Below are 135191 nucleotides of genomic sequence, written 5' to 3' on the forward strand. Positions count from 1 at the left end.
GCTCTTGTGGCACGATGGAGGTGCCCCCGCGTTTGGGTCAGGAGGCCTGTCTGCTCCAGAGGAATTTGGTAGACAAGCTGGGTGCTGGGAGAACACAGCAAGGCAGGCAGCATCAGGAGATGGAGAAGTTAATATTTCGAGTGTAATCTGTATGGTAGCATCTCTGAACAGATTTGATTAGAAAATATACCAGATGCCGTCTTAAAATATCTAAAATTTAAGAACAGGTTCTTCCCGCCAATTTCTGACTTATGAGCAGACCTCTCATATTAGAGTTGACCTTTCTCTGCACCTTCTCTGTAGCATGTTCTGCATTCTATTATGCTGATGTACTTATGTAAGTTTTGATTTATCTACTTAACATGCAAAGCAATACTTTTCACTTTATTTTGGTACAAGTGACAATAATAAATCATCAATAAAGCTGGTCCAGGTCTTGAAAAACAGAGAGGATGCAGAGGACACCTACCAAGATATTGTCTAGGCTGAAGAGATTCAGCTGTGAAGAAGGAATAGATAAGTTTGGGTTGTTTTACTTTGAGCTGAAAAATGTGTTGCTGGAAAAGCACAGCAGGTCAGGCAGCATCAAAGGAGCAGGAGAATCGATGTTTCGGGCATAAGCCCTTCTTCAGGAATGGAATTGACGGGAAGCATGGACCCCCAAATACTTTGGCTTCATGATGGGCGCACGAGGCAAGTGGCTGGATATGAATAACCGCCTCATGAAATTCCTTGGAAGCGAGAGATACGATACATTCGCCCAAAAGACATCAAGACTCACTCTGTCACTGACACTTAAACTCTTACAACTCTTCAGTGCCTCTTCCTGAAGAAGGCATTATGCCAAAAACGTTGATTCTCCTGCTCCTTTGATGCTGCCTGACCTGCTGCGCTTTTCCAGCAACACATTTTCAGCTGTGATCTCCAGCATCTGCGGTCCTCACTTTCTCCTAGTTGTTTTACTTTGAGCGGAGTTGATTAGAACATAGAAAAATACAGTCAAGTACAGGCCCTTTGGCCCACAACGTTGTGCCAAGCATTTAATTTAATCTAAGATCAACCTAACCTATACCCCCACCCCCCCCAATTTACTGCTGTCCATGTGCTTGTCCAGCAGTTCCTTAAATGTCCCTAATGTCTCTGACTCTACTACCACTGCTGACAGTGCATTCTATTCACCTATCCAGGCGAAAGTGAGGACTGCAGATGCTCGAGATTAGAGCTGAGAGTGTGGTGCTGGAAAAGCGCAGCAGAAAAATCGATATTTCGGGCAAAAGCCCTTCATCAGGAATGAGGCTGAGAGCCTCTGGGATGGAGAAATAATTGGACCTATCTCTGACATCTATACTTTCCTCCAATCACCTTAAAATTATGACTCCTCGTGACAGCCATTTCTGCCCTGGGGAAAAGTCTCTGGCTATTTACTCTATCCATGCCTCTCATCACTTCGTACACCTCCATCAAGTAACCCCTCTTCCTTCTTCTCTCATAGCTTACTCAACCTCTCTTTATAAGACAAGCCCTCCAATCTCGGCAGCATCCTGGTAAATCTTCTCTGAATCATCTACAAGGGGTTCGGGGGGGGAAGTGGGAAACCTGAGGTGTACTAACTTCTGAGGGATGTACACAAGGTAGCTACGGAAAAGCATTTAAACTTAGTAAAGAGATCAGTAATGAGAGACACAGGAGGTTTAGAGGGAATTTGAGGAATGCTTTTCATCCAGAGGTTGTGGGCGTCTGGGTGAGAGTGGGAATCCTTAAGACATTTCAGAACTATTTAGATGAACACTTGAGACACCAGAGCACACATGTCTATGGGCCATTTGCTGTAAAAAGGGGTTGGGATAAATGGATCTTTGATGACTGACATGAACATGATGGGCTGAAGGGCCTTTTTCCTCATGTAAAAACTTTAAAAATAGTATAAGGTTAGGCAACCATTGAACTCAATTTTAAGCCATGTTTTTCTCTTCACAGATGATGACAGAGATTTGTGTTTCTCCAGCACTTTGTTTTTAGGGTGGCGCAGTGGTTAGCACTGCTGCTTCACAGCACCAGGGTCCCAGGTTCAATTCCACCCTCGGGCAACTGTCTGTGTGGAGTTTGCACATTCTCCCGCTGTCTGCGTGGATTTCCTCCCACAGTCACAAAGATGTGCAGGCTCGGTGAATTGGCTGTGTTAAATACCCATAGCGTTAGGTGCATTAGTCAGAGGGAGGTAGGTCTGGGTGGGTTGCTCTTTGGAAGGTCGGTGTGAACTTGTTGGGCCGAAGAGCCTGTTTCCACACTGTAGGTAATCTAATCTAAGATTTTATTTAATTTCTCCAGCAGTCACAGTATTTTGCTTTTGATACGGTACTAGGCTTACTTCTGTCATCCAAAGGAATGGACTTATTTTTTGAAGAAATTGTAAATTTAGTCCGAGAGGCATAAGCTTTCTAGATCATTACTGACATGGTCAGATGTTAGGATGAATGGAGAGTCATATTATAACATAACCCTTTTTTGCTTTGATGAATTGTCAATAATCTAAACGAAACATATATAGATGCCAGCAATTCTGAAATTAGAACATTAAAAAATGGAAATTCTTAGGTAATATGAACAAGGAACAAGACTAGGAGAAAGTGAAGACTGCAGATGCTGGAGATCAGAGTCAAGAGTGTGGTGCTGGAAAAGCACAGCTGGTTAGAGAGAGCAACGGAGGAGCAGGAGAATCAACGCTTCTGGCATAAGGCCCTTCATCAGGAATTCTCCTGCTCCTAGGATGCTGCCTGACCGGTTGTGCTTTTCCAGCGAGGAATAAGAGTATGCCACTTGGTCCTGTCAGTTTCCTTAGCCATTCAATAAGATCATGGCTGATATGTTTAACCTAAACTGTACATTCCTGCATGTTCTCGATAATCTTTTATCTCCTTGGTAATCAAGCATATTAGATTAGATTAGATTACTTACAGTGTGGAAACAGGCCCTTCGGCCCAACAAGTCCACACCGCCCCGCCGAAGCGTAACCCACCCATACCCCTACATCTACATTTACCCCTTACCTAACACTATGGGCAATTTAGCATGGCCAATTCACCTGGCCTGCACATCTTTGGACTGTGGGAGGAAACCGGAGCACCCGGAGGAAACCCACGCAGACACGGGGAGAACGTGCAAACTCCACACAGTCAGTTGCCTGAGGCGGGAATTGAACCCGGGTCTCAGGCGCTGTGAGGCAGCAGTGCTAACCACTGTGCCACCGTGCCGCCCACTCTGTTTATCTCTGTTTTAAAGAAATTCAAGGATTCTGCATCTATTGCATTTTGAGAAAGAAAATGACAAAGGTTCTCAACCCTCAGAGAAAAGAATGTTTCCTCGTCTCATAACAGGATGCCTGCTTATTTTTAACCTATGACTCTTAGTTCCAGAATCTCCCACAAGAGAAAACACTTTTTCAACAGCCACCCAGTCAAGTTCCCTCAGGATCTTATATGTTTTGATTAAGTTAGCCCTGACTCTTCTAAATTCAGAGAATACAGGCCTAGCCTGTCTAGCCTTTCCTCAAGACAATCTGCTCATAATGTGTTTTGATTGTGATCTGGCCTGAAATTAGATAGTTAAAGCAATAAACTAGTTCCTTTTGTTAAGTCGGACATTATCTCCTTGCAAATGTACATTTGAGAAGAACTATTTAAAGGGATGGGAAATTGTATTTTGGGTCTCAAGGGTTTCAATTGGAAGCGATGACAGAACAAATCTGGAAACTTTTTTTTAAAATGGAAAATAAATATGACAGGCAACATTTATGGAGAGAAACAACTAATGTTTCTGTTTGATCATTTATCAAGTCCAAGCCTGTTCCTGCCTCCACAGATGTTGCCTGATGTGATGAGTAAGACCTTTAGACCTGGGAGTAGAAGTCAGCTATTCACGTCATCAGCATCAGATTATTGCATATAATAATCCACAACTCCACTTTCCTGCCTTTTCCTTATAATCCTTGATTCCCTTACTGGTTAAAAATCTGTCTCTCTCAATCTCAGCTGGGGGAGTATTTGAGGCAGGAATGCTCATCCATGTACTTGGGTGAGGACTTGAAATGTCAATACAAGCCGATTGCACATTGACATCTGATTCCGATGTTGTTGCTGCACGCAACCATAAGGAAGTCAGAGAAATGCTACTCAGAGAAAAAAACCTTAATGCCTCGGCGACTTTGAGTAAGGAGATCAGAACTACTCTGTGACTTAAACCCAGGACTGCTTGCTTACAAATTCAGTACAAAATCTCTAAATGAAATTCACATCCAGTTCCTTTGTAAACTGTAAATACAATAGTCCCCCTGAACCCGTGGGGGATATGTTCCATGACCTACCACAGATAGGAGCAAGCCCATTCATTTCAATGGGAAACTTACCTTCCCGGCAGCCTTCTGGTCCCTGGTTCTGGAAGGTTCCTATAATATGTTTGGGCTGCAGATAACTGAAACTGCAGAACACGATTCGGTGGATATGGGGGTCGCCCTGTATTCATTTAAAATGAAATGTAGAGAATCAGCCTTCCTATACGTATCTCTGCTTTTCAAACGTTCACTTTACGCCACATCTCTTTTATGAAAGACCCACATTAGTGCCTGTTTTCACAAATACAAAGAGGATTTTCGCTTTTACAAGAAATGGTGAAATTTTTCCCATAGAGATCGTGCACCTTCGCTTTATGTCATTTTCAGCTTACGAAAGGTTTCCTGGGAACGCTTTACTTTTGGATAACGGGAGATATCTGTATCATAGAAAATAAATTATGTTGAGCACACTGAGAATAGATTGAGATATCAAGATAAAAGGATAAGTACAGTAAAAAGCTTTGTTTGTAAGCAGTACAGGCATATCATAGTAATCCAGGTGAAAAAAAAATCTTTGACCAAGTAAGGCTGCAGGATGTACAGGAAGCAACATTAACAAGAACAGAATTATTTGAAATTAGTCCATTCATCAGTCTAATAATGACAGGGAAGAAGCTGTTCTTGAACCTGCTGGTGCGTGTGTTCAAGTTTCTGTATCTTCTGACTGATGAAAGAGATGATAGGAGAGCATTACTGGGGTGGGAAGTTGGCAGCCTTTCTGTGGCAATGAGAAGTGAAAATGGACTCGTTGCGTGGGAGGTTGGCTTTCGTGATAGTCTGGGCTGTGCACAGTACCTTCTGTAGTTTCTTACTGTCCTGGGCATAGCAGTTGCCATACCAGGCTGTTATTTACCCAGACAGTATACTTTTTATGGTGCATCTGTAAAAATTGGTAAAGGTCTTTATGAATATGCTGAATTTCCTGAGACACTTGAGGAAGACGCATTGCTGCCCTTCTTGACTATCACATTTATGTGGGAAGTCCAGGACAGATTCTCAGTTATCGTCACTCCTAAACTCTTAACCTCCAAAATTAGAGAGTGCGGTGTTAAAGTATTTACAAAAGAAAGGTGATTCAAGGACAAAATGCTTTCATAGTATGAATGGAATGCACTGTCTGGAAGTATGGAGTCAGGTTCAAGTTGAGACTTTCAAGATGGTGTGAGATGACACTTCACCAGCTCTGATCAAGAGTCATCTACACTTGAAACATTAACTAGCTGTCACTCCATGGATGATGTGTGACCTGCTGTGATCTCCAGTATTTGTTGTTTTCAGTATGAGATAGCAATTTGAATAGCAATAAAAAGTGGATGGAAAATGCAAAATGATTCATTCTGAGAGCCAGCGTGCTGATGAAGGGCTAAATGGGCTCTTCCTGCAGAGTAATCAATTCTAAGAGCAATTGCATTTGTTGGCAGTGGCACTCAACTGATCAAACTGAAAATAGTCTCTATCCAGAGAACAGTTAAAAATCACACAACACCAGGTTATAGTCCAACAGGTTTATCTGGAAGCATTAGGTTTCAGAGCACTGCTCCTTCATCAGTTAGCTGTAGAGCAGAACCACAAGACGTTAAGGACAAAAGGGTAACTAGGGAGAAAATAGGACCCCTCAAAGATCAGCAAGGTGGCCTTTGTATGGAGCCGCAGAAAATGGGGGAGGTACTATATGAGTATTTTGCATCAGTATTTACTGTGGAAAAGGATATGGAAGATATAGACTGTAGGGAAATAGATGGTGACACCTTGCAAAATATACATATTACAGAGGAGGAAGCGCTGGATGTCTTGAAACGCATAAAGGTGGATAAGTGCCCAGGACCTGATCAGGTGTACCCTAGAACTCTGTGGGAAGCTAGAGAAGTGATTGCTGTGCCTCTTGCTGAGGTATTTGTATCATCGATAGTCACAGGTGAGGTGCCGGAAGACTGGAGGATGGCTAACGTGATGCCACTGTTTCAGAAGGGTGGTAAAGACAAGCTAGGGAACTATAGACCAATATGCCTGACATCAGTGGTGGGCAAGTTGTTGGAGGGAATCCTGAGGGACAGGATGTACATGTATTTAGAAAGGTAAGGACTGATTATGGATAGTCAAGATGGCTTTGTGTGTGGGAAATCATGTCTCACAAACTTGATTGAGTTTTTTGAAGAAGTAGCAAAGAGGATTGATGAGGGCAGAGCGGCAGATGTGATCCATACGGATTTCAGTAAGGCGTTCTCCCCATGGGAGATTAATTAGCAAGGTTAGATCTCATGGAATACATGGAGAACTAGCCATTTGGATACAGAACTGGCTCAAAGGTAGAAGACAGAGGGTGGTGGTGGAGGGTCGTTTTTCAGACTGGAGGCCTGTGACCCAGTGGAGTGCCACAAGGATCGGTGCTGGGTCTTCTACTTTTTGTCATTTACATAAATGATTTGGATGTGAGCATAAGAGGTACAGTTAGTAAGTTTGCAGATGATACCGAAATTGGAGGTGTAGTAGACAATGAAGAGGGTTACTCAGATTACAACAGGATCTTGACCAGATGGGCTAATGGGCAGAGATATGGCAGATGGAGTTTAATTCAGATAAATGGAGGTGCTGCATTTTAGGAAAGCAAATCTTAGCAGGACTTGTACACTTAATGGTAAGGTCCAAGGGAGTGTTGCTCAACAAAGAGACCTTCGAGTGCAGGTTCGTAGCTCCTTGAAAGTGGAGCCGCAGGTAGATAGGATAATGAAGAAGGCATTTGGTATGCTTTCCTTTATTGGTCAGAGTACTGAGTACAGGAGTTGGGAGGTCATGTTGTGGCTGTACAGGACATTGGTTAGGCCACTGTTGGAATATTGCGTGCAATTCTGGACTCCTTCCTTTCGGAAAGATGTTGTGAAACTTGAAAGGGTTCGGAAAAGATTTACACGGACGTTGCCAGGGTTGAAGAATTTAGCTATAGGGATAGGCTGAACAGGCTGGGGCTGTTTTCCCTGCAGCGTTGGAGGCTTAGGGGTGTCCTTATAGAAGTTTACAAAATTATGAGGGGCATGGATAGGATAAAAAACAAAGTATTTTTCCCTGGGGTTGGGGATCAGAACTATGAGCATAGGTTTAGGGTGAGAGGGGAAAGATATAAAAGAGACATAAGGAGCAACTTTTTCACACAGAGGGTGGTATGGGTATGGCATGAGCTGCCAGAGGAAGTGGTGGAGGCTGGTACAATTGCAACATTTAAGAGGATGGGTATATGAATAGGAAGGGTGTGGAGGGATATAGGCTGGGTGCTGGCAGGTGGGACTAGATTGGGTTGAGATATCTGTTTGGCATGGACGAGTTGGACCGAAGGGTCTGTTTCCATGGCGAACATCTTTTGACTCTATGATCTTGTAATGAAAGTACGGAGGCAGTATCTTCCTCTGGGGGTGAAGGGCAAAGCTGGTAGGTACAGGGAATGCTGGATGGGGAAGGTTCTGTTTCCATGCTGTACATCTCTATGACTCTAAGACACAGAATTTATAGCAAATTAAATTCTGTATCTTATGGTCCTGTTCCAAAATCTGGTGCTTCCAAATAAACTTGTTGAACGATAACCTGGTGTTGTGTGATTTTTAACTTTGTCCATCCCAGTCTAAAACTAGCGCATCCACATCAGGGTATCCAAATGTATAAATTTCCACAAGCCGCCTACCTGTGCATCCCGGATCTCATTGGTTGCTGCAGCCGTCACTAGATTCAATCGGCGGGTAAGCATTGGTCGGAAAGGTTACCAGGAAGCGGTTGAATCCCTCCAATGGGGAAGGCGGCTGGCGTTGGTCTGTCCCGCCTGCCTCAGCGACTCGTAAAGCACGTGACATAACCGTTGATCTGCCACCACGCGCGCCTGGCTCTGACTGGTCAATATCAAGATGTCAAACTGTCGCTGAGGAGGAAGCAGGTAGCTGCGTTCCGCATACCAATCGCGTGGCGCTGATTGGCCCATAACGGAGGCGAAGTGGGTTGTGCCGGCCCGGCCCTCCACCCTTTCGAGCGCTTATTGGTATCCCCTACTGTCTGTCAAACCGTCGCCCGGGGGAGTGGGCGGAGAGGCGCGTGCAGTCCCCACTCCGGATTCTTATTGGTCCGTTCCGCTGCCTGGCAAGCCATCGCCCTGGGGAAGTGGGCGGGACGGCTCGTGAGCTCGAGCGAATGGAGCCGTGGGTCCATGGTCGCCATTAAACGTGGGGCTGAGGAGATTTTAACGCCCAGGTGGGATCGAGAGGAAGAAATCGGGCGATCTTTTTACGAAAGCTTCCTATATCTTCAAATGGTAGCCCCCCCAAGAAGGTAGAGTTGATTTTCAATCATCCGACCAGGAGTTGTCGGTGTTTCACCTATCCCCGCCCCCCTCCCTTCTCTCTCTCTTCATCCGGTCTCTGGGCCCCGAGTGTTTCTTTCGCCCCCCCTGTTTTCGAGGGGAGAAGGAGGGGGGCGGGATGTCGGAAGGCGAAAAGACGGCCGTGGTGGCCGCAGCGGCGGACAAGGCGGCCGAGGCCATGAATGCCGCCGCCGAGGTGGACGACGAAGAGGAGGATGAGAGCGAGGACGAGAGCGAGATCCTGGAGGAAAGTCCGTGTGGCCGCTGGCAGAAGCGCCGGGAGGAGGTGAGCTCCTTTGATGACGGGGATGGATGGGGGGGAAGGAGGTGGGTTGATTAGGGGGACGAAACTCCTTCTGTCCCTCCCGCTAACTCGCCTTTAACTGAAGCATTTCAAACCCAAGTTTCTCCTTTTTTTTAAAAAAAAACACGAATGCGATAAAGCTTGTCAGGAGCTGGTGTCTTTTGTATCAGATTTTTACCTTGGAATTTGAAGACACAGGGAGGATGTGGTTGCCCCAGTGTGCTTGCAGAGGAGGTTCACCTAACGTGATGTCTGGGCTCTGCTGGAATTATTCATAGGAAAAGGAGTAGGCCATTCAGCCCCTCCAGCTTGTTCTGCTATTCGTGACAGTGCAAAAACAATGACTGCAGATGCTGAAAATCAAACACTGGATTAGTGGTGCTGGAAGAGCACAGCAGTTCAGGCGTTGGATGCTGCCTGAACTGCTGTGCTCTTCCAGCACCACTATTCGTGACAGTGCCCCATGCACCTGCTTTTGGCCTTTATACCTTTTGCTGAACAAGGGAAAAAAAACTACCTGAGATTTATTACTAACGACTGATCCAGCATCAATTGTTATTTGTAGTGACATGTACCGAACCTCTGCCACCCTTCCTGGGTAGGACTGCTTCCTGAATGGGTAAAAACAATGACTGCAGATGCTGGAAACCAGATTCTGGATTAGAGGTACTGGAAAAGCACAGCAGTTCAGGCAGTGTCCGAGGAGCAGTAAAATCAGATAAATCTCTCCACCCTTCAGGCACTCTGCCTGCTTTCCTGATGAAAGGCTTTTGCCCGAAACATTGATTTTATTGCTCCTTGGACACTGCCTGAACAGCTGTGCTTTTCCAGCACCTCTAATCCAGAATCACTCCTGAATGGTCTGACTCTGATATTTATACCTTGCTCCTTAGTTCAAGAATCACCAACCAGTATTTCTTTGACCACCTAGTCTGGTTGTGTTATTATCTTTGTTGAGATCACCCCCAACCATCTAAATTCTAGAAAAACATGGCTAAACATGGCTATTCTCTCCTCATAACTTAACCCTGAGTACAAGTATCATTCTTCTAAATCTACATCGTACTACTCCCAAGGACAATAAACTGTTTCTAAGTGTTGGTATCCAGATCTGCTGAGGGTAGTGGGGTCTAACCAGGGGTTTGTATAGCTGCAAAATAACTTGTGCATCCTTGTGCTCCAGTCTTCTCAATATAAAGGCTGCCATGCCAATAGCTGCTTTGATAATTTTGACCTGTTCATGGCATTTTCAAAACTTAAACACCTGAACTGCAAGCATCTTTGGCTGTTTAATTTCATGCCACATAGCAAGTACCCTTGCCTTTTTGCTTGACAAAAATGGATAAACTTGCACTTATTTACATTGCAATCTGCCTGCCGCTGTTCACCTAGTGTCTCAATATTTAGCTGTGGAGATAGACGAGATAGGTTGGGATTGTATTCCTTACAGCAGATAATCTTTTAAAATTAATTCACAATGAGGATGTCACTGGCATTTATTGCTCATCCCTAATTCCCCAGAGGGCAGTTAAGAGTCAACCACATTGCTGTGAGTCTGGAGTCACATATCGGCTAGACCAGGTAAGGATGGCAGATTTCCTTCCCTAAAGGACATTAGTGAATGACATGGGTTTTCTGACAATTGATAATGGATTCATAGGTTAACAGTCCAGCAATAAAATCACTAGGCTGTTGCTTTCCCCTTTTGAGGAAACCTCATTGAGGTTTATGAGGTTCTGAGGAGAATGAATAGGATATGTAGAAAGAATCTTTTTACCCTTAGAGGGCTTAGGAACCAGCGAGCTAAAATTATTGGGGACAAAGAAATACAAGTGCTTGAGAGAATGTGAAAACAATGTACTGAGTGGAATGATCAACTATAACCATACTGAATGGTGGAACAAGCTCACAGAGCCAAATGGCCTATTCCAGCTGTTATTCTGTGTTTTAGGGGATTTGAGAGATTTCTTTTTGTGCAGATAATGGTGGGTGTCTCAATTTACTGCTTAAGAGGGTGGTAGAAACAGGAAACAACCAAACATTAAGGGGTATTAAAGTGGATGACAAGTGGATGACTAGTGGATGATGCAGAATGATGCCAACTGCACATCTTCAATTTTTACGCCAACTGAGGCCCCCGTGAAGGTGCCGGCTTTACAACCTTATCTATCACTTGAGGCTTGGTGACCCTCATGGTAAACTCACCACGAGTTCTGTGTAATGGAATAGCAGCCCTATGGTCCTCTGGGAATATAATGACTTTACCTCTTTAGATGAGCACTTGAAACACCACAGCATACAAGGCTATGGGCCAAGTGCTAGAAAATCAGGTTAGCATAGATAAATTCTTGAATACCAGCATGGACTCAATGGACAGAAAGGTCTTTTTCCATACTCTGACTCTACAACTTGAAGTAGAACAAACTGATGATTTAAAATAGGCAACTCAGTATCTCTGGTTTATATCTGGGCTGTGAAAGCTCTTAATTAGATAACTTGCAAAATAGCAGAAATTAGTTGTGAATGTTTCTGCTAATGTGTTTTTTTTAATCAATTTTAATTATATTACTGGCGAAACAGCATTTTTCTAATATATCTTTTCCACTGCTAGCGATTGGATTCTAGTGTCATTTTTTTCACAGAAGGTGCAGCTGTTTTCAAGACATGCTTTCTTAACATCTGCCATTTCCATATATAGTCTTCAAAAGCTTGGAATATAGGCGACAGATATTCTATTTATTCCATCAAGTATGTAATGTCAGTTTGGAATGGTGGGGAGTTTATTGGGCTTGAAATTTGTTGATAGCAGAAACCCGAGGTAGACACGGATATTTTACAATGGTGATTTAAAACCTGTTTTTTGAGTGTAGTTGTGGAAAATTTAGCTCCCTGAATGCTAAAGGAAATCAGTTGGTCGATTTTGTTTAAAAGGTGATTTATCATTCCATTTCAAAGACGTCAACATTTTACAGAAATAATCTTGTGTGTAGTTCCAGTTTTGGAAATCCCATGCAACAAAAAGGAATTGACCCATTTATGATCACGGTTTCCTTCCTCTGTAAAGGGTTCCTGACTTCTTTGATGCATATGACTTTAAATTCAACTACAGCCTGTTAGCAACCACTTCCTTGCTGAGTCAGGGTTATGTAAGTAATGTTTGAGTTTCTGAACCTGGAGGATCATCTTTAGAAAAGGCAACAACACTTTGCTGTAACTATTATTCATGCCTTCTCACCACCAGACTTGACTATTTCAGTGTTTTCCTGCTGGTTTCTCTCATGATTCGCACTAACTTCTATTTTTTCAGTTTTGAATTCCTGCCCATTGCTATTTGTTTGCGGCGTCATCCCTTTCTAACTATTGCTGCTTCCAGTTCCCCTACTCTCAGTTTTTTTTAAAGTTATTCTGGAGTTAAGGACCCTAGATAAGTGATGACATTGTTGATAATGATAGGGTGAAGGAAGAGGGATGGGGAGAGCAGGCCTGTGTACTGGAGGCCAGAGTTCAAGTAACATCAAGTTGTTGTATTAGGTGAGATTACATGAAGGAGTACACCATGAAGGGATATGTATAGCAGCAAAAGTAGAAGAAATTGGTACTGCAAGAATGTGGGTCACTCAATCAAACATCAATCACGCTCCATCATAAGGTCAGAGTGGTGATGTGCAGTCATTCACAAACTATGTTCAGCACCATTTGTCTTCTCAGACACTGAAGCAGTCCATGTTCAGATGCAACAAGATCTGGACACTATCTAGCCTTGGGCTGAGAAGTGGCAACTAACATTCACTCCACATGAATGCTGAGCGATGATCATCACCAATAAGAGACCATCTTATCTAGACTCCTTGATATTCACTGAATTCCCCACCATCAACATTCTTGGAGTTACCATTGACCAAAAACTCAACTGAATTTGTCACCTAAACATAGTGGTTACAAGAATAGGTCAGAGGCTAGGAATACTCTGGAGAGTAACTCTCCTCCTAACACCCCAAAGTCTGTCTACCATCTACAGGGTACCAGTCAGAAGTATGATGGAATATTCCCCACTGGCCTGGATGAATACAGCTCCAATAACACTCAGGAAGCTTGACACCACTCTGGCTAAAGCAGCCAGCTTGACTGATACCACATCATCAAACGTGGGCTCCACTCATCCCCTTATGTTCACATCCAAATCATTTATATAAATGATGAAAAGTAGTGGACCCAGTACCAATCCTTGTGGCGCTCCACTATGATTAGTGGTTCCTTTCCCCAAGGGTTATCAAATTCCAGTGATATCTTATCACCCCTTTTCAACAACAAAAAGGACACTCAACCGCTTTAGTCTTGGAAACTCCCTCACTTTCCATAAATGAACATATTTATTACCTCTCAATGTGCACCTTTTCATAGTTGAACCTCACCAATTAATTTCCTACCTTTTTAAGTAGAATGAATCCAAATCACAACAGTTGTTGTGTCCCTTTGTATGGCGTTCGACATGCCACTGCACCTACAATTTTGGTGTCATCAGCCAACTTAGTGGACAGCGAAGAGAATTACCTCAGATTACAACGGGATCTTGACCAGATGGGCCAATGGGCTGAGAAGTGGCAGATAGAGTTTAATTTAGATAAATGTGAGGTGCTGCATTTTAGGAAAGCAAATCTTAGCAGGACTTGTACACGTAATGGTAAGGTAGTGTTGCTGAACAGAGACTTTGGAGTGCAGGTTCATAGCTCCTTGAAAGTGGAGTTGCAGGTAGATAGGATAGTGAAGCTGGCGTTTGGTATGCTTTCCTTTATTGGTCAGAGTGTTGAGTACAGGAGTTGGGAGGTCATGTTGCGGATTTACAGGACATTGGTTAAGCCACTGTTGGAATTTTGCATGCAAATCTGATCTCCTTCGTATTGGAAGGATGTTGTGAAACTTGAAAGGGTTCAGAAAAGATTTACAAGGACGTTGCCATGGTTGGAGGATTTGAGCTATAGGGAGAGGCTGAACAGGATGGGGCTGTTTTCCCTGGAGCACCGGGAGACTGAGGGTGACCTTAATAGAGGTTTATAAAATCATGAGGGGCATGGGTAGGATAAATAGGCAAAGTCGTTTCCCTGGGGTGGGGGGAGTCCAGAACTAGCGGGCATAGGTTTAGGGTGAGAGGGGAAAAATATAACAGAGGCCTAAGGAGCAACTTTTTCATGCAGAGGGTGGTACGTGTGTGGAATGAGCTGCCAGAGGAAATGGTGGAGGCAGGTACAATTGCAACATTTAAAAGGCATCTGAATGGGTGCATGAATAGGAAGGGTTTGGAGGGATATGGGCCAGGTGGGACTAGATTGGGTTGGGATATCTGGTGGGCGTGGACAGGTTAGACTGAAGGTTCTGTTTCTGTACTGTACATCTCGATGACTCTATTAGGGCTAAGGAGCAAAATTAGGTGGCCACCAATTTAGTGACATGATGAACAGGATAAGCTCAGATGGCATGAGATTTTCAATGTATCCATACAATATATTGAAGTACCATTTCACTTGAATGTGATTACATGCTGAAAAGAAAGTATGATGTGGAAATCAATATTTCATTTCCTTTCCCCTTTTTTCTTTGCTTTGCAACATAATGCTTACTGTGAAATGAAGGCGAAAACAGCATTAACTGAATTAGCTAGGGAGAAGTCACAGTCTGTTTTCCTTCCTACTGTTTATGATAGGGCAAAAATTTGTTTGTTATGCACACCACTATTTTCCAGCTTTTTCTGCAGAGTTGGGTGAGTGCAGGATCTGTTTGAATATCAAGTGGATGAATAATGTGATCTTCCTGCACTTGACTAATGTGGTCATACTTAGTGACCCCATGTATGAATTCTGTAAACTTGGATAAGATAGCAGCGGGTGCCATGCAACTTGGATATGTAATTTAACTTTTCAAAGCAAGATCAGTGATTCTTTTGTCTCTACTTATAAAGTGTTGGTTTAGAGAGTTTATTTCTCTAGCTTGTAAGCAACATGCAGCCAGTACTTTGTCACCTTTAATGCTGGACAGATTTAATGTTGACTTAATAAGTGCAGTAGCACTAGGGATGGAAAAGAGCAGAAGGTCAGGCAGCATCCAGGGAACAGGGAGCACGAGGGAGCTTGTATTTGGAATGAAATCAGAAATCCTAGCAAATTGGCTTGTTCATTGGTGCAATACAAAGCTTCCTTGTGAAAGTTTCACTTAGGGTGAAATTTTGTTACTTACATTGCACACAAAGGAGCAGTTAATCGTTGACTTGAACGAGAACGAAGAGTTATGGGGTTTTAAATTGAAGGTACATCCCCATTTTCTCTTATAGTGACAGCTTTTAGAGAGGTACGTCTAACTAGCTAAATCTTCAGGTGAGGTCACTCTGTTGATCTTTCAGATTGCGAGATCCTGGAATAATTTCATTGGAAATCTGGATCATAACATTTGTTCAGCAAGTGTGGTTAGGAAATGCACGGAAACCATCAGTTTATCATATTTTTTAGATAGGGTTGGAGAAAGTACTGTGCTCTAATGCATTTTATTTAGCTTAACTGTGACTCATTCATAGGCTGTACAACAGTATGATTTTCATGTTTGGTTCAAGCCTAAGCATGTAACCCAAAATTTGCATTTAAATACTTCAAACTGAGCAATAGCAGCCACTCGTCTGAGACTTTGTAGACATTACAAATAAAATTTTCAGATTTCCTTTTCTAAAGTGGTTGGATATCAAAAGTGAAAAGATAGAAAATTGATTACGATGGGAATTTATGAGCAAAGGGAAACTATTAGGATGATTCTCAAGGACACTTACTCAAGATGTAGAAAATTTTAATCACTGAAATATTGTATCTGTTGAGTAGCAAAAATGTGTTGGAGTGAGTTAAGAGAACTGCAAACTGATGCAGATTTCACTGTTTGTTAGATAATCTCTAGGCTACAAAATTCTAGGTGCCAGTTTATTCATCTTTTTAATTCCTGACTCCTGATGACCAAACTGCATGAATGGCCTATTCATATTTCGTTCTTGTGTATGGATGCTGAGTGTGAATGTGCAATTCTTGTTTTTGGGAATGTCAGGCAAATCTGATTGTGTTCTTCCTCAATCTCTGTGTGCACTTTCCAATATTTCTTATCCATGAGATTAAGAACCAGGACAAATTATGTATTTTGTTTTAGCTGAGGGACCAGGAACAACTGTGTGCATTGCCACTCCATTGAAGATCACAAAACGGCAAGTCCAGCACAAGACTAATAAGCATATCTGTCCTCTACAGCTTCGTGCTACAGTACCATTGATAGAAAGGATCCGAGCGGCTAAAGCAAAAATAATGCATTCATGATCTAATTTGCACTGTTATAATGTACTGAGCCCACAATTTCATCTCTGAATTCATTGTTATGCAATCCTTTTTGGCTTGTATGCAATGACCAATTTGAAACTTTGATTTGGTGATTCGATTTAAAAAAAAATAAAGACATTAATTGTATTTTTGTCTGCCTGTGCAATCTCTCTACTGTGAGAGGAATGTAAACATATTCAGTTGGTGTTAGGTTTTGGCAACATACTGCTTTGCACCAGTGGAGCTGTGTTTTTCTTTGCTTCAAACTTCATTTGACTGATTTGCAGAGAGAAAATAAACAACCCCTTAAAAATTGAACCAGACTTTTTCTAATATTGCCAGGATGACGAGACCATTTCAATGTAATCTTGATGAACTGAAGTTTGAGTTGTTGTAAAACCTAAAAGGTGAATATTTGAATGACTGAAACAGAACTAAGATGTAGGTTTGCTTGCTGAGCTGGAAGGTTCATTTTCAACACCATACTAGGTAACATGAGTGAGCCTCTGGACGAAGCACTGCTGATGGTTCCTGCTTTCTATTTATATGTTTGGGTTTCTTTGGGTTGGTGATGTCATTTCCTGTTCTTTATCTCAGGAGGTGGTAGATGTGTCTAACTCAATGTGTTTGTTGATAAAGTTCCGGTTGGAATGCCATGCTTCTAGGAATTCTTGTACTTGTCTCTGTTTGACCTGTCCTAGGATGGATGTATTGTCCCAGTCGAAGTGGTGTCCTTCCTCATCGGTATGTAAGGATACTAGTGAGAGAGGATCATGTGATTTTGTGGCTACCTTCGCTCACTAGTATCCTAACATACCGATGAGGAAGGACACCACTTTGACTGGGACAATACATCCATCCTAGGACAGGTCAAACAGAGACACGCATGAGAATTCCTAGAAGCATGGCATTCCAAATTGAACACTATTGACAAACACATTGACTTGGATCCCATTTACCACCCCCTGAGAAAAAGAACAGGAAATGACATCACCAACACAAAGAAACCCACACATAGAAAGCAGGAATCATCAGTAGTGCTTCGTCTGGAGGCTCACTGAAGATGTTACCTAGTATGGTGACGAAATGCCTGAAAATGAATCTTCCAGCTCAGTGAGCAAACTTGCATCCAGAACCTCAACCTGAGCTACAAATCTTAAAACTTGCTGATAGAACTAAGAATTGCACTCCTGGAGATCATTTTCTTTTTAAAATAAAACAAAAGCAAATTGCTGGACAAACTCAGCATGTCTGGAAGCATACGTTCAGAGAAACATTTTTTAATGTTTTGAATCCAGTGTTCTGAAGAAGGATCACTGGACGCAACATTAACTGTTTTCTCTCCACAGTTGCTCCCAGACCACCTGAGTTCCCCTTGTAATTTGTGTGTTTGTTTGATTTTGCCAGTCTCTTGGTTTCAGGAAATGCACTTTGGAAGCTGTAATATTATGTGCAGATAAATTCAGTTGTTTTGAGTAGTTACTTTGTGTCTGTGACTCTAGGACTTGATTATAGCATGGACTTCAAGTTCTCTCTTGCAGATGAGAGGAACAGATTCAAAATGAAATTGTATGCAAACAGGCCAAAGCTCTGCGTTCCTTTTAGGAATTTGGTATGGTAATAAAATACTTGGCTGAATTCAGTTTTGCCCAGGCCAAATATATTGTGGTCAATTTTGTAGAGTTATTTCTTGCATCCATCTTGATGGATTAAATCATGCTAATTGGATAAAGATTGTATTGTTACCGCTGCCACCATAGTAACATTACCAATTTTACCACTCTTGACTTGTTTCAATTAGGTGTTGTTTTGTGTGAGACTATATGTTGATATTTGATGTGCAAAAGGATAACTGCTCATCACCATCCTAAGTTTGTTTCATTTGTTGCAACGTTTCATGAAATTGGTTGGTAGAAAGTCATTTCTTTTACTTAGTTTAGAAGCAACTATTTTTCCTCAGTGTTTGCATTCTTCTCAGTGTAGATTGATAACATTGGTAATTACTATATCACAAAATGATACAGCATAGATTATTGTCTCACCATAATTACAATCTGGAGGGGAGGTTAACTTGTTCATAAGTCACTGAAATCTAGCATGCAGGTGTGGCATGCAATTAAGATAGGGATGCAATCAAAACTGGTTCAGTGGAGAGCGCAGGTGGGGAGCCGTACAGGCATGCCTAAAATTGAGGTGTCAACCTAGTGAACCTACTAAGCAGGACTACTTAGATGCAGCATAATGAGCAAGACAAAGACAGGATTAAATTTATCCCACAACCAATGGATCAGATCTAACTTCTGCAGTCCTGCCACATCCAGTTATGAATGGCGGTGGACAACTAAACAATAGGATAGTGAAGAAAATGTTTGGTATGCTTTCCTTTTATTGGTTAGAGTATTGAGTACAAGAATTGGAAGGTCATGTTGCGGCTGTACAGGACATTGGTTAGGCCACTGTTGGAATATTGCGTGCAGTTCTGGTCTCCTTCCTATCAGAAAGATGTTGTGAAACTTGAAAGGGTTCAGAAAAGATATACAAGGATGTTGCCAGGGGTTGGAGGATTTGAGCTATAGGGAGCGGCTGAACAGGCTGGGGCTGTTTTCCCCCAGAGCGTCGGAGGCTGAGGGGTGACATTCATAGAGGTTTACAAAATTGAGGCGCATGGATAGGATAAATAGGCAAAGTTTTTTTTCCCTGGAGTCGGGGAGTCCAGAACTAGAGGGCAAAGATTTTGGGTGAGAGGGGAAAGGTATAAAAGAGACCTCAGGGGCATCCTTTTCACGCAGAGGGTGGTACGGGTATGGAATGAGCTGCCAGAGGAAGTGGTGGATGCTGGTACAACTGCAATATTTAAGACCCATTTGGATGGGTATATGAATAGGAAGAGTTTGGAGGGATATGGGCCAGGTGCTGGCAGGTGGGACTAGATTGGGTTGGGATATCTGGTCGGCATGGACGGGTTGAACTGAAGGATCTGTATCTATGCTGTACATCTCTATGACTCTAAAAGAAAAGAAAAATATATTTAAATAGGGGATTAGGATCTCCTCAGTTCAGGGGACTCAGACTTGTACAGTGTGCAAGTAAATAAAGGATGACTTGTTGATTGGGTATCGGCCTCCTTGCAGTTATTTCAGTTCTGTTTTTTTTATATTTCTGTGAAGCACTTTGAGCTTATGCTTTATAAATAAAAAATGTAATTAATTTGTGTTCTTTACCTTTTTCGGTTAAGATTTACATGTACAAAGTATAGTGTTTTTGTCCACAGAATCCATGTTGCTGCCTAGGTTAGTACTTCTTGTCCATTCTTAATTACCCTGGAGGTGGTGGTGAGTTGCCTTCTTGAGCCACTGCAGTCTTGTGGGTGTAGGGACAGCCACAGTCCTCTTAAGGATGACAATCCATGATATGAAACACATATAGTGAAGAACAATTTAGAAAGAAACTTTGATAGTAGTTGCCACCCCAGGCCCTCTAGGTGATTGAGGTCACAAATTTGGAAGGTGCTGTCGTAGGAACTATGAGAAGTAATATGGTGCATCTGGTATCTGCTGCAGAGTGCTGTCATGAGCCTCTGATCTTCTGTTTTGGCCACAGTATTCATATGGCTGTTCAGGATGTTGATTGTGGGAGATAAGGTTAGAGACAAAGCTTCAGATGCTGGAATCAAAAGTAAACAAGCTGGAGGCTGGAAGAACACAGCAAGCCGGGCAACATCAGGAGGTGATGAAGTTGATGTTTCTAGTATAACCCGAATTCGGGGTGGGGGAAGCTGTAGATAAAGAGGGGTTGGAAGAATTATGGGTGGGGACAGGGGCACGTAGTGAGGTAGTGACAGGTCAGTACAAATAGTGGGTATGCCCTGGCTGGTCAATGAAAGGAATGAATTTGGTTGGTAGCTAGAAAGGAGGAGGTGGGGCTGGAAAGGGAGTTGGGAGGATGATTGGGGAGGTTATTTGAAATTGGAGAACTCAGTGTTGAATTCTCAAGGGTGTAGGCTGCCCAGGTGGAAGGTGAGGTATTGTTCCTCCAATTTACGATCTGATTCACTGTGTGGTAGTGGAGAAGACCAAGGATGAATGTCATGATTTGGAGATGCTGATGTTGGACTGGGGTGTACAAAGTTAAAAATCTCACAACACCAGGTTATAGTCCAACAGGTTTAATTGGAAGCACACTAGCTTTCGGAGCATCGCCTCTTCATCAGGTGGTAGTCCTGGTGTTGTGTGATTTTTTTTTATATATATAAGGATGGATGTGTCTGAGAGGGAGTGGCAAGAGGAATTGAAAAAGGTGACTGGGAGGTCAGGCTGGCCCTAAGGTCTGGGCTGTGATGCTTGACAAAATGTTCCCTATGTTTATGTTTAGTCTGACTGATGCAGAGAAGACCTTGTGTGGAGTACTGCATACACTAAACTAGTCTAGACGAGAGGTTTTCACTTGGAAGGACTGTTTGTGATGGTAGGGATGGAGGTGGTGTGCTGGCAGGTTTTGCATCTTTTACAGCTGCAGGGGAAAGTTTTGTTTGGTTGTGTCTCTGTCTTGCCCAAATACCTGAAAATACATGGTTGCAAAATCTGCTGGTGTCCAGTGTGCAATATGAATATTGAGACATACTGTGCTTTGCATGAGAAAGTAAGCTTGCCTGTAGTTTTTGCTGTGAGAGTAGACAGACACGCAGTGCTGAAGCTGGACTATTTTTGTCTGAAGATGAAGGGGAAAAGCTATAATTATATATTTCTGCTTGCTAGAGTTGTTTGTGTATGTTCAATGGAAACAAAAATTGTATCACAACAACTTCAGTTTTGAAAACTTCATTATGGTACAAATTTTTCAAATTTGTAGTAAGATCAGTATTTCATGAGCATTTCTCCATGTTTCCACAGTGCAGTGCTGTTATTTCTGTGAGATGTTGATCAGATTAACTCATCACTGTGGATGTCCAGGGAGTGGTAAATGGGTCACTAGGTTAGAATGAAGTAATGCTACTAAGTGATCTCTACATATGACCTGAAGAGGGATGATTTTATTCTAGTGCTTAATTGTTGTGAGCTGTGCACATCATTTGTTTGGTATTTCCTTTTGAAGGCAGCTGATAATAGAGGATGTGCACATACGATTAATAGATAGCTGGCATCTGTAAACCAAAATTTGAATATCAGAAGTGGGGGAAATAACTTTAAGGAGAACATTTCCTCTATTTCTAAATTTCATCTTAACTGCTTGAACAAAAATTTCAATGTGACCCATGTCTTGCAACCCGTCACGAGTTAACAAAAGGCAGAATTGTTGGAAATCAGGCGCATCGGAAATACACAAATGCATGATTCAGATGGGGCTACTTTGTCTAAATTTGTTAAATAAGCAACAGGTAACTGTAGGATTAGCCAAGACACACATCTGGGTTGGTTAGGGGAATAAATGCAGAATATAGATAACTTAATCTTAATAAAAGGCACATTTTTTATATTTTGGAATAAAGCAATGAAATCTTGCAAGGGTGGAAATTTAGTGAGTGCTTGGTTTCTTGTGCAAAGGGCAACTGTTCTATGGCAAATCCATTAGAAAGACGAAATGAATACAAATTCACCAAAATGAAATGAAGAGTGGAGTATGAAATCAATTGGGACTAACGTTTGAAACCACTAAGAGTAATCAGTTGTTGTTGCTTGTTGTTGTGGTCATGCCATCAATCATGATATCTTTCTTGGCATTGTTCTGAGATCGGAAAATTTCATCTGATCCAATCAAATAAAATCTTGAACAGTTGGTTCAAGTATTTTCAGGCTAATGATGAAATTTGCTAGTTCGAGCTCCAGGTGAGGGAGAAGTGGAAAGATGCCCTTGGCATATGCTGGGAGTTGGTTTTCTTGCTAGAATTCGAAGCAGCTCAGTAATGGTGTGAGAACCATGTTGTCTACTTATTTTTTTTAAATGAAAAAGTTTGTTTATTGAGTTACTGTAATTTTTATCACTGATATAAAATCACATTAAGCTTGGAAAGTAACCGCAAACAAGAAGAAATTAGATTACAAAATTGACGCACTCAAAGGGCAGAGTATACGTGTATAGAAGCAGTATAAAATCTGTGCAATGCTCACAAACCATAATTCGAGAGTGAATTTGTTAATAGCATTCTATGGGGGGGGAAAAAAAAGGGCTGAATCTGCCAAAACTTTGAATTCAGTAAGATTTGATAATCTAGCTTTGAGTTGAAACAGTTATAACAATTGTAAGTAGTAATATTAATTTGCAGTATTGCAAATGTGATCATTTGAACATGGTTAATTTTCAGACAGTGATTAACTGTATAGTTGGCATACTTTGTAATTCCAAGAGGAAAAGAACAAAGCATATTTAAATAACATTAACAATATCACGTTAATCTATGAGTAAAACATAAGGAGGGGTCATTCCACACTGAAGTGAAGTGAAGTGTATTTTACTACCAAATACAAAAGCCACAATTGTCTACTTATATTGGTTACGGCAATTTTAAATGCTTGCTGGTGCAATTATGCATTCATTGAAGCTGATTGCTTCTTAAACTGGAGGTTGTGCCTTTAAACAACAGGTGAACACTTGGAAATGCTCAAAAAATGAGAGATGATCTTTAAAACAAATTTTGTCATGAGCCTGACTGTGTGTGGATAAGTGCTAGGAGACTAGAATTAGGGGGAATCGTAATGTCACTATATGTATAGTGGCGATTCTTCACAAATGAGGATGATCATTTTTCATGAGTCCGCACATGACTGAGGCCAGTTCGGGATCTCGTTGTCTTTTGGGATGTCTGGGCATGTCTAATTGATTCTGGTCTTGGTTGTTTTTATTGCCTATCTTGCTTCCATCTGGTTCAGACACCGTGTATAGCCTTTCAGGAGTTAATGTTGCATTTCTTGGCCTTTCAGCAAATCCTTTAAGTGTTGCTTCTGTCCTTGTCTAGTGTGCTTGCTTTGACTGAGCCAGAAAAGACAACTTGCTTTGTGACCACGGTGTCTGACATCTGAAACATTTGACTACCCAGTAAAGCTGAAAGCAGATGATTGTAGCCCTAATGCTTCTGGTGCCTTTTTGTGAAAGAGCATTGTTGGTATGCCTGCCTCTTCCTCAGGCAATGTTTATAGTATGATTCCAGTACTTTGGAGCTACTTTGCAGCTAATTTTTTTGTTTCTGTGGGGACCTCCTGAGGTCTCTGAAGAGTCATGATTTCTGGAGTTGGACGTCAGTGATGCCAATTGCATCAGCATGGCACTTGCTGTGTGCAAGTGCTCAGAGCAGCCGTGCACTTGTATGGCCCTGAAGCTTAGGGTGAATGTTGGTTTGGAATAGAGTCTGCAACTTAGGACTGAACTGGGGTGAAATTTTGACTTGGGGTTGTGAATCTTTGAAATTGTCTATGCCAGCAGACTGGATACTCAGTCATTTTGAATATGTTAAAGATGGACATTGGTCTTTTGGTGGTTGATATTAAGTTGCATAGGGATAATGTGGGAAAATGGTTCTTATTGAACTGTGGCACAGGCTCACTTGGCTAAGTGGCTTAGTCCTGTTACGTATGTATGAATTTTGAGCAGTCGTGGCTCATTTGTTCTCTTTGAGCCTGCTGTGCAATTTATTTAGATTATTAATTTAAAGATCACACAACACCAGATTATAGTCCAACAAGTTTATTTGAAAGCACTAGCTTTCGGAGTGCTGCTCCTTCATCAGATGGTAGTGGAGTATAAGGTCACAGGACACAGAATTTATAGCAAAAGTTTACAGTGTGATGTAACTGAAATTAATGTATTGAAGAAACTTGGATTGTTTAAGTCTCTCTCTTTAGAATGGGTATATTGGTTTCAGTTCTTTCATATGTAAATCCCAGAACTTCCTTTTAAAGTTACATTCTCAAGTGAACTTTAACAATAGGTGCTGTGTTGACCAAGATAATGCATTAAAGGTGTGAGGTGCCCTGTGTGAAGCTGTCTGTGCCCACATGAGTACCTCCCACCAATGTACATGGCAGGTACTCATGTAACTCTGCCACTGCATCTATCTCATACGCTGCAAGCAAGGATGCCCTGAGGCATGGTACATTGGTGAGACTGAGTCAAGACTATCGAAATCAACGTTTCGGGCAAAAGCCCTTCAGGAATTCCTGATGAAGGGCTTTTGCCCGAAACGTTGATTTTGCTGCTCGTTGGATGCTGCCTGAACTGCTGTGCTCTTCCAGCACCACTAATCCAGTATTTGGTTTTCAGCATCTGCCGTCATTGTTTTTATCTACCTGAGTAGAGACTATAGCAATGGACATCACACAGCAATCGACAGACAAGAATGTTCCCTCCCAGTCAGAACACGTCATCGGTCCAGGACATTTGACCTCAGACCTTCGGCTGACCCCCAAGGTGGACTTCGGGACAGGCAACAACACAAAGTGGCTCTCTCTCTCTCTCTCTCTCTCTCTCTCTCTCTCTCTCTCTCTCTCTCTCATGCATGCACACAAGTTTGTGGGATGGATTTGTATTCGCAGAATTACATTTTATTTTGCTCAAAAACTGCATGAATCCATGTAAGATTCTGTAAATCCCTTTTTTTTAGATTAGCATCAGTCTGAACATTGGGGCATAACCTCACACAGGGCATCTTACACCTTTTAATGTATTCGGTGCCATGTTAGCCCAGATATTGTTAAAGTTCACTTGAGAATGTAACTTTAAAAAAAGTTTTGGGATTTACATATAAAAGAACTGTAACCAACATGCTCATTCTAAAAGATGAGATACTTAACAAACAATAAGGTCTTTTCGATATATAATTTCACTTGCATCATACTGTAAACTTTTTTTTCCTATAAATTGTGTCCTATGATCTTCTACTCGGCAAGCACCTGACAAAGGCACAGCGCTTCGAAAGCTAGTGTTTCCAAATAAACCAAATAAATCTGGTGTTGTGATCTTTAACTTTGTACAGCCCAGTCCAACATATTTAGCTTATAGCTGATATGATTGTGACCTCACTTCCACTTTACTCCCTACCACTTGTCCTTGGCCTAACCATCTTCAGATGTCTCATCAATTACCTTCCCTCCATCATAAAGTCAGAAATGAGGATTTTCTCAAATGATCACATAATGCTTCGCACCATTTGCAACTCCTCTGATAAGTTAATGTCCAAATGCGGTAAGGCCTGGACAATATCCAAGCCTGGACTGACAATTAGAAAGTAAGGTTTGTGCTACACAAGTACCATCTTCAACAAAGAATCTGACTCTCATATCTTGTTAATCAAAGGCATTACCATGACTGAATCCCCCACTATTGTCATTTTGGGTGTTACCATTGTCTAGAAACTGTGCTGGCTAGCTGACCTGTGGCTACAAGAACAGGTCAGGGGCTAGGGCTTGTGCACGGAGAGACTCTCCAAAGCATGTCCACTATCTAGCAGGAAGTCAGCAGAATGGAATATTCTCCACTTGCCAAGAAGGCTACAGCTCTGACAACACTCAAGCTTGTCACTATCCAGGACGAAGCCGTCTGCTTGATTGATATCACATCCACAACAATCCACTCCCTCAATGACTCCTCTGTAGCAATGGTGCAACATTTACAAGATGCACTGCAGAAGTTCACCAAAGATCCTTAGACAGCACCTTCCAGTTCCATGAGCACTTCCATCTAGAAGGACAAAGGCAGTGAATACATGGGAACAACACCATCTGCAACTGTCCTTTCAAGCCATTCGCAATTCTGACTTGGAATATATTGCTGTTCTTTCAGTGAGACTGGTTCAAAAACCTTGGATTCCTTTCTAACGGTCTACTGAAAGCATGTGACTTGCAGCAGTCAAGAAGGCAGCTTGGTGTCACTTTCCCAAGGACAATTTGGTACACGTAGTAAATGCCAGCCCATTCTGTGATGCCAGTGAATTAAGACTAAAACAAACAGATCTTCATATTGAATCATGAAGGAGGTAACCATTTGTTCCTCTGTCATATTTCAGAGTAATTTTCCCAATTGTTCATGTTTCCTTCGATATTTGTAATTTGAATTTTTGTTTTAAAACAGACTATTTGAGCGCCTAGATTAATTGAAATATGTATGCCCATAATTAGCATAATTAGTTTGGTGTGCATTTCAACATAACTAATGGGAATGGGGTCAGGCAGGGGGCAGACATCAACCTAGCCTTCAACCTAGTCTATATTTTCTGGCTTTGAATCTATTGTCAGTTGACAACTACTGTCTGTTTTACTCCTAGTGATGTATTATTGGAAACAATTTGTTTATTAGTATGGAATAAAGTTTTCCATCCACCCATTATAAATCATACATAAGCTGACCAAGGTTCTTTTGTCCATATATAAACTGAGTCAATCTATCTGTTGAATCAGTATTTCTAGCTTGTCAAATTTTTTGATTGCCATTCTGTGTCAACTTCACAATGGTTTGGTTTGGCTGACCCTTTTTTTCTGTAATACGGTACTGTTATCAGAAAGAACTCGTGTCTATTCATTTCATGTTTTTCAGTCGCAAATACTCCAAAAGATTTTTCACCATGTGGCCTTTGCCAAACAAAAGAGGTAGATTCCCAATATTTTCCCCTAACTTTTTTTGTCTTCTGGTTTGCCACTTGAATAAAATTGCATTTGATTGCTCATTGTGAATGTGAAAATATCCTATCACTGTGCGCATCTACAATGTGAAAAAAAATCTTGAAGTAAAAGCAAGGTAAAATATTTTCAAATGTCTCTTGGAAATGTGGCCATTGTCAAGAAGGCAGTGTTGTTTTCACAGAGCAAATATGCCACAAACTCAAGTAAATAAATGATTAGTTACTGTAATTTGGTTTTGGTGATGGTTGAGGAAAGAATATTGATCTGGACACTGGAAAAGCTCCATGTTGGCGACATGAAATCTTGTAATTTCTAAATCCCTTAATTTTCCTATGATTTGACTAAGCTGGCTTGGAGTCTGTGCCTTTTTTTTTATAGTCATTTGCTATTTAAAGTATTGTTGAAGTATTGTTTTTCTTTGTGAATTGAGGAATTCTGAGTGACTCTTTTACACCTGCCTATCAGTATCATTTTCCTGTGCAGACCTTGTAGGCCTGCATGTTTATTTCACTCCAATGCCTTTCCAGATTCCTCTTGAAATAGATTATCATGTTTCAACCATCCTGGTAGGCAACAAATTCTAAATCATTTTCATTCAAATTTTTAAAAACATTTTTAAAACTTCTCATTTCGATACCCTGCCTGACTGTTACCCAAAACTTGAAATCTCTGCAGTCGGGTTCTTATACCATCAGGTAATGGGAGGAATTTTTCTTTCAGTTAAACTTAAGGTTATGTATCAAGTCTCCACTTGGTAACGTTTTCTCCAACTTCAGCTGCTTCAATGTTTCCTTGTTAAATAACCCCCTCTTTCCCCATATGGTAAAATCTCTATATACTCAAAACCCTTGCTTCTTTCCTTTCTAAAGTGTTGTGACCAGAGCTCACTGTAGAACTATAATTGTGGCTGATCTGGGCTTTTTAAAGGTTCAGCATGACTTCCGGCTTTTATATTCCTGGACCTTTTTTCAAGTTCTCTCTCACTTTGACTGTGACAAGACAAAGAGTAAGCATCAGCGTTGTTGAACAAAGGGACCTAAAAGGTGCAGGTACTGAACTTAGTTCTTTGAAAGTAGCATCACCGAAGAAGGCATTTAGCAAGCTTACTTTCATTGGTCAGAGCTTGGCGTACAGGGTTTGAAGTGTCATGTTACAGCTGTACAAGGCATTGGTAACACCACATTTGGAGCATTGCGTACAACTCTGGTTGCAGTGCTATAGGAAGGATATTATTAATATTTACAAGGATGTTACTGAGTCTGGAAGATTTTAGTTATAAAGAGAGGCTGGATTGCATGGCACTTATTTCCCTGGAGAGTCAGAGGCTGAGGGGTGACCTTATTTAGAGGTTTTATAAAGTCTTGAGGCACATAGATGAGATGAATAGCCAAGGTCTCTTCCCCTGCGTAGGTGAGTCCAAAACTAGAGGGCATAGGTTTAAGGTGAGAGTGGAAAGATTTAAAAGGAACCTGAGGGGCCACATTTTAACGCAGAGGCTCGTGCATTTATGGAATGGGCTGCTAGAGTAAGTGGAAGAGATGGGTACAATTCCAATATTCAAAAGACATATGACTCGAAGGTCCATCCACGAGTTTCTAGATGAGTTTCTTTTTTTTTTTCACTCATTCACTTAGAACTCATCGGGTCTTTATAACCTTCCCCCTACCTGTTCTCCCACTTTTTGACTGCAACAAGACAGATAAGTTGGCAATTTAACAGTATCCTTATTGTCTTTCATGCCTGGAAGATGGTTATCATCAAATTCTAAAAGTTTATTCTTTACACCAGTAACTAAGACATGTAATTTTATGTGTAAACAATTATAAAGTAGAATGCATGTACCCAAACTGACATTGTCCTATTTCATGAACTTTAATTTTGTTAGCCAGTTTTTGTGGTATTAGGTCAAGTCCGAACTACCTTTTACCAGTCTAGTCTTGTTTAAATTATGGAAACTTTTGGACACGAGTTCATGGGAAATCTTCTCAAGTATTGAACTGAAGGTGTGGCTACCAATATCTAGGATTAGACTGGATGCTTTGGGGCAGGTTTGCAGTATCAATGTTGGAAATGAGGAGTGATCCTGTAAAGAGTCTTCAGCATGAAGGCAAGAATTTTAAATTGTGTTGGTGAAGGGCCAGAAATGAGTTGTAGGGTCAACCAGAGGTGATGGAGAGGCAAGACTTAAGATGGGAGTAGTAGGATTTTTGTTGAGCTGGTTTTACTTAGTGAAGCTAATAGGAGATTGAGGCTGAAAACATTGAAATAGTTGACCAAATGTGATGAAGGTTTGGTTAAAGGTTTGAGAAATGTGGGCTGAGGTAGTAGCCATTGCAAGCAAAGGTGGAAGTTGGCAGTTCTGCTGAAGAGAATTGGTTCCAAGCTAGATTTGGTTCCCTTTTCTGGGGAAGAATGATATGACTATAAAAGGAATTCTCTATAATTTAGAAATTTAAGATTTGATCTGGTTAATGCCTTCAGGATGTTAACAGGAAAAGATAAGGTAGTTAAACTATTTGCATTGGATGGAAAATTCTTGAACAACAGGGCATTGTCAGAGAATTAGGGCCAGACCACTTGCGAAATGTTAGGAAGCACTTCTACGCACGCAATGTTTGGCAGACATTTGGAACACTCTCTTCCAAAATGGCAGTGGATGCTAAATCGGTTGTAAATCAGTTTTAAATCTAAGATAATTATTTTGTTAAGCAAAGGTATTAAGAGATATGAGTGAAGGGCAAGAATTATGGAGTTTGGCCACAGATTAGCCATGATCTCAGTGAATGGCCGAACAGACTTGAAGGGTTGAACAGCTTGCTTCTTCAGTAAAGGTTTACCAGATGGATTCCTGAGATGGCTGCACTGGATCAGTTAGAATTCGATTCGATTGAGTTTGGAAATTGAGTATTGTTAGGGTCTTTTCTGGGTTTTCACACAGGAGATGCAATTTGCACACATCAGTTTCTGCAAACAGTTAAAGTTTATTAGCGACTGTACAAGCTAGGTGACCCCTTTGACCCTTCTTGTAGGCATGTGAAGTAGTGTCAATAGAGGCCCTGAACAAAGAAAACCCATCCCCTTCATACAAGTCAGTTGGTAAGGCTTGTAGGTATTCTGGCCACAACCCCCACCCACTATAATCACGTTACCCCAGGCTGTGGTCATCCTCAGATAATGTAAGTGCCCTAATCCGGGGGAATAGTTATGCGTCCGATTTCCCGACTGTTATTTCCCCAAGAAAATATAGGTGTGATATGTCGTGGCTTTGGCAGATGGCTATAAAACATTTCTCTGAATGGAAGGGCTGAATGATTGGTAGTTAATTTGATAATAGTAGGGAAGTAGTAGCAAATGACTGTCTAAACGGAGTGGGAGTCATCCGCATTGCTGCATGGATGTTATCCCCATCCACTTCCAGGATGTTCAGCTACTGCAGTTTAACATTTTAATATCGCATTAATATCCAGAGAGAGTCCAATTTAATTTTTTACCATTACAGTACCTCGTAAAGATCTATAAACATCTATAAACAGGGTAAACACAAGACTGGATTCCTGATGATCAGGGAGTCCAAAACCAGAGGTTATAGATTAAGGGTATGGGATAGATCACTTGGGACTGAGATGAGAAATTTCTCCACCTAGGTTGTTGAGGCCAAAACATGGAATGTTCTGAAGGAGTTAGATTTCTATCTTCGTGTTAAAGGGATCAAAGAGTACGGAGCAAAAACAGGAACAGGATAATCAGCTGTGATCATATGGAATGACAGGGCTTGAAGGACTGAATAGCCTTTTTTTTTCCTATTTTCTATGTTAATATATAGTTCAGTTTGTGACCTGTGACCGGGAGGGGCAGGGAGACATTATCAAGGGAACACAATTTGTGGTGGCAAAAAATGCAGTTGATCCAAAACTAGTTTCGTCTGTAGGGAGAGGCTGAATAGGCTGGGGCTCTTTTCCATGGAGCATCGGAGGCCGAGGGGTGATTTCTATTGAGGTTTATAAAATCGTGAGGGGCATGGATAGGATAAATAGACAAGGTCTTTTCCCCGGAGTTGGCGATTCCAGAACTAGAGGGCGTAGGTTTAAGGTGAGAGGGGAAAGATTTAAAAGGGACCTAAAGGTAACATTTTCACGCAGAGGGTTGTGCTTGTATGGAATGAGCTGCCAGAGGAAGTGGTGGAGGCTGAAACAATTAGAACATCTGAATGGCAATATGCATAAAAGGGTTGACAGGGATTTGAGTCAAGTGCTGGCAAATGTGAATAGATGAAATTAGGATATCTGATCGGCATGGATGAGTTTTTGTGCCGTACACCCCTGATGCTATTACTATTAGATTAGATTCCCTACAGAATGGAAACAGGCTCTTTGGCCCAACAAGTCCACACCGACCCTCTGAAGAGTAACCCACGCAGACTCATTCCCCCACCCTCTATTTACCCCTAACTAATGCACCTGGCACTCTGGTCAATTTTTAGCATGGCCAATTCACCTGACCCACATATCTTTGGATTGTGGGAGGAAACCGGAGCACCCGGAGGAAACCCGCGCAGACACAAGGAGAATGTGCAAACTCCACACAGACAGACGCCCGAGGTGGAAATTGAACCCGGATCCCTGGCACTGTGAGGCAGCAGTGCTAACCACTGTGCTGCCCTGAACATCCAGGCAACTGAATGGCTTAACTTTTATCTAATTCAGTGCATATCAACTTTATTTAAAACCACTGTTTTGGTAACCATGTTTAATTTTTGAAATTCACATTTTTGCTCTGTGCTAACAGGATGAACGTATTGATGGAAAGTGATGTTTGTAATCTATGCCTATCTGCTAAGCACTTAGTCATAAAATATTGATTCCAATTTAACCACATAAAGTAATGTCACAGTAATTTGAGTTGTGCAGACCTTCCAGACCCAAAATTTTCTCCAAAGTAACTTCTGCACAGTTCTCTGAAGTTGCTATAATGAAACTCTGGAGATAAGTCTGTATCTTTTATTATTGTAACCATCATCTATTCTTGACATAATTAATAGTGCCCCCTTGTATTTTATTTTTGACATACTCTTGCAAAGTCTGTGGACTTTGAAGCAATATTTGAAAATCCAAGTCACAGGGTGTATGTGAGGTTAATTGCAATTAGGGAAAAGAGTATTGCCACATTCTTCATTAATGGCTTCTTGCTTCATTAATGAAGCATATAATTTGTTTGCTATTAAATATACATGTGCACCTAAGGTTAACACTGCACAAACAATTGTTATTGCATTTCTGATTAACATTGGATTAGAGACATTGTTTTACCAGAGTACATTGCTATAATGTAAGTTGTCATTTTGGTATCATAATTAATTTCTCTTGACGGTAGATAACACTGTTCGTTAAACTTGATTCCCCTCTGACATCACTTGTCTCTACTATTCTCCATTTATGCTGTGTCTTGCTACCTATAACTGCTGTCTTTTTTTTTGCCCCCTCCCAAATCCTGAGACTGACTGACTTGAGTGTTTCAGGAATATTGAATCATAGAATCCTGACAATGTGGAAGAAGGACATTGAGCCCATTGACTCCACACTGACCCTCCAAAGATCAGACCCAGCCCAGTCTCCCTACCGTATCCCTGTAACCCTGCATTTCCTGTAAATAATCAACCTAACATGTACATTGTGGGCAATTTAGCATGGCTGATCCACTAACCTGCACATTTTTTGGACTGTTGGAGAACCTAGAGTATCTTCAAAAACCCTTCGCTCAACACCCATCTTCATAGTAGTGTGAACTGCATGACCTTTGTATTCAGGTCTAAATAATGATCAGTTATACTAGAAACTCTTTCTCGGCTCAGAAGTAAATGGACAATTTTGTGCACAACTGCTTACAACCTGACATTCTTAACACTTTTTTTCTCTGGGACCTTTAGACTGTCAGTCTAGCCTCTCTTAAGATGGAGACTGTGGCTATTATCTCCAAGTGTGAACACTTTGCACCACTTCCCTAGCACTCTGGATGATCTTTAATCTGTGGCAATTAAACTAACCAGGCTTGCTTCAGAATAGGTCATTTGACCTTAAAAGGCACAATTCCAAAAATGTTACCATCTTTTAAACTTCATTACAACAATGCAAAAGAAAAGTCCATTGATATATTTTGGGGATTTTTGAAGGAATTAATTGGTTTAAAAAATGATTTTCCTCAATGATCACCATCTGTGTATTTCTTTACTGCTAGATCCTGAGATTTTTTTCTTTGTTCAATAAAGGAATGGAAATATTTAACAAAAATAGAAAGTCATTCTTCTATATCTTGTGTTGAAAATAATTCCTTATGTGCTCCATGAAATCTCTCAGAAGTGTTTATATACCAAGGATTGGGTTGAACTGAACTGAACTATCTAGGCAAACCTGATGCTCATTTTGAAGCCTCGTCTGAAGGGCAGTTAAAAATATGCAAGACCATCAAAACTGTGACTGCATTTGGATCTTAATTTGGGTTGAAATTCTGAACTGCATTTGAGGTCAGAGTTTCACTATTTGATTCAAGTACGGTACAAAAGTTATGAAGTGTTTTTTCAAAGCAAATTACATTGATTTTAATTTAATTTTTTATTAATTCTAGGTGAATCAACGCAATGTTCCTGGAATTGACAGTGCATACCTGGCAATGGATACAGAAGAGGGAGTAGAAGTTGTGTGGAATGAAGTCCAGTTCTCAGAAAGAAAAAATTTTAAACTGCAAGAGGTGAAGATAACACTCGAAAATATTTAAATATGAAAAGCTAATGATTGTTCCTACATTTGTTAACTTTAATATACTCAGTCCTCATTATCCATTGATGTGCTACTCCTGGATCCACATACTCATGAGGTTGGCCACAGATTGCATTTCTGTCTCTTTCTCATTATCTCATACGTTCTACCTTGGTCAACCAATTTTGCGGTTCTTCATGGTGTATAGGAGTGATACCTGCATTTATTGTCTGGTTTATTGTTAACCATGTGAAGTCAGTGTCCTATCCCTTGTGGATGATGAGGACTGGGTGTTGGTTTTTCTTTTGAAGTTAAGTATGGTGATAAGATTGTTGCAAGAATTTTTAAATCATTTAAAAAATTTAGGTCCCAAGCTTTAAATGATTTTACATGCAATGTCCAAGCAGTTTCTAACAGCTAGACTTTTCCTTTCCGCGCTCCTTTCAATTTTGGAAAACTGGTAAAGGCATAAATAATCAAACTTGTCACCATCCTGATGAGTGTACTTTTGTTTCTTAGGATAAGGTTAAGGCTGTCTTTGACAATCTCATCCAGCTGGAGCACCTGAACATTGTGAAATTTCACAAATATTGGGCAGATGTGAAAGAAAATAAAGCTAGGGTAAGCTGTCTTTATGCTGATTGATGTTTTTGTTACTCGACCTAACAATTATTTTTCCAGTATCTAATATGAAATTTTAAAATTGTTACATCGACCTTTTTTATACTTGTGACTGATTAATCTTTGGCTGATTTTTTTTTTTCTGTCCTTGGTATGCAGATATTTCATAATTAAGAAATGTTTAACAGTTCCAAACATGCCACCTTTTATGGTTAATATTGAAAAAAAATTTAAGAATATAATAGAAGCAAAGTAGTCAAAGTCCATTGAATACTAAGGAAAATTAAGCCACCTTCATTTGCATCCATTGCAGTAAAAAAATTTTTTTTAATTGTATCAGAGTCCTAGAGATGTACAGCATGGAAACAGACCCTTCGGTCCAACCCGTCCATGCCATCCAGATATCCCAACCCAATCTAGTCCCACCTGCTAGCACCCGGCCCATATCCCTCCAAACCCTTCCTATTCATATACCCATCCAAATGCCTTTTAAATGTTGCAATTGTACCAGCCTCCACCACATCCTCTGGCAGCTCATTCCATGCCTGTACCACCCTCTGTGAAAAAGTTGCCCCTGAGGTCTCTTTTATATCTTTCCCCTCTCACCCAAAACCTATGCCCTCTGTTTCTGGACTCCCTGACCCCAGGGAAAAGACTTTGCCTATTTACCCTATCCATGCCCCTCAAAATTTTGTAAACCTCTATAAGGTCACCCTTAGCCTCTGATGCTCCAGGGAAAACATCCCCAGCCTGTTCAGCCTCTCCCTGTAGCTCAAATCCCAGAGATTTGGGAGACAAAAGCTAAATGATGGGAATTAAGTTTTGTATTGAAAGCACATTTGCTAAAAATGTTTGGAGTTGCTGAAGGGATTATTAATGTATATTTATGTTCCTGCAGGTTATATTTATAACGGAATACATGTCATCAGGAAGCTTAAAACAGTTTTTGAAGAAAACTAAGAAAAACCACAAAACTATGAATGAAAAGGTTGGTTGCAGATTAGTTTACAAACATTTGGGGTGGCTTGGCTGTATTTTTGCTACTTTGCAGGGCATATTTATGAGCTGCTGCTGAAAGATTCTGTGGTTCTTTAGGTCATCTGGACAGCACGTGGAGTTGATGTCTGAGGTGCTCTTATTTGAAGTATACATCTGTTCAAATACTTATGCACACATGCTTAATTATTGCAAATGCGTCTAAGTGCAACTTGCTATGAGATGGAACATATGTGGCAGAGGATAGCAAAGAGAGAAATAAGGAAGGAGAGGATCAAATATGAAGGTAGGCTAGCCAGTAATATTAGAAATGATAGTAAAAGTTTCTTTCAATACATAAGAAACAAACGACAGACAAAAGTAGACATTGGGTCACTTCAAACTGATGCTGGAAGGCTAGTGATGGGAGATAAGGAAATAGCAGGAGAACTTAAGTACTTTGCGTCAATCTTCACAGTGGAAGACATGAGTAATATCCCAACAATTAAAGGGAGTCAGGGGGCTGAGTTGAGTATGGTTGCCATTACAAAAGAGATAGTGCTAGAAAAGCTAAAAGGTCTAAAAATTGATAAATCCCCAGGCCCCGATGGGATACATCCTAGAGTTCGGAGGGAGGTGGCTGAGGAAATAGCAGAGGCGTTGGTTGAGATCTTTCAAAAGTCACTGGAGTCAGGGAAAGTCCCGGATGATTGGAAGATCGCTGTTGTAACCCCCTTGTTCAAGAAAGGATCAAGACAAAAGATGGAAAATTATAGGCCAATTAGCCTAATCTCTGTTGGTAAAATTCTAAAATCCATCGTTAAGGATGAGGTTGCTCTTCCAAGAATTTAGAAGTGTCGGATTAGAACAAGCTGAAAATGTGTTGCTGGAAATTCCTAAAGAAGGGCTCATGCCCGAAACGTCGATTCTCCTGCTCCTTGGATGCTGTCTGACTTGCTGCGCTTTTCCAGCAACGCACTTTCGGCTCTGATCTCTAGCATCTGCAGTCCTCACTTTCTCCTCTGATTAGAACAAGTCAACATGGATTTATTAAGGTGAGGCCGTGCCTGACAAACCTGTTAGAATTCTTTGAAGAGGCGACCAGTAGGCCTTTTCAAAAGGCCTTTGAAAAAGTGCCACACGAGAGGCTGCTGAGTAAGGTGAGGGCCCATGGTGTTCGAGGTGAGCTACTGGCATGGATTGAGGATGGGCTGTCTGACAGAAGGCAGAGAGTTAGGATAAGAGGTTCTTTTTCGGAATGGCAGCCGGTGACAAGCGGTGTCCTGCAGGGTTAAGTGTTGGGGCCACAGCTGTTCACGTTATATATTAATGATCTGGATGAAGGGACTGGGTGCATTCTAGCGAAGTTTGCCGATGATTCAAAGTTAGGTGGACAGGCAGGTAGTACTGAGGAAGTGGGGAGGCTGCAGAAGGATCTAGACAGTTTGGGACAGTGGTCCAGGAAATGGCTGATAGAATTCAATGTAAGCAAATGCGAAGTCTTGCACTTTGGAAAAAAGGATACAAGCGTGAACTACTTTCTAAACAGTGAGAAATTTCATAAAGCCAAAGTACAGAGGGATCTGGGAGAGCTAGTCGAGGATTCTCTAAAGGTAAACATGCAGGTTGAATCCGTGATTAAGAAAGCGAATGCAATGTTATCATTTGTCTCGAGAGGGTTGGACTATAAAAGCAGCGATGTGCTACTGAGACTTTATAAAGCTCTGGTTAGGCCCCATTTGGAGTACTATGTCTAGTTTTGGGCCCCACACCTCAGGAAGGACATAGTGGCACTGGAGCGTGTCCAGCAGAGATTCACACAGATGATCCCTGGAATGGTAGATCTGACATACGAGGAATGGCTAAGGATCCTGGGATTGTACTCATTGGAGTTTAGAAGATTAAGGGGAGATCTAATAGTAACTTACAAGATAATACATGGCTTGGAAAGGGTGGACGCTAGGAAATTGTTTCCGTTAGGTGGGGAGACTAGGACCCGTGGGCACAGCCTTAAAATTAGAGGGGGTCAATTCAGAACAGAAATGCGGAGACATTTCTTCAGCCAGAGAGTGGTGGGCCTGTGAAATTCATTGGCGCGGAGTGCAGTGGAGGCCGGGACGCTAAATGTCTTCACGGCAGAGATTGATAATTTCTTGATGTCACAAGGAATTAAGGGCTACGGGGAGAATGCGGGTAAGTGGAGTTGAAATGCCCATCAGCCATGATTAAATGGCGGAGTGGACTCGATGGGCCGAATGACTGTACTTCCACTCCTATGTCTTATGGTCTTCTGGCACAGTGGTTCAGTGATTAGCATAGCTGTCTCTCAGCGCCAGGGACCCGGGTTCAATTACAACCTCTGGTGACTGTCTGTGTGGAGTTTGCACACTCTCCCCATGTCTGCGTGGGTTCCTCCCAGGTGCTCTAGTTTCCTCCCACAGTCCAAAGATATGCAGATCAGGTGAATTAGCCATGCTAAATTGCCCATAGAGTTCACGTTAGGTGCATTAGTCAGGGGTAAATGTGGGATGGTGGGCGTGGGGGAGTGGATCTGGGTCGGTTGCTCTTTGAAGGGTCGGTGTGGACTTGTTGGGCCAAAGGGTCTGTTTCCACGCTGTAGGAATTCTAATTCGAAGAAATATACACTTCTCCACCTTCTACTCCATCCATGTGCTGGTGTTCATTTGGATACACTTTGAATGTACTATTAGTATTTTGGTCAGGCCATTTTTGGGCAACTTTTGCCTTTCCAAAGTGGACACACCAGGAAATAAAATATAGGAATGGAGAAGGAAAGCATTTGAGATCATTTTGATGTATTGGATATGTGAATTTCCAGCAGACCATGGCTGAAGTTGAAAATCTATTATATGTAGATATATCATTGACTTGTCAGGGGATCTGTCTAGCTGAAATAGAGGCGGTCACAACTTCAGTGGTTTTGGATGAAAGTAAGTACAACAGGGTATCAAGCTAGTTTTGAGATTAGAGCTCTGTTTGGTAGGGCTGTAGTAGAGGAGGGCAACTTGTACCCAAAACCTATTAGAAAAAGAATTGGAAGTGATATCACCCACCACCACAAACCAATGCATATAAATAAAAAGCGAGACAGTATACCAACGCTTCAACGGAGGCTTACAGATGATGATGATACCTAGCGTGGTGATGAAACATCTGAGAATAAACCTTTCAGCTCAGTGATCAAACTTGCAACCTGAACCACAACCTGAGCTACAAATCTTCACAAAAATTGCAATTACCCTGTCTTTTCTGCATTGTGAAGTTAGCTTTGAGTCATAGCTGTCCAGTATGAAACAGACCCTTCAGTCCAAATAGTCCACGCTGAACACTTTCCCAAAACAAACCATATATTTGGCCCATATCCCTCCAAATCTTTCCTATGTGTACCTATTGAAATGTCTTTTAAATGTTGGAATTGTACCCGCATCCACCACTTTCTCTAGCATTCCACTAAGAACTACTGTATTTAGAAAAAGGTTACCCCCAAAACCTTTAAGTTTTTTTCCTGTCATTCTTAAAAATATGCCCCCTAGTTTTGAACACTCACCCTTGGGAAAAGATCCTTGCTATTACCTTATCTATGTCCCTCCTGATTTTATAAACCTCTACAAGGTCACCTCTCAACCTCCTATGCTCAAGAAAGAAGTCCCAGCCTATCCAGCTTGTTCTCGATACCTCGGGCTTCCATTCCTGGTAACTCCTTTCTGAACCTGCTCAAATTTAATATTCTTCCTGTATCAGGGCAACCAGAGCTGTACACAGTACTCCAGAAGAAGCCTCACCAAAGTACTCAACATGACGTCCCAACTCCTATCCTCAGACGTCTGAGCAGTAAAGGCAAGCATGGTAAACACCACCTTAACCACCCTGTCTACATGTCATGCAAATTTCAAAGAACTATGTACTTAAACTCCTAGGTTTCTCTGTTCTACAACATTATCCAGGGCCCTGCCATTAATTGTACAAATCCTGCCCTTGTTTGTTTTATCAAAATGCAATACCTCTCATTTTTCCACATTAAACTCTAACTGCTACTCCTCAGCCCATTGACCCAGTTGATCAATATCTCTTTTTGTAATCTTAGATAACCTTCTTCTCTATCCACTATACCACTAATTGTGGTCTCAACCACAAACTTAATAGCCATCCCCCCCCTAAGTTCTCATCCAAATATGTAAAGGACAAACTAAAGTGGACCCAGTACCAACCCCTGTGGAACACCACTGGCAACAGTCCCCTAATCCAAATAAGCTTCCTAATAATAAAAGGAACAATCGAGGTAACAGTGGTAATTTAAGGATATTAATCGTATTTGTATTAGTAGTGATCTCTGCTGAAGCAAAGTGAAATAGAAGTAGTAAGTGCTGGCAAAACTCAACAGGTCTACCAGCAGCTGTGAAGAAATAAACTAGGTTAAGATGGAATATAATTAAATTCTTCTTTAGAAAAACCGCATTGAAGATGCGGTGAGGATAAGCTTGTAATCAGGTGCAATTCAGCCTTCAGTCACGTGAGTTATAGGAATGTGAATACCAACTAAGATACCGCACCCCAATAATGGAAAGGAGAAAACCACAGTTCTTGCTGGTTGAATGACCAAATCCCTCAAAAAGCATTGTTAATTAAATCAGCATTGTGGTGCACGAGTGTGAACAGCCTGCACCTGGAACTAACTTTCCAGAGTTTAGCTGAGTTAAAATGAATTATTAATTCCGTGATATAGGAGTGCATTGACTGTAAATATAAATCATTCTTTAAACTGGGCAACACGTGGAATATAATATGAAAAATATTTCTTTATTTCTATTTAGGCTTGGAAGAGATGGTGCACACAAATTTTGTCTGCCTTAAGGTAAGTATCCAGGGAACTGAAATGGATCTGTTCTGGTGTTGCTTTCATTCTTTCTTTAGCCTGTCTTGCAATTTCTGAAGGCATTGTTACGAGTGTGTGTGTGAGTGTGGAGTTAGCACATTCTCCCCATGTCTGCGTGGGGTTCCTCCCACCGTTCAAATATGTGCAGGTTAGGTGGATTGGCCATGCTAAATTGCCCATAGAGTCCAGTGATGTGGAGGTTAGTTGGTTTGCCATCTAACATGCAGAGTTGCAAGGATAGAGTTAGGGGAGATGGGTCTGGGAGGGATGCTTTTTGGAGGGGTGAGGACTTGATGGACTGCATGTCCTGCTTCTGCACTGTCAAGACTCAATGATTCTACAATTCCATCTTACCGCCCCATGTTTGCTTTGGCGCAAACTGAAATACTGAAGTGGACCCACTGATGATTATGCAATTGCAAGAATAGGTCAGAGGATGAGAATTCTGTGGTGAGTGACTCTCCTGACTCTCAAAAGCCTCTCCTCCATTTACAAAGCACAAGTTTGAAGTGTGATGGAATGCTATCCACTTGACTGAATGAGAGCAGCTCCCAACAATAATCAAGAAGCCCAATGCCTTCCAGGGCACTTGACCAGCACCCATCCAGCTCTTAGACTTTCACTCCCTTCATACACACATATAATGGTAGTCATGTGCACTATATGCAAGTACCTTCCCGACATTGCCTCGGCAGCACCTTCCAAGTCCAGCATCTTCCCAACCTGCACCATCAACCACTGAAGAAGGTCAAATGCAGCAGACACTTGGAAATATTGCTACTTGTCAGTTCCCCTTCAAGGTATAATAACATCCTTACTTGAAACAATATTGATATTCCTTATCTGTTGCTGAACCTGAACTACCAAACAGCACAGTGGATGTATTTGTACCATGCAAACTGTGATGGTTTAAGAAGGTTGTGCCATGGAATATCTTCAAGGGGAATTAGGGTTGGACACAAAATGTTCTCCTTATCAGTGACATTTTAATCTGGTAAAATAGCTTTAAAAATGAAAGATTTGTCTATGTTCAAATGCTACTGAAAAAGACATGATCGCATTATTATAATAACCTTTTGAAATGAATTTCAGATTTGTAAACATTATTCATGACAAAGTCTGAAGTTCTGTCTTTTAAGGTTAACTAGTTTAATTTAGCTAGTTTAACCATCTAAAATTATCAATTTAAGTCATACTAAAATTAGTTAATTTAAAGGTCATCTAATGAAGATGCAGGACCCTTTTAGCAATTGGAGTTGAAGACTCTGTGTCTACTCAGACTTGACTAATATAAAGCAGAGTCAAGATTAGAGTGGTGCTGGAAAAGCACAGCAGCATCCGAGGAGGAGGAAAATCAATGTTTCGGGCAAAAGCCCTTCATCAGGAATGAGGCAGGGAGCCTCTTGGGTGGAGAGATAATTGGGAGGGAGGTGGGGGCTGCAGAGAACGTAGTTAAGAGTGCAGTAGGTGGATGGAGGTGGGGATGAAGGTGATAAGTTGGAGAGGAGGGTGGAGCGGATAGCTAGGAAGGAAGATGGGCAGGTCATGAGGGTGGTGCTGAGCTGGCAGGTTGGAACTGGGGTAAGGCGGGTGGGAGAGGAAATGAGGAAACTTGTGAAGTCCACATTGATGCCCTGGGGTTGAAGTGTTCCGAGGTGGAAGATGAGGCATTCTTCCTCCAGGCATCAGGTAGCGAGAGAGTGGCGGTGGAGGAGGCCCAGGACCTGCATGTCCTCGACAGTGGAAGGGGGAGTTGAAATATTTGGCCACGGGGCGGCGGGGTTGATTGGTACGGGTGTCCCGGAGATGTTCCCTAAAGCGCTCTGCGCGAAGGCGTCCAGTTTCCCAATGTAAAGGAGACCACATTGGGCGCAACGGATACAATAAATGACACTTGAGCAAGTGCAGATGAAACTTTGGATGTGAAAGGCTCCTTTGGGTCCTTGTAGGAGGTGAGGGGGAGGTGTGGTGCAGGTTTTGCAATTCCTGTGGTAGCAGGAAAAGGTGCCATTGTATCCGTTGCTCCCGATGCTATCTCCATGCCAACTGTGAAAAGCGCTGGACACCTTCTCACAGCGCTTTAGGGAACATCTCTGGGACACCCTCACCAATCAACCCCACCACCCCTTGGCTGAACATTTCAACACCCCCTACCACAAGTCCTGGGCCGCCTTCACTGCCACTCCCTCCCCACCCGGTGCCTGGAGGAAGAATGCCTTATCTTCTGCCATGGAATACTTCAACCCTAGGGCATCAATGTGGACTTCACCACTTTACTCATTTTACCCCTGCCCCAGCCTTACCCCAGTTCCAACCTTCTAACTCAGCACCATCCTCATGACCTGTCCCACCTGCCAAGCTTCCTTCCCAGCTATCCGCTCCACCCTCCACTCTGACCTGTCACCCCCCACCTCCATCCATTTATTGCACTCTTAGCTACCTTCTCCCAGCCCCACCTCCTGCCCATTTATCCCTTCACCTGGAGGCTCCCTGCCTCATTCCTGATGAAGGACATTTGCCTGAAACGTCAATTTTCCTGCTCCTCGGATGCTGCTTGACCTGCTGTGCTTTTCCAGCACCACTCTAATCTTGACTCTGATCTCCAGCATCTACGGTCCTCACCTTTGCCTAATATAAAGGAGTTTTGCTGGCATTAACCTATGTATTATGATGGTCATAACTGAATTAGTGCAGCAGGTCAGGCAGCATCAAAGGAGCAGGAGAATCGAGGTTTCTGGCATAAGCCCTTCTTCAGAAATGAGGAGGGTGTGCCAAGCAGGCTAAGATAAAAGGGTAGGGAGGAAGGACTTGGGAGTGGGGTGTTGGGAATGCAATAGGTGGAAGGAGGTTAAGATGAGGGTAATAGGCCGGAGAGGGGTTGGGGGCAGAGAGGTCGGAAGAAGATTGCAGGTCAAGAAGGTGGTGCTGAGTCCGAGGGTTGGGACTGAGAAAAGGTGGGGGGAGGGGAAATGAGGAAGGTGGAGAAATCTGCATTCATCCCTTGTGGTTGGAGGGTTCCTAAGTGGAACATGGCAACACGACACCTGGAGGAAGAACGTCTCATCTTCCACCTTTTCCAGCAACACATTTTCCAGCTCTGATCTCCAGCATCTGCAGTCCTCACTTTCTCATAACTAACTGTTTAAATGATATTGCAAAACTGGACAACTTAATACTCCCTAAAAACTAGTCCCATATGGAACTCATCCATGAAGAGTAAAAAGAAATTTAGCGAATCGAAAACCTAAGCTTCGTAGATCCAGAGGTTGCAGAGGACAAGATGGTGGCTAATGTGTTTCTTGTCCTTTTGAAAATGCTAATAGAAACGAAGAGTCTTTTCTGTGACATGCAATCTGGTTATGTGGGGGTAATTAGTTCCTTTTATAAAGAAATCTGTTCCAAAATATTGATTTTGTCATTTTACTTTAGTATAGGGGGCACATGCAATAGTTATATTAACTATTAAATAGTTAAATTAAACTAGTGGAAATGCACAAGTTCTGAAGGAATATTAATCAAATACTTCATTGGTGTTCTTGACATGTTTCGCCCATCTAAATAAAGCTTCAAAAACTTTATCCGTTTTTTTTTCATTTATATATGCTATGTATTCATAGATCAAAACAAGAATGGAAGCAATGCCTAATCTACTTAATTTATTTAAATAATTTATCTTTCTGTCGAATAGCAAGCCATTTGCTGTCAGCATTCTGCTTCATTATATATTTCCCCCTTTCATGATTTTCCTTCTGTCCAAGTAGAATAAGCTTAAAATTCCAGAAGGTATCTTTTTAATGACCTTGGATGATATTTTCAAGCTGTCTGTCATTTTTTGATTTCTGTTTTGACTTTGTGATTTGTGCTACAGTACAATGTAATCAGCCCAATAGATAATTCTTTGAAATGCTTCCAGAAACTATTTCAGAGCATTAATTTAATCTAAACAATTTTGCAATTTTGAATCATGTAATATTTTTGATTGTTCAGCACACTTAAGTTGGAAAGATCATCCATCTGTTAGGACAAAAACTGTTTGCCTTCTCCAAAAGTAATTAGGGTCTGCAAAATCCATTTCTACTTGTTCACTTTGAAAATTTTGTTTGATTTTGTTTCTTTCCAATGTACCTATTCAGAATTAGTTTTTTTTTGTATCTGATAGGTGCAATGTAATTTGGGGTTCTTTGGTAAAACCATTGTACTGAATATTAGCACATTGTAGAAATGCAAGTTGTTTTGTTCAGTTACTGATGCGTATGGAGTGAGTTGCTGTCTGGAGACTGCTTGTGGTTCCTCCAAGAAGGTGTGAAAATTAACAAGTTGTAGTTGGGTAGTCCTCAACTTTTCCTTTGTAAGAAGCAATTGTGAGTATTGGTTGGAGCCTGGAAGTGGCCAGCTGCTTGGTTGGTGAACTTGTTAAACCACCTGATGGCAGAGCAGCATCAAGTTTGTGAAAATTGAAATATTCTGAAACATATTTAAATGGTTTAGAAATTATGAATACTGTACATCTTTTCCCCATTGAACTAAATGTATATTTTTTGTCTTTAATTGTACGAATGTTATTCTGTTGAGTAAAACTTTAATTTAGTAAAATGCTATACATGTCTAAAGAAACTGCCAGTTTGCTCAGTTTATTGAATACTGTTTTATTTATCAGCTACCTCCACTCTTGTGATCCTCCAATAATCCATGGAAACCTGACTTGTGACACCATATTCATCCAGCATAATGGTCTCATAAAAATTGGATCTGGTAAGTATAAGAAAACCATTTATTAATATGTGTTGAACATGTATAGCAAATAAAAGTTTATTAAAAACCTGAAATTGATTTGGCCCATCAGGCTATTTTTTAAACTCAAATTTACAGATCACTATATTGAAGTTAACTGATTAACAACATTATAATGAAAAATTATCAAAGCAATTTTTCACAAGTGCACTTAACAGTTGTCGCAATTGTGCAACAACAGCATGAGCGTGTCGCAGACACACTAACAGCACTTAGCCCCTTCATATTTTGAACATACATTGATGGATGGACAGTTCAATGGCTGTTTTTGCTGCTTCTACCTTCAGTGTTGTATACTTGAAATTTAAGCAGGTGCACTCAATATTTGAAAATATTGTCAGAGGCCGTTTTGTGTGAGCCAAATCAATGTCAGCAGACAATTTTATGAAGAGAGGACATTATGAAGTGTTCACTCCTGCTTCAACTTGATCATGACACTTTGTGCTGTTGTCTTTACTCAATTAACCTAGCACAAACCTGGAGTTGAACTGAAGATCTTTGTGGTCCATGTGGCTGTATGTATTACAACTGCTCAGAGAAGATGCTAATTTGGATCTACTTGCAAGTCTGCAGTTTTAAGTCTGCATTTTAAGGATCTGCATTTCTTTCTTGAGCTTTATTTTGGTTACTTAAAACTTGATGAGAGAGGTTTTCTTTTTCCCCTCCTGCCTGTACTAAATGTCTATTCAAATATCTGTTTCTTAACTTCTCCACAGCAGTTGTTTTAAATGGAGATCACAAGTCATCTGAAATGCATTTTTTTGCATAATTTAAGTCACTTTGCATATTGGTGGTAAGCCATGTGCTTAGAGCAGAAGAGAAGGAAAAACTGAATTAGCTATGATGGAGAGTGGGCATTTGCAGCAAAAGTCATGATATGACTAATTTTAGGTTAATGTCAAAGTGACCTTTTGTGAGGATAATTACTGATTCTTTGCTATATTTTATATGTACAGTTCAATCAGGACATCATTATAATGGGAGTGAGTGAAAATGGTGCATTGCATTTTATGCATGGCTCAATTATGCATTTGTGCATGTTCCTTCAGATTGCCCAAGACCTTGAGGGAAAATCATAATATTGTCCATTTAAACATCAAAGTTAGTAATGCAAACAGTTCACTTTTCATGGCCTAGCTTATGTTTTAAACTCCAGTTGCTCAATATTTTCTACTTGGTAACTGCAGTGTGGACTTTTCAGATGTCTGGCTTGTTGACTGAAGTGCATTGCCATGTGCCTCTTTGCCTAATACATGGTTTTGCAAACTTTGTTTTTCATTGGGAATTTCACTTTCTTGTGCAGAATTATAGTCTAAATCTTAACCATTTAAAATTTTAGGAAAGGTCAGATGGCACCCTGTTGCATAGGCATGTCTTGTTTTTCCTCCAATAAATTTCATTTGTTCAGGTTCAAAAATAAAATCAAATGCTTAAACAAGTGTGTGCCATTTTTTTGAACAGAAAACAATGGATTGACCATCTCTAGGATCTGATACTGTTACAGTCAGCATGTATTAGATAGGTGTAGCTTTTGCAGAGCCCCCTGCATTAGCAAGTACTTTTGCTGTTAAGATCATCTATTGTGAGCCTTCACCAAGTCTTGACTCCTGAACACAGCTGAAATGCAAATTTCTGTAGTTCATTCATCCAGAGGCTTGGGCGTGAAACAGGAACTAGGAATAGGAATAGACTGTTAACCGTCAGGTCCACTCTGCCATTCACATAGTTCATTGCTGTTTTTCTGTTTCTATGTCATTTTATCATAATATCCTTACATCTCCTGATTTTTATAAGAGGAAATTTATCAAGCTGTCCCTTGAAGATATGCTGATTTGAATTTCCACAAACCTCTTGGTGACGGGGGTTTGAAGGTCACCACCCTTTTGAGAGGAACGTCCACTTCACCTCAGTACGAATTGGTCCACCCTTTCATTTGACATCATGTCCTCTGATTCTAGGCATTCCAATCATTGGAAACATCCTTCTTGTATCTGCCCTTTTGAGGCCTGGAAGAACTTGGTATGCTTTTGTGAGGCCATGTCTAATTTTTATAAACTCTCAAATGTAGACCTAGTCTCCTATGCCTCTCCTCAAGGATAATCCTGTCATCTCTGGCATAAGTCTGATGGACCATTGTAACACTGTGTGGCAGGAATATTCTTTCTTGAGTAAAGAGGAAAACTATACACCATACTTCAAGTGCAGTCTCTCGAAAGCTTTTTACGTTTGCAGCAAAACTTCTTTGTTCTTACCCTCAAATCCAGTCACTGTAATGGCCAGCATAAAATCTGCCTCCTTAATTGCTTGCTGCACATAAACTTTATCAGTTCCCAATCTTTCACCATTTAATAAATTGCCAACTCAGCCAGTTTAAGTTCCCCTGAAGCTGCTTTGCATCCTCCTCCAACTTTCCTTCCAATCTAGGCTTGTGGCATCAGCAAACTCTGATCTTTTATATTTGGTACTTGCATCAAATCATTGATATAGATTATGAACAGATGGGACCAAAACATTGATCCTTAAGGTAACCCCTACTTTCAGCCTGTTTTTTTTTTTGTCCATTAGCCAGATTTTAATTTACCTAAATATTTTACCCTATCTTGTGTGCTCACCTTTGCTTTTAATCTCTTGTGTGGCATGTTATTGAAATCCTTCAGAAAATAGAAACAAATTGTATCCATTCATTTCCCTTGTGTGTTCTGCTCGTTACACTCAAAAAAAAATCTCAGCAGGTTTGTCAGACATGGTTTCTCTTTTTATAAATCCATGTTGGTTTTGTCAATCAAATCTTTATTTTCTAAATATCTAGTTATTATATGGTTTAATATACGCATCCCCAGTATTTTGCCTGTGGGATTTGACTCTGCTTGCATCTGGCAGTTCAACCCAAGGAGAATAATTTCTTACACCGCTTTCACCCTAAAGCAAGTCTGCCTGATCAAATTCAAAAACACTGTTGTGGCTTTGAGGGAGCATGGTTGGTGTTGGAAAGAAACTGAAATTTGTATCAGCTGTTCCTTTTGAATCCTATCATTGTGCTTTTAAAGAAGATAAAACTATACAAGCTATGACTAAACATCTTTTTCTAGGTTATAACCTTGAATGTTTGGAAGAATTATTTAAATATCTTTGCACCATCTTCATGCTCCAAATATAGGCATGGTCATTATTGCGCATTGTTCTTTGAATTACTAGATCACTTGCCTTTCAAAGGAGCAGTAGAATCATAATTGTTTATTTGACTTTTATTTTTGCGTGGTGCATGCACATACACGTTGACATAAGAACGTGTTTTAAAGAATCTTCATTTGTTTAATGCATGTCGTCGTCAGACTTCAGTCTAATCAGTATGTTTGCCTCAGTATGTGAGGTGGTTTTCTCACATCTTTTTCATTTGTGCATTACTGAGATTGTAACATTCATAACTATATCACTTAAATTGAGACATGATGGTTTGATAAGTAGAAGATTCAGTAAGACATCGGAAATAAGGGCAGTGAAGGAGTAAGGAATTCTACAGCAGTGATAGTAAATACAGTGTCAATGTGGATAGCAGTTATGAAGCTATGTTTTTAAGTAAAAATGAACAGACTCAGTTTTGTATAGCATCAGTAAAAGAGGCTGGAGGTGAGAATTTCATGTTCAGACAAGTTCATTGTTTAGGATGCGTAACCTTGCTCTGCTTTTTTTTCTTGACAAGTCTTCATAGCAAATGCTACTGCCAGAATTTACAGATGCCCTATTGCTGTTGAATCTGTTCATCCTGATTGTTCTGGACAAAGACCTTGATTGGAATATCAGCTTTGTATCATACCAACATAAGGCCTACTGCTGCTATTTCCTTTGTGCCTGTAATACTTTTCAATAAGATAAAGACTGACTTAATCCTGGTCTCCACCCCCAAAATCCGTAAGTTTTTAAAAATGTCACAGCACCAGGTTATAGTCAAATAGGTTTATTTGGAAGTGCTGCTTCAAAAGTGAGTGCTTTCAAATAAACCTGTTGGACTATAACCTGGTGTTGTGTGATTTTTAACTTTGTCCACACCAGCTCCTCTAAATCATGACCCATAAATCCCTTGTGGAGAAAAATCTGTTGATCTCAGCCTTGAACATTTTCTATTTCTAGCCTAAACTGTCTTCTGAGGTGGAGAATCCCGAAGGCCATCACCCTCTAGAGAAGCAAGTTCTTCCTCATTTCTGTATGATATTTAATTTGTGCCTACCAGCTTCAGATTGCTCTCATAAGGAGACTTAGTCTTGGTATCTCCCCTGTCAAGACGCGTTAAATCTTTTGTTTCAATAATCTAACCTCCTATTCTTCTATACTCCAATGATTGAGCAGACTGAGCTTACAATCTTTCCTCCTAAGTCAACCCCTTCCACCCAGGAATCAAATTACTGAGCCTTCTGAACTTCCTCAAAAGCAAGTAGATTCTTCTTTTAGATTAGAAAGTCAGTCTTATATTGCACTATTGATGACAGTTTCACCAATGGCTTGGACATTTACAGCAAGATTTCCTTACTTTTATACTCCATGCCTTTTGCAATAAAACCTGACATTTTATTTGCATTCCTAATTGCTACTTGTACCTCCATGTTGAACTTCATGATTCATCTACAAAATCTGACATTGTTGTGCAACATTTTACAGTCTGTCTTCATTTTAAATACTATGTTGTTCTTTCATTATTTCTACCATAGCGATCAAGATCGCATTTTCCCATGTTGCTCTCATCTGCCAAATTTTTACAACTTCACCAATTGAAGGAGCAGCGTTCCGAAAGCTTGTGATTTCAAGTAAACCTGTTGGACTACAACCTGGTGTCATGTGACTTCTAACTTTGTCCACCCTGGTCCAACACCAGCACCTCTGCATCATTTCATCCAGATCATTAATGTAGTCAACAACGACACTGTAACACTCCTTTTGTTATAGTTTGTGAACCTCAAGATGACCCATTTATCCGCTGTTGCGTGTGCAGCTGCAAAATTTAGACATTCCACATGCCAGTACTTTGACTTCCAGTTCCAGGAACTGGTACTGCACACAGACCTCAGGTCTGTGCACTAGCAGGAATAGATAGGAAAGATAGGTTTCCTGTTGTTTAGTCCATCCTCTCTCCATGCTAAACTAATACCCCAGCAACGTGAGCTCTTATCTTGGAAACCTTTTGTATGATAACTTTTATTGAATGCCTTTTAGAAATTCAAATACACCACATCCCCTGGTATCCTTTTTATCTATCCTGCTTGTTACGCTGTCAAGAACATGAATCAAACTGTTAAACGTGGTTTATCTTTCGTATAGTGTTAACATGATTTTATGAATTTCTAATCATCCTATCATAACTAATATAATGAAACATTTCAGCATTTGCAAATAACATGCTAACTGACCTATAGGTTCTCTCTTTCTTTCAATGGTGGCTCTACATTTACAATTTTATATTCTGCTGTGACACTTCCAGAAGCTTTGAAACGTTAGAACTTTACAACCAGTCTACCCACTATCACTGCAGACATATATTTGAAGAATGTAGACTATCAAGTGTAGGAGACTTTTGGTCTTTATTCCCTTTTAGTTTTCTTGGTGCATTTTTCTCTGATGTGTTTTAAGTTCTTCTTTATCTCTTGATTTTCCTACTATTCTTAGGGAAAGACAGAAGACATTCTGTGCAGACAGATGTAAAATTCTTGTTTGAAGTCTGGAGTATTTACTTAGTCATAGTCATGCAGCATAAAAGAGGCCCTTTGGCCCATCATTGATCAATCTACACTAACAGTTTTGCAGCATGTGGCCCATAGCCTTCAATGTTATGACCTTCCAAGTGCTTTTCCATATATTTATTTACGTTTTTGAGGTTTCCTGCCTGTATTGCCCTCCCAGGCAGTGCGTTCCACATCTCTTTTTTTCCCTCCCCGCCCCCCTCAGTCAAAAAGATTTCCTCTAAGCCTTCTTCCCTTCACCACCCTAAAATTATGCCCCTTAATCACAGTATTAATGTATCATGTTGCCTCCAGGGGTCTGAGGGTAAGCATTCCAAAATCTGAGTATTCCTTTGAGCTTCCTAGTGTACTGCCATTCATAGAGTAATCCATTGTCTTGTTACTTCTTCCAAAGTACACCACCTCATGCTTATCAGAGTTGAATTGTTTGCTCCTGATCTGCCCATCTCTCAAATGTATATTTTTATTGATGCAGCTCCAACAACGCAAGTTTGGACTCTCTCCAGGACAAAGCAGCTTGCTTGATTGACACCACATCCACAGACATCCACTCCCTCCACCACAAGATGCACTGCAGAAATTTACCAAAGCTTCATAGACAGCACCTTCCAAACCCATGAACATTTCCAACTAGAAGGATAAGTGCAGCCAATACATGGGAACACCACCATTTGCAAGATCCCCTCCAAGCCACTCACCACCCTGATTTGGAAATATAATGTCAGTACTTAACTGTTTGAGGTCACAGGGCCATAGAGTCATACAGCACAGAAACAGGCCTTTCAACCCAACTTGTCCATGCAGACCAGGTTTCCTACACTGAACTACTCCTATTTGCCTGCATTTAGCCCATATTCCCATCAACTCTTCTTATCGTGTGCCTGTCCAAATGTCTTTCAAACGTTGCAATTGTGTAAGCCTCCACCACTTCCACTGGAATCTTGTTCCATAAACACACTATCTCGTGTGAAAAAGTTGCCCCTCAAGTCCCTTTTTAAAATCTTTTTCCCCTCTCCCCTTAAACCTATGCCCTCTAGTTTTGGACTTTTCTACTTAGATAAGGTAAACTGGACCATCTCAGTTTACCTTATCTATGCACCTCATGATTTTTTAAGTTCACCCCTCAGCCTCCTATGCTCCAAGAAAAAAAAGTCTTAGCCTATCCAGCCTTCTTTTTAACTGAAACCTTCCAGTCTCACTAATATCCCTGTAAATCTTCACTCCCTTTCCAGTTTAATAACATCATTCCTCTAGCATGGCAACAAGCATAGTACAGTCACAAAGCTGGTCCCTTTGTTTTCTAAAAATTGTTCCTTTTCTTATGGATACTTTGTTCTTGTCCTTTTTTCAGAGGGGTCATAAACAGCTCCGGTTTAGATTAGACTGGTTTGGTACAAAGATTAAAGGGTTTTGAGAGGCCTTTTTGATTATATGTAAATAGATGAGACTTCAGGCCAAAGTGGTCATGTTTTAGAAGTGACCTGTATAAAGAAGGGCTCGTGCCCGAAACGTCGATGCTGCCTGACCTGCGCTTTTCGAGCAACACACTTTTTCAGCTCTGATCTCCAGCATCTGCAGTCCTCACTTTCTCAGCGGAGTAGTTCAGTCCAGAACTAGTTAGAAATTCAACTATGTGGAAACAGGTCCTCCCCCTCTCCCTCTCCCTCTCTCCCTCTCCCTCTCCCTCCTAACTTCAACCTGTTCCATTGTTACTGTTTTTTTTTAAGGGGGTTTGCTTATTGAGGCTGTTGTATATATTCAGAACTGCATAATTAAGTCTAATTTGGGTAGACTGAGTTCTGTGGGGATTCTTTATTCTGTCCTTTGTGTTTTATTGTATATGTGTGAATAAATTTTTGTCTGTTCTAAAACCTGGTAGTTTACCTGGAGTAAGTTAGCTATGTTATGTTCACTATATACTTAGCGAAACAAATTGCCAACTTATGGTTTGGACTGCCTGCTTGAGTGTTTTGAGAAGTCTGGCTTAGTCAGTAACAGTATGCAATATTCCAAATATGGCCTTACCAACTACTTGTATAGCTCTAACGTGACATTCCAACTGCTTTGATTAATGAAGGCAAGCATGCCAAATACTACTTCAGTCTGTCCACCTGTGACACCACTTTCAAGGAACTATGTAGCTGCATCCCTAGGTGTCTCTGTCTGACAACAGTCCCCAGAGTCCTAATATTAACTGTGTAGGTCCTATTTTGGCTTGGCTTACCAGAAGACAATATCCTGCCTTTATGCAAATTAAACTCCATCTGCCATTTCTCAGTTCAATGGCCCAGTTGTTCAAGATACTGCTATATTCTTAGAAAACTTTCTGTACTGTCTGCTATAGTACCAATTTTGGTGTCATCTACCAACTTATTAACTATGCAGCCTATATTCTTGTCCTTGGAGATGTGTTGACTCACTCCTTCAGGATTTTCTCCAATAGTTTGTCAATCACTTGTCAGACTCACTTGTCTATAGTTTCTTGGTTTACCCCCATCACACTGTTAAAGTGGAACCACAGTAGCTATCCTCCAGCCCTTTAGCAGCTCCCCTTGGCCAGGCAGGAATTTAAAATTTTGGATTGGAGCCTCTAATTTCCTCCCTTGTCTTCCAAAGCGAGCTGGGGTTTTGTCCACTTTGAAATCTGCCAAAGCCTCCAATGTCTTCCCATTCGCTATGTCATTCTGTTGAAGAACATCTTAGTCCATCTTCCTACTTCTATACCTACATCCTGCATCTAAAGTGAAGACCAGTAAAGTACTGAAGTCTTATTATTGTCCTCTGATTTCACACGTAGACGCCTCAGTGGTCCCAAATGGGCCCTACTTATTCCCTAATTAATCTCTTCTCCTTTACAGGATATCATGGGATTCTCCTTAATTTTACCCACCTCTTTGTCTCCTAATTGCTTTCTTAAGATTCCCCTTGTATCTTCTGTACTCTTTTAGGTCCTCTGTTCACTTGCTCCCTTTGTACCTAATTAATAGCCTCTCTCTTTTTCTTCTTACCCAATCCTAAATGTTCATAGACAGCCAGGGTTCTCTGGGCTTGTTGCTCCAACATTTCACCCTAAAGGGAGCATGTTGGACCTGTACATTCCCCATTTCCTTTTTGATCACCCCGGCTATTCTATTGTAGATTTACTCCGAAGCAAGAAGTCTGCCCCCACCACTTAACCCACCCACGCAAGTCCAAAACCTTTTCTGTAGACTATCTCTTTCCTTGAACATAATGGTGCTGTTGACATTGTCACAAAAATGCTTACCGATTTTGTCACATTGTCATAAATGCCACCTTAACCACCTGCTAAATTAGAACCAGAATTGTCTTCCTTGTTGGACCTTCTGGGTGTACCATAACATAAAACCCTGCAGAATACAGTTCAAGAAATCTATCCTCTCTCAACCCTTTACACTATGACTACCCCAATTAATGTGTGGAAAGTGGAAGTCCCCTAATATAATGACCCTAGTGTTATTGTCACACATCAGTGAATTATCTGTATATCTGTTCCCTGCTGACTATTTGACAATATCACTGCCCCCTTTTTATTCCTAAGCTCTACCCACAAAGCTTAATTTGAGGACCCTCCCAAGGTATCATCTCTCGCTACTGCAATAACTGACTCATTAATTAATAATGCAATATCACCAACACTTCGACACCCTGCCCTGTCTTGTCTGAAGACCCTAACATAATTTTGAGTTGTCAGTCCTGCCCATCTGTCAACCACGTCTGTGTTGGCAGCAGTGTCTCCATTCCACATATTAATCTGCGTCCTTTAACTCATCTGTCTTCTCTATAATACTCCTAATATTAAGATAGAGGCTGTCCAATCTCTCCTTATTCTCTTGAATCACAGCAAGGCTGAATTCCCTGCATTCTTGTTACTTTATTATGCTGCGTCCCTATTAGAGTCCCTTGCCCTTAATAAACTAATTTAAACTCCTCCCAACAGCATTGATAAGTCTACCCACAAGGATGATGGTTCCATTCTGGTTCAAATGCAGACCATCCCACTTGCACAAGTCCCAACATTCCCAGAAACAATCCCAGTGAGGCAGAAATCTAAAATACTCCTGAGCCACACATTCAATTGCATTATTCTCCATTCTCCATTTGTTTTTCATTGTTAATTCATCAGTCTCGTTTTCTATGTGACCGTTGCTTACCTTGGCTACTTACTTTCTTTATCATATTTGTAGAAGCACAAACTGTGTGTGTTACTTTTTTGCCAGATTTCTCTCATTTTAATGTGTCCATCCAAGTGAGTGTTTTCCCAGTCTTTTGGTTATCTAATAATCTTCACAGCGTTGTGGTTTCTTAGTTAATTTGATGTCATTCTTCATTAGCTGCACATGTTTTGTCTTTCTCATATAGTCTTAAATTATGAAACATCTCTCCTTAAGTTTCTAATCCTGTTTACATAACACATTTCCTTACCGATTTATTTCTTTTTCTCAGTCTGCTTTGGCTATTTCATTTTGGATTCCTTTTGTTAAAATTTAAGGTGCTCAATTCAGGCCCATGTTTCTTGCACTCAGACCCCATGTGAAATTCTTCCTGTTATGATCACTATTACCTAGAGGATTGTTCGCTATGAGATTTTAGATTTTAATCCTGAATCAATGAATATGACAGATCTCAAATAGCAGTTCTCATGTCATACTTAACATGACGTGATATGATTACAACTGTATCACAAAAATTAACCTCCGCAGCCTGCACACCAAAGACCAGTACAAAAGATAATCAGATAAAATTTTACTTTCCCCTATTTTCACTTTACTAAATGGTTGTTTATTTTGGTAAAAATGGATAGGAATTTAGGGATAGATGTTGCAATTCTAGATTTGGAACTAGATTTATTAATATGGGCAGGAGATAAATACACTCAACCTCCTTTAACATAGCAATAATGTAGTTGGTGCTTTTGAATACCATGACAATGTTATGAAGGAATTAAGTAAAGGGATTGTTGTGTTTACAGGGAAATTAGGATACAAATATACACATGTTGAATGGCATTATGAACAAATGAGTACTGATCAGTTTTGATCATGACACTTCAGAAAGAATATATGTGCTTTTTAGAGGGGACAGACCACCATGCCTTTTGCTTCGGGGCCTATAATAACAGTAGTGTTTGAGTGTAGTTTGTTGACTACTTTTCTGGACTGTTGCAGCCTTAGTGAAGACACTCCAAACTAGTACCAGATGAGAAATTTTGAGCCATCTGACTTTTGGTCCATCGATTTATATCAAATTTATAGAATGTTTCCAAATGCAATTTGTAACTTTGAATTGGAAAATGACAGTTGTTAACATCTTGTTCTTTCTCTGTTTATGATGTGGAGGTGCTGGTGTTGGGCTAGCGTATTCAAAGTCAGAATCCACAGGACACCAGGTTATACTCCAACAGATTTATTTGAAATTTCAAGCTTTCTAAGTACTGGTCCCTCGTCAAGTGGACTTCACCTGATGAAGGAGCAATGCTCCAAAAGCTTGTGATTTCAAATAAATCTGTTGAACTATAACCTGGTGTCCTGTGAATTTGACTTGCTTTGTTTTTAATGGTAGCAGTTGCAAAGGTGAGCCTCATAACTGAGCTACTGTTACTGTGTACTGCAGCAGTTTGATTATACTGGTTACATTGTCATCATTAAGCTAGATATTTTAAAATTCCAGGTTATTATTGAATCCATATTTATTCGCGTATAAACAAGAGAATTTGTAAAGAATGAGACTTAACCAGTGGTAGTCATCCTCTTGCTGCATTGACATGGAACTATTAAGCTTTCACAGCATCTAGTTTTGTTTTCTTGCTTGTTTGGTAGCTTTTAAAGTTTTCTCACTTGTGTAAAACTAGTTCTAGCATTTATATAACTTGTAATTTTATCTTCTGTCTCACTATCTGGTATCCTTAGTCTGTGCCTTGTATTCATCAGTGCACTTGAGACCGAGTAAATTAAACTGGATTGTAACAATGAGTTGCACAAATGATTTGAGAATATTTGTTGTGTTTCTGGAATTAGGATACAGATGGTGAAGTTAATATCAATTGTGCAGGGAGCAACAGGCTTGTTTGATCATAGTTTTTCACCATTGAAATAATGCCCGTAACACACAGAGACTTGGAGGTATTTGCACACAAAATGCAAAGCTGGCACACGTGCAGCAGGTAATCAGGAAGGCATTGGAATGTTGGTTCTTCTTTCAAGGAACACAAGAGTAGGAAAGTGTTACTGCATCTGCATAAGATGCTGCTGAGATCTCGTGGTGCACTTAGAGCAGTTTTGATCCCCTTATTTTAGTAAAGATCTCATTTCATTGGAAGCACATCTGAGAAACCTCATAAGGATGATCCCTGGTCTGGATGGATTGTCTTATGAACTAAGGTTGAACATGTTGGGACTCCACTCATTGGAATTTAGAAGAATGAGAGTTGATTTCATTGCAACATATGGGATTTTTGAGGTTTGACAGGGTAAGTGCTAAGAGACTGTTTCCCCTGTTGGGAAAGTCTAGGACCAGAGATCATAGACTCAAATTGGCACCTTCAAATAAGTTTAAGGCTGAAATGAGGAGGAGTTTCTTCTGAGGGTTGAGAGTCTTTGGAACTCCTTACTGCAGAGAATTGTGGGGTCTGAGTCCTTGTATATATTTAAGACTGAGTTTCTTGATCAGTCGATGAATCAAGGATTGTGGGGTAAGTGCAGGAAGATTAATGTAAGGGCTATCGGATCAGCCATGATTCTGTTGAATGGGGGTGCAGGCGCAAGAGGCTGAATGGTCAGCTCCTTTTCCTGTTTCTAATGGTCTTTTATGGCTTTTCTTGACTTCTAGCTGAATTCCAGAGGTGAGGTGTGAAGTGACTTTGCTTGACTGAGCCTGGCATATGGCCTCAAGCAAAATTGAAGCTATTGGCAATTGGGTCAAGATGTCTATTGGCTGAAGACATATCGGGGAATCACACAGCATGAAACAGACCCATCGGTCCAAATTGTCTGTACCAACCAAGTTTCCCAAACTAACCTGGTTCCACTTGGCTGCAGTTGACCCATATCCCTGTAAACCTTTCCTATTCATGTAGCTATCCAAATGTCTTTTAAATGTTGTAACAAAGAAAATTACAGCACAGGAACAGACCTTTCAGTCCTCCAAGCCTGTGCCAATCCAGACCATTTATCTAAACCCGTAGCTTATTTTCCAAGAATCTGTATCCTTTTGGCTCCCTGCCCATTTGTATATCATGTATTCAATACCTTGTCCGATGACTGAAAGCATGCCGTATGCCTTGTTGACCACTCTGTCAATCTGCCTTGCCACCTTCAGGGTACAATGGACCTAAACACTCAAATCCCTCTGTACATCAAATTTCCCCGGGGCTTTTCTAGTTACCATATAATTTGCTATTGAATTGGATCTTCTAAAATGCGTCACCTCTCATTTGCCTGTATTGAACTCCATCTGCCATTTCCCCACCCAACTCTCCAATTTATCTATATTCTGCTGTATTGTCTGACCGTCCCCTTCAGTATTTGTTACTCCACCAATTTTAGTGTCATCTGAAAACTTGCTAATCAGACCACCTATACCTTCCTCCAGATCATTTATGTATATCACAAACAACAGTGGTCCCAGCATGGACTCCTATAGAACACCACTGGTCACAGGTCTCCATTTTGAGAAACTCCCTTCCACTACTACTGTCTCCTGTTGCCCAGCTAGTTCTTTATCCATCTAGCTAATACACCCTGGACCCCATGCAACTTCACTTTCTCCATCAGCTGACCATGGGGAACCTTATCAAAAGCCTTTGTGAGCTCCATGTATATGACATCTACAGCCCTTCCCTCATCAATCAACTTTTTCACTTCCTGAAAGAATTCTATTAAGGTGGTAAGACGTGACCTTCCTGGCACAAAACCATGTTGCCTATCACTGATCAGCCCATTTTCTCCCAAATGTAAGTAGATCTTATCCTTCAGTATCTTCTTTAGAAGCTTCCCTGCCACAGATGTCAGGCCCACCAGTCTATTACCTGGATTATCCCTGCTGCCCTTCTGAATGAAGAGGACAATATTAGCAATTCTGCATCCCTCTGGGATCTCTCTCGTGTTCAAGTATGCTGCAAAGATATCTGTTAAGGCCCCAGCTCTTTCCTGTCTCGCTTCCCTTAGTAACCTGGGATAGATTCCATCTGGACCTGGAGATTTGTCCACCTTGATGCCTTTTGGAATACCCAATGCTTCCTCCCTTCTTAAGCCGACTTGATCAAGAGTAATCAAACATCTATTCCTAACTTCAACATCCATCATGTCCCACTCCTTGGTGAATACTGACACAAAGTACTTATGTAAGAATCTCATCCGTTTTCTCTGACTCCACATATAACTTCCCTCCTTGATCCTTGAGTGTGCCTGTCCTTTCTCTGGTTGCTTTCTATAGTTACTCTCTCACTCCTTATATATGAATAAAAAGCTTTGGGATTTTCCTTAACCCTGTTTACTAAAGATATTTCATGACCCCTTTTAGCACTCTTAATTCCTCATTTGAGATTGGTTCTACTTTCCCGATATTCTTCCAAAGCTTTGTCTGTTTTCAGTTACCTGGACCTTTTTATGTATGCTTCCTTTTTCTTCTTAGTTTCACAATTTTGCATCTACCACTTTCTCTGGCAGTTCATTTTTACATACGAACCACCGTCTGGAGGAGGTTGCCCCTTGAGTCCCTTTTAAATCTTTTTCCTCTCACCTTAAAATATGCTCTCTAGTTTGAACTCCCCAACACTAGGGAAAAGACATTTGCTATTCTCTTTATCTAGGCCCTTCATGATCTTATAAATCTCTACAAGATCTTCGCTCAACCTCCAATGCTTTAGTTAAATTGGTCTCATCTTATCTCTTATAACTCTAACCCTCTCCAATTTAATAATATCCTTCCTTAGCCCGGTGACCAGAACTGTAGACTGTACTCCAATAATGGCCTCACCAATGTCCTGTACAACCTCAACATGATGTGCCAACTGAAATGAAGGCAAGCATGTTTTGTGAGTTTTAAGATTTGTAGCTCAGGTTGAGGTTCTGGATGTAAGTTTGCTCGCTGAGCGGGAAGGTTCATTTCCAGACGTTTCGTCACCCTACTAGGTAACATCTTTAGTGGGCCTCCGGGCGAAGCACTGTTGATTCCTGCTTTCTATTTATATGTTTGGGTTTCTTTAGGTTGGTGACACCATTTCCTGTGGCGATGCCATTTCCTATTCTTTCTTGGGGGGGGTGGTAGATGAGGTCTAACTCTGTGTTTGATGATAGAGTTCCAGTTGGAATGCCATGCTTCTAGGAATTCTCATGCATGTCTCTGTTTCGCTCATCCTAGGATGGATGTGTTGTCCCAGTCAAAGTGGTGTCCTTCCTTATCTGCATGTAAGGATACTAGTGAGAGAGGGTCATGTCATTTTGTGGCTAGTTGATGTTCATATATCCTGGTGGCTAGTTTTCTGCTTGTTTGTTCAATGCAGTGTTTGTCACAGTCCTTGCATGGTATTTTGTAAATGACATTAGTTATGCTAGTTATCTGTATAGAATCTTTCAAGTTCACTAGCTGTGTTTGTGGGCAACTGTGATGTCAAAGGGTCTGAGTAGTCTGGCTTAATTACCCTGTCTACAACTTTCAAAGAGCTATGTACCTGAACCCCTTGGATCTCTCTGTTAAACAACACTTCCCAGGGGCCTACTATTAACTGTATAAATCTTGCCCTTGTTTGTTTTACCAAAATGTTATATCTCACATCTATCCAAATTAAACTCCATCTGGCACATCTCAGCCCATTGGCCTAATTGATCAAGATCTCTTTGTAATATTAGATAACCACCTTCACGTCCACTGTAGCACCAAGTTTGGTATTATCCGCACACTTACTAACTATGCTTTCTATATTCTCATCTGAATTGTTTATATAAATGACGGTGCACCTAGTACCGATCCTGGTGGGACACAGCTGTTACAGGCCTATGATCCAAAAAGCAACCTTCCACCTCCACCCTTTGTCTCTTACTAGCAAACAACTTTTTGTATCTAATTAGCAAGCTCTGAGTTTCATGTGATCTAACTTTCCTGATCAGTGTATGATTTGGAATCTTGTCAAAAGCTTTCCTAAAATCCATGTGGATAACAGTTACTGCTTTGCCTTCATCAATCCTTCTGGTTATATCCTCAAAAAAAACTAGATCAAGCTTGTAGACACAATTTCCTATGCTGGCTATCCCTAATCTGTCCTTGCCCCCTCCAAATGCATGGAAACCCTATCTCTAAGAATCCCCTCCAGAAACTTCAGCTGCAGGAATTGGACCCAACTATCAGCTGTTTGGTCAATAACCTTGTGTACAACGCAAGGTCAGAATTGGAAACATTCACTGATGATTACAATCCTTGGCATCATTCACACGCATTGGATACTGAAACTCGGTGTTTATGTTGCAAGACCTGGACAGCATGCAAGTTTGTGCTCATAACATGATAGGTAATATGTGTTTCAACCATCACTTGCATTCACTAATATTACCATTGCTGAATAGTTGTCCTGGCGATTGCCATTAACCAGAGACTTGACTAAACTAGATAATAAATTCTGGAGTAAAAGCAAATGGCTGGAGAACAGCTTTGGCAAATCTCCTGGAGAGTGAAACAAATTTAATGCTTCAAGCCTGATATGATTTCTTTGAACTTAAGGGGCTGGGAAATGATGGTTTTTTTAATTTGTTGACAAAGGGGGAGAAGGAGCAAGTAGAACAATGGTAAGCATCCAGAGCAAAAGTGGTAGGGGGGTTTGGTGGGATCAAAAGAGAGGTAATCTAACGGAAGACAGTGTTCATGCAATGTTCATTCAGCATGAATGCATCAAAATTTTCTTTAGTGCAATGAGAGCTCAGTTTGCCTTTTGCTCTGGGCATCTTTTACCATTTATCCCCTTTCTCCTTTTGTCAACAGCATGAAAAGAATGAAGTTCCAGATTCCTTCAGTCCCAAAGAAGTTGAATTGAACTCTATATATCATGTTCATTTCTCTCCACAGATGCTGCCAGATGAGTTTGTACAGCACTTTTGGTTTTATTTTTGGTCTCCAGCATCCCCAGTACTGTACTTGGCTTTTAAACAAGTACTGTAGCTCAGAGGATGGGGAACACTGCCACGGGTGGTTCACTTTCACTTTCCCTTTCCCTAAGCCTATCCACCACCTGAGGTATGATTAATGGACTATTATTCACCTATTATCCAACAGTAATCAAACTTTATTCAGCTGACTACTTTGGAAGTCTGTGCCTCAGAGGGGTGGTGATTGGAGTTGTTGAATATTTTCGAAGGTGGAGGTAACCTCTTATTATCCAAGGGAATCCATGTTTATCATGAGTAGGGGGAATGTTAAACTTGAAACATAGCAAATCAGCTGTGACCTTTATTGAATGATGGAGCAGGCTTGACCCAATTGGCATTGTTGTGCTTATTCGCATTCTATTTTTCTCCTTTTTAAGTAATGACTTTGCTAGAATTAAGTAATTGTTGAATTTGTTTCCTTGTCCTTTTCATGTAGACAAATCCATATTAAAACAATTCGCTATTTAAAGCAATTCCTCATACCAACAAAGTTTCTGCAAATTGGTGGAGAAATGCATATGCTTCTGTTGTAGCAATAGCCTTACTTAAAATCTGACTCATTTTAGTCAGAATTCTTTGTGTTCCAAAATTGTTGAATAAATGTTAATTGAATCATCCCCTTTTGTGATGCTGCCTATCATCAATAGATGGCCTCACATCAATAGATGGCCTCCTATCAATAAGCAGATTACTATTTATAAATGTTTGTGTTTTTTAAAAATGTTGTGCTATTCCATGAATATTAACAAAAAAACACCATGTTACCCTTTTGGTAACAGAACTTCCAACTCTTTCCCAGAAATTCTTGCTAGTTTATAAAGTACAGATCTACGTAATAACAGGTTAGGGTTTCATGTATTGCCAAAATATAATTTGGAATCCATTCAGAACATTGTTTACATTTGACTCTACATGCTTTTTTTGGGTAAAGTTCATTTAAAATTAAAACACATTGATTCAGTTTCCTTTCTTTTGGCATCATTTGATCATCTGCTAGTACCGGGTGACACACATTATGGCTTCTGTTAACTAGATGATAGCTCTTTGGCTGAAAACTACCGAGGATTTGATCATTTTTCTGAATCAATTCTCTGGTTGTTTTTAACAGTCTCTCACTCAGTATAGAACAGATCAGAAGTTTAAAGAGGTAACAGAACCTTTGTTGCTCTAGTTCTGATTCAGTGAGTTGGTAATCCTGTCTACAGAAACAATGAATGACTCTGGTTTCTGATAGTCTTGTTGCAAAATACCACTTTGAAGATCTCTGTTAAAAGTTGAAATCCTTTTATTCAAGAGCTGTTAAAAGCCTATTTGTTGAATTTTTGTCTGGTATGCAGAATTTCATTTTTGACTGTTTGGCTTCCATGGAAAGAACTATTCCAACTTTCTTAGTGATTATAGCCAAATATTCCTCTTGTTCCTAGGGTGAGGCAATTTTTCAATGCTGTAAGCCAGCATATTTTTTATACGGTGATGCAACTTAGGTCTGTAGTTAATTATAGTTGGCTGATGATAGGGTATTATTATTCAGTTGCAAGTAATCTACGGTTTTATTGTGTGAAAGATACTACTCTAGAATTCCATCTTGGTGTTGCTTTCAAAAAATGATATGCCCAGTTTTGAGTCCACGTTTGAGAGTTTGGATCTCTGACCTGGAGAATAAATTCTTTGAGTTAATTGATCATTTAAAGTTGACCATTGCAAGTTGTTGAGGTTCAGGAGTAGCAACCTAAGTGTTTAAAGGCTTCTTTAATATCTTGGACCAAAGATAGACTAACATTCAATTTTTAAGGGAAGTTATCACAGATTAACAGTTCTCAGTAAAGAACATCAATAAGTATTAATCAATAAGTATCAATAACAGTATTCCACTGTTTCTACATTGCATTTCAAGGTAGCACATTCCTATTCCTCCTGTTGAAAAATACTGCTCAGCAAAGTCCCCATGGGTTCTTCAGTTAGCATTTCTAGGGCAATTAGGGATGGGCTATAAATGCTGACCCAGCTAGTGACATCCACATCCCATTATCAAATTTGAAAAAATTATTTTGCATTTTTGGAGAGACCAGCAAATTGGACTTTAATTGGTGGTTTTCTCTATTGTTCTTCATTCCTGATGCTAACTCGTAAGTGTTTGTTTCATTACTTGTGGTCAATCTATTTTAAGAGCAATGTAGGGTCTCCATTCATAAGTGAGGACAATCTGAAGGGTGTATCATGCAGCAGTTCCAAATAGTCAGAGGGAGGGGATTCTTGTGTGCAAGATATGCCTGTCTTGAAAATGTTGGTATCTGTATATTTCTCCCTCAAATGTCCTTGCAGTCTCAAAAGAGACATTCAAAGCATAGGTGAGGAGGAAGATGTAGCAGGGACTCATTCTCATGTGTAAAGTGCCTATTTGATTTTTAGCATGTGAGAGTTCAGTGAAATTTTTGAACTGTACGTTCACTTCCAATCTGAAAAATGACCATTTTGAAGTCTGGAGATTTTTCTACTCTTAGAAAACTATCAATCTCTAATGAATTTGCAAAACTCAAAAAATTATCCATAATTGTCCAACACCCTGTCTTGTCTTCATTTGTTTAAAATTAACAAATGAAGGCCATCTTCATGGTAGACTAAAAGAAACTGTAGAAAATCTCCATTTGACCAGATTATTATGGTAAGTGATTTCCTCTTAAGATGAGGGCTGAATTGCTATACAGTATGTCAACTTTTGTTCAGCTCACGTTAGTGAAATTATAAGTTAACCAAAAGTGAGTTAAACAAGAGTATTGCACCAATATATTTCATGTATTCACAAAACTCCTTTATCCCCCATCCTTCTTTTGGTTTATTTTCCTTTTACTCGCCTCCTTCATGTCTTCTACCCTCTTCTGTCTTCCATAGCCCATCCCAACCCCCCCACCCCATAACCTTCTCATCACACTCCACTGCCACCATTTTTTCCATCTAGCTACAGTATAGGCAGTGTCTTGTTTTGAAGCTTTTGGTGGTTCTAACCCAGCTGTTTGTATTTGCGAATGCTCGCTGTTCCATCACTCATCAATTTCTTGTTTTATTTCCCCGCTTACGGCCGCTCTGTTGCGAACAGTCTTTCATAGGATATTTGCTAATGGTGAGATACTTCTCGGCTCCTGTGATGTGACTGTGTATTGTTATGTTTGTCTTTTAGCTTTTAAAATGTGTTAGTGTAAGCAATTTATGTTGGGAATGCTTAGCAGTCTTAGCTCTTGCATGAGTGCATGTGCTCACTTTACGAAAGCAATGTTGGCTTTATATGGAGTTTGTAACCCTTGTATTGTAAAATGACATGAGTTCCATAAAATAACACCTGACTAAGCTTTGTCCTCTTCATGTGGATGCTTCAGCAGAGTCTGGCAAGTGACTGTTCTTAGTTAAGAGTTAACATTCTTGAGCAAAATGTATTCTGAATGAAAATTGTCTTTGTCCACTGTTCCTGCACAGAACAGAAAATCACCATGGACTTGTAGTTTTTTTGATTTGGAGCAAATACACTGTGTGTGTGTGTGTGTGTGTGTGTGTGTGTGTGTTGGTGGGGGCAGTGGCGCAGCATCCAATTAGCTTTGTGAACTCTGAAGCAGTAATAACCAATGTAGAGTTCTGACGATATTAAAACAACCTTATTCCCAAATCTGAAAAAGATTCTTTGCCCTTTTCATCCTCATTGAGGGCTTGTGGTTTTCAAATCTCAAAATTGGAATCACAGTTAAAAATAGTTTGCAAACCACTGACCATTTTAGCTTCCAGAAAGACCAAATCTTTGCAATTACTAAAATATAAAGTTTCAAAATATGTTTGTATTGATTTTAGTCAGTACATCATTTGTACCACAGCTTCCAACAGGCAGAGCGGAAGGCTCTTCCAAGAGGTAAACATTTACCATGATCCAAATATTAAGAGGATCTTTTTCAGTTGCCATTCTTCAAGACAACGTGACCATTTATTCTTTTTGGAAAAAATACTTGCTGGGAAGTACATTAATTGAAGCAGACAAATTGATGTGATTGGAAAGCTCTGAAATTCCAATCCTGTTGGTGCAGAGAGAGGGAGAGTACTTTTATTTTTATCCAGCAATTGCCCAACCAGCTCATTGAGACTTTTTTTAGTTAAATTGCACTTTGATACACTCTGTTGACTTGGCTTAGTGATAGCCCACAAACTCCTTGAATTCTGAAGGTTGTGGGTTCAACCCTAATTCTAAGGCTCTGGTCACATAGCCTAGGTTGGTGTTTCACTGTAGAGAAATTGCACAATTAATATTGTACCTGGCTGTTGGTGTAGCAGGATGTGTAATCTCGTGATAACTTCTTTAAGGGCAAAACACCACTTTACCAGTGAAGTGACCAATATCTATCCCTCAGTCATCTGGTTATTGATGTAATTTCTATCTGTGGGACCTTGTTTTGTATAATGTTTGAATAAACACAAAGCAGTTGACTTCAAAACCAGCTCATAGAACAGTACAATGTAGAAACAGAGCTTTCAGCCTTCATGAACTGTGAATCACACTGTAATGTCCCAAGAATGTGAACAGTGCTATATAAATGCAAGTTCACTTCTTTAAAGAATTAGTGTTTCAAAAGTAAACTTTTGATTGCTAATTCAAGACATTCCAGTCTTGTTAAGGGCAAGTGTTAGTTTAAACCAACAGTTCTTGGATATGCTTGCTGTCCTCTTTTTTTTTTTGGTGCCAGTTACTGGTCTTTAATTGGATGATAGTTTGACAAGAAAAGTGTTTGCAAGTTTCTGTGGAAATTAATTGTCGTCCACTCCACACACTGGTTCATTCTGCTAATACAGTGCTAATTCCTTCGGGTTGAAATCAAGAAGTCATCTCTTCTCTGGTTCAAAGTTCATGGGGAAAATAGTTCTACTGACTTCCTTTGACAGAAGCATCGCATGAGATTACCATATTTGTGCTTCCATGTCACTTTAAAGCGTCTTTTGCAGTTAGTTAACGTGGCAGAGCCTAACATGTTGGATGCTTTTCACAGATGGCAGATATATTTCTGTACACAATAGAGACACCTTTTTTCTTCATTCTGAACAATATTACCAATTTGTGCAATATCATGCAATGGTTTTGTCATAAACTTGTGCTTTATGACCCTTATGAAAACAAAATGTTGGCTGGGTTTGAAACTGTACGAGAAGTTCAAGCACCACGTACAAGTCAGCAATAGTATTTAATCCCTTTGACAGTCCACTTTTGTTTAAATTGCTGCTAAAGGTTTTGTAAAATGGGTGAAATTATGGATTTTAATGAATCCAGTGTATCAGTGAAATAGTTTGCCTGCTATTAAAATTGTACAAAACAGAACTACAAACCTCATAATTACTATTAAAGTTTATACAGTGGGAAAAATACATTTAATTGTGCAAGCAGTTACTGTCAGTAGCTCTCTACTTCTGTTGGTTCTTACTCCAAAACAATCATTTCCACCTGTTCAGATTTTGGATTTACTCTGTTTATTTAACTTCAAATTCTCTTGAATCTCATTTTGATTTTGAGCAAATTGATCTTTTAAATAAACTAGTTCTTAATTGCAAATTTCATCAATGCAGGCTTTAAACAGGCATTTGTGGAGAGAGCAAGAGTTCATGTTTCAGATTAATAACCTTGCATCAGAAGTTACAAGTAAACTGCCTGCACACATGCTTCTTGATCTGAATATGCACCACATTTATGTACTATTTCTTTTTCTAATTTCTAGCAAAAAGAATGTTTTTTAAAATCTACTTTCAGCCATTGCACTATGCATATTTTGACGATCATTCTATAGTTGCTACTGATTAGAATTGTACATCTGATTTCTGACCCTTACCATTCCAGATCCAGCTTTAAACAAAAATAAAATCCCCAAACTGCTTTACAGCAGATAGTGTTCTTGAAGTGCTTCCAAAGTCAGTTGAGATGAGAATGAGAAATATGGCAGTTTATAAATGATCTAAAACCATTGTGAGAGAATGACAAGGCAGACTTAGTAAGCAGCTCTGCTTTCGTGGTGATCAACATTAACCTTGCCATCTCAATCTATGAAATATTAATTTTATCACCATGTTTCTCTCCCCACCCTCCCCCCATCAAACCCCAAGTGCACGATCAAGCTGTATATTTGGTTACGTTTCATCTTGTCTGCTGTCCTGTCAGTATGCTGATCCTAAGGATATCCATTCTTCATGTTTCTATTCAAGAACAACATGGAAAAACTTTTTCTTTAAGCTTCGGATTGCATATATTACGAGTGATGGTGTTTAAAATGAGGAATGATGGGACAGTGTAGATGCAAATAAATTGTCGCTAGTAATTGAGGGATCTACAGCAAGCAGCCATAAAGTAAAATTAAATACAAGAGCAGGAGAACGGAGCCAGAAGAACTTGAGATCAGTGCATTGTTGTTTGAGACCGAAATTGTCCCATCTAACTTTTTTATTAACAATGAAAGCAGTATCAGCATAGAGCAGGTAAATGTGACTAGGACTGTTTGTCTACAGTGAAGGTGAATACTGACATAGAATAGTTGGGCTGAATGATTTGGTTTCCATGTTGTAGGTTCTGTATTTAAATGTCCTTTTAGCCGTGAAGTGTCTACATCAGCATTTCCCTCCACGTATACTTTGTCACTGTAGATTTGTCGGTCTCTTGGTTACGTGTTATGGTAGTGCCCTTTCTTGAATTTATAAATAGGTATCAAAATGTGCTAAATTTATTGAAGCTTCTTCAGCTATGGGTCTCTAACTTCATAACGTACCTTACTACAGAACGTAGATCTTGTGATCATGAATGAGACTATGCATTTGGTAACAAGTATATATTGTGAGTTATAATATATTCTTGAAATTCTGAAATAGCAAATCTACTAATTTTGAGCCATCTTGGGACATTAGCAATATTAAAACATTCAGTAAGTAAAATGATCAGTAAAGCATCAGTGCTTTAGAACCATTTTTAAGATTTTTTTTTATCAGAATGAGAATTATTTTAGTTGTCGTCCCTTGAATGTCAGTATTGAGCAAGTGCTTAATACAAGAAAACATTTTATCATGTTTGTGAGGAAATGCAAATCATTAATGTGCAATGTGATGTTCTCCAGATTTGAAGGATTCATCCTTTTATCTATCACTGTGCTTTTCATCTCTTGTGTTGCTGACTTAAGCTTTTCCCCACACAATACATTTTGCTGTTCTGCCTGCTTCTGAACAAACGGTGACTTTGTTGCTGGTGTTTGTAAAATTAGTATTTGAGCAAGAATTATCAGGTTCCTGAAACTAAATAAGTTTTATGTTGTTGTCAATTCTTAGAACTTGTACAGCAGAAGAACATATATTCAGTCAGCTTCTGGCTTAACTTGTAAGCTGTGATATGATTTGATGACCGTTATCTCGGAAGTTGCACATAACAGTGATGTAGTTTGCCTTAAGTTTCACTGATGTTTGGATTCTTGTTTTCCTTATTGACTCTTGGATGGGGCATGGCATTTAATGAATTACTGACATGCCAAAACTGGGCCAATGTCCATATTGACTAGTAGAGCTTTACAAGGTATTTTTAGATAAGTTGCAGTATTGATGTAAGAAAGGCTAGTAACAAATATGAACAGAAAACTTTTAACACGTGTTGGTTTGATGTCAAAATCTCTTGCTCCAAAGGTATGCGTCTCCAATCGAATCTTATTGAACCGTCATAATTGGATTAAAATGAAATATTTCAGATATTGGAGATCTGAAATAAAACCAAAATAAAAAAAAAACCCATCCAACAAGAACCTGAAGAAGAGTTATAATGGACTCAAACACTGTTTCTTGCTCCACAGATGTTGCCAGATGTGTTGTATTTCTCCAGTATTTTGTTTTTATTTCTTCATAATTAGATTTTGTTTTAAAAAGTCATTCTCTAACTGTGTATATTGTTGGTACTGGTGTACATCACAAAAAGAAAAGCATTACATAAATAAAAACCAAAATTACTGGATAAGCTCAGTAGTTCTGGCCGCATCTATGGAGATAAAGCAGAGTTAGCATTTTGGGTCCAGAGACCCTTCCTCAGAATCTGAAATAAAACACTAAAACACAAAAACACAAAATTCTGGAAATCCCAACACATCTGACTGCATGTGTGGAAAGAGAAACATGGTGAATTTTGGGGTAAAGGCACTCTGAGCTTGTGTCTTACAGGTGTTCGGCTCTGGGGAATTAGAAAATAAGCCAGTTTTTGTGGACTATTTAGCTTCTGACCTGCTATGGTAGACATGGTCTGACTTGTGTGGTGGTCTGGTTAAATTTGTGGTCTACCTCCTTTTGCTTGAGTTATAGAAATCAAATAGTGTTTCTCCAAGCATAGGTATCCCAACTTTGGAATATTTTAAACCAAGTCACCAGATTTAAATTGGTCCGATTCTTTCCTGGGATCAACCTATTTAACGTGCGAGAGTGTTATAATTAAATTCTTGAGTTTTGAAGTGATAACTTTATAAAATAATGTAAACATTTGGTTGGTGCAGGTTGGTGTTCAATTTAAGTTCTATTCATCTTTTGTCCTCAGATTCTTGTAGAACCAAGTACCAGTCTGAACTTTCTGATCTGTGTATTTAACCAAACTAACAATTATATAAATAAAAGCACAATTTTTAAAATTTATCATGAGGATAAAAGCCACGTACATTCGTATCTCACCACTTTAAATTTCTAACTTATGAATTTGCTGACTTATCAGATGTGACTTCTTAACACGTAAATGTGTGTGAACTTTTCATTTTTGTTCCAATTTAAAATTGACTAACTGAACTTGTATAAAAGTTTATTATCACCAAAATGGAGTTTTGAAACTAGTTGCAGATATCAGCGACTTGCCCAGTGTTGGCAATTGAACTTTTCCATTTGCTGAAATATTAGGTTTGAAGCACAAAGTTGGTAATAAATCATTAATTTCTAACTAGTAAAGTGAAAACTTTGCTTAGATAAGATATTAAGTAGCCTCTAAAAATACGAATGGCAGTTTCATGGAAATGGTGAAGACATCTGCCTCTACTTGGTATTAGACTAAGTCATGATTTTATTTGGTAGGGATGGTTCTCCACAGTAACAATACTGCATTGTGGAAACAAATCTCCTTTTCAGACCTACCAAGAAAAACATTGCTATCTGGCACAGAAGTGAAAAACACAGGATTGTCTGATATAATAAAACAAAGAACTGCAGACCTGAGAGATCTCTCTGGCGTCTGTGGGGGTGTTGGGAAGCAGATTTGATGTTTTGAGTCCAGTGACTTCTTCAGAAAGTCACCAGACTCAAAACGTTAACTCTGCTTTCTTCCCACAGATGCTGCCAGACTTGCTGAGTTTCTACAGTATTTTGTGTTTTTGTTACAGAATAGTTCTAGTTCAAGTTCAAGTCCAACTCCAAGTCCAAGTGGCGGCACGGTGGTTAGCACTGCTGCCTCACAGCGCCAGAGACCCAGGTTCAATTCCCAGCTCAGGCAACTGTCTGTGTGGAGTTTGCACATTCTCCCTATGTCTGCGTGGGTTTCCTCCGGATGCTCCGGTTTCCTCCCACAGTCCAAAGGTGTGCAGGTTAGGTGAATTAGCCATGCTAAATTGCCCAAAGTGGTAGGTGAAGGGGTAACTGTAGGGGAATGGGTCTGGATGGGTTACTCTTCGGAGGGTCGGTGTGGACTTGTTGGACCGAAGGGCCTGTTTCCACACTGTAAGTAATCTAATCTAATCTAATCTAATCTTTGCAGTCAACAGCCCGTTTTAGGTAAAGTACACATTATGTTTTTCCTGAGTATACTTTCTTTCAAAGTTAGTGATCTTAAATTGCCAACTTAATTTGTTTGACAGCTGATAAAAAAGGATTGCTTTTTAAGAGCAAAAGATACGACTGACAAAATAGTTGCGGATCTAAATAGTTAACATTAAGAACTTTACGTCAGGAGGCCCTCATTCTATTGCGGCTTCACTACATTGAGTTCCAAACAAAAGTATCAGCCAAAGTTTTAGATTCACTGCAAATGATATTTTACAAATGAGCTAGGTAATTTGAATAGTTTGCTTAACCCTTCATCAGGTTTTCAGTGATTTACTGACTTGATGGTGGAATATTTGGTGGTGTTATTCCAGAAACTGAGTGTGTCCCAGGTTGATCTCTGCTCTTTGCCAAATATGCTGAAGATAGCTTGGATCTTGATTTAGGCACTAAATTGACTTGTAAAGATAGGCTGTAATGAGTCATGGCTTTGATTCTAGATTGGTGTTCATACACATGACTGGACCTTAAGGACAGGGCCTAGTTTACCTCTGGTGTGCTCCCTTTCATCAAATAAAATGCAATATGCTTTCACAATTCACCTAACAGTATAATGCTTATTCCTTCAAAAGATTTGAGCATCACAGCCAAAACCAAGATTTATTGCTTACCCCTCACTTTTCCAGAGATGGTGATGTACCACCTTCTTGAAAGCACTAATATCTGTGTGATTAAAAGAGGAATTCCTGTATTTTGATCAAGTTGCAAAGAATGGGTGGAGATTATAATTCCAAATCAGGAGTTTGTTTAACTTTGTTAAACATTCCTTTTTGCTGCTAATTTCCCTTTTAATAGGGTAGAGTCAGGGGTTTAAAACTACTATGTAAGAGGCTTTGTGAATTTCTGCACAAATGATGTGCTGATGGTGGATGAGATAGCAATCAAGCTTGGTGATTGAGTTGCATATGCAGTTGGAGCTGTTTATATCTCGGCAAGTGGAGAGCATTCTACCTTGCTCCCGTCTGGTATCTGTACATGATGAGAAAGAACTTGGAAAATTTGCGTCCTGCTCTTCATGCTGTTATTCTATGTTGCTGGTCCTGTTAAGTATCTGGTAAATGGCATCCTCCAGGATGCTGAAGGTGGTGGATTTGACCATAGACATGGGAGCAGAAGTAGTCCATTCAGCCCAATGAGTCTGCTTTGTTATTCAATTAGATGATGGCTGATCTGATCATCTTAAGTCTACTTTCCTGCTGCTAATAATACCATTGCATATGAAGTAGAGGCAATGTTCTGTTCAGTGGTGATTGCCTGGAACTTATATGGCACGAGTTAGTGCTCTGTTTCAACCTAGTCTGATTGATGTACAGCCCAAGTGCATTTGGGCATAAACATTCATTTCCTGGAGCACTGGGAATGGAATTGAACATTGTACTGCATTACTCCCATTTCTTCATTTGTGGAGCAGCTGGAAATGGTTAGGCTTAACTAATAACCCAAAGGAACTCCTACTGCAATACCCTGGTGCCAATATAATTGCTTTCAAGCAACTAGTGTCTTTTTTTACTAGGCATAACTGCAGCCAATAGAGAGCTTTCCCTCATTGCTATTGCCTTCAAACTTACTAATGTTCCTTTCTGCCGTGTATGGTCAAATATTGCCCTGTTGTTACCCTGGAGGGTGGTCATTTGCCCCTTATCTTTGGAATCGAGTGCTTTGTTTCCTGTTTGCACCACAGGTCTAATGAGGTTTGGAGAGAGCTGACCTGTTAGGGCTGAAACAAATTTTTGAGGGACAAGTCATTTGAGAAAAAGAGCTGTTTGATAATTCTGTCAATCATCTCTTCTGTCAATTTGGGGTGCTAATTAGTTGGATATCCTGATTTCCTGGTGAGCATTTTCAGTTTGATCATGCAGATGCCAGTGCAGCAGCTGTATTGAACAGCTTGGTTAGAATTTCAGAGAATAGTCTTCAGTATTGCAGCAGGATGTTGAGGTCCAAAACCTGAGTTACGTGCAACATGCTGAGCCATTTCTATATCACATGGAGTAAATTTTATTGTCTGAAAATTTTGGAATCTATGTAGATTGCTGAGATGGATCATCTACTTGGCTGTTTAGGCTGAAGATAGTTGCAAATACTGAAGTCTTGTCTTTTGCAGTTCTTCTGTACATTCATTGAGGAAGATGATGTTTATGAAGCTTTCCTTATCTGTTAGAGGTGATTGGCAGGAAATTCATGATTAAAATAACAGGGCAGTTCCTTCTGATTAAAATCAATATATATTTTTGTTCTTTTTAAAAAATATTTAATTGCGATACTGGTGTGACCAACATTAATTCAGGTAAGAAATCAGTGCATTCAGTGGGGATAAGAGGAACAAATTGCTTTACATAGTTTGAATCCAGTGATCTCTTTCCCCTGTGCTTCCATTCCTTTGTTAGAAGAATTATATAGCAACAATATTATATATAATCTACCTACTGCAATTTCCAAACATTTTATCTTTCACAGTTGCACCTGATACAATTAACAACCATGTGAAAACCTGTAGAGAGGAACAAAAGAACCTGCACTTTTTTGCCCCAGAATATGGAGGTAAGCACCAATCGCAATAATGTGGATGAAATAGTAATGTTAAACATTTGTTAGATGATACAAGTTAGTTCATTGTCCAGTACCAGCTACTGATCACCATTTGATTGACTTTGTTTCCATTGGAAGAAAATTTCTGCAAAAGATGGATTGAGCAAATGTTACATGTGGCTGAATATGGGTTATTGCTTTTTTTTTGTATGTCATAAGAATGTAAGCTCATTTAATACCTAAATGATAAGTGGTAGTATCGAGATGAGCTGTGAGCTTCTATATATGTCCCATTTGTGGCTTTTACTTGTGATCCACTTGAAGTGCTTATACTGGAGTTACGTCAATTTACTTGTGGGATATAAATAGAATGAATGCCAAGTCTCCTCATTGTGGATCTGTTTCCCTTTTCCTCCCCCTTTTCTTTAAACACAAACCTGTTGTCAGCAGTTATATTTAGGAGCATTTACTGACAAATAATTAATTGATTTGATTTGGTTTTGTGCAGTTCCATTAAGTAATGACATGGGACTGTGTTATTGGTGAAATATCTTTTCCAATAAGTTAATTTTATGCTCTTATTTTAAAATGACATATGATGCATTTGTCTACTTTTCCTGTTCTACTAACTGGAATTTTTTTTTAACACATCTGACCCAAGTTGGAAATTAGATCTGTTTTAAGTGTATTGCATGGAAAAAAGTTACGTGGGTTGAATGTTGTTCCAAGTCCTTTCTGAGAAAGGCATCTGTTCCTCCTGAACTCGGACAGCCAGCTCTACATGAGTCAGTCTTGTTCAGAGTTGTATAACTACTTCAGTACTGATGAATGTAAGAATTGATGGTGAAAGTACTGTAAAGGCTTTGTCCCATACATAAGATTTTAATGACATGCTTATGGTCGTTTAGCAGCTGATACTGCCGTTTCCAACTGGGAGCTGGACAAAAGCACCCCTAATGTGAAACACTGGAACTGCTGCCGTGCAGGTGGCACAGTTTCCAGTTAAAAGAGCTCATACACTAGATATAAAAATGAACATTTGTTGGGACCATGTCCAGATATTTGTAAGAGTGCGAGCGATTATTATTTTTGTATTGCATATCATTGCTTTGTACAGATGGCTATAATAGGACCTCATTTTGACTCCAGTTGTAATTCAGTAGCCTTCAGTTGCCTGTTTGGTACACTTCCTAAAGCTATCAACAGCATTTAAGAGTCTGAATTACACTTGGTTTAGCTGGACTGTATGAATTTTTGGGGAGGAGATGGCCTAATGGTATTATTGCTAGACTACTAATTCAGAGACCTTCGTAATGTTATGGGGACCCAGATTTAAATCCTGCCATGGCAGATGGTGGAGTTGACTTCAATAATATCTGGAATTCGGAGTCTAATTGACCATAAAACTATTGCTGATTTGCTGGAAAAACCCATCTAGTACCCTTCAGGGAAGGAAACTATCATCTACCTGGTCTCACCTACATATGATACCTGACCCACAACAATATAATTGACATCTTAACTGCCCTCTGGGTAATTAGGGATGGGCAATGAACGCTGGCTTAGCCAATGACACGCACATCCCCTGAATTAATTTTAAAAAAATGGAAATTAGAGAAAAAACTCTTCTTAATGAGGAAATTGGGAGACTAATAAGCATTATTGCACAAACTGAAAATGGTTCCTCATTCCTCAGAGTTCCTTTACCCAAAGATTTGATTATCGCCTTCGAAATCATAAATTCACTTTTACTGAACTAAAATTTGTATTCCAAAGCATCATTTGTGAATTGCATTTTAACTTGTTTGCAAATTTCCTAAGCCAAGTTTGCTAAAGCTAGGAGACTGAGGTAGTTTGCCTCTGAGGGTGTGAGAACCTGGAATGAGTCTAGTCCATAAACTTGCCAGTATGTTATCAAACTTGTTACCTGTTAGCTGGAACTCGAGTACAGTGAAACTGACTGACTGAATTTGAACTTTGGTCTTTTGGGGCTGTGGTCTGTCATCTAGTGCATGTACTCACCAATTCTTCCAACTCTTGTGCATTTCGTTCTTTGTTCTTACAAAAACAATTGAAATGGAAGTTCTGTGATGAGGATGATTCTATTTTATTTGTTAATTAGGGCCTTACTATTCTAGTAGGGGATCATAAAATATAAGTGCAGTTTGCTTCTTGTAATGTAATACTGGTCTGTTCTGTCTTTTACAGCTGTAACAAATGTGACTACGGCTGTTGATATTTATTCATTTGGAATGTGTGCGTTAGAGGTATGTAGCAATCCATGTTGAGCATCTTTTGAGAGAAAGAAGAACTAAACTAATTCATTTTTTAAAATGAGCTTGGCTGCAATGCAGTAAAATCCCCTGATTTTCTTCCCCATGGAGTTCCATGGAATTTCCATATTTAGTCTTCTACCTGCTGTTAGTCATCAAGAAATTCTAGGTTTATATGAACAGGAGGAAATGATTCCTTTTAAAATTTAGTGGTATGCGTGGTTCCTGTTACATTTCTGTAAGATGCTGCTTTTGGCTCCTACCCAGTTAAAGCAATACTTTGCAATCCTGTACTCAAATCCTCTCACAGTGAAGACTAACATTCCATGAGCCAGCCTTATAGCTTGCTGCACCTGCATGTTAGCTTTCAGTGATTTCTTGACAAAGATACCCAAGTCTCCTCTTGTCTACACTTTCTAACCTCTTTCCATTTGACAAATACTCTGGTAGAAAATAAAAAATGTGCAATGTAGGATAGCCCATGTTTTCTACATCACATCTATATGCAGTGTTCTTACCCATTCACTGAGCCTGTATAAATCCTCCTGAATACATTATAATGTTCTTCACAACTCTTATTCCTGTTTGCTTTGTAATATTTACACACTTCCAGATGGTACATTTTAGTACTTGCGTCCAAATCATTGATGTACATTGTGAACAGCTGGAACTCAAGTACTGATCCTGATAGTATCTCACTAATCTCAGCCCCATTGATTCCTGCTCTCTCTTTTTCTGTCTGTTAGCCATGCTTTAATCTGTACCAATGTACCATGTGCTTTAACTTTACTGTGGGGTACCTTTTGTCAAATGCCTTCTGAAAATTGAAATCTACTACATTTATTGACTCACCTGTATCAATTTCTTCAGTAACATCTTCAAAACATTACAACACAGTGTTCCATTTTGCCAGTTTTATAAAAGTGTCCCATTTATCACCACCTGTATGACAGATTTTTGCATCTTCCCTATTATTGATGTAAGGCTGACAAGTCTGTAGTCCTATGCTTTTTCCTTTTCTTGAATAGGGTGCCATTTGGAACTTCCATTCTGCAGAGATCCTATCAGAATCTATTGAATTTTAGGAAACAAATACTAATGAGTTGATTAGCTCTACAGCCATTTTCAATACCATGAGATGGAGACTATCAGGTGCTGGGGGACTTGTCAATTTTCAGCACTGTGAATTTCTTTTATACAACCTTAATTCCATTATACTAAAACATTAAACTATTCCAGCCTGTCTCTCCTTTAGGCGCAATCTTAAAATAGGAGTTGAAGGAAATTAATTTTTCCTCGATATGCTATGATAAGCTAGTTTAACCCAAAACCAATAGCACTAGCGAATCTTCCATGCAAGGATCAGTCCTGGTCTTGTTGCGATTTAACCCATCCAGCTTGTGCAGGTCCCACCACCCCAGAATTGGTCCCAGTGCCTCAGAAATCCGATGCCTTCCCATCTACACCAGATCCTGTACCATGTGTTCAATGGATGGACCTTCCTGTACCCATACTCACTGGTATATGGCACTGGGAGTAATCCTGAGATTACTGCTCTTGAGGTCATGACTTTTAAATTTCCTACCTAACTCACTGAATTTGGTTTTCAGGGCTTCAACTTCATCTAGTCAATATTGGTACCAGTGTGGGCCACAACTTTTCACTGATACCCCTTTCCTAGAAGTTTGTCTTGCACTGCAGCTCTGTGAACTTGAGCCTGGCCCTAGGAAAGTTGGAAGCATCATCTTGGGATCATGTTTCAGGCTACAGCAATGCCTGAGTCTGGTCCCTCGATTGTAGAAATCCCTACCACAATTGCCCTTCTCTTCATAGCATCACAGAACATCTAGAATGTGGATTGGTGAATTGAGTCTGTACCAACTCTTCAAACAGGATCGCACTCAGACTCAGCTCTCTGCAATGGTTAATGTACCTAGCCTTCCCCTCCCTTGATACTACGGGGAATTTAGCATGACTAATCAATGCAACTTGCACATTCCGGACTGTGGGAGGAAACCCGGAGCACCTGGTGGGAACTTAACGCAGGCACTGGGAGAGCGTACAGACAATTGCCCAAGGCTGGAATCTAATCCAGGTCCCTGAAGCCCATTTATTCTCCTTTTTCAACCCACCCCAAAGCCCACTAAAAATCAAAACAGGTAATGTGCTATAAGATTGTTTCCCTTAGTTTCCAAAACATGATACTGAAACAGACTCAAAATGGAATACTGAGATTCAGTGGGTTCCAGTGCTGCCTGCCTGGTCACCCATTCCCACTCGACCTGAATGCTTCTAATCTATGGTGTGACCACTACCTTATACATACTATCCATGTCGTTCTCGAACTTTCACATCCACAATAGTGACTTCAGCCCCTGCTCAACTTCCAAAACCTGGAGCTTAAGCTTCTGCAACTGGTGATGCTCTCTGCAGATCAATTTGTGTGGTACATTTCGTATTGACCGTGACTTCACACATTCTGCATGATGTATACTTCACTTGACCATGTTTCCTTGCCACCCCATACTTTGTAATCCTAAAAATCAATATAATGTTAATTTAAAAACTTTAGACATGAACTTTGCTTCATTTATGATAATGCAGTTATCCTTCCTTATTACTTTATTTTATTTAACTTTGAAATGAATTGATTTTTTTTCTCTTTTGCTAGTACTCCTTCCTGAAATCCTAATAGTTCTGCTGTTTCCGAATGGTAGTTTTAAGCTAATTAGAACCATTCCCTATCAGCAGCAGCTTAACCAATGAACTTAAATTTCCTGTGATGTAATTCTTGGATTTTTTTTTGAAGTGCAGCCTGCCTTGGTGCAGTATTCAGAATGAATCCAATGCCTGTTTTTTTTTCCAACTTGCTGCTTCCTATCTTGGCGCTCCCCACTTTGCAAAAAATCAGCGCCACTGCTATTTTTAAACATGCCTCTTGGCTTTCTATTGAGAATGAAGGATAGTCCTTAAAGTAATATTGGGTTGCTGAAAGGAATTGCGAATTGTCTTAAATGTAAGTTTTGAACATTAAGATGAGAAGTGGTAAACTCTTGCATTGAAATCTATTGAGTGGATTTTGTTATTTGTCCTTGTAAGGGTGTAACTTGTGGTATAACTAAGAATAGGAAATGTGTGGAAAATAGTGTGACAATAAGCAGTGAGTTTTGATAATTGATATTGTTTCACTTTCTATGTACAATTTGTTCATCTTGCGTGAATTCATCAGTCATTGCTTTTTTTTTGTTTTTTAGATGGCAGTATTGGAGATCCAGGGTAATGGAGAATCATCTTACGTTTCGCAAGAAGCAATCAATAATGCAATTCAGTCATTAGAAGATGCTCTGCAGCGTGTAAGTATGATACTATTGTGCCGGTTCAATGACATGGTGGTGCTGATGCTGGACTAGGGTAGACAAAGTTTAAAAATCACACAACAAATTATAGTCCAACAGGTTTATTTGGAAGTACTAGCTTTCAGAGCTCTAGCCCTTCGTCAGGTACCTGAGTTCAATGACAAAAGTCGAAATGCTTTTTGAATGCATTCAGACAGAGTCAATGAATCCACTTGCACTGGCTTCTTGTCTTGCTCCTGTACCACTTCCTTTGGTGCTCCCTGAAGATCTATCCTTAGCTGTCTTCTGATTTTATATACATTATCTACATGTCACAATCATCTGAAAACACAGCCTCAAGCCAAGTTATACCTTACTACTGCCTCTGTACACAAACAAATGTCTTTAACTTGTCTAACCTCTCTTGTCTGATACCTGATGCAGGATAAACAGAAATGTCTTCCAAATTAATACTGGGAAGATGAAAGTTATTGTCTTCTCTCCCTGCCATAAATCCTGTTTCAAGGTGCACCACCTTCATTCCTTTCCATTGGCAATTTTGAGGCTGGGCCAGACTATTTGAAAACTTGGTGTTGTATTTGACCCAGAAATGAGTTTCCAGCCATACGTCTCTGCCATTATGAAGACCTTTTTGTTATTGCACCTCTTTTAATATTGTTTTACTGCCTTGTGCCCTCTTTTTTTTTCCCCATCTCAGCTATTGCCAAAAAAAAGTGTTGTTGTTATTATCTTAAGAATGTGTACCTAGAGAGTCTACCAGAGGTCATCCAAAACTCTACTTGTGTCCTAACATGTATCAAGTCCCATTCATCCTTTTATTCATTGACCTACATTGGTTCCTGGAAGTTAATTGCTGGTTGATCCCTGATCAAAAGACTCTGCAGATGTTTCATTGTTAGGGAACAGCATTATGTTTAAACCGATAGCAGAAGTTGACTGTTAACAAGGTCAGTTCCTGATTTGCTCAAACAAGTTCCCAAGTAAAGACCTTGTGCTCAAGCAGATGGCAGATGTTGAATGGTGACTGGGACCTCACATTGAACAGAATCATTTTGTCAGGGATGTTCAGAGTTTGAACTGTTATTGGTGAAAAGGAATCTCTCTGTTGCTACGTCATGAAGATTTGAAAGCTCCCGGCCTAACCTCCCTTTATCAGCTCTCAGAGAATTGAAAAACAATTTATAAGTATTACTCTCTTTATCTGAGGGAATTAAAAAGGTGACCCTGATCAGCATCTTCAGAAAATCAACAAAGAAACCATCATCTATATCTATGGATCAATGCATAATGCAAACCACTTAAATAATCTGGCTAGTTGTGTTTTAGATTAGATTAGATTCCCTACAGTGTGGAAACAAGCCCTTCGGCCCAACAAGTCCACACCGACCCTCCGGAGAGTAACCCACCCACACCCATTTCCCTTTGACTAATGTACCTAACACTACGGGCAATTTAGAATGACCAATTCACCTGACCTGCACATCTTTTGGATTGTGGGAAGAAACTGGAGTGCCCAGAGGAAACTGACACAGACACTGGGAGAATGTGCAAACTCCACACAGTTTCCCAAGGCTGGAATTGAACCTGGGTCCCTGGTGTTATGAGGCAGTAGTGCTAACCACTGAGCCACCGTGCCCCCCCCCCCCCTCTTTTATTTTTCCATCAACTATGTTGTTTGTCTTTTGTGTGAATGAGGCTGAAAACAAAAGATTTTTTGGGTTTATAGCATAGACCAGTTAGATCCCTGATGTCCTGATCAATATTATCCTCCACCAGCATGAGGAAGAGAGAATACCCGTCATTATCACATTGCTGTTTGTGGGAGCAACTTAACTGTTGTGTTTCTTAATTACAACCAAGTCAACATGATCTGAATGTACTCATTTCTGTATTCTCCAAATATGGATGAAATGGATTGTGTATTCTTTAAGTCAAAAGAAACTAGTACTGCATCTCCCAAATGCCCTTTGTGATCCTCTGCTTTAAGACATGCTATTGAAATTAGCAATGTGGGGAAAAGAGCTAAAGTCCAATTGGGGGCGGCACTGCTGCCTCACACCACCAGAGACCTGGGTTCAATTCCCGTCTCGGGCCACTGTCTGTGTGGAGTTTGCATATTCTCCCCATGTCTGCGTGGGTTTCCTCCAGGTGCTCCGGTTTCCTCCCACAGTCCAAAGATATGTAGATTAGGTGAATTGGCCATGCTAAATTGCCCATAGTGTTGGGTGAAGCGGTAAATGTAGGGGAATGGCTGTGGGTGGGTTGCTTTTCAGAGGGTCAGTGTAGACTTGTTGGGCTAAAGGTCCTGTTTCCACACTAAGTAATCTAATCTAGTCAAATTTAAGTTAAACTGTTTCTGACGTGGGGCTTGGAGTGTAGAAGAGATTATTCCTATTGCATTTACATAGCAAAATGTCTCACAATGCTACACAGGAGCACTATCAACCAAAATACCAAACCACAACTTAAGACTCAGACTTGATGGAAGACATTGCAGAAAGGCCTTGCAGTTAATGATCTTAGAATGCCCCAAAGTGCTATACAGCCAATGAAATATTTTTAAAGTGCAATGTAGGAAGCAGTCAATTTGCACCCACAAACAGCATGGTAGAATTGTCAAAAGTCCGACCAGACAACAGGACTGCTGTCAGGATAGAGAGCTAGCTGGTGGTTTAATCTGAAGGTCACCACTCCTGAGGTGAAGAGAGAGGTTAAGAAGGACGGTACTTCATGGTAATATCAACTGGTGTGGGAATTCAGTGTTGGCATCACACTGCTTCACAAACCAGGCTGTCCAGACAACTGAGCTAACTGACCCCCTCCCACAAACAGCAATGGTGTAGCATTGTGGAACATTTTGATAATGTAAGGTATTTTCTTCTCCCAGTGTTGATTAAGGATGAATATTGGCCAGGACACCAGGGATAACCCCAGCCCTTCTTGAAAAGAGCACAACAGAACTTTTACCTCTGGAGGGAGCAGACAGGACATGTATTTAACATTTCAAATGAAAGATAACAGCTCAAAGAGTAGTGCACTCTGAAGCATACTGGAGTGTTCAATATTTTTGTGCTCAAATCCAGAAGTGGAGCATGAACCCATAACTTGTAATTCAGAAGTCAGACTGGTACTAACTGAGCCAGGCCTTACGACAATTTAAGGTTTAAAAGGAACATTTTAACGGAGAAGAGACAGGTAGTGGGAGTGGTTTAAGGAAAGATTTCCACAGCTGAATGTCTTGGCACCTCAAGGCTTGACCATTATTGATGGAATGATTAAAAAGATCAGATCTAGAGCAGTATAGAAATTTAAAAGTTGTACAGCTGGAGGAGATTAGAGATAAGGAGGGCAAATTTATAAAGGGTTTTGAAAATGAATAAAAGTTTCAAAATCAGTTCAAGTTGTCTGCACGGACTTTAGACCTTCAAAAAGATTCCACATGGTAGATTGTTACTAAGGTTAGATCACATGGGATTCGGGGAGAGTTAGCTCATTTGGCTTCAAAAATTGGCTTGATGGTAAGAGACGGTGGCAGTAGAGGATGGTTGTTCAGACTGGAGGCTTGTGATCAGTATGCTGCAAGGATTAGTTCAGAGTCCACTGGTTTTTGTCATTTGTATAAACAGTTTGGATGAGAATATGAGGCATCGTTCGTCAATTTGCAGATGACCCCAAAATTGGTGTCATGGCCAAAGGTTATTTAAGAGTACAACTGGATCTTGATCAACAGGGCCAATGGGCCGAGGAATGGTAGATGGATTAATTTAGGTAAGTATGAGGTATTGCACTTTGGTAAGACACACCAGGGCAAGGCATACATTTAATGGTCGGGCACTGGGGAGTAATGTTGAATAAGGTGAATATCCAAAGTTGTTTCGTCAGGGTGGAGAAGTCCAAAACTAAGGGCATAGGTTTAGATGAGAAGGGAATGATTTAAGAGACCTGAGGGGCAACTTTTTCACACAGATGGTGGTACATAAATGAAATAAGCTGCCAGAGGAAGTGGTAAAGACAAGTACAACTACAATGTTTTAAAAGATATTTGAACAGGAATGTGGTTAGGAAAAGTTTAAAGGAATATAGGCCAAATGCAGGCGAATGGGAGTAGTTCAGTTTAGGATACCTGGTCAGCATGGGCCAGTTAGGTGGAAGGGTGTGCTTCTTTGTTGTATGACTGTGACTCTAAATGAACTTCAGTACAATTTCAAATATGGACAAGGACTACAGAGGAACCTCTATTATCCGAACAAGATGGGCGGGCACTATTTTGTTCGGATAATTGATTATTCGGTTAATTGTTTCAATGCCTTTCTGTATGTCCACTTTAAATGTATTTTTCGTTTTCCCTTTTCATGACAGGAATTTATTCAGAAATGTCTGGAGGTTGATCCTGTCAAGCGACCCACCGCACGAGAGCTTCTGTTTCACCCAGCTCTATTTGAAGTACCTTCACTAAAGTTATTAGCAGCGCATTGTATTGTCAGTCATCCTCGTAAGTAATTTATATGAAGGATTGTCATTAGCTTTTCAGCATTTGATGCTCGACACTTGTATGATCTGAACATTAATAGCTGGGGATTTGACTTGTAATGGTGTACAGTGGAGAAATGCCATGAAATATTAATTTGGTTTCCTAAATAAATAGTATGTAACTTGTTAAACATCTGCATTTACAAGTGATTTGCTGACAATTTTCCACTTGTGGTCAGATTTCTGTTGTCTCCTGGAGGGAAGAATGTGACTTTTAATTATGTGCTCATAAATCAGTCAGTATCTAAAGCAAAAATGATTTCTGGCCATCTCTTATCATGGCAGTTGGAATTTTAACGGTTGGATGAGTTCTACAGGATTAAAATTTAAATATCTGTGATAGGATTTGATTGTCTGGACTGTTTTAATTGACCACTTTAAAAGCAGAACTGATGATGTTTGGTGTTTTGATGTAGTGCTTGATGCAAGTCGAAGATTGACATGTGATGTACACGTAGCTGCAATTATTGGCAGCAGTGTACGAATGATGGGATTGGTGGACAGGACTAACACTCGTAGGAGAGATGAGATTGGTAAGAAGGAGCAGGATGGGATGTGGGAGGATAATGGCGATGAGCTGAATGAGATATTGTGTAGTGGATGAGCTACTGAAGTTGTTAAAATGTGGAAAATGACAGGGAGAATGCTTTTGATACAATTTGTGCAAAAGTTACTTTTAAGCTAAAAATGAAGACTTCTAGATCTAGCTGAAAAGGCTTTTGAAAAGCTGTCAAGTGAAGTAGGAAGATGCAGCATTGATTCTGAGTGAAGAGGATAAAAATCTATATCCTCCAGAGTTTCTGCACAGTTCAAGTGCAATTGATATTCCACCACATAAACACCGATATGAGGAACAAGTAGAACATGTAACTGTACAGCTGGAGAACAGGCCCTCCAGTCCACTATGTCTGTCCTGACCATTCTTAACTCATCCCATCTGCTTGCAGTCTATTCTCTACTAGTTCATGTGTCCATCTAAATGCCTTTTTTTGTATCTGCTTCTACCACCTCCCCTGGCACCTTATTCCAGACACTTAAGAGTGTCTGTGTTTTTTTAAAAATTCTTTTGAGGTGACCTTTTATAGAGGGTTATAAAGACATGAGGGGCATGGATAAGACAAACAGACAAAGTCTTTTCCCTGGGGTGGGGAAAGTCCAGAACTAGAGGGCATAGGTTTAGTGTGAGAGGGGAAAGATATAAAAGTGACCTAAGGGGCAACATTTTCATGCAGAGGGTGGTGCATGTATGGAATGAACAGCCAGAAGAAGTGGTGGAGGCTGGTACAATTGCAGCATTTGAAAGGCATCTGGATGGGTATATGAATAGGAAGCGTTTAGAGGGATATGGGCCAAGTGCTGGCAAATTAGATGAGATTAGGTTAGGCTATCTGGTCGGCATGGATGAGTTGGACTGAAAGGTCTGTTTCTGTGCTGTACATGTCTATGACACTATCTCCTTTTAAACTTCCCCTCACCTTAAACTTATGCCCCCAATGTTTTGACATTTTCACTCTATCCATGCCCCTTTTATAATTTTGTGTACTTTCTATCTATCGGGTTGCACCTCAGCCTCTGACGCTGTTGCAAAAACAATCTAGAATTGTTAAATGTCTCCTCCATAGATAATACATTCCAATCCAGGCACCATCCTGGTAAACCTCTTCAGTGCCCTGTTTGAAGCCTCCACATTGATTCTGCAGTGTGATGACCAGAACTGTGCACAGTACTGCAAATGTGGCCTGACCAAAGTCTTGTATAGTTGCAGTATAACGTAGTAACTTCTCTACTCAACCCCTGACTGATGCAGGCAAGCATGTCTTTTCTGCCTTATCCACTTGTGTTGCCATTTTCGAGGAAATAGAACTCGGATCCCAAGATCCCTCTGTGTATTAATGCTCCTAAGAGTCTGGCCATTTATAGTATACTTTGCTCAAAATGCATCACATTTTCATCCTGATAAAACTCCATTTGTCATTTCTCCACAAAACTTTCCAGCTGCTTTGTAATCCTGCTGCATCATTTGATATCCTTCCTAACTATTCACAACTTTATTAATTTTTGTGTCATCTGCAAGCTTGCTAATCAGACCACTGACATTTTAATCCAAATAATGTATATAAATTACAAACAGAGGTCACTGCACTGATCTTGCGGACCCCACTGGTTACAGACCTCTAGTCAGAAAAACATCCCTCGGTCTTCTAATGCCAAGCCAATTTAGTGTCTAATTCACCAGTCATCATGGATTAAATGTGATTTGATCTTCTGGACGACCTTACAATGAGGAACCTTGCAGTCCATGTGGACAACATCCACTACCTTCGCCAAATAAATGATGTTTGTCACTGTGTCGAAAAACTCAAATCAAATGTGTGAAACAAGAACTCTCCTGCATAAAGCCATGCTGACTATTCCTAATAAGTCTAGCTTTCTCTAAATGCAAACAAATCCTGTCCCTTAGAATCTTCTCTAATAATTTCCCTACCACTATTTTATTCATTTACGGGATAAGGCATTGCTGGCTTGACCAGCACTCCTTGTCCCTTCTTAATTACCCAAAGGGTATTTAAGAGCCAACCACATTGTTGTGGGTCTGGAGTTACATGCAGGCCAGACCAAGTGAGGATGGTAGTTTCTTTCCCTAAAGGACATTAATGAACCAAATGGGTTTTCTGACAAGCAACACTGCATTCGTGGTCATCATTAGTCTTTTATTCCAGGTTTTTTTTTATTGAATTCAAATATCACATCTGTTTTGGCAGGATGCAAACAGCGGATTCAAAAATATTATTTGAATCTCAGGTTTAACAGTCTAGTGATAATACCATGAGGCTGTTGCTTCCCCTTGGGAGACTCACTGACGTTTTAATTTCTTGGATGTTCCCTGTTGTCGACCTCAAATAAAGGAACAACATTGTCCCTTCTCTAAAGGATACTAAGATCTCTGTCAAGGCTTCAGCAATCTCCTCCCTTGCCTCCTTCTGAATACTGGGATAGTTCCCCTTTAAAGAACCATGGGTTCTTTACTACCTTAATGATCTTCAAGACTCCCAACACCACCTTTTTTTTTATATATTGACAGGCCCCCCCCCCCCCCCCTGCCAAACTCGGCATCATCCAAGTCTTTCTCCTCAGAAAATGCCAATGTGAAGTGCATTTAAGGACATTACCCACTTTGTCTGGCTTCACACAAATTCCCTCCTTTGTCCTTGAGTAGGCCTACACTTTTTCTAGTTTCCCTCTTGTTCCTAATGTACATATAAAATATCTTGGGATTCTCCTTAATCCTACTTGCCAAGGTCATTTCATGCTGTGTTAGCCCTCCTAATTTCTTCTTAAAGTTCTTTTCTGCTTCCTTTATATTCAGTCACACTGCACAGAAACAAACTCTTCATTCCAAACAATCCACACTGACCATGATCCCAAACTTAATTCGTCCCACCTGCCTGCGCTTGGCCAGTATCTCTGGAAACCTTTTCTATTTGTGAAATAATCTAAACACCTTTTAAACATTGTAACTGTATCCATAAGCTGTAGAAGTAGACATTAGGCCATTCAGCCCATTGAGTCTGCTCTGCCATTCAATCATGGCTGATGCTCATACCCACCACTTCTTCCTGTGGAAATTCATTCCACAAATGAACCAATCTGTTTTTTTTAAAATTGCCCCCATGTCTTTTTTTTAATCCTTATCCTCTCACCTTCTCTAGTCCCCCTAAGTCCTGAAATCCCTGACCCTGGTGAAAAGATACCTGCCATACCTTGATGATTTTATAGACCTCTACAAGATCACTCCTCAATCTCCTATGCTTCCGTGAAAAAGATCCCAGCCTATCCAGCTTCTTCTTACAACTCAAACCTTCCATTCCTGGCAACATCCTGGTAAATCTCTTTTAAACCTCACTGACTTAATAATATCCTTCCTTTTACTAGGCGACCATAACTGTACGCAGTACTCCAGAAGATGCCTCGCCTATGTCTTGTACAACCTCAATGTTCCAACTCCTATTCTTGAATGTCTGAGCAGTGAAGGCAAGCATGCTAAATGCCTTCTTAACCATCTTATTTGTATGTGGTGCAAACTTCAAAGAATTATGTACCTGAACCCGATAGATGTCTCTGTAATGCAATACTACCCATGGCCCTACTTTTAATTGTACAAGCCCTGTCGTTATTTGTTTTTACCAAAATGCAATACTTGACATTTATCCAAATTAAACTATTTGTTGCTCTTCAGCCCATTGACCCAATTGATAAAGATGTCTTTTGTAATCTTCGATAACCATCTTCACTGACCACTTACCACCAATTTTGGTGTCATCTGCACACTTGGTAACCATGCCTTCTATATCCTCGTCTAAATTTTTCTATAAAAGTGGACACAGCACCTGTACAGTAATCCCTGTAGAACACTGGTTACAGGCCTCTAGTCTTAAAAAAAACAATCTTCCACCATCACTCAGTCTCCTGCCTTTAAGCTAATTTTGTCTCCAATTGACAAGCTCACCCTGAATCCCATGTGATCTAACTTCCTAATTAGGTCACCATGCGGAACCTTGTCAAAGACTTTACTAAAATCCAAGTAGACTATATCTACTGCTCTGCACATCAATCTTTATTATTTCCTCAAAAAAACTCAATCAAGTTTGAGACACTATTTCTCTCTCTCAAAACCAGGCTTGCTATCCCAAATCATTCCTTGCCCCTCCCAATGCTTATAAATCCTATCTTTTTGAATCACTTCCGTCAACTTAGCCACCATCAAAGTCACACTCTCAGTCTATAGTTCCCAGGCTTCTCCTCACATCCCTATTAAACAAAGGCCCAGCATTAGCCACTCTCTAGTCATTTGGCACCTCATCTGTAATTAAAGATGATACAAATATTTCTGCAAGAGGCCCCTCAGTTTCCTCCATAATTTCCCACAACGTCCTGGGATACTAGATCAGGTCCTGGAGATTTATCCACCTTTTACATTTTATAAGACTTCCTGCACTTCCTTTTCTGAAATGTTAACTGTTTTCAAAACATCAATATTTATATCCCTGAGTTCTCTAGCTTCCACTTTCTCCACGTAAAAACTGCCATCAAATATACATTTAATATCTCTCCCATCTCCTGAGGTTCAACACAAATATGACTACTTTGGTCTTCAAGGGGTCCTGTTCTCTCTCTAGTTGTTCTCTCTCGCTTTTAATGGTTTTTAGAATTTATTTGAAAGCTTCCCTTTATCAGACATCCCTTTACCTGCAAACAGTCTAGTCCAATCAATTTTTGAAAGTTCTTGTCTCATACCATGAAAATTTGCATTACTTCAATTTTTATGGAAGGCTACTATCATGAAAATTACTTGCCCTGTCTTATTCGTCAAGGGAAGGTCGAGTTTTGCACCTTCTATAGCAGAAACATTTATATATTGATAAAGAAAATTTTCTTTATCGCGTTTAACAAATTCTTCATCATCCAAACCTTTAACACTCTGGTAGTCCCAGTCAATGTTTGGAAAATTAAACTCAGCTACTATTACAACCTTTTTATTGTCCCTGCATAATATGAGATCTCTCTACATATTTGTTCCTCAATTTTCCTCTGACTATTAGGTGGTCTATGCTATAACTCCATAAAGGTGACCATTTCTTTTTTTATTGCTAATTTCAACCCATATATTTTTTATTGGATGATGTTTTTGTTTAGAAATATTTTCTCTGGTTCCAGTACTGTTTTTTCCTTAATCAGCAATGCCACTCCCCCTCGTTGTTTTGCTCCTCTATCTTTCTTATAACATTTGAAACCACAACATTGAGTTGCCAATCCTGTCCATCCCTCAGCCAAGTTTCTTTAATAGCTATGATATCCTAATCCTGTGTTCCCAAACATGCCCTGAGTTTATCAGCCTTACCTGTGAGCCCCTTGCATTGAAATAAGTACAATTTAATTCTTAAGAGTTATTTGTTCTCTTCCCCTCATGAGCCTTGTTTGATTTGTTTCCTGAACCTTGCACATGCTTCCCTTTTCTTTTCAAATTAACTTATAACATGTCTCATTGGTTCCTGAATCTTGCCATTCTTGCCTTTCAAACTCTCATATATATTTAGTGGTCCTGAATGACAGTCTTATTCTTATCCCTATCCATAAGTAACTTAAAACTTATGAAATTATGATCACTGTTCCCAAAATGCTTCCTCAGTGAAACTTTGATCACCTGGTCAGGCTCATTCCCCAATACGAGATTTAATACAGCCCATTCCCTAGTTGGACCTACCTACGTTTTGTTTCAAGAATACCTCCTGGATGCACCAAACAAATTCTGCCCTTGGCACTAAGGGAGTCCCAGTGAATTTGGAGAAATTAAAACCACACACTAATACAACCCTGTTGTTTTCACACCTTTCCACGAGCTGCTTCTACATCTGTTCCTGCAATTCCTGTTGGCTATTGGGTGGCCATTATGGTCATTATACTTTTTTATTCCTAAATTCTATCTAAATTGCCTTGCTAGATGTGTCCTCCAAGATGTCTTCTTTTAGTACAGCTGTGACATTCTCCTTAATCAGTAATACAACTCCTTCACCCATTTCTGTCAAGCCTGAAATATCTAAATCCTAGAACATTTAGTTGCCACTCCAGGCTTTCCCTCAACAATGTTTCTGTTATAGCTACCACATTGTACACCCATACAATGATGCAAGCTATAAGCTCACCTGCCTTATCTGTTAGTCATTGCATTAAAATAAATACACTTCAGACTGCTAGTCCTGCTGTGTTAATTAACCTTGTCATGGTTGTTCTTCCTACAAAACTGACTTAATTTTGCCCCTTTTTTTCTTTAAACACTCCACATGCTGAGGATTCCCACCGTCCTCACCCCACCATGCTGGTTTAAACTGTCCTGAGTGGTTCAGGTTGTAAGTTTGCTTGCTGAGCTGCAGGGTTTGTTTTCTGACGTTTCATCACCATGCTAGGTAACAACATCAGTGAGCCTCCGGTGAAGCGCTGGTGTTCTGTCCCGCTTTCTATTTGTGTCTTGATCGGTTAAGGTGGGTGATATCATTTCTGGTTCTTTTTCTGAGGTTGGTAGATTGGATCCAAATCAATGTGTTTATTGATGGAGTTCCAGTTTGAATGCCAGGCCTCTAGGAATTCCCATGCGTGTCTCTGTTTAGCCTGCCCTAGGATGGATGTGTTGTCAAAGTGTCCTTCATCTGTGTGTGTGAGGATACTCTTGATAGCAAGTCATATCTTTTGGTGACCAGTTGGTGTTGGTGTATCCTAGTGGGTAGTTTTCTGCCTGTCTGTCTGATGTAGTGTTTATTACAGTCCTTGCAGGGTATTTTGTAAATGACATTGATTTTGTTGGTTGTTGGTATAAGGTCCTTTAGATTCATCAGTTGCTCTTTCAGTGTATTGGTAGGTTTGTGGTTTACCATGATGCCAAGGGGTCGGAATAGTCTGGTAGTCATCTCCAAGATGTATTTTGATGTTCCTGAAAGACAACAGACTCCCAGAAGAAACCCAGCAGACTATCAGACAGTTGCATCAACACGAAGCAGGAAAAAGGAAGGGAGCACCCTTAACACACAGGAAAGTCAAGTCCTGCAAGGGCTGAAAACATTGCAGACAAAGGGCGCCTGCCTGTCATCCTAAACAGAACACAGTACATTGAAAAGGCGAACTCACTGCTCGCAGATGCCAACACTTACCAAGAGATGGCGATAAATCTGACTACACAGCCAGAAAACCGTGCCACAGCTTTATTGAAGAAGTTTCATAAACTGGGCAAAATTAACAAGAAAGATCTCCAAAAAATGAAACCTGATGGATCCAACACACTTCGATTCTACAGATTACCTAAGGTACATAAACCAGAGGCACCCCTCAGACCCATAGTCTCACTCCCTACAGTGAACTACAGACTAGCAAAGGAACGCCACCGAACACTAAAATACCTAGTAGAAGACTCCTGCTACTCCATCCACACCACTCAAGAATTCCTGAACATCGTCAAAGACACCGAGATAGAGAGTGAAGTAATGGTCTCCTTTGATGTAACAGTCCTATTCACATCAATTAACATCAGCCTGGCCAAAGAAACACTGGCTGCACTACTAGACAAACCAAGGACACAAATACGAGCACCAACATCATCGGCAAGGACAACATCCTCAACCGTGACTCATTACCCAATTCACCTTCAATAACAAAACCAACAAAGAAATCAACGGAACATCTTTGGGATCACCAATATCCGGCTTCTTAGCAGAGGCAGTAATGCGGAGACTAGAGAGAAAAACAGCCCTCCCCACGATCTACCCCCAACCTTTTGGGTCCACCAATTTGTCATTACAAAATGGAACAAATTAGAGGAAACCTACAACATCATCAATAACGTCCTTACTGGTATAATGTTCATGAAAGAGGAAGAGAACAACAACAGACTCCCCTTCCTAGATGTCACAGTAGAACGAAAAGCCAATGGAGAGCTGCAGACCAGCGTCTACAGGAAACAACATGCACAGACCAGATACTCAACTACAGAAGCAATCATCCCAACTACAGATGCAGCTGTATCAGAACATTATTTAAAAGTGCCACAACACACTGCAGCACCAGGAATTAACAAATGGCAGAAGAAAAATATTAATACAGCAAATTCAAGAACAATGGGTATCCAATAAACACAATCCTCTGATTCTTAAACATCAAACCCAAACAAGCAGTCACGACACGCCCAGAAACTCTAGCCACACTATCAGACACCACTTGGAGTTGACTACCAGACTACCCTGACCCGTTGGCATCATGGTAGCCACAAACCTACCAACATACTGAAACAGCAACTGATGAAGGTAAAGGACCCTATACCAACAACCAGCAAAATGAATTCCATTTACAAAATATCCTGCAAGGACTGTAGCAAACACTACCTTGGACAGTCAGGCAGAAATCTAGCCACCAGGATACACTAATACCAACTAGCCACCAAAAGATATGACTCGCTATCACTAGTATCCTCACAGACGAAGAGAGATACCACTTCGACTGGGACAACACATCCACCCTAGGACAGGCTAAACAGAGACACATGGGAATTCCTAGAGACCTGGCTTTCAAACCAGAACTCCATCAATAAACACATCGATTTGGACCCTATTTACCAATCTCCTGAGAAAAAGAACCAGAAATCATATCGCCCACTTTAAGAGACCAAGACCCACAAATCGAAAGCGGGACAGAATACCAGCACTTCAACACAGGCTCACTGCTGATGCTTCCTAGCATGGTGACAATATTTGAAAACAAGCCTTACAGCTCAGCGAGCAAACTTACAACTTGAGCTACAAATCTTCTTTAAAAAATCGCAATCTCCTGAGTGGCATTAACAAATCTCTTTGCAAGGATATTGGTAACCCTCTAGTTTAAATGCAACCCATTCTTCTTGTACTGACCCCATCTGCCCTGAAAGTGTTCCCAATGATTCATATATCTGAATCCCTCCCTTGTACACCAGCTCTTCAGCCATGCATTCAACAATATCTTCCTATTTCTGGTCTTGCTGGTATGTGGCACAGGGAATAACCCCAGATTACAACCCTACAAGTCCTGCTTTTCAGCTTCCGATCTAACTCCTCATTTATTTTTGCAGGACCTCATCTCTCTTGCTGCCTATGTCATTAGTACTATTAGATAGAATGTTGCTATGAAACAAGGACACCCGATGGAATTCTTGCCAAAATTTGCATTTACCATCTTGGATCTGCCTTTGCACGTGGGCAACGTTGGATGTTTTGACAGTGAAATTATTTGACTTTATCTTAGAGTAACTACAAATCCACTGTTGGTGATGTGCTATTGTAATGAATATACTAACTTGACTGCAACATTTTGCATGTCACTGTTGGTATGGACAATAATAAATCAGCCAGGTATGCATTTTAAGTAAGTCTGTTTTATACACTTAGCAGCCAGTTGAAGAAAAAAGTATCCTCCATTCACAATCTCTTTGGTTTCAATTTCTGAATTAATCTCATTGTGAAGCAAGGTTCTCTAGTATACATGGACCTTTAAAATGTTTAGGAAATCTTACTGAAAATATTTTTCACGTTTGCAACGGCTGCCTCATTTCTCAGGTCCACAATGGAAACTTTTTCAATTGATAATGTAGGTTCAGTAACTGAAAAATCAGTTGCAAATGTGTATTTTTTCTTGAAGCTATGTATCATGTATTTTTTTTAAATTGAGGTTTCCACATGCTTGATTTTATTTTCTTGTCAGAGTCCAATGTGAGTGATTGCAGGGTGTAGTCTTAAATTTAAGAATAGGAATGGTTTCTTTCTTGTGGAAGGTTTCTCTAACAGGCCAAGAACGATTATCATTCAGTCTTCTGTTACAGACGTGATCCCTGAAAATGCTTTGGAAGAAATAACAAAAAGCATGGATATGAATGCAGTTCTAGCAGAGATTTTCCATCATGATGCAGAGGGAGTACAAATCAGGTATTGTAAGCATTAATTGAACCTCTTCGATCTCACCAGAAAGCATTGGCTAATAACATGTTTTCAAAATGAAGTCAGTATACATTTCCATTTGTCCTTTGATGCTTTAAGTGTTCACCAGTTATCTTGAATGTGCTTTGGGCCTGCAACAGAAGAAGAAAATTGGGTCTCCTCCTTCAACAGGCTGGACACCCAAACTTGTGAAAGACAAATAACATAAATCCAAAGGAAAAATAAATCTGATTTTGGGAGCTGTTTGCAGACATCCAAAGATCCTCGCATGCGTTCTATCCCCTGCTTTCACTTTAATGGAGACGAGCATTTATGAAAATTGAAGTCTTATCAAAATTTAAAGTCCAATCAAAAGCAGTATAAGAAATACCAATTTCAAAATAAGGTCACTGTTGTCTGAGTACAGCAGAGTGAGAGCGAATTTATCCTCTGACTTAGTAAAACACTTAACATTTAGTGTTTTAACTTATGATGATAATGTGACCAATCCTGTCCACTGCATCCAAGAGGCAATGTTCTTTTTTTCCCCCCCGAGGCTAAATTTGCTTGCAATTTTGATGAACCGGAGGCATTGCTGCAATAAATTGACTGGGATACAGTCATCCAATCATAATGGAACTCTCTTAAGTCCCTTTGTTGACAGCCCCTAAAAATCAGATTACCAGCAAAATAAATTGTACAAGCTTTCTCGACGACACCTTACAAACTTGTGACCTGTACCGCCAAGAAGCAGCGATCCCCTAATTTGTTTCTCTAAGGCAGAGAATGGCAGCTGCTTCTACATGCAAAAGTCAGTGCTTCAGTATGCTGCTCAGTATTTGGTGAACCTTAAGCAGCCATACAACTTCTCAGGGACAAAAATATAAATTGTTTGGAAAGCTCAGTAGGTCTAGCAGCATCTGTGGAGAGAAAGCAACGTTAACATTTGCGGATCTAGTGACCCTTCCTCAGAATTTATGTTAGCTAGGAAATGGATAGCATTTATGTGAATGTATGTGGATTAACTTATAGATGGAGGAATTGTTGAATTCCATGGAGTTTCTGCAGACTTCCAAGAGGAAAATGAGGTGCTGTTCTTTTCAGCTTGCAGTGAGTTTAGCAGGAGCACTGCAGCAAGGCTGAGACAGATGTTGGTCCTGGTTTGAGTTCAACAATTTCAGGGCTCAAGCACTTTACCCCAGTCCTCCACATAAGGCCTTGTCATCACATGAATTCCCCCTCATCCCACCCAATCTTCTGCATAAATACCATCCTTTTCCTTGCTAATATTTCTTCTGGGCTGAAACACTAACTCTGCTTTCTCTCCACAGATGATGCCAGATATGCTGAGTTTTTTTCCAGCAATTTCTGATTTTGTTTGATTTCAAGCATCCACAGATCTTTCAATTTTTTTTAATTTAAAGGTAATGTTCCTTTTAAAGAATAAAGACAGTGAATGTATGGAAATGCCACCACCTGCCAGTTTCCTTTTAAAGTGCACACCTACCTGGCCTAGAATTAAATTGCTGTTCCATTATAATTGTTGGGTCAAAATTCTGGAACTTTTTTCATTGCAGCACTGTGGGTGTCTTTACACCACCAAAATGGACTTCAGTTCATGAGGTGGCTTGCAATCACTCCCTCAAGCTAATTAGGGTTTGGCAGGCAATGCAACTGAATGAACTTGAGGCTATTTACAGATGTGAACCATTTTTTGTCTATCTAACATGGTTAATTTACAGTGTTATTTTTGATACCGTTTGAGTTATGGTCAATCATATGTCAAGCTGTCTATTTACTACTTAAAATAAAGCATCATTTTTTCCTTACAGATTCTCCCAGTTTCCTGCACTGGAGTTAGATAAGTTTTTAGAGGATGTGAGGTAAGAATTCCTGGGCTGGTAAATATCATTCCTCCTTGATTCTTGTGTCTATTAGATTAAGGAGCAGAAGTAAGCCATTTCAATCTATTGAGTCTACTTTGGCATTCAATGAGATCATGGATAATCTTTTAATCCACAAATTCAATTTCCTGCCTTTGCCCCATAACTCTTAAAAGCAGATCTATCTCAGCCTTGAATATACTTAATGACCCAGTCGTAACAGCTTTGTGCGGTGAAGAATTCTCCAGATTTGTAACCCTATGAAAGAAGAAATTCCTCCATGTATCTTAAATTTGTGACCTCTTACTCTGAGATTTTACTCTGACCCTATGCTTTTCCACTAGGGGGGAGAAAAAAGTTCCATATCTACACTGTCAAGTCCTCTAACAATCTTGTATGTTTAAATAAGATCACCCCTTGTCCTAGTCCTCTTCCAACAAGTATAGGCCCAATCTACTCCACCTTTCCTCATAAGACAGTCCCTCCATACTTGGTATCAGCTTAGTAACTCTGGTTTTATCTCTCTTTTGAGATAATGTGTAGATCATCACCAGCAGTTTTTTTCTAGAAGCTTAGGGTTTGTTTTCTTTATACGCTATTCTATACTAGTGATTGTCCATCTTTAATTTGAAGGAATGGTATTTATCCTTTGACTGCATTTGGAATGCCCATGCCTCAGCAGCCACAGCAAGAGACTGTGACATCACCTATTATCCCACCATCTGTGAAAACCCCAACACCAGAACCTGCAGAGCTGGAGACAAGAAAGGTAAAGTTTCACAGTCAACTTTATTTCTCTGCTTAGCCACTTATCTTATAACTTGTAACTGTTTATCCAGTGATTAAAATGTTCACACAGACAATCTGATTTTCTGAGAAGCGGCAATAGGCTGTTTTGAGTCACTGTCCAGCCCCTGTAATGATGGTTTTCTTATGGAAGTACTAGACCAGGAATTCAAGGCTATTAAACCATTAAGAATGAATAACACAGTGAGTACAGTTAGTAGCTTAGCCAAAATAAATTGGGCTAATGTAATCTCCACTATAAGACGTATAAATAGAATCCTGTCATCTGCTCCATTGTATTGTATGGTTACAAGTATTACAATCTCAGTGCACTGGTGAAGGAGAACTGTGAGAGCCCAATTTGTTTTTACCTGATTTTTTCAAAGGCTATAGTGATTTGGTGTCCTAAAAGCAGTGCTTTCTTTGTATTTGGTATGTTGCCCAGCCACAGGAGTAGAATGGGTTAGAACCTTGCAGCCCCAGTGAGCCAGCATGACTGATTTATTTATGCACTTAAACTATAAATTCCAAGTTACTTTAAATGAAGGATCCACCTGTGCTGTGCTGAAAGTGATGCAAGGATTGACTGACTTTTTTTTTTCTTATTGTGTCTTAACAGGTTGTTCAGATGCACTGCAATATTGAGCCAGTTGATGAAGGAGCCAAGCATCATGTAAGTTCTTTGCTTTCCATTAAAGCAATGCCGATTAGTTTCTTGTGCATGTTTGTTCTCCACTGTTTGAGCTGTTTTCCCCATATTCAAACTGTGAATGCTAATGTTTGTGTTGAATGAATGTATGCTTGTGAGAGAGTTCAGCATTTTTAAAAAAAGTTATTTGAAAACATTCACAGTAAATACTTTTTTAAAAACTTTACTGTTTGTGTATGTTATCTGCTACAGATCAATTAAGTAATATTTTATTCACACATTTTCTATCTGACAACATAAATAAAACTTACAGTATTTCTGTTCCTCGTTAACTCATTGCACAGAAGAAATGAAGTTGGAGGAATGAATTTGTGGCTCAAAGACCAGTGGGAGAAGTGGGTACACTGGCACTATTACTGGGAAAGTGGGATTTACTCTATGCAGGGCGGGTATTTTGGTCATAACTAGTGAATTAAAGAGGGTTTTTAACTAATTGGTGGGAATAAGGGATCAAATTTGGCAAGACGTGGTAGATGAAGAGGTTTCTACGTGGCACAAAAGAAATTCACAAAGTTAGTAAGATGTTAAATGAAAAACCGTTCATGCCAGGAAGGGATGGAGAATACAATACCAAGAGTGAATTGATAAATGGATGAGAAATTACAAAAACAATAAAAAGCAAAACTAAAGGTTCTATATATTAATGCATGCAACAATTGGAACAAAATACATGATTTTGATAAAACAATTTGTAACATATAATTCAAATTGGTAGCCATTACAGAGACAGGGTTAAAAGGTGAAGTAGGTTGGAACCTGAATAGGAGAAAGTGAGGACTGCAGATGCTGGAGATCAGAGTTGAGAGTGTGGTGCTGGAAAAGCACAGCTGGCAGGCAGCTCCTTGGATGCTGTCTAATCTGCTGTGCTTTTCCAGCACCACACTCTCAACTCTGAACCTGACTAGTCAAGGATCTCAATCCAAGAGAATGTGAAGGCCAGTTCCCTTAATTAATGATGGAATGAGCACTATGGAGAGGGGTGATTTTAAGTTCAAGAAACCAGGATCTAGAAGGCAAGAAGTTACTTTACTAATAATCACACAATGTAATAAAGTATAAAGAAACAAATAATGAGAGCTTATCCTGCTGTTTTATCAATTTAGATATATGATGTATATGCAGAAGTACCCGATAAGTTCATTGTATGTTTTCAGGTGTATTCCTAACATAGTACATAGTTGTGCAGAAGATGTTAGTAGGCTACGAAAGGACGCAGGTTAAGTGAATGGGAAGAGACCTGGCATGTATTGTATTATGGGAAAAGTGAAATTGTCCATTTTGGCAGGAAGAATAAGAAAAATTATGGAAATGGTAAAGGTTGCAGACCTCAGTTGCTGAGGAATTAATTCACAAATGACAGTGAGCAGACACAAAGTCTGTCATTCGGAAAGCTGATAGCATACTTTGTAGTCAAGTCACCTGATAAGACATAACAAGGGATGTTACAATTCAGTGATATGGGACATTGGTGAGACCTTTCCAAGAATACTGCAGAGAATTGGTCGCCTTAAGTAACGCATTGGAGGCAGTTCAGAGAAGCTTGACTCGACTTGTACAAGAATGGTCAGGCTACCTTATATCCAACATACCCTGTTGAGTTTGCAGCTGCTGGAAGATTTTTTTGCATGTCATGCTAACACAATGGCTTCCACATGTGGAAACTGCTGCTGCACATGGAGCTCTGAGGTTTGCATTGTAGAAAACAAAATTAAGGCAAATGTTGTTTGTTTCTGCTGGAGCTTAGGGTAAGAAGTAACTTTTTGATTGAAAATTCAGGATTCTCTAAAGGGTTTTGATTGGGTGATGTCATAGAGTCATAGAGATGTACAGCATGGAAACTCACCCTTCAGTCCAACCTGTCCATGCCGACCAGATATCACAACCCAAACTAGTCCCACCTTCCAGCACCTGACCCATAACCCTCCAAACCCTTCCTATTCATATACCTATCCAAATGCCTCTTAAATGTTGCAATTGTACCAGCCTCCACCACATCCTCTGGCAGCTCATTCCATACACATACCACCCTCTGCGTGAAAAAATTGTCCCTTAGATCTCTTTTATATCTTTCCCCTCTTGCCCTAAACCTATGCCCTCTAGTTCTGGACTCCCCCCACCCAGGGAAAAGACTTCGCCTATTTACCCTATCCATGCCCCTCATAATTTTGTCAGCCTCCGACACTCCAGGGAAAACAGCCCCAGCCTGTTCAGCCTCTCCCTGTAGCTCAAATCCTCCAACCCTGGCAACATTCTTGTAAATCTTTTCTGAACCCTTTCAAGTTTCACAACATCTTTCCAATAGGAAGGAGACCAGAATTGCACACTGTTCCAACAGTGGCCCAATTAATGTCCTGTACAGCCACAACATGACCTCTCAATACTCTGACCAATAAAGGAAAGCATACCAAACGCCTTTTTCACAATCCTATCTACCTGCGACTCCACTTTCAAGGAGCTATGAACCTACACTCCAAGGTCTCTTTGTTAAGCAACACTCCGTAGGACCTTACCATTAAGTGTATAAGTCCTGCTAAGATTTGCTTTCCCAAAATGCAGCACCTCGCATTTATCTGGATTAAACTCCATCTGTCACTTCTCAGCCCATTTGCCCATCTGGTCCAGATCCTGTTGTAATCGGAGGTAACCCTCTTCACTGTCCACTACACCTCCAATTTTGTGTGGAGGATATTTTCTCTTTGAGGGAATCTGGTCACTGTTATAAAAATAAAGGGTTACTCACTCAAAGTAGGTATGAGAAGGAACGTTCTGAGGGGAATGAGTGTTTGCAATGTGCTTCCTTGGAAGGTAGTGAAAGCAAAGTGTTTGTTTTTAAAGCAGAAGGATGGCCTATTAGCAATGCAGTGAAAGATTGCTGGGGTGGGTGGAAATGTGGAGTAATCGAATCAGGAAGATCTTATTGAAAGCTGGAGCAGGCTTGAGGGCCTGAATGGCATACTTCTGATTCACATGTTCATATGTATATTTTTGCCAAGATTATTTTGTTAAAAGTGAAGATCTCCCTACAAGTTCATATTCAACTTGCAACTTTTCTTTCTAAATTTCAACCATTTAAGAAGCAGGAAGATTTGAGGCTTGTTCCCAATTTTGCTCTTGGTCTAGAATTTATCATTAAATTTATTTTCTTCAAACATTTTTTCCTAAATGTCGTTTCTGTGGTATGATATAATTAAACTGAACGTCCAGTAGTGTTGATAAGCTATCTGCTGGGAAAAACTGCAAATATTCCAAATATTCATATAGAATCAGACAGGATCATTTAAATGATGATCATTACCCTCCCCAATATCCGATTTCTTTACCCCACAGAACCTCTAATCAAGATGTGCTATGAGTTACTGCAGTTTGATTCATTTGGAAGCGTTTCATCTTTGTAAATCGGAGGTTGTAGATTGAAGTCTCGTGCAATGATGTGAGCATATGGTATTGGATGTACTGAAGATGAATTTGTATATTGGGGTGATGTGTTAAACTGAGGCCCCATCTAGTCATTCAAATGGGCATTCATGATATTATCACATATTTGAAGAGAATGCAGTTTACTTGGTTTTTTTGACTAGTATTTCCTCCATCAATTAGCACTGTCAGAAGCTAACTGGTCATTTTTTCTGCTTTATTTGTGGTACTTTGCATGTCTAAATGATCACATTTGTAATATAACAAAATGTCTTGTGGCATCAAGAAGACATGGGGAGGTGCTGTACAGATACAGATGTTTCTTTACTGCTGTCCTAGATTGGTTTAGTAATTTAGCAAAAATAAAGGGTTCATTTGGGGCTTTTTGTTTTTGTCAAAATTTCATCATATGGTATGCTTAACAAACTATTGAGGACATTTGACAGTCATTTATACCAATGTAAACTAATCAATTGGAAATATTTGAGGGTTTATCATGAGTTTTGACCATTGTTGCATAGCAGACACGTGTGTGTGTGTGTGATCTGAAATGGCTAGATTGTTGTTTTTTTTTAATTTAAGCTAATTACTTATGAGGGATAAAAAATGGAGAAAACATTTGTTTGTGATTCTTTTTTCCTTCAGTTAACTCTACTCTTGAAACTGGAAGACAAGTTAAACAGACACCTCAGCTGTGACCTGTTGCCCAGTACGTACTTTAATCTGTTGTTTTGTGCGCCTCGGAATTTCAATTATTTCCCAAAATGCATCTGATTTCTTTAATTCCACAGAAATTTAAATTAGTTTGTCAAATCAATTCAGTAGCTTATATTGATCTAAAATTAAATAGTCATAGGACAACAAGAAGGGAGATGAAATTAAAATGTGGGAACAACTTGGCAGTTCTGGGAGCATCTGTGGAGAGAGAAAGAGTTAATGTTTCTGAAGAGTCATACTGGACGTGCTGAGCTCCAAATCTGTGTTTTTATCTGTTCAATAGTTGCACTATTACAGTTTAATTTGGGTTTGGGGTTTTCGCTGAGTTTCTCCAGCACTCTTTTATTTTCTTAATCAGATTTCCAGCATTCGCAGTGTTTTGCCATTATTGAGTTATTTATCAGCAAATAAATGCATTTTTTTTAATATAACTCTGCCTTGCACCTTGGTCATTTGTTCAGTAGTTTTCTAATTCAACTTTGCACCTTTTGAGGTGGGCTGGCTGAAACCAAGTTCCAGATTGCTGGAACCATTGCTCTTTCATATCAGCGTAACTTGTTCTAACTTGTAAACTAAGACCTGTAGCTGCATCTCTGTAACCTGTTGTAACTGTGATGGGAGATGTGCATTGGCAATCAAGTCCTGCAATCCCATGAGATATCCCAAAAGTGGAAATGTCCAATTCAATGACCATGATAGTTAATTTGCTTTACCCTTAAAGTTGTCTAGGGCAATTAAGAAGTTTCTTTCAGGTTTTGACAATAAACACAAGAAGTTGTTTATTATGAATAAATGTAGTTTTTAACAAGTAGCAAAATGGATTATTTGCTGCTATTATGCAAACTTGAACTGTATCCCGTTTAAATATAAAAACTCACATTTGTCAGGGCATAGACAGAGACACTGGGGAAGGTGATGGCCAAGTGGTGGTATTGCTGGACTATTAATCCGGAGACCCAGATAATGTTGTGGGGACCCAGGTTAGAATCCCGCCACAGCAGATGGTGGAATTTGTATTCTTTAAAAATCTGGAATTAAGGATCTAATGATCCTGAAACCATTGTCGATTGTCAGAAAAACACATCTGATTCAATAGTGACCTTCAGGAAAGGAAATTTACCATCCTCACCTGGTCTGGTCTATCTGTGACTTCAGAGCCACAGCAATGTGGTTCAATCTCGGTTGCCTTCTGAGCAAGCCATTCAATTGTACCAGTCACTGCAGAGTATCAAAGAAATGAAACCAGATAGATCACCTGGAATCAGCCTAGGCACCAGAAAAGACAGTGGCAGAAACAGACACGTCGACCCTACCAAGTCCTCACTGACATCTGAAAGCTCGAGCCAAAATTGGGAGAGCTCTCTCACCCATTAGTCAAGTAACAGCCTGACATAGTCATACTCACAAAATCATACCTTACAGGCCATCCCCCCACACCACCACCACCACCAACCCTGGATGTATCCTGTCTCACTGGGAGGATACATCCAGCAGAGGTGGTGGCACAGTGGTATACAGTCTGGAGGGAGTTTCTCTGGGAGTCCTCCACATTGATTCTGGACCCTATGAAGTCTTATAGCTTCAGGTCAAACATGGGCAAGGAAATCACCTGCTGATTTCCACATGCTGTCCTCCCTCAGCTAATGAATAGTACTCCTCCATATTGAACAATATTTGGAGGAAGCACTAAGGGTGGCAAGGGCACAAAGTGTACTCTGGGTGGGGTATTTCAACGTCCACCATCAAGAGTGGATTGGCAGCAGTACTACTAATCTATCTAATAGAGTCCTTAAGGATATAGCCGCGAGACTGGTTCCTTCACAACCTGCCACAGACCCAGTGAGGGAAAAAGATACTCTACCTCATGCTTACCAATCTGCCAGCTGCAGATGCATCTATCCAAAACAGTATCAGTAAGCGCAACCACCACACAGCTCTTGTGGAGACGAAAACTTGACTTCACATTGAGAATAACCTCCATCACGTTGTCTGGCACTGTCACTGTGCTAAATGGGAAGTCTTTGAACAGATCTAGCGACTCAAGATTGGGCACCCATGAGGTGCTGTGGGCCATCAACTCAACAGGAGCAGAACTGTACTCCAGCACAATCTGCAACCTCGTGGCCCGGCATAACCTCCACTCAACCATTACCATCAAGACAGGGTATCAACCCCTGGTTCAATGGAGAGTGCAGGAGGGCATGCCAGGAGCAGTAGTAGACATATATGAGGATAACTTGTCAACCTGGTGGAGCCACCAAACAAGACTACTTTCATGCCAAACAGCATAAGCAGCAAGTAATAGAGCTCCATGATTCGACAACCAATGGATCAGATCTAAGCTGTGCACTCCTGTCACATCCCATCATGAATGATGGTGGACGATTAAATAACTGACAGGAGGAGGCAACTCCACAAATATCCCCATCCTCAATGATACAAGAGCCCAGCGTGTCAGTGCAAAAGATAAGACTGAAGATCTCGCAGCCATCTTCAGCCAGAAGTACCAACTAGATTAACCACCTCAGCCTCCACCAGTGGTCCCCAGTGTTACAGATACCATTCTTCAGCCAATTCGATTCACTCCACATGATATCATTAAACAGTTGGAGGCACTGGATACAGAGGAACCTCGATCATCCAGCGTTCGATAAACTGAAATTCGGATCATCCAAACAAGATTGCAAGGTCTCAATGCGTGGCATTTGATTAACCGATCAAAATACTCCCTGTCCGTGCCCTTTGGATAATCTAGCTTCCTCTGTTCTGCAAAGGCAATGGGCCCTGACAACATTCTGGTAATAGTAATGAAGGCTTGTGCTTTAGAACTTGCCACTCACCTAGCCAAGCTGTTCCAGTACAGTTACAACACTGACATTTACCTGGCAATGTAGAAAATTGCCCAAGTATGTTAAGCGTTTTATGTACAGGACAAATCCAACCTAGACAATTACTACTCATCAGTCTATTCTCAATCATCAGTAAAGTGATGGAAGGTGTCATAAACAGTGCTATCAAGCAGTACCTGCTCAGTGACGTCCCGTTTGGGTTCCACCAGGGCCACTCCGCTCCTGATGTCCATGTTTGAACCAAGGCTGTAATAACGAGAGCTGAATTCCAGAGGTGAGGTGAGAGTGACAGCCCTTGACATCAAAGCTACATTCAACTGGGTATAGTATAAAGGAGCCCTAGCAAAACTGGAATCAGTGGGTCATCAGGGGACAAACTCTCTGCTGATTGGAGCCATTCCTGGTACATAAAAAGATGGTTGTGGTTGTTGGAGGTCAGTCATCTCAGCTCCAGGACATCTCTGCAGGAGTTCCTCAGGATAGTACCTGAGGCCCAACCATCTTCAGCTGCTTCATCAATGACCTTCCCACCATCATAAGATCAGAAGTGGGATGCTTGCCAACGATTATGCAATGATCAGCACCACTCCTCAGACATTGAAGCAGTCCATGTCTAAATGCAACAAGATCGGAACAATATCCAGGCTCAGCTGACAAGTGGCAAGTAGCATTTATACCACATGCATGCCAGACTATGACCATCACTAACAAGAGGCAATCAAACCACTGCCCCTTGACATTCGATCCTGTTATCATCACTGAATCCCCCACTATCATCATACTGGGAATTACCATTGATGAGAAACTCAACTAGACTCCCCACATTAAACACAGTGGCTACAAGAGCAGGTCAGAGGCTTGGTATGCTCCCCGCATGCCTGGATGAGTGCAGCCACAACACAAGAAGCTTGACACCATCCAGGACAAAACTGTCCACTTAATTGGAGTCATACCTAGTGCATAAAAGAGGTCCACCTCCACCACCAACGCTCAGTAGCAGTCGTGAGTACTATCTACAAGATGCACTGCAGAAATTCACCAAATATCCTCAGACAGCATTTGCTGTATGTTGACCCACAGTGCCATTTGGGAGGGAATTCCAGGATTTTAACCTCTAGTGACAGTGAAAGAACAGTGATATATTTCCATGTCAGGATGGGGAGTGGCTTGGAGGAGAACTTAAGGTGGTAGTATTCCCATGCATCTGCTGCTCTTGTCCTCCTAGATGGAGGTGGTCTTGGTTTTGGAAAGTGCTATCTAAGGATATTGGTGAATTTCTGCAGTGCATCTTGTAGATGGTACACGGTACACACTACTGCTACTGAGCATCCGTGGTAGAGGGAGTGGCTGCAGTGCCAATCAAGTGGGCAGCTTTGTCCTGGATGGTGTCCAGCATCTTGTGTTGTTGAGGCTACACTCATCCAGGCATGTGATGAATATTCCAAGCCTCTGACATGCTCTTGTAGCCACTGTATTTAATGTGGTGAGTCCAGTTGAGTTTTTGATCAGTGGTAATTCCCAGGATGATAGTGGGGGATTCAGTGATAGTGACACCATTGAATATCAAGGGGCAGTGGTTAGATTGCCTCTTGGTCGCAGTGGTTCAAGAAGACAGCCCAACATCATCATCTCAAGGGCAACTAGGACTGGGCAATAAATGCTTGCCAGTCAGTGACACCCACGTTCCACTAAAAAACAATAAACTTACAGATCTGCAGGCATTATGGGCAGTGAAACAAAATGGGTGATTTCTATTAAAAGTCCAAACCACAAGAATGGAATGAGGTAATTTTTTCACTTCTGCTGGTGAAATACTTTTCTGTCAGCCACACAGTAATAGAAGATCATTCGTTAAGATAACCCATCTATTAGACTCAGGTTTGTTTTTGTTAGTTCACCTTTCAAAATCTTTGTGCGTTGACCTTTACTGCCAGAGAGGCAAAAAAAGAGCCTTTCAAAGTCAAATGGTAAACCTTCTGCCGTTTGGGCTTTGTCCAAAACTTGAATTTTTTCTAGTTTTCATTCCAAAAACTGCATGGTTTGAACAAACCCAATTTCGCTATTTAATTCCACATACTGTAATTGATCATCATCTCCTTGAAACAAACTCTGAACCATGAGGTCCATGAGGCACTGTCAGCCATCTGCTGCATATTTGTATTCGAGTGCAATCTCATAGTCTGGCATGTGCCATACTCTGCTATCAAACCAGAGGACCAACACTGGTTCAGTAAAGAGTTTTTAGGTTGGCATGCCAGGAGACAACAGGCATAATAAAAATGAAGTACCAGCCTAATTAAGATACAACACAAAACAACCTGCATGTTGCATTAACAGAAACCGAATACTAAATAGTACCACAATCAGTGGATTAGACCTTAGCAGTCCTGTCACGTCTAGTTGTAATGAGTGGTGGATAATTAAACAGCTCACTTTAAAGAAGAAAATTCCACACACAACCCATCCTCCGTGATCAGTTCAAAAGACAAGGCTGTAACATGTGCAGCTAACTGCAGAGACCGTTTCTTATTTCTGAATGCCCCACCATCAATAGTTTTGGTCTTTAGCTTTGCTACGTTTTTGAAGAAATGAATGTATTGAGTACAGCAATAGCTCTGGGCCCTGACAACATCTCAGCAATAGTCCAAAAGGCTTGAGTTCCATAACTGGCTGTACTCCAAGCCAGCCTATTCCAGTACACCTTCAACACTGGCATAAATACAACAATGTGGAAAATTGCCTAAGTATGTATTCACAAAAAGCAGAACAATTGCTTTGAGTCATACTGAGAACAAAGGAAGATGATTGTGGTTGTTGGACACCAGTACTCTCAGTCCAAGGACATCTCTGCAGAAGTTCCTCAGGATAGGTCCTGGACCCATTTTGAGCAGCAATTAATGACCTGTTCTTCATTACCAGATGAGAAGTGGGATGTTTACTGTATAATGTTTAGTACGATGCACAAATCCTCATATACTGAAACAGTCTGACCATGTGCAACAACAACGAATGTCATTCTGGTTTGAAATGGTAAGTGACAAGTGAAATGTACACCATGCAAGTGCCAGGCTGTAACTAGCTCCAATAGGAGAATCTAACCATCTCCCCTCTGCATCTGTTGGCATTATTATTACTGAATCTCCCACTGTCAACATCCTGGAGTTTACCATTGGCACAAAATTTAACTGGACCAGACTTGTAAATACTGTGGCTACAGTAGCTAGATAAGAGCCTTGGCATTTGCAAGTAACTCACCTCCTGTTTTCCCAAACTCTGTCCAGCACTTTTATAGCAGACGTCAGGTTTGTGATAGAATGCTCACAAGTTGCCTGGATGGTTGCAGCTGTAGCAACCGTCAAGAAGGTCAGCATATTCTAGGGAAAGAATTTCGCTTGATTGACACCACATCCTTCACTTTATACATGCATTCTTTCTCCCATGGCACAGAGCGGCTGCAACGTTCCATAGTGGCAGCATCTACTAACAAGAGTTTGTCTGACAAAACTTTTCAACTATATTGTTCACCAAATCTGGCCACAGATTTAGAATTTTAAACAAGCAAATGCTTTACAACTGCCTTGGTTCTTTGCAAAAGGTGCCTAAAAGTCCATAGAGTGAGAAGAGAGCTCTTTTATTTTTGAAAAGTGTGTCAAATTACTTTAGATTTATCATCACTTTCTCATGTACGTTTCAAAGATTTGAAGAACCTGGCTGTCTTTACGCATGCAGTTGTCATGATCTGAGAACAAAATAAGTGGACACTCTATCTACCTCAGAAGGCAGATCTTCTGTCAGCATTTGCATGAAATATTATAAAACTGCCTGGCCTTCACCTCTGGACTCAATATATTCTCCCTATGAATTTCTTAACATAAATCTTATAACAAAATTGAAAAGTATTAATGATATTTGCAGTGTTCAGATTGTTCCTAAATTAATCTAATTTATTCGCTTAACTTTGGAAGAACTTTTTTTTTTAAAGTTTGTTTATAATTTCACATTGTGCTGTAGGTAGCCAGGTCATTGGATCATACTTGATGGCAACAGAGTATTAATTTGCCATCAATCATGCCTTCCATCTGGAGGTGGAAGTGACAAGGTTCCAAGATGGCTTGTAAGCATTTTGGTAGAATTTATTTTAAAGGGCTTGAGGAAGTTGCTCTGGGGAGCACTTCATGGGGCAAGAATGCAATGGTGATTGATAAATAATGTGAAAGGTTTGAGATAATCATTTGGTGAAAAAGAACTTTAATTTTAAGAAATATTTTGATAGAGCACTTCATGAAGCAGCTGAGCTATAAATTACTAAGAGCAATTGTCCTGGTTGTCCAAGTATGAACAGTAGTATTAATACTTAATTTGTGTTTACAGATGAGAGCTGTCAAGAGCTGGCAGCAGAACTTGTTCAACTGGGATTCATCAGTGAGGTAAGAAATTCAGTTTGCTTTTTGATTTTTGTTTATTGCGTAGATTTTCTTTTCTGTTCTCTCCCTCATTGCTACATTTTTATAACTTGGGTGTGGTGACCATGAAGTCATTCTCTACATTGATACTGGACACTCATCAGTGCACTTACTTAACCATATAATGACAACTGTAACTAGCTTAAAGGTATAAATCATATCTTTTGAGTAATAGGAATTAAAGAGTATTAGATTAGATTCCCTACAGTGTGGAAACAGGCCTTCCTGTTGACAACTGTCTTAAATTCTCTTCATTGTCATAACAATAATGCTTCTTGGATATGAGTAATTCTCGTTCAGAATTTGACTTGATTCACTTTTCTGAACATCCAAAATCCATTGTATACTTCACAGCTTGAGGCAGTGATGTTAAATGGAAATGTTTATGCAAAATGTGATGAAGGGGAATATTTATTAAATGGCACTTGTGTTATACACTCTCTTGCAAAAGAGACTTAATGTATTTTTCGGACTGACAGTGTATATATTTGGTCTAATTTTAAACAGCTGACCAAGGATAACAGGTTAACAGCTCTTGCTGCATCTCTGGCGCGTGCATGGTTGACAATCATGGTCAAACCAATCAGCACCCTTTTCTCATACTGTAAAAATTGACGTTCCCTTTAAGATTTGTTTCTTGCATGTCAGTCCTGATGAGTGTAAGGTGAAAAAACTGTGTATCTCTTTTTAATAATGTTTGAACAACACACAAAATAAGTGTTAAAATGGTTTTAAGATATATCTTGCATTTAAAATCATCTATAATTGAAGGGGTGTTTTGGAACTTCTGGAATAAGGTTTGAATATTGAATTATTGTGACATTTTGTTTTTAGATTTGACATAATTGCTTTTTCCTATCTTTTGAACAGATTGATCAAAGCCGGTTAACCACGTTGCTCGAGGATACATTCAGCAAATTCTTCTACAGTAGGAATGGCTCCATCTCCGATGTCACTGTTTCATCATAGCTATCCCAGAGTCATTGTTTGACGCAGCTACTTCATCATCGGTCTGAGACGGGCAAAAGACGGCATCACAGGAAGCCATGCATTCTGGCTCAATTGCATGTTGTAGTATGGTGATGAGTTTCCAGCTACGATTGGTGAACATCCCACCTTTGAAAAGTTCTGTTGTCAGTATTATGTCCCATCTGTGCTTCACCCTGTGACTGTCGTATTTTCTTTAGCCGTATGACTTGCAAAGCGCTGCCACATTGGAAAAGCGCTTTTCCTTAATTGAAGTATAGGTGGGTTGGAGACAGGTGGGGTGGGAGGGGAGGGGGAAGAAGGTTGCTTAATCTGACATGGATGCGCCACAGAAGAGCTATAAAGTGAGGGGTCTGCACAGAATGAAGTATCACTAGGTACTTTTTTGTGAACTCTTTCAAAACATTGTATCGCTTTATATATGCCAGTGATGTGCATGTTTCCTCTATATGTTGTATAATCTTTGCACATTTGTTTTCCAAGAAGTGGGATGCTAGGTGAATTTTAATTACATCCTCACAATGTTCCAGTAAACGCAGTTTAAGAGGTTGCCCTGTGAGAGCCAAGTCCCACTACTTGTCAAAGTTTAAATTTTCATAAAATGCCATGGCTTTTGTGCACAAGTATGAAAAAAAAGTGATGGTCACAACTTGATGGTTAACTAGTCTTTTTTTAAGTGACCATTTCAGTAAACATATTCAAATTGATTAATGGAATTTCAGTGAATTTGTCTGGATTCAAGCACAAAATTGAAGCATCTCGCTGTCCTTGCTCCAATGTGTATAGAATTTCTGACCCAGAAATGAAGCTACATTGCAAATCAGTTCCAAGTCCTAGGATTCAACTGATACACCAAGGCTGCCTTTATTTTAACTGAATGCTTTATTGAAGCCTTCCTTATCCTTGCCCACTTTTTTTTTTCATCAAGCCAAACCATGAAACAGATCTGTAATCCTTACTCTGTAGCATCTTGAGTTGTGTGGCTGAGGTTACGTAGTAATGCCTTCTATTTGTTTTGATACAAGAGTACACCATTGTAATTATATTGAGAATTTGTTAGCCTTGTGTTTCTGAAAAGTCAATTGGCCAAAGGAAGTTGAGATGAATTGTGTTTCATCATCTATCCTGAGCCAAATAGTACACCGTGCCCATAACATGATATGGGCATGGTTTTTTGGTGATTTTGTGTTGAGCAGAGGGAAAGGTAAAGACTGCTTGTAAGAACCAGTTTGCCAGTAACCTTTTCTGATTATGTCTTGTATTTTCTCAGCTTACTTATGTTTTCTTGTATATGTTGTGGAATGTTTTCAATCCATTCTGCACATAGACAATGAAATTTTGAAATGAAAAGAATTGAGACATGATACAACACAGTGAAACGAAAAATTCATTGTGGGGTGGGGGAGCATTGGAGAATTAATTCGAGTTGCTGTAACTTTTGGGAATTGCAAAACACTGTATTTGTGGCATTGTTTAAAGCCCTGTCTGCGTTCAATGCAGCATTCATTGGAGCAAATATACTATACTGAAAATGCAATGTGTGGCTTTTTTTTTGTTGCTAACCCTGATTGTGTCACAAAACATTGTTTTAAACATATGTGTGGGCAAATACTCTTTGAAGTACCCCATTGCCTTTCAATTTGTGCATTGAAGAGGTTGGATCCAAAGTTGTCACTCGTTACACAGCACTGTAAAATTCTAAAGATCATTCAGTGGGTATTTTGAAGCATTGCTTGCTGAGTTTTTTTTATGAAAAACTACTTTGTTTGAACTATTTGGTCTATAATTAATTTGCTCTTGTTTGAATGTATTTTTTTTAGTGAGGGGTCAACATTGGAACCTTCACATTCAAAATTTGACAAGAACTCGTCTTTAGTTAAAATAATCTTTTGAAAAATGTTTTTTCCCTGTGTTTTATGTTATGTTTATTGTTTCCTACTTTTACTTAAATAAAACTCTGGCAAGAAGTGTCCTAATATGTAACAAACACACAATCCGTCACGTTAACATGGTTGGGGGAGGGGGAGGGGATAGAGGTGGGGGGATTGGTTGGTGCTGTCAGTATTACCATTGGTTTAATTAAGTACACATCAGGTGAAAAGACCCCCATGTCCAAGTTTGTTTCAATTTGCAGTTTCAAGACTATATCCCAGAATTGGGAAGTGGGACTTTCCATTTCTACAGCTGCTTCAAATCCTTTGGTAACCCTTGGTTGCAGACACTTGCTGTAGTAATTTTCACAAATCTGAAAAATTCTGCATCACTTGCCCTTTTGAGCGTAAGTCAGTTCTATTGGTATGATCTTTTACTTCAGTGGACATTCACTGATCACTTGGAGTTTATTGTGAGATTCTTTAGTCATGCAGGTTTTAGGGAGAACGCAGAGCCTTTTTCAATACTTAGAAGTAAGCGTTTGGTATGCCTGCCTTCATTGGTCAGTGTATTGAATGTAGGAGTTGGGAGGTCATGCTGCAGCTGTACAGGACATTAGTTAGACCACTTTTAGAATATTGCACTCTGTTCTGGTCTCCCTGCTATAGGAGGGATATTATGAAACACAAAGGTTCAGAAAAGATTTACAAGGATGTTGTTAGGGTTGGTGCATGTCAGTTATTGGAAGAGACTGAATAGACTGGCGCTATTTTCCCTGGAGCATTGGAAGCTTAAGTGGTAACCTTATGGATGTTTATAAAATCATGTGGGGCATGGATAGAGTGAATAGCCAAGGTCTTTTTCCCGGGGTTGAGGAGTCCAAATCTAGAGGGCGTAGGTTTAAGGTGAGAGGGGAAAGATATAAAAGAGACCTAAGGGGCAACTTTTTCACACAGATGGTGGGGCGTGTATGGAATGAGCTGCCAGAGGAAGTGGTGGAAGCTGGTACAATTGCAACATTTAAAAGGCATCTGGATGGGTATATGAATTGGAAGGGTTTAGAGAGATATGGGCCAATGCTGGCAAATGGGGCTAAAGTAATTTTGGATATTTGGTCGGCATGGACGAGTTGAACCAAGGGTCTGTTTCTGTGCTGTACAGCTCTATGACTCTAAATAGTCCATTACTGTGTGTTTTGTTAAAGGTTTAACACATTATTATACAAAAATTGAGCTATACTGCTTAAGGAGCAGAGGACTGATCAAAAGATAAAACTGACATGCAACTCAAATACATATATGGGATATATTGCAGAAATGTGAATATTCAAGCAAGGTCAGTGAATATTACAAATAAGTTGTTTTGTGTCTATGTCACATGTCTTTATTTGAAGGCAATGAGGCTCATTTACCACTTAGCCTCAATTACCCATTGTAATCATGTGTTGATGAGTGCAAAGGCATAATTTTACAACATTGCCTTTTGTTCTATCGTTTTTCATCTTGGATCCCCTCTCCCCCCACACCCACATTCCTGAGAGCTAAGTTTATGAAAATTGATTTGGATGTCAGAACAATACTTTTTTTTTAAAAATTTCTTCTGAGTTTTGCACTTCACCCTGGTGGGCAAGGATGGAGAATCTTCCCAATTTATATTAGTCACAAGGAGGATTTCTCACTATCTTAGCGAATATATCGTTCATTACATAACTCAATTTGCAATCTGGTGAGTGTTGGTGATTGTTTTCTGTACCGGGTTAAATTTGTTGACAGTTTGAGAAATTTCCAACTTTGTCGTCCGCACCCGATGCCAAACAGGTCAAAGTTGCATTCCTGGTGAGAAGTTGTTTGTTTTAAAAAAAACTTCCCTTAAATTGTGAGACATAGCAAAGTGCAGAGACAGAACTTATTTTTAATGTGAATTTCATCATTTACTTGGTTTGTTTTCTTTTCCTTTTCTAATATTTGTGTCACAGTAGATATTTAATTTCACCACCCTCCAAAGGTAATGAGGTATGGTACCGAAATGATTTGTTTTTGGCAATTGATAAAATTCATTTTTGTTTTTAGAAAAACTGCATCTTTTTAACAAAGCATTTCAAATAATTTTGAACACATTGAACCCTTTTTAGACATTTCCATTGAAACCAGTGTTTCTTCCTTACAAATAACTATTCATAGAATGTTATAATTTTGTGACTTACTGAGTGAATCATAGTCATACAGCACAGAAACAGACACTGTCCAACCAGTCCATGCCGACCATAATCCCAACTAAACTAGTCCCAACTGCCTGCAATTGACTCCTGTGAACATTTCTTATTTGTGCACTTATCTGCATGCCTTTTAAATGTTGTAACTGCACCCACATCCATCACTTCCTGGAAGTTAATTCCACACGCGAACCAGATTTTTTTTTAAAAAGAATTGATCCTCCTGTTGTCTTTAAATCTTTCTCCTCCAACCTTTAAAAATATGTCTCATCATCTTGAAATCTGCCATCTTAGGGAAATGATACTTGCCATTCAACTTACCTGTACCCTTCATGATTAATAACCCTCCACCTCCTGTGCTCCAGTGAAAAAAAAATCCCAGCCAATCCAGCCTTGCCTTATAAATCAAACATTTCATTCCCAGCAACATGTTGGTAATCTCTTCTGATTCTTCCCTTAGTATCCTCCCTGTAACAGGGCAACCAAAATTCGACATAGTACTCCAGAGGAGGCCTTACCAACATCTTGCACAACATCAATATAACGTCCCAACTCCTGTACTCGAAGATCTGAGCAATGCTGCCTTAACCATCCTATCTATATGTGACACAAGCTTCAAAGAATTCTGTACCTGAACCCCTAGATCTCTGTTATATAACATTGGCCAAGGCCCTACTTTTAATTGTCCAAGTGCTGTCGGGTGGCACGGTGGCACAGTGGTTAGCACTGCTGCCTCACAGCACCAGAGACCCGGGTTCAATTCCCACCTCAGGCGACTGACTGTGTGGAGTTTGCCCGTGTCTGCGTGGGTTTCCTCCGGGTGCTCCGGTTTCCTCCCACAGTCCAAAGATGTGCAGGTCAGGTGAATTGGCCATGCTAAATTGCCCGTAGTGTTAGGTTAGGGGTATGGGTGGGTTGCGCTTCGGCGGATCGGTGTGGACTTGTTGGGCCGAAGGGCCTGTTTCCACACTGTAAGTAATCTAATCTTATTTTTTTTACCAAAATGCAATACCTCGCAATCATCCAAATTAAACTGCAAGGCTTCAGTCCATTGACCTAATTGATCAAAATCTCTTTGTAATTGTTGTGGTTCTGTTTGCCGAGCTGGGAATTTGTGTTGCAGACGTTTCGTCCCCTGTCTAGGTGACATCCTCAGTGTTTGGGAGCCTCCTGTGAAGCACTTCTGTGATCTTTCCTTCGCCATTTGTAGTGGTTTGAATCGGCTGCTTCCGGTTGTCAGTTCCAGCTGTCCGTTGCAGCGGTCGGTATATTGGGTCCAGGTTGATGTGCTTATTGATTTGAATCTGTGGATGGGTGCCATGCCTCTAGGAATTCCCTGGCTGTTCTCTGTTTGGCTTGTTGGATCTTTTGTGTGTGTTGGATCAAGAGAAGTTGCATCAAGACTCTATTCAAAAGGGCTACAACACACTGCAGTACACCAGAACTGCAAAAAGAGGAGGAAGAAGAACACCTATACAATGTATTCGCCAAAAACTGATACCCGTGCAATTTAATCAACAGATGCCTAAGGGAAAGACAACAGAACGAGGACGTGCCGCAACCCAAAGGACTAGCCACACTACCATACATCAAGAGCATTTCCGAACTGACAGCCAGACTACTGCGACCACTAGGACTCATAACAGCACACAAACCAACAGCCACTCTCAGACAACAATTCACGAGAACAAAGGACCCAATACCCAGCATGAGTAAAACCAACGTAGTGTACAAAATCCCATGCAAGGACTGTACAAAACACTACATAGGACAAACAGGAAGACAGTTAACGATCCACATCCATGAACACCAACTAGCCACGAAATGACACGACCAGCTATCCTTAGTAGCCACATGTGCAGATGACAAGCAACATGAATTCGACTGGGACAACACTACTATTATAGGACAAGCCAAACAGAACAGCCAGGGAATTCCTAGAGGCATGGCACTCATCCACAGATTCAATCAATAAGCACATCGACCTGGACCCAATATACTGACCACTGCAGCGGACAGCTGGAACTGACAACCAGAAGCAGCAGATTCAAAACACTACAAATGGCGAAGGAAAGATCACCGAAGCGCTTCACAGGAGGCTCCCAAGCACTGAGGATGTCACCTAGACAGGGGATGAAACATTTGCAACACAAATTCCCAGCTCGGCAAACAGAACCACAACAATGAGCACCCAAGCTACAAATCTTCTCTCAAACTTTTGAATCTCTTTGTAATCTTAGAAAAACTTCTTCACTGACAACTATATCACCAATTTTGTTGTCATCCCCAAACTTGGTAACCATGCCTTCTATGTTCTCCTCTAAATCATATCTATAAATGACAAGCAAAAGTGGACCCAGCACCAATCCATATAGTAGACTGATCATAGGCCTCAATCGGCAAGCTCACCCTGAAACCAGTGTGATCTAACCTTACTAATTTGTCTACCATGTAGACCGTTGTCAAAGGCTTTACTGAAGTCCAAATGAACAACGTCCACTGCTCTGCCCTCCTCGATCTTTCTTTTTTGTTACTTCCTCAAAAAACTCGCTCAAATTTGTGAAATAAGATTTCCCTATCTTAAAAGCATGCTGACTAACCCTAATCAATTCTTGCTTCTCAATGCATTTTAATTCTATTTTCCAGAACTGCCTCCAACAACTTACTACCACCACCAAAGTCTGACTCTTCGGCCTGTAGTTGCTACATTTCTCCTTACATCCCTTCTTAAACAAAGGCACAACATTAGCCACTCTCCAGTCATCCGCCATCTCACTTGTAGTTATAGATGATCCAAATATTTCTGCAAAAGGCCCTGCAAGTTCCTCCTAACTTTGCACAACGTCCTGGGATACACTAGATCAAACTGGAAATTTACCCACCTTTAAATTTCAGAAGACTTCTAGCACTTCCTTTTCTGTAATGTTAACTATTTTCAAAACATCAATATTTATTTCTCAGTTCTCTAGCCTCCATTTCTTAGTCTACAGTAAAAATTGACGTGAAATATTCATTTAATATCCCTCCCATCTCTTAAGGTTCAACATAAAGATGACCATTTTGATCTTTAAGGGGGCCTATTCTCTCTAGTTGCTCTGTGCTGTTAGTGTAGAATCTGTTTAGCTTATCCTTAACTTTATTAGTTAAGGCTGTCTCATCCTCTCTTTGCCTTCCTGATCTCCCTCTTAAGAATGCCCCATACTCCTGATTTTGTTCAAGAAAGGTATTTGAACTCAGTTGTCTATATCTAATATAGTTCAGTTTATTCTTGATTGAAACTTCAATATCATTGATCCATTGTTCTCTAATCCTACTAGCCTTACCTTTCACTCTAACAGGAACGTAAGAATGCTGAACTCCTTATCAAACTTCTGAAAGCTTGCCACTTATCAGATACCCGTTTACTTATTGAGTCATAGAGATGTACAGCATGTAAACAGACCCTTCGGTCCAACCCAACCGTGCCAACCAGATATCCCAACCCAATCTAGTCCCACCTGCCAGCACCTGGCCCAAATCCCTCCAAACCCTTCCTATTCATATACCCATCCAAATGCCTCTTAAATGTTGCAATTCTACCAGCCTCCACTTCCTCCGGCAGCTCATTCCATACCTGTACCACCCTCTGAAAAATTTGCCCCTTAGGTCTCTTTTATATCTTTACCCCCTCACCCTAAACCTTTAGTTCTGGACTCCCCGACCCCAAGGAAAAGACTTTGCCTATTTACCCTATCCATGCCCCTCATAATTTTGTAAACCTCTATAAGGTCACCCCTCAGCCTCCAACACTCCAGGGAAAACATCCCCAGCCTGTACAGCCTCTCCCTTTACCTCCTCTCCGCCAACCCTGGCAACATCCTTGTAAATCTTTTCTGAACCCTTTCAAGTTTCACAACGTCTTTCCGATAGGAAGGAGACCAGAATTGCATGGAAAATTCCAACAGTGGCCAAACAAATGTCCTGTACAGCTGCAATATGACCTCCCAACTCCTGTACTCAATACTCTGATCAATAAAGGAAAGCATACCAAACGCCAGCTTCACTATCCTATCTACCTGCGACTCCACTTTCAAGGAGCTATGAACCTGCACTCCAATATCTCTTTGTTCAGCAACACTCCCTAGGACTTTACCATTAAGTGTACAAGCCCTGCTAAGATTTGCTTTCCCAAAATGCAGCACCTTGCATTTATCTGAATTAAATTCTATCTGCCACTTCTCAGCCCATTGGCCCATCTGGTCAAGATCCTGTTGTAATCTGAAGTAACCCACTTTGCTGTCCACTATACCTCCAATTTTGGTGTCATCCGCAAACTTACTAACTGTACCTCTTAGGTTCGCATCCAAATCATTTATATAAATGACAAAAAGTAGAGGACCCAGCACCGATCCCTGTGGCACTCCACTGTTCACAGGCCTCCAGTCTGAAAAACAACCCCCTACCACCACCCTCTGTAGAGGACCCAGCATGAACAGTCTACCCCAATCAACGTTTGAAAGTTGTTGTTACATAGCATTAAAATATGCCTTACTCCAATTAAAAATTTTAAGTTTTAATGGAAACTTAAAACAAATAGAATTATGACCACTGAAACCAAAGTGTTCCCCTACGATCACTTCAGTGACTTGCCCTGTCTTATTAGCCAAGAGAAGGTCATGTTTTGCTCCTTCTCTAGTAGGAACATTTCGATATTGATGAAGAAAATTTTCTTGAACACATTTAACAAGTTCTTCACCATCCAAACAATTAACACTATGGTAGTCCCAACCAATGTTTGAAAAATTCAAATCACCAACTACTACAACCTTATTGTTCTTGCATATATCTGACATCTCTATACGTATGTGTTCCTGAATTTCCCTCTGATTATTGGGGCGGTCTATCGTACAGTCCCATTAAGGTGATTCCTTTTTTTATTTCTAATTTCAACCCATTTATTTTCACCTGGGTGGGTCAGTTGGGGGGGGGGGGGGGGAGTTTATTTTCCAGTTTTTTTTGCTTTCCATGGGGAAATATCATCCCTTGAGTATGCTTGGCATTTTTCTTTTCTATGTGGCAGGTAAATTCATAAATAAATGTATTTCCCGTGGCGCACTGCAGAGTAGGAGAGCTACACCTGTCTGAGATGCTACATTACTGATGTATGTAACAGTTTTGGTGATGCAATCCAGCAGAGCAGTAAATCATCTGTTTACTTTATCCCATTTTTGTTGTTTATTAACTACTTCATATAATATTTTGCTCTCATTGTCTTAGCTGTGACCCAAGGTTAAATGAACAATGGTCTTATCATTAAAGCTGTTAAAGGGGAGAGCGTGTCAATGGATTAGGGTGCATTGGTTGTATTTCTTCCCTCTTTTAACCTAATAGTCATAACTATGACTTGTCTGCCACACGAGGGGAGGGGAGGGCAGTTGTACATAATCATCACAAAACATTGTAAACAGTTGGTATAAGAATTTTTGATGCTTGGCATTTTTTAAGTCTGTAATCTATACTGGAAAAAGAATTCTCAGTTAAGTCATCTTTGCAATATCCCAGTATGTCTACATTTGCTTTTTCTTATTTTTAATTCTTATACTCAGTTTCCATTCTGAAGTGATGATTGAAGTGTTTTGCACTGATTTGTGTTGTGAATTTCTGAATCTGCTGAAATGATGTGTTTTGGCTCATTGATGAGATGATAATGGTCTCTCCCCTCAAGGGGGGAAAAAAAATAATTCCAGCCTGCGATAGTTTGAATTATTTTGAGCATTTCCTTCGTCAGCACTGCCTGTGGGTCTACACTGATACAATTTTTCCTACATTGTTCCTTTTTGGAGCAAGTTGGTTTATATTTTTGGGCTGATGGAAAGATGTTGGTGTATAAAATTGCAGGGTGGCTCAATGCATTGATCATTGTAGCTTAGTTGAACAATGACAAATGCTTGCTCCTGTCTTGTTTTCATATCGAGCAATTCTACTAAAATCAGTTATCCAGACTGTGATCAGTGGGATGTTGTTGCATGAATTTTATGCTCCTACTTCAATGACAATAATGCTTTACAGATGACTAGTTGTTACCAAACTGATATCCACTGATATCTTGCAATGTTTGAAACAACGCATACTTCATATGGGCTGTCCGAAGAAATCAACCATGAAGCAAAAACCAATATCATCTCAAGAGTATAATATTTAAATCTGCAATATTATATGAGCATATCTCAGTATAAGTTAATTCTTTGGAATACCTGTCACACAGCAGAAATTGACTGAAGGATTGATGATTCTACCCGTGTAATTGAAGTGTTATTGCACTCGAGCAAAAGCTAGTACTCCTGTCGATATTATCAAGGAGTGAAGTTGCTTTTCCTAAGTGATGGAACAGACGGGGGATTGGGGTGATGTGGTGAATCTTGTGCTTCATTCCAAATTTCAGTATGACTAATGACTTAAACTCGAGGCTGGTTTCTGAGCTTTCATGTGAACGTTATTCTAGACCAATCACTCTTGCTTAATCAGCGCTTGATGTTGATGTCCTTTTTTGTTTGTTTTCTTTTTAAATATCATTCCTGGGATGTGGACATCACTGGAAAAGTCCATGTTTATTACCCAACTCTAGTTGCTTTAGAGCCCAGGTATTTACTGAACCTTTTGAGTTGACTGCATCACTGTGGAGAAACATAGGCTCGATCAGGTAAGAGTAAGATTTTCTTTTCTAAATAAACCAGGTGGGTTTTACAACAGTTGATAGGTGTCATATGATTGATGGTGTGCTAGCTTTTAATTCTAGGTTTTTGCTGAATTTAAATTTCACCATCTGCCCTGGTGGGATTTGTATCCATGCCCCAGAATATTTAGACTGGAGTTTTAGATTACTGATACAGTGACATTACCACTACACCACCACCTCATATGAAGTTGTTGCCTCCTGATTTCCTGTGGGTAAATTATAACCGTGTCTGTACTTCAAAAGTCCTTATGCTCCTGAAATATATAACTGCACATTCAGGGCAGTTAAGAGTCAACCACCTTTCTGTAGGTCTGGAAACACATGTAAGCCAGACCAGTTAAAGTCTGTAGATTTCATTCCCTAAAAGACTTTGGTGAATCAGGTGGATTTTGTTTTGTTAAATGACATGATTGGCTTGGGTTAGTTTGTTGTATTTTATTCCTTTTCTTTGCCCCAAAGCATTAACCTGTGGTCCTGTTTACCATTCCAGCACAACATTACTATGCTACTGTCTCCCTTAGATTTGTTTTGGTGTTTTGTTTCGAAAATTGGTTTGTTATCAAATCAGTTGCCTCTGTGATTTTTGAATTCCCTCTTGTCAGCACTTGGTGGATGTTTGTTTGTGTGCAAGTTTCTGCTTCCCTCTTTCCTTTGGGTATAGTCTGCTTGCAAGGTAGTTTTAATCTTGATTGTTTTCTTGGCAAGTTACCTATTTGAACATAGAATCAGATTCAATTGTGCTGTCGCTATGCTTGCAGTTGAAGGCAGAGACAACTGGATAATGATCAGGAATGACATCAGTGGGCTCTTGGCATGAACAAAAAGCAGAGTTCAGAGTAACTTTTCTGGAAAACTTGACTGAACTGATACAGTAACTATTACTAATTAATTGTTCCAATCCAGTAACATTCCATAAACGCACCCCTTGGCAAAAAGGTAAATTCAAACACCGATTCTTACTGGCAGGAGGGTACAGCTTCCAGAGAGAGATTTCAGAAGAAGGTCAGGAGTTCTTTACTGAAGCTTGCAACTCCCCTGCACACTCTCACATCTTGTGACTACTACAACTAAAACAAACTAGAAAAACCTGAATTGGGAGAACTGGCCACTCCCCCTCCTTCAGTATTTCCTGCCTTTATGACCTTTCTTCAAAAATAACCAAGGACTTTTGCCAAGGTAACATCATCGTCACACATCAAAACCATCTTCAGTCTGAGTACACTGAGGATAAGGGCAGCATTAAACCACATTAAGACTAGCACTCACCTCTGCGAAATTAGTTCATTAATGTAACTCATTCTTGCAATCAACTCGGTAATGGCCGACTTGTCTTGATTAGCTGACCCAAGCTGCTGTGATGATGGCCATGTATAACATTTGTTGGGGTCTTTAGAGGATATAATGACCACTATATAAGTGAAACTGGGTACAGGGAGTAGTTATTCCCTCCACCACCCCTTTCAAAAGCAGTTTAGGGGATCAAGATTTTGAACAATATGTTATTACTAATTGTTGAGCGAATCTGTGTCATAATTGCAGCAATTTGCATTTAGACCTCTAAGTTGCTAGCCCAATACCATAATCTATAACATTCTCTTAATTTATTTTATATAAAATGTGGCCCATTGGAAATTGTTCACTCGAGGAAGAAGCAAGAATTCCAGAAATGTATCAAACACTTCTATAATAAAGGTTCTTTATTCCTGATGAAGGGCTTTTGCCCGAAACGTCGATTTCGAAGCTACTTGGATGCTGCCTGACCTGCTGTGCTCTTCCAGCACCACTAATCCAGAATATAATTGAAGGTTGGTTATGTCAGGTCATTACTTTTTGACCAAAAGGGGGCAGTGCATATGTGTATTGAAGAACCCTCCAAACAAAATATGGTGATGCTCAGCTTTATATGATGAAGCAGAATGGACTGTTTGGTTTTGCGTCTATCTTCAGAAGAAGCTGAGTATTATAGACATGTTATTGTAAATATTAGCATGATTTATTTTTCTATCTATATCTTTGTTGCTGTGCAGCTGAGTCTTTACTGTTGAATTTAATTGCTAGGCATCTTTCTCAATTAGAACACACCCTTGTGAGCAAGAACTGCATCTCCAGAAGCATAAATACCATCAAGGTTGAGGAAATGCTGCATTCGGTGCCATCATGAGATGTGACAAGACACCAAGGTTTGTATCTATCCCCTTGGGTGGATGTAAAATGTCCCACTAATCAAAAAAGAGCAGCTTCATGTGACCAAAGCTTTTTCCCAACTAATGACTGGAAAAGAAGATCTGGTTGGCTTTTTTTTGGAGTTTGCATTTGTATATTAATTACAGTATTACCCAGTGTTGCAACACTTAGTTTGCTGCTATATTTTTTTAAAATGCCATTGCATGCAGCCTTCCTGTGTAGCACTGAGTAGGGTCTAACTGTGGTACTCCTTTTAACAATCCAGAATTTGAATCCTGTAAATTATTCATCCTTACTGTTCAATCTTGGCAAGAATTTGATTGTATCAATAGATTAGATTTTTTTAGATTAGATTAGATTACTTAGTGTGGAAACAGGCCCTTCGGCCCAACAAGTCCACACCGCCTCGCCGAAGCGCAACCCACCCATACCCCTACATCTACCCCTTACCTAACACTACGGGCAATTTAGCATGACCAATTCACCTGGCCTGCACATCTTTGGACTGTGGGAGGAAACCGGAGCACCCGGAGGAAACCCACACAGACACGGGGAGAATGTGCAAACTCCACACAAAGTCGCCTGAGGCGGGAATTGAACCCGGGTCTCTGGCGCTGTGAGGCAGCAGTGCTAACCACTGTGCCACCGTGCCACCCACGTGACAATAATCGTGACAAAAATTTTGTTATAAGTAAGACCGAAACACTAGGAACAACATCTGTTTCCACTTAGACATCTTAGAACCTCACTCTTAATATTAAAATAATAAATTCAGAAGCTGACCGAAAATAAGGTCTGGTCTCCATTTTTCTTACATTTTCCCCCAACCCCAAAACCACAGCCTTGTGTCTCTTTGCACTTCCTGCAGGATCAGTTGTGTTTCTTTGGCACCTTAATTTGCACCTATTTTACATCTTTTTCCTAATTACCGTTAACAATCTTATGCACTGTGCTGCCTCCTCTATCAAAAGTATATTTCAGTTTGGAAGAAGATTTGAAAAGCTAACTCTTTCTTTCTTCATAGATGCTGCCAGACCTGCTGAGTTTCTCCAACATTTTATGTTTGTTTCAGGCATTCAGCATCCACAGTATTTTGTTTTATTATTTTAGGTATTTTGGAGACACTGGCAAAAATGCCTTACCCTGATCTCTGCCAAACATCTAATTTTTGTCACGATGTGAGGAATAAAATGGCTTGAAATCAATCTCATACCAAGGAAAAATAATCAATTTAGGGAGGGTGACTTACAGTTGAGGGAGGACAGATCTGGCCCAAGCACCCTGAGTTAGTCCAGTTATGAACCTATCCACTGAACCATTTAAGAGAATGTTATCACAATCTGTACATGAATCACAACTTTTCATTGAACTAACATGCTCATTAACACACAAAGGTCCTCTTTTTACGTTGCTTCTGAGTTTGAAGGCTGTGACAAATTGTTGAGATTGAATTTTTCATTTTGAGGTCATCAGCTCTTGAACACCGTACGATGATTGTTAGCCTGTGTCTATGCTGGCATCTGATGCTTCCATGCAGGCAGCCAGTGTTCACACATCTGGTAAGAACCTGAATAATGTAATTAAGCCATGAACATAACATTTTAGGCGAGCAGAAATATGACAAAATTCATTTTTTAAAGCTGTTGGCAGGATGGAGGTAATAAATGTGATTCTGATCACGTTTACTATGGATCATTTGTAGAGTGATTAGAGGCTGACTCACATCCTCTCCCAGCTGATGGAAAACAATAATTTCAGTGACTCACTTCAAAATGATAGTTCAGACGCACCCATATGAGTTTTTTTTGAGCTGCACTATGGCACTTAAGTGATTACCAATCAGAAGGGCATGTCCATTTTAACAATTAATCATTTGCTAGGGTTTAATGCTTGAAAAAGGTGGGGTTTGACTAATACAATGGTTGATTATTCTATGTTTTTTCAATTCTAGGAAGAGCAGAAGAGTTTCCAGTTTATACTGACTGAAGTTCTACTTTGGTTGACCTCACTAACACATATTATTTGGTTATTAACTGTTGCTGTTTGTCAAGTTTTATTGTATGAAATTTGGCTGCCAAATTTCCCTAGTTGCATCTTCTTGAGGCAACTTCACCATCGCCAAAGTTAAGGAGATGGTGGATGGGCACCTTCTTGTAGCAAACATTACATACGTAAATGCTCCTCTGAGACTAATGAATGTGTATAGTGAAGTGAGGGCTGCAGATACTGGAGATGAGAGTCAAGAGTGTAGTGCCGGAAAAGCACAGCAGGTCAAGCAGCATCCGAGGAGCAGGAGAGTTGACATTTCGGGCAAAGGCCCTTCAGGAAATTAATGCTATTGATGTGTCTGCCCTGGCAGTTAAAAAAGTGAGCAGCTGGCAGTCCTGCAACAGCTCCCTCTCTCCAGGCCGGTCATTCTGACTGAAAACTTCAACCATCTCATTGATGTGTATAGTGAAGTGAGGACTGCAGATACTGGAGATAGATGGGTTTATCCACCCAAGGATAGATTTCCTGTTCTTAGTCAGATCCACTGATGTCAAGCCAGTGTTCGTGCCTGACCGCTGCCTCCTGCTGGATGACTGTCATCTGCAGATGACCAATAGACAGGCAAGGGAATGTGGAAGCTCAACCAGGACACTTGAATGAGTTCAAAACAGATTACGCAGATTGGAGAACAGTGAAACATCTCTGTGATTCTCCAGTGGACTGTGGGAAACAGTGATAGGGAACACAGAGGTTCTTCATCGTCAAAGGTGTTCAGAACGTGAGAGATGGAAAATTGTCCAAACTCCAAACCAACATGCAGAATGTACATCTCAATTTGACATCCTGAGGAATGGCAAATCCCTTCATGCCGAGCAATGTGACATGGAGCTCAAAGACAGCACAGCATCCCAGTTGTTCCTGTCCTTTATCAGAGGTCTTATTATGTGTGAGTGGTTGGATCAGCCATTATCTCTGGACAAGTTAACCAAGGCCAAGTTAACCAAGGCCAAGTTAACCAAGGCCCTCTAGTCCTTTCATAAGAACACTCCAGGAAGTGACCGCTTACTGACCAAGGTGAGTTCAGTTCTGTGGGATTTCATTGGCCAGGAGGTGTACGACAGTATGCTTCCGGCAGCTAGCATGTGTGAATCCGAGGGAGGGGGGGAATAGAGAGGAAGTTAGAAAATTGTGACTACTTTCACTGTTGAATGTAAATTGTAAAATCCTGTCTAAGATAATGGCTAACTGGACCAGGACTGCTCTGCAATCAGTGATTCATTTCGACCGAACCTGTGCTGTACCAGGCAGGAAGATTGCTGAGAGTCTCGTGCTCCTCTGGGTACAATTGCCTACGTACGGGATAAAGGGGAGTATGGATACCTGGACCAGAAGGAAGCCTTTGACAGGATATTGCATACTTTCATGAGAGATGCACTCTCTAAAACTGACTTTTGGGATGGAATCTGCAATTGGATCTGACTGCTCTACACCAGCATCAGTCGTGAAGTTTCAGTCAATGAATGGAAATCACAAAGTTTCCCCTGATTAGATCTAGAATCGGGCACACTTCCCTGCCTTGTGCTTTGTATGGAGCCTTTTGTTGAGTCCATCGGGAAGGATGCAAGCCTGATAGGCATAACTATTGCAGTGAAGGCCTGCAGGTCGACACTTTCCTGTATGTGGATGATGTTGCTGTTTTCTGCTTAGATCTGCTGTCATTGTGTGGATTTGAGCATCTGCATCCTGTTTGAACTGGACTCTAAGCAAGAACAAGACCATAATTCTTTGCCAACTGGGCCGACCGATCTTTTATCCCCTTCGCTGTCAGGTCAGGTTGTTTGGAGGTACTGGGTATGGTGGTTAGGAGGGGCCAGGGCATGCACTAAAACTTGGGAGGAGCTTATCACCAAGGTGAAACAAGCTGGGCAGATGGAAGCACCACTCCCTCTCCATTGCAAGTTAAAAACGTGAACAGATGTGAGGAACTCTTGGTGTTATATGTAGCGCAGGTCTGGCCTATTTCCCAAACCTGTTCCACTTCAGTTGGGAATCAAAGATGGACTGTGTTTGTAGGGACACCATGTATAAAACTCTGGATTAGGGATGTGTGTGTGTGGTTGCATCAAGCTATGTAGAGAGTCAATATGTAACACTAAGTGTCACTGTGTCCCTGTTGTTATGAAGGATCAGACTGGCCTCATTGCCGCAGAACACTCCAAGTAGTTGAATTGTTCCATATCACCTGTCCTTCGTGGGAAGATTTGTAAAGGAAAATACCTTTTGATCACAAATCCATCAGTGGTCAGCACATGGTATCCTCAAGACCCTGCAGGCGGAGAGGGTTGATCCTATTGGATGGTTCTCTGAGGAGGCTGTGTAGGTCATTTGCCAGAATGCATCATGGCCAGAACTTTCCAACAAGAACCAAGATGCAACTTGCCTGGTGGTGAAAAAGGCACTACTTGAGATCCTTCATTTACACACTCTCACCGCATGTTACCCTCAAAGTGGCTGTGGGGCAGAAGAGACTGTCACCCACCTTCTGGAACTTGCCTATGCAAAGCACGTCTGGAGAGAGATGCAGTGGGTTTTTTTTTTATTGAGGATTGTCCTGGGCTCTGTGATGCAGGACTCTGTGCTTTACAGCTGTTGCATGGGACACGTCAAGATAAACATTGACTACACCTGGAGGACCATCAACTCTGTGAAAGACACTCTTTGGTCTGCTGAAACTTGTTGGTCTTCCAGAGCAAGGAGTTAACCTTGACCAAGTTTTGCAAACTGGCAAATTCCAAGGTCCAGGATACATGCTGAGGGACGCACTAAAGCTTGAGACATGTGTCACTAGGGCACAGTGGGCCAAGACCACCATCTAAGGTCTTTTTGCCAAACTACAACAGAGATCTGTTCAGTTATCAAACCCTCTTGTTACCTCAATTTATGGAAGTAGTGTCCTGCATGAGCAAGAAATACCTTGAGAATTTTACATTCCCTACAATTGCAAAAACTAATGTTTATTTTCTTGAAATACAAATACTGTGCACAGGTGTTTTAGCACTTCTGTATAGAATGTGGATAAAGTTTGTTTTTAAGGGATAAAAGTGTATTTTATCAAGTTTTAAGTTGAGGCATGAGAGGATTTTAAAATCATTGCCAGATTGATCAGCGCATCGTTTGTTGAGCTGAGCTGCTAGTAGGCTGGAGCTGGCATGAGGATCCACTAAAGCCAATTTGAAGTCCAGCCAACCACAGCCGTGGCACCTGTAAGCACCTGTGAGCCTTAGGCCAGTGTGTCCAAAAGACAGTCAGGGTGACTTTGAAGAAGGTGGAGGAAGGTATGCCAATCAATTGGACCCTCTTTTTGAAGAGGATCCTCTTGGATTGCTGTAGATTTCACACACTGGATATTGACTGTTGGCAGGACTTCCCCAGTGGGGAATATTTTGTTATAACCTTCCGGAGTGTGGAGCAATGCGAATGTTCCCTGAAGATGTTTGAAGAAAAGTGGGTGAGAGCTCTCTCTCTGTCCTGTCTATGGTATCACTTTTATTTGTCCTTGTACAGACTGCGCTGGGTTGTTACAATTGATATGTTCAACTCATGTCGCAGCAGCAGACCTTCTCAGGAAGCTATGCACAGCTTGAAGGAGGTAGCACTGATGTAGTGGGTGCTTTTGGAATCTGGGCCAACGAGCAGCAGGTCAAGGTGACCCTGAAGATTGACACCAATGGGATCATCCTCTCCCGCCCTCCACCTTCACGAGCACCCCCAGAGAAATTCCAGATGTCATGACGGTCCTTCATTTTCTCTTGTCAGCAAACGTGGAGTACTCATCACTACAGTGTCGTTCTGAACCAGGAGCAGAGCATAACAACTCTGATTCAGAGCACAGCACCAGGGCAGACTTTCTTGGCTTTGTTTTCATTCCCATAAAACCTGTTTGGTATAATACCCCCAGAGGGAAATAAGATAGCTACTTTAGCCCAGTGAGGGTGTATCAGTTCACTCAACAACAAATTGCCAGCATAATGTTTGTAGTGGAAAAACCACAAGGTGTTGTCTCTGCATCAGTTTCCCTGGCCAATATCAAAGTGGGCCTCCTGTTTTGCAGGAGTGTGAATACTGCACCTTGGCAGCTACAGGAAATGGTCAAGCTTTTGGGTGTGTGGGCCCTTGGTTTGGTCAGAGGAGGATTGCTGGTCCTTCAACATGAGTATACTGCTGCAAAGAGGCAACTTCACTAACTCTGAAATTCAGGAGTGCCTCTCCTTAACAGACATCACGTACAGAAATGCTATGTGAGTCTAATGTGTATGCCCTAGTGATAAAGAGTGAGTGCTGGCTGTCCTTTTATTCACACTGCTGCTGACAATGCCTAGGCCAGTCATTCTGGCTGGTGACTGTAACTGCTCCTTCTGTCTTTGCAAAGAAGATCTGGAAATACAGGCAGTATTTATTGTCAAGGTTCATCCCAAGTAGTTGTGTGACAGAGGACTCTGTGCTCTACAGGCTGTTCCCTGCGACATGCACCAAGACAAACATAAACCATGCCTGGAAGATCATCAGCTTGGTGGAAGGTGCTCTTCTTTCTTGAAACTTGTGATTTAAAGAGTTGAAGAGAGTGGTGCTGGAAAAGCACAGCTGGTCAGGCAGCATCCGAGGTGCAGGAGAATCAACGTTTTGGGCATAAGCCTGAAACCTGATGAAGGGCTTATGCCCAATTCATTGATTCTCCTGCGCCACAGATACTGCCTGACCAGCTGTGCTTTTCCAGCACGACAAGCTTCAGCCCTGCTCTCCGGCAGCTGCAGTCCTCACTTTCTCCCACTTTAAAGAGTTGACCCTGATGGAGTGTTGGAGCGTGCCAGTCTGCAAAGTCCTAGGACTTGATGCTGAGGGACGCACTGAAGCTTGGGGCAGCTGTCGCCAAGGTGCCGTGGGGAAAAGACCATTACCTCAGGTCTTTGTGCCAAAGTTGATGGTCTGTTCAGGTCTCAGAACCGCCGTCCCCCAGCACCACCACCACCAATGAATAAAATATTTTATTTGCATGAGCTACAAATGCCTCTGGTTTTTATAACTGCATATTAGCTCGGTGGGACTTCATATGCGAATGTGTCATTTGTTTCTTTTCTCTGCAAAGATTACACAGACCAGATTGTTTTTATAAATGACTTGGGACGAGGAGGTTGAAGGGTGGGTTAGTAAATTTGCAGATGACACAAAGGTTGGAGGTGCTATTGGTAGTATCGAGGGCTATTGCAGGCTGCAACGCAACATAGACAGGATGCAGAGCTAGCCTGAGAAATGACGGATGGAGTTCGACCTGGATAAGTGCATTTTGGAAGGTCAAACGCTAATGCTGAATAGAGGATTAAAGACCGGATTCTAGGTAGTGTGGAGGAACAGAGGGATCTGGGTGTGCAGGTACATAGATTCCTCAAAGTTGTGTCCAGTTCTGGTTGCCCTACTATAGGAAAGATACAGAGGCTTTTGGAGAGGGTGCAAAGAATGTTTACCAGGATGCTGGAGGGCCTGTCTTATGAAGAAAGGTTGAAAAAGCTCGGACAGGAGGAGGAACAGAGGTGACCTGATCGAGGTGTACAAGATAATAGCCAGAGACTCTTCCCCAGGGCAGGATTGACTTGTACGAGGGGTCATAGTTTGAAGATATTAGGGGAAAGGTATAGAGGAGATGTCAAAGGTAGGTTCTTTGCGCAGAGTTGTGAATGAATGGAATGCGTTGCCAGCAGTGGTGGTGGAAGCAGTCATTAGGGATATTTAAGCGACTACTGGACAGACACATGAGAGCAATGAGTTGAAGGTTGCGTAGGTTAAGTTATTATATTTTGGGAGGTCTTGAATTCATGACCATACAATGTTCCCCTCCAATTTGGCTGGAGTGTTTAGATTAGATTAGATTACTTAGTGTGGAAGCAGGCCCTTCGGCCCAACAAATCCACACCGACCCGCTGAAGTGCACCCACCCAGATCCATTCCCCTACATTTACCCCTGCACCTAACACTACGGGCAATTTAGCATAGCCAATTCACCTAACCTGCACATTTTTGGACAGTGGGAGGAAACCGGAACAGCCGGAGAAAACTCATGCAGACAGGGGGGAGAATGTGCAAACTCTACACAGTCAGTCGTCTGAGGTGGGAATTGAACCCGGGTCTCTGGCGCTGTGAGGCAGCAGTGCTAACCCCTGTGCCACCCCGGTGAACTGGTATGGTTAGAGAATTGGCTGACTGGCAGAAGGCAGAGTGTTATAGGGATGTTACCCTCTTCTGCCCCACACAGTATCTGGAAAAGGAGGAAGAAGCACGAAGCAGAGACTAGCAAGATGCCAATTAGATGGGCTGAAGGGCCTTTCCTGTACGCTTCTATGAGTGCTGTGAGCAGGAAATAGCATTTTACAATGACATTCTGAAGTCCTATGATCAAGTTAATTCAATTGAGGTGGCAATTGTGATTGGTGACTTAAAAAGTTGGCAAGTGAACATAAGGAATGTATGATTAAGAAATGAAAGAGGAATGGCCCTGGGTCTAATTTAGTAAAGGAAATGATTTGATTGGGGCCAAAAATCTGTTAAGCAACCAAAAAGACTTGGAGAAGACCAGAAAATGTGTGTAGAATGTGGTGATAGAATAATGTTTTAAAAACATTATAAAGAAAATGCACGTGCAAAAACAAAATTCTGAATATTTTCTCCTTGTGGCAGAAATCAAATTGAATTTGACAATACAAAAAAAAAGTTGTTACTATTTAGAGTTTGACTTTTGAAGGATGAAATGTTTGAAATAAGGATTCAAAGCCATGCACTAAGATGATCCATAAATAGCATCAGGCAAATGAAGTACGTGAAACTACAAGTTTAGATTAGATTAGATTACTTACAGTGTGGAAACAGGCCCTTCGGCCCAACAGGTCCACACCGCCCCGCCGAAGCGTAACCCACCCCTACCCCTACATCTACATCTACCCCTTACCTAACACTACGGGCAATTTAGCAATGGCCAATTCACCTGACCTGCACATCTTTTGGACTGTGGGAGGAAACCGGAGCACCTGGAGGAAACCCACGCAGACACGGGGAGAACGTGCAAACTCCACACAGTCAGTCGCCTGAGGCGGGAATTGAACCCGGGTCTCTGGCGCTGTGAGGCAGCAGTGCTAACCACTGTGCCACCGTGCCGCCCACAAATACAATAAAGTTTGGAAAAGGAATTTTATAAAAGTTCAAGAATTTGGCCATTTGCTTCGATCTGATCACCACTAGAGAGCAGCAAAAATAAGAGTTGACTTCTTCATAGCTGGATGATGGATGTCAGAATGGTTGCAGATTAGCTCCAGTGAATGTGTAAGGATGGCAGAAGATAAGATGACATGGCATCTTATGAAAGCAGACCTCCTTTCAGGACTAGCTCCAGCTGCAAAAGCAAAAAGTGATATTCCCAGTGGAGGTGGAGAGTGACAGTGTATTCCTTATGTGTGGCCTAGCGCCACAATTGGTGAATGTGAAGATTTCTGTTCTTATTTCTAGGGTGCTATAGCAAGAGATTGATCCTGCAGAAGGTCTTGTGCTGGTGAAAGTTTGGTGTGCTTAAGATAAAAGATATGGTTGCCCAGTCTTTGCCAATGACATACTCTGCTGCAAATAAAATTGTAGATACATCTATTTTGATCATTTTTAATGTACTGTTTTAGTACATTAAAGTACAGCAGTTTAGCTCAGTTGGCTGGATGGTTGATCTGCAGAGCAGTGTGATGCCAACAGCATGGGTTCCATTCCCATCACTGGTTTGAAGTTACCTTCAAAGAAACATCCATTCTATTTTTGTTTATATTTATGAAACAATCTGTGCTCAGCCTAAACTCAGAATTAGCACAAGCTGATAAAATTATGCTGTTGTCTTAATGGAACATTGACTCTTCATGAAGGACCTTTTCCCTTACCTGAGGTCTGGTGACCCTCTGTTAAATCCCCACCAGCTGCTTCTCTCTCTAATGAGAGAGCAACCCCTATGGTCTAATAAGACTATGATGACACAATATTGTACTGTTGTATCAAAGTTCATTTAGGTTAGTACAAACAACAGAATCCAATACCAAAATGAGAACCTATCTAATATTTCTTTTGGATTTTTTACCAGCCTCTCTCTAATTGTACACTCAAGTCAGTTGGAAATAATTCAATGTTATTTTACATTACATTTCTTTCATTGAAACAGCTAAAAATAATTGAAAAACATTGGTTGCTGGGAGGAGGGCACTGACGGAGATGGGAGCTTAATCATCACAGTTAGTTATATCACCAAGCTATTTCTAGATAATTAACCTCATTTGTTTCCTTTTTTTCAATATTACTTATGTGAAACACTGGTAAACAACTTTGTTTTCTCTACTGATCTCCATCTCCATTGTTTGAGGCAGCTGACATGAAAAAATCTCTTCTTCAACCTCCTTGTCCTAGGATTCATTCACTTGTTCCTGTCTTAGAAGTCATATCAATTGTTGATCAGGCAGATTTTAAGATAGCAGTATGGGGCACTTTGAAGTTGGGCAAATGTTCCATTAAGACAACAGCATAATTTTATCAGCTTGTGCTAATTCTGAGTTTAGGCTGAGCACAGATTGTTTCATAAATATAAACAAAAATAGAATGGATGTTTCTTTGAAACATGGGGCTGAATTCTATCAGTTGGACCAGCTGGAAAGTTAACAAAATGGCACAGGAAGGTATCAGGTACTATTCCCAATGCTATAATTCTTGTATCAAGAAGATAGCTGCATGTTCAATTGAACCACTTAAGTGACCAACTAGGACCCATTTTCTGCTCGTCTCTGATATATCAGAAACTGGGGCCAGCTGTTGTCAGTTGACTGTCCAGTGCAACCTGTCATCCTGGTGGGGCATTTCCTTCTTAGATACTTGTGGGGAATCCTGATAGTAATTGAGGCAATGTTGCTGAGTATGCAGAGCAAACGTTCCCTGTATCTCTACCTCCACCTCCCCCCCGCCCACCCTGCCCTGCCCCAGCTTACCCTCCAGGTCCTGGTTAACCTCCCAAGCTGACTTCCCTCTCTTTAAGGACACCCAATATGATTCAAAATATTGTGAATGCTCGCAATATGGAATGTAAAAAAATGCTGGAAATATCAGGTCAGGCAGGATCTGTGAAAACAAACAATAGTGTTACATGTTCCTGGTACAGCCTTATTAATAGCCACTGCTAGGGGTTGAGCTGCTGAAATGATTAGGCTGATGGCTTTTCAGGGTAGGCTGCTGCACTTAATAGAGATATGGCCCTGAATGCTTAGGTCATCATATCTCTGAACTTCCTGCTACAGGAGTGGGACTTCTGCTTCCACCAAGTTGGCACCATGGACTATAATGGTCTTTGCCAGTTTTACACGGTCTTGTAACTTTCAACATTTTTTTTCTTTGACTGCCCGTTTATTTAAATAATGGTGCTAGCATTAGGTATTCAAAAGAAACACTCAATGTTTTAGTCTTGGATTGACT

The 135191-nt window shown here is 40.4% G+C and overlaps 1 protein-coding gene across 2 annotated transcripts; it reads left to right on the top strand.

The window, feature by feature from the left end:
• The first annotated feature begins 8515 nt into the window (after positions 1-8515).
• On the top strand, positions 8516-112225 carry LOC140482762 (nuclear receptor-binding protein-like). Of its 2 annotated transcripts, XM_072580351.1 has the most exons (18): positions 8516-9009; positions 33587-33709; positions 34237-34338; positions 35237-35326; positions 40146-40186; positions 44865-44959; positions 64975-64998; positions 74166-74249; positions 76446-76504; positions 79765-79863; positions 84226-84358; positions 94787-94889; positions 96713-96763; positions 97397-97532; positions 98169-98222; positions 102318-102381; positions 109610-109665; positions 110572-112225. In XM_072580351.1, exons 1-18 carry the CDS (start codon positions 8842-8844, stop codon positions 110668-110670), a joined length of 1581 nt encoding a protein of 526 aa, XP_072436452.1. In that variant the 5' UTR covers positions 8516-8841; the 3' UTR covers positions 110671-112225. The 2 variants fall into 2 exon arrangements, with proteins under 2 accessions (XP_072436452.1, XP_072436453.1); XM_072580352.1 differs by lacking the exon at positions 64975-64998.
• Positions 112226-135191: the final 22966 nt, after the last annotated feature.

This window comes from Chiloscyllium punctatum, chromosome 11 (assembly GCF_047496795.1).
Source record: "Chiloscyllium punctatum isolate Juve2018m chromosome 11, sChiPun1.3, whole genome shotgun sequence".
Taxonomy (NCBI): domain Eukaryota; kingdom Metazoa; phylum Chordata; class Chondrichthyes; order Orectolobiformes; family Hemiscylliidae; genus Chiloscyllium; species Chiloscyllium punctatum.

What these genes read in the sequence shown, in the direction of transcription:
- LOC140482762 (XM_072580351.1), top strand. Translation starts at nt 8,842, where the DNA reads ATGTCGGAAGGCGAAAAGACGGCCGTGGTGGCCGCAGCGGCGGACAAG. An exon ending in ACAAAACTATGAATGAAAAG is followed by an intron (nt 35,327 to 40,145) that starts GTTGGTTGCAGA and finishes ATTTCTATTTAG; the next exon opens with GCTTGGAAGAGATGGTGCAC. An exon ending in TTTTGCCCCAGAATATGGAG is followed by an intron (nt 74,250 to 76,445) that starts GTAAGCACCAAT and finishes TGTCTTTTACAG; the next exon opens with CTGTAACAAATGTGACTACG.